This window comes from Anabrus simplex, chromosome 1 (assembly GCF_040414725.1).
Source record: "Anabrus simplex isolate iqAnaSimp1 chromosome 1, ASM4041472v1, whole genome shotgun sequence".
Classification (NCBI taxonomy): Eukaryota; Metazoa; Arthropoda; class Insecta; order Orthoptera; family Tettigoniidae; genus Anabrus; species Anabrus simplex.
Window position 1 is genome coordinate 715,581,904 of NC_090265.1, and position 144,179 is coordinate 715,726,082.

Consider the following 144,179-nt stretch of genomic DNA (forward strand, 5'->3'; position numbering starts at 1 on the left):
ATGTTCGATAATAACAGCAGTGGGAATCCCTTGCCAGCGCGGAGAGTGGTTCAGCAGCGCAGGACGAGATATAGTCAAACTGACGCCTACTATATTGTGAGAGAAATTATGAACAGTTCAATAATCACGATGCACCATGGTGGTAACATGCAATTATGGAAATTTTGTGTGCAAGACATTTCATTTTTTTGGTAAATTTATTTTGGAGCTACCCAGCAATATTTTAATTGGGATTTTAGGTGGCAAAAATTAGTGTTCTTACGCCGATAAGTGCGCCAAACATCCCCGAGCAGTAGCTTCCCACTGGCCAGTCATCACCCAGAGTCTTCTTGCGTTCAGACGTGTTTTAATTTCGCTCCGTTCTCAAGTACAATTGTATTGAGTTATGTGTTTTCACTATTATATTGGAGATGGAATCAAGTTTTATAAACATAAGCTGAGTTGGTAAAGTGCTTGAAACCACATTAGTGAGTGGATTAACAGATTAACAGATTTTATAAGTGTTCAATCTACGGAGGGTTGAAATGAAACTTTGAATTGTGCAGTAGTTGCGTCTTATATGACTCAGTTTGAATATGTAGCCCGCAGAAGAACTTATACATTTTAACATGTATTGTAAGCCGTAGTTGAGTGGAGAATATTTGCCTGCTACTCTGAGCTGTTAGTTGATGTTTGGAACGTTGAGCGGAGAAGGCACTTTCACTATCTACGGATATTTAGGTCGAGGGAGGCTAGACCCTTTCCCAGCTGCTTTGTGAATACAAAGGGGATTGCAGATACCACGAAAGACTTCGCTACATTAGAAGCAAATGTGAGCTAGAGCATAGTACGTTAAATTATGCTTAAGTTACAAGATATCTGAGTACTGCGTGTGTTGAATATATATTATAGTGTATAATGTTGAGTGTTATAACAAGTTGTAATATTTAATATTATGAGCAAGAAAAAAACGTGTGTATAAGTGTTAACACGGGTGAAAATTAGTGTATAAGCTAATGTCGGATACAGGAAGAATGATCAATGGTATTAATATGTTTGTCATGAGTCTGTAAAACAACATGGCTGCCTCAAGTCCTGGGTGATCCCGAAATGTCAGCAATGTGAGTACAAATCTCATATTTCTAATAGAATCTAAAGCTTTTCTTTGATAATGATATCTTGATGTAAATAGGTATGCGAGTGACGGTGGTATAGCTAGAAAACCCGAGTACACAGCCAGATAGTTAGGATAATTCAGTTCATGATCAGTGTAAATATAATAATAATAATAATAATAATAATAATTATTATTATTATTATTATTATTATTATTATTATTAATCGTGTGTGATATAGTTTGGAAGTATAATTTGATCTGTCAGTATCGACTAAATTATATTTTATTTTTGAGGCAATTATAATGAGCAGTTTGCGTATACTTGCGCTATTATTATTATTATTATTATTATTATTATTATTATTATTATTATTATTAGTATTGTCAGTACTTCATTTATGCAGATATTTTATTTGTTTGACGCAAACGTAGACACCGTGGTAGATGGGTGATGAAGTGAATTAACGATGTAACCACATATATATAATAGTTACTGTCGAAAATTATGGTTGGGCGACAGTAACACAGATACATCTATATATATATATATATATATATATTGTTGCTATGGCAAGTACCATAATTAAACAGTTGGGTGGACAGTGCTAATAAAAAAATTTTTGTTCAGGTAAATCGAAGTGCTGTTGAGCAATAAGAACGATATTGAGTGACGGTAATAATGTTTGAGATGTTTGAAGGTCCATAGTTATGAGCATATAGTAATACATGATGTTATTAGCTGAAGAAAAGTATATAGAACAAAGAGTATGGTGAACATATTCTCTAATATGACTGGAAATGAAGGTATCTAGCGTGATAGCTGAGATGTAATAGAATTTATGCAGAATGAAATGGAAATGACTCCGTAAATGAAAAATGTAGTGGGAAAATAAGCCAGTCAAAGATGATGTATGATTTAGAAGGACCAAATGATACTTATAATATTTCAACTGTGACACAATATCGCTTACTAAGAGAAAAGTTATCGTACGCATTTGAGTGCCATTTTAATATTATGTTGGCAACATTGAACACCCAACTAAGCTGTTATGAATGCTCGCTAGTAGGAAGTACTTTCGTTGGTTACAACAGATGATTATTATTATTATTATGTATATTTTTTTATTTGCCTCTTAGTAGCAATCTTTAGGTGCATTCTTTTATTGTCTTTACATTGTCAGTGTATTCTATTGTGTGGGGACCACATTAATATTTTGTACTGGGTTGTGGTCAGGTTTCAGCGAATTAAAATATACTTGGACGCTGAAATAAACCTAAAATTTGATATGAGCATATGTAAATGTACATTTATGTATATATTAGCGAAAATTTAGGCATTAGGTTATGGTTTCTGGCTGTGTTATCTCGCTTGGTATATAAAGTAGAATAATTTAGGGTATATTATATTCTAAGGGGGAGAATATGTTTTCTCCGGATGAATTTATAGTATCTAAGAAAGGGACACTGCTTATATGAAAAGCAAAGTTTTAGATTCTCATACAGCAACAACCAAGGTCCATTATGTGAGTTAAAGGTTACTGATTTCTCAGGTTAAAAATTATTGTTTAGTGTACCTGAAAAGAGGATATTTAAAATTATAAATTCCACATGGGAAGTCAGTAACAGTTTTATTCAGAGAAATGTTATTATTATTATTAATATTGTAAAACCTATTATGAAAAATTTATGTTTACGCCTTTACACTGTGAATCAGGTATTTCATTGAATTATAATCTATCCGGGCAAATATTATAGACGAAAAAAATTTTAATAAGCACTGTTAATAAAGTTTATATTCCAATGGTATTAATTATGGTAAATGAATGTTCTAAGGTAACAGACACAAACACGTTATGGTTTATCAGGATGGTGGATCAATAGTACCGTAATTCCAGGTCAGGTTAAAAATATTATTATTATTATTATTATTAGTGGTTCTTATTATTAAAATTTTACCAGTGCAATTCACAGGCTATTAGGGAGTCCTGATGAGTATAATATTAATCACTTGAGTCAGTCAATTGTGGATTTATTAACTAATTTAATATTAACATTTTATATTTTTTATCCAATTTATCTACGATTTGGTTATCAACAGTATTGGATTTTGGTATGCAAATATTAATTCTTAAGGATTTATTTAATAATATCCAATATAGAAATAATATTCATAAACTGATATTATTATTATTATTATTATTATTATTATTATTATTGCAATATTATTATTATTATTATTATTATTATTATTATTATTATTATTATTATTATTATTATTATGATTATTATTATTTCAATGCATTGCTAATTCATTTGATATCACTATATTGGAAGATTTCAGTCATAAGATAAATGGTTTACAGTGGTCAGCTAGGTAATTAATTAATTAATATATATTTGATTGCAATTTAATTTGTAAAAATTAATTAATATTTTTTTACAGTAACTTCTTGTATGTTTGTTTGTAAAATTATTTTACATATTTGAGGAGTTATTAATAATATTTCTGGACTACGATTTACGCAGAATCGTCGTATTATTTCAGTTATTATTATTATTATTATTATTATTATTATTATTATTATTATTATTATTATTATTACTATTGTATTACATTTTCATGCTGGTTTTCCAAACTTTATACACGCATTTATGATGCATTGTGGAGATATTTCTGAATTCTTTTAAATAGTTTACAATGCATTTCAGTGATACCAAAATAATTTTATTAATTAATTAGTATCAACATTTTATTTATTTTAATATCTTAGAAGTATCTATTATTATTATTTTGACTGATGGCAAATAGTATTTCGACGATGAACTTGGGTTAGCCACATTAAATTTTATTCACATCGATATTATTATTATTATTATTATTATTATTATTATTATTATTAAATATTATTATGATTATTATTACTGTTATTCATTGATCCACATGTTATATATAAACGTTACTATCCTAGTAAATGTGTACAGTTACACTGATATCAAGTAATTGGATGAACAAATATGGAAATTATTATTTGATATAAAAATTAATAATTAATTATAAATATTTTTATTGATAAACGAGGTGGTCATGTGTGTTATTATGAGAATTTTAGTTTGTACAGTCTCATAAGGTAATGATATAATATTAACAAAATTTTATTTCACATTTTTATAACAAATTATCTTCACTTTTTCTTTTTTTGATTTTTATCAATAAAATTTTTAAATTGAAATCAGTCTGTGTCATAAATTATTATAGTGAGTAGTTTTCCAAATGCACTATCCCTATGCATCCCGATTCGACGACGGGGACTGATCGCGCCTGAGAAGAGGATCTCACACACCTTCGGTAAGTATTTTTTTAGGGCAGCCGAGGCAATATTTTGACATCCAGTCAATACCGAAGGAGCTCTGCAAGGGTGCAATACATGATACATGATGTCAATATGTTTTGACCTTTCGCACACATTATCGTTTTTGCTTAATTTAATTGCTGCTGCATTGTCAGCAAAAACTTTACAAGGTGTACCGGTATACATAAACCTTTCCAGTCCTAGCTCTGATAGCAAACCTTTCATCCAAGTTTCTTCTCGAGATACCTCTGCCATTGTCATGTATTCAGCATCCATGGTAGATCTATCAATACAACCCTGTTTCTTACTATACCAAGATAATGCTCCTCCTGCCATTGTGGTTATATAACCAGTCAGTGATCTTCTTGACTCAGTATCTCCTCCTGAATCCGCATCACCGAATACTTGTATGGACTCTTCACAATTATTAAAAACTAACTTATATATAGTACCACAGAGATGTCTCATGATATGCTTCACTTCTTTCCAATCTCTAATATTAGGTTTCTGACAATTTCAGCTAACTTTACCCATCCAAATGCAATGTCAGGTCTAGTATTACTTGACAAATATAGCAAACTTCCTACTGCACTGGGATAGATGGTAAAATCAAATTCCTGCTCATCGTTTTCAGCTCCTGTATACCCGCTTGGTAAAAATATTCTTACTCGGCTTACAGTCACTCATGGAAAAATCAGTAATTTGTCTATGTACCGATTTTTGTCTCAACATAACCCCTTCTTTTGTCTATTATATTTTTATTGACAGGTAAGATTGTCGATTTCCCTAGATCTTTAATCTCTGACTCATCTGCAAACCTTATTTTTACCACCTTAACTGCCTCCTTGTTACCTATTACAATGATATCGTTAACATACAAACCAATGATACAACTCTCATTTATATACACACATGGTTCTTTGACATATCTCTTAAAATTTAGCCTTCTTATTATAGCAGCAACACAAGCATTCCAGTCTTCAATCGAATTCGGTAGTCCATAGTGTACCAGTAATGCACGGTACATGCCGTATTTTTTGTGATAAATAATATTGAATCATCACGCAAGACATTTACTGCGAGCTTGGTCGGTCTACGCTCGGCGGAGCGAGCCGGCTTGAGGCAGCTACAGCTGTACGAGTGACATGGACGCAGGAGCAAGACAGGCTACCCGCCTGTTACGCCACGTGCTGCCCGGCAAGAACTGGCGTGTTCTAGGAGAAACGTCACACCTTCCCGAATGTTCGACTAGGAAATTTTCAAAACTCCTGTAATAATGATCGTATCAACTCATGGGATACTTCATCTTGTAGAGAATCATTAAACGTCTCCAACAATAAGTTTCAAGTAAATCCATCGAGGGATTCTCGAGTTATTCTACTTCATAGAAATCATGATATCTGATGACGAAGACGCACAACTCGTATATAAGACGAGCTCAACCCAATGAAGTCAGTCAGTCACCACGCTCCACCTTTACTCTGTTCGTCGAGACAAAGTGCTGACCAAAATCTATCTTCGAATTTTACTAGTCTTCATTCTGTCAGTTGATTGAAACTTAGATTTCGTGCGCTTTGACACGTGACAAGACTTTGCATTGGACTTAGTTTCTGTCAGTTGACTGGATCTTAGATTTTGTGCGCATATAGAAACTTCGACATGTGACAGGTCTTACAGTGGGCGTAGATTCTGACAGTTGATTGGAACTTAGAAATTGTGCGCGTGTAGAAACATCGATATGTGACAAGTCTTTATTATTTATAATAATTTTTTACCACTTTACAATTGTGGAACATAACTTTTTACCAACAAGTGTTGTGAATTTCAAAGTGATACAATACTACATTACTGCATATTATTAACTGTGGAATTTCTTAAAAAACTCAGTCAGCTTATATTCTTTCATTTATTAAGTAGAAGTGATCATGAAAGTGTTTAAAAATTTTCACTACCATGAATGCAAGTGATTACCTATTACACTATTTATACTCGTGTGCTTCAACACACGTGATTAACTCTGGGTAGAAGTGAACAATACTCAATTCATAATCAATTGAATTTACAACTGTGTATTCAAATTCTGGGTTGAAGTGAACGATATTTAGTTTAAACTGAATTGAATTTTCAACTGTGCGTAATAATTGCCAACGTTATTATTTCCTCAACGTGTTTAATAATTTGTTAGTGCATTATTGACAGCAGTTTCCGTTGGACAAACTCTTGCACAGTCGTATATTTATTCCAGTGTCAAGTGCGACAATATTTCAGTGAAAAGCAACCACGAATTGTGCATAATGTGTGAACAGTCTTCAGTTTCGTTTTTTCTAAAGATTTTATTCACGGACTGTGATTTATTTATTTCTTAATTTGATGCTATCCGCATTTTCATCTCTAAATTCTATCTACAAGGGACTAGTGAAGATCGACGTCATATTACGTTAATGTTAAATCAAACGTTGGTGCCATTTAAGTGTCGGAGGACTGTGCAATTGTGGACACTCGTGTGAGTGATAAAACGGGTGATTACCCGCAAGATCGTCGGAGACTGCCTAGCACTTCAGAGGTACGAGTTCAATCCCATGTCGGACCGACCGGGGTGTTCCAGCTCCATTCCATGGTGACGAACGAGGCCTGCAGAACGAGTTTCAGTCCAGTTCAACATGGTTACCTAGGAGTACGGGTTACCTGATAGACGACTTTGAAGACGACGAAAATCTACACCAAGTTGATATGCAATTCAAAATGCATTTATTTGAATAAACTACATTCTTTAAAGAATTTTCAAGTTTTCTTGTAGATAGGACCCTTCCTCCTGTACCAAGCCCTAGCTGTAATTCACCTGAAACTGCCCTGAGACATACCTAACTTGTGCGATTATAAATTAAATAGTAAATCCGGGTTATATTTTACTGGTACAGAGAGGAAGGTAAAACGTGGCACCCTACACGTTGGGGCACGATAGCTAGGTAAATATTGCTATCAAAAATTAAAATAGACAATTACAACACCCTGGACACTGTGTTTTCAAATAAGTGTAATTTATGCCTTGGACGTGGCACATAATTTATGTTTAAGCAAATGTTTCAATATTTTATGTGTTCTTGTCATATGATTGAATTTTCCTCTTTATCAAAATGTGCTGAACTGAGTGTTTTTGAACTTTTAAAGCATCTTATATTTCAATCCAGGGTTGAAATTTTCTAAGTGTCATGTATTAATGTAGTAAGATTGCCATAAAATGGAAACATTCTTGCAGCAATTGAAGCCCTTAGGCTTAATGTAGGCGAGGCTAATGCTAATTTAGAGACTAGGCTTACTGAAACATGCGCTAACTTAGAGCGGCGGCTCTCAGAGATTAACAGCAATCTTTCTAGCCTAGCTGAATCTAATATCCAAACTAACGCTAACCTTGCTAATGTAGATCAACGTTTAAATAAGTTAGCTCAAGCAAATTCTGAAGCTAATGCTAATCTTGCTAAGGTAGAACAACGTTTAAATAACAGAATCAAATGCCAACCTAGATAGGCGTTTAGCTGAATCTAACACTAACCTAGAACAGCGTTTAAATAACTTAGCAGAATAAAACGCCAACCTAGATAGGCTTTTAGCTGAGTCTAATGCTCATTTAGAACAGCGCTTAAATTGCTTAGTTCAATGCCATTTTGAGACTAAATTTACTGAAATGAATGAGGAATTACGTTTCAGTCAAGCAAGTGTTAATATAGAAAGAAGTTTTGCAGAATCCAACCAAAAATGTAATGACCGATTTACTAAAATCACTTCTCAGATGACTAGTAATGTCGAAGAAATGAGAAATAGTATTAAGTATCAACTAATAGAAGTTGTTAAGGAAGATTTGAAGGATGTTCTCCCTTCATTCCAACAGCTTTCAAAGGACATTGAAGTTTTTAAAACGGAATTTCAAGAGTCACATGGTTAGCTTTCACAGATTCAGGCTAATTTTGTTTCTGTCCAAGATACTCTTAGGGAGACAGTTAAAATGCCATTTCCAGAGTAGCAAACGAAGTTGGCTTGTTAAGAGCTAAGCAGGGCGAGTTTGACAAACGGCTCACGCAACAAGCCGAAAATACGACCACAGAAAATTAGTCGTATTTTTAAAGATGTTGGTGAACTAAAAGCTGAACTTAAAAATGATGTAAAAAAGTAGAAGGGATCGTCCAACTCCAACTGGGAGATGTTAAGACTAACCTAGACCAACTAAAAAATAAAATTGTTAACTTTGAGTCTCGATATACGTCCAGACCCATTCATGCTTCATTAGAGGGAGTAAGAGAACCTCCATGACAGACGACAATAATTAAAGTCCAAGATGAAATACCTCCTAATTTCTCTGGCCAGGAAGACTACACGGCCAAGGAGTTTTTGCTTAATGCATAAGAATACTTTCAGGAACATAAAATTAGCGAAGATAGAAAATTAAGAACAGTCACCCGATTGTTAGAAGGCAAGGCTATTTCCTGGTACGCTGTCTTTAAGTTTAATCTCAAGACGTACTCAGATTTTAAGGATGCATTAATAAAGCGTTTTTGGAACGCAGAAACTCAGCATCTAATCAACTTCAACAGCACTCGAGAAGGTACAATACCTCTATTAATACCTCTCGATATTCCGAATGTTTATCATCTCATTTGAAGAAGATGCAGCATTTAGACCCTCCTTTACCTGAGAAGGAACTTATACAAGTCATTACATTGCAGTATCCTTCTCATGTTCAAGAGATCCCGGTAGCTGCGAATATCCAAACCTTAGACCAGTTAGATGGGGTACTAAGACGTCTTGATACTGCTCATGCGCCAGGTACTTTAAAACCTAGCAAGAGTAAAGACGTGGCTGCACATTCTGTTCGGGTTAAAACTTCTGAACAATCGAGACCAAGTCCTGAACGTATCGAAAAGATGGAAGAGAGAGATACTCAACCTACACCTACGCGGTATAGAGGGTATAGGAAACGCCCATACCGTAGTCAGGCGCCATACCAGACAAAACCTACTCGACAAAAGCAAGATACAAGACAAGGAGAGAGTAAAGACTCAAAGCATTTCAACGTAAATAAATGATGGAAAGAAACTCAGGACTACCTCCAACAAAATAATCAATAAAGGCATCAACCTGGAGCGACTTCTCTTGAATATCAGGAATGCAATCGAAGAAACAACACCTTTGGTCAAAACCCAGATTCCGCAGGTGCTGTCGCCAAACAAGCTTCGAATTTCCTAAAATAAGATTGCCTGGAATCGAGGAGGTTGGGTCGTTCTATGCTGACACCGTCAAGTACTGGCATATCGATGATGATAGTGTATTATATGAAGACGAGCTACCCATCCGTCATCATGTGCAACGTAGCCTACCAATAATTAACATTGCCATTGGGGAATTCCAAGTCTCATCATTAGTGGGTTCAGGAACGCAATTTTCTTTGATCTCTAACAAAGCAATAACAATAATCAAACACAAATATGATATCCTCATTTCACCGACAGCGCAAGTCAAGTTTAAGGGCATCATTCCTGATAAGACTATAAAATGCAAGCAACAAGTTTTCCTGGAATTTGCTATAAATGAAGAGTTGTTTTAATACATTTTTCTGATAGTATCACCAATGAAGTTCAACCTTATTTTAGGTTCAGCCTTTCTCCCAAAATACAAGGCAACCATAGACTACTCTTCCAACATTATCAATTTATGTAGGGTCGGATCCGTAGAATTACGGCTGGTCGACGGTGAAGATCACTCCGAGGGATTAATTTACCCGCTACTCAAGTCGATGGTGTGATTGGCAATGCTGCCCCAGTCAATCAGGTGCTAAATGAAGAGGGTGATCCCGAGGAAGAAGAGGGACCCATAGTTGAGATTTTGAGTGACAAAGGGCCTGATTTTCTCACCGACCACCCAGACATAACTGTGGCAGAAGAAGAGATCTATCGGTCATATCCAGATGTCTTCGATTAGAAGGCTGGAGAAATTAAAGGTTTCGAACACTACTTCAACGTCAAGCATACATCGCCCTATAAGCACAAACCGTACCCGGTGTCTGAGAAATAGAAGGATGAGACTAGGACACTTATTCGTCAGATGGAGGCTGACGGAATTATTTCCAAATGCGTTACACCGTACATTAATCCACTCACCATAGTCAGGAAATCCAATGTTAGTCTACGATTGTGCCTTGATGCTCGTGTCTTGAATGACCGACTAATATTAGAATATGTCCACCCTCCTCCGCATAAATGTGCCATTAAGCTATTTTACTGCAAGGAATTCTTTACAGGCATGGACATGCCCTCGTCCTAATATCATATTGTGTGGGAAGAGCACAGCAGACTCTTTACTGAATTTCTTTACTGGATAATATGCCTCTATTAAAATACTTTGAGAAATGTGTGTAAAAAGAAAATCCTCATAAGTATTTTCCTTTTCCCTGAGAGGGAGAGGTATGTATTAGTAATGCACGGTAAATGCCGTATTTTTTGAGATAAAAATATTTAATCATCACGCAAGACATTTACTGCGAGCTTGGTCGACCTACGCTTGGCGGAGCTAGCCGGATTGAGGCAGCTACAGCTGTACGAGTGGCGTGGACGCAGGAGCATGATAGGCTACCCGCCTGTTGTGCTACGTGCTACCCGGCAAGGACTGGCGTGTTCTAGGAGAAACGTCACACCTTCCCGAATGTTCGACTAGTAAATTTTCAAAACTCCTGTAATAATGATCGCATCAACTCATGGGATACGTTGTCTTGTAGAGAATCATATAAACATCCCTAACAATAAGTTTCAAGTAAATCCATCGAGGGATTCTCGAGTTATTCCACTTTATAGAAATCATGATATCTGATGACGTAGACGCACAACTCGTATATAAGACGAGCTCAACCCAACCAAGTCAGTCAGTCATAGCTGGGAGTCTAGTCTGACTCACCACGCTCCACCTTTACTCTGTTCGTCGAGACAAAGTGCTGACCAAAATCTATCTTCGAATTTTACTAGTCTTCATAGTGGACTTAGATTCTGTCAGTTGATTGAAACTTAGATTTCGTACTCTTCGATATGTGACAAGTCTTTGCATTGGACTTAGATTCTGTCAGTTGATAGGAACTTAGATTTTGTGTGCGTATAGAAACTTCGATATGTGAAAAGTCTTACGGTGGGCTTAGGTTCTGACTGTGATTGGAACTTAGAAATTGTGCACGTGTAGAAACATCGATATATGACAAGTCTTTATAATTCATAATAATTTTTTACCACTTTACAATTGTGGAACATAACTTTTTACCAACAAGTGTTGTGAATTTCAAAGTGATACAATACTACATTACTGCATATTATTAACTGTGGAATTTCTTAAAAAACTCAGTCAGCTTATATTCTTTCATTTATTAAGTAGAAGTGATCATGAAAGTGTTTAAAAATTTTCACTACCATGAATGCAAGTGATTACCTATTACACTATTTATACTCGTGTGCTTCTACACAAGTGATTAACTCTGGGTGGAAGTGAACGATACTCAATTCATAATCAATTGAATTTACAACTGTGTATAATAATTGCTAACTTTATTATTTCTTCAAATTCTGGGTTGAAGTGAACGATATTTAATTAAAACTGAATTGAATATTGAAGTGTGCGTAATAATTGCCAACGTTATTCCTCAAAGTGTTTAATAATTTATTAGTGCATTACTGACAGCAGTGTCCGTTGGATAAACTCTTGTGCAGTCGTATATTTATTCTAGTGTCAAATGCGACCACATTGCATTGGAAAGCAACCACGAACTGTGCATAATGTGTGGACAGTATTCAGTTTCGTTATTTCTAAAGCTTATGTTCACGGACTGTGATTTATTTCTTTCTTAATTTGATGCTAGCCGCATCTTCATATCTAAATTCTATCTACAAGGGACTAGTGAAGTTCGACGTCATATTACGTCAATGTTAAATCAAACGTTGGTGTCAAATAAGTGCCGGGGGACTGTGAAATTGTGGACACTCGTGTAGTAATAAAACGGGCGATTACGCGCAAGATCATCGGATGATGTCGGAGACAGTCTAGAACTTCAGAGGATCGAGTTCAGTCCCATGTCGGACCGATCTGGGTGTTCCTGCTCCATTCCATGGTGACGACCGAGGCTTGCAGTACGAGTTCCAGTCCAGTTCAACATGGTTACCTGGGAGTACGGGTTACCTGATAGACGAAGTTGAAGACGACGAAAATCTATACCAAGGTCATATGCAATTCAACATGCATTTATTTGAATAAACTTCATTCTTTAAATAATTTTCATGTTCTCTTGTAGACAGGACCCTTCCTCCTGTACCAAGCCCTAGCTATAATTTACCTAGAACTACCCTGAGACATAACTCGTGTGATCATAAATTAAATAGCAAATCCGGGCTATATTTTACTGATACACAGTTTTTACATCCTTTTCTACGTACAGTTCTGGTTGTTCCATGTATACAGTACAATTGATTTCATTATTTAAGTAAGCACTGGTTACATTTAGATGTTCTACAGTCCAATATTTACGTACTGCAGTGTCTATCAACAGTATCATTGTTTTCCTCTTTATAACAGGGCTAAATGTTTCATCATAACTAAGGTTCATCTGTCTCTTAAAACCTTGGCCAACCAATGTGGCCTCATATTTCTTAATGTTACCCACACTGTCATATTTAAATGAAAACACCCACATACAACTAATTAGCTTGATATTATCCGGTCTTTGTACAATATCCCAATCATCCTTCTTTCTCATCCCATTGATCTCCACTTTCATGGCTTCCATCCAGTTATCAAAAACTTGGCTTGACATAACCTCCTCAACTGTTCTAGATTCCACTATACATTCCCATGTCTATCTTCCATCACTGCCTTACAGTCTGCACAAGTCTTTCCTTCCCTCTGTCTTATTGACCTTCTCAGATTATTCCCTGGCTCTTGTATTGCTATAGACTCAAGTTGTTTCTTCCCGGTCGTTGACTCAACAGCCAATGTTTCCCCTCCGTCCTCCCCTTTGTCTAATTCAGTCCCTAATTTTATCTCTGGATCTTCAATGCACAATATGTCAAAGTATGTTTGGTACATTTATCTTTTCTATAATATCGATTCCAGGACCTTTCACCTTCAAGCGAAATATTTGCTCCTCAAACACCACTCTTCTCCTCACTATTACTTTTTACTTTCAAGACGCCATAATGTATATTCATCTTTAGTACCTGCCTTGTACCCTATCATAACGCATGACTCTGTTCTGGGATCTAACTTCCTGCTGTCTACTCTCACAACCCACGACTGACATCGAAATTCTTTCAATCTACCGAGTACCTATTTCTTCCTCATCCGACATCATATTGAACCACAGTTCATACGGTATCTGAAAATGTATTGCTGAGGACGGGCACCTATTTCTTAAATAGACTGCAGTCATTACCGCTTCTCCCCAAAATTCCTTTGGTAACCCAGACTAGATAAATAGACATTTAACAGTATCAGACCTCGTTCTACTCTGCCTCTCTGCTAATTCATTTTGTTGTGGAGTGTACGATTCAGACCTCCTATGAGTAATACCCCATTTTTGCAATTGTGCTTGAAACACGCTACATGTGTACTCTGTACCATTGTCAGATTGTTCTACATTAATTCCTACTCCATGTAAGTTTTGTACCTTAGCCTGATACCTGTGAAATACCTCCAAAACTTCATCCTTATTTTTCACACACACACACACACACACACACACACACACACACACACACACACACACACATTATATTTGGAGTATTAATCAATCATAGTTACAACATATTTAGCTTTCACAAGTGATGGTGGCCTAATTTTTCCAACTACATCGGTGTGCACAACATCAAGTGATTTTTATTCTTTACGCTCACAAGACTTAGGTACTCCCTAGTTACTTTGCTTCCCCTGAATGCATACAGAAAACGTACGAATATCATTACTTCTTTTCAATTCTAACATAGGCAATTTAAACAAAACTTCAGAATGTACATGTGCATATCTCTCATACCACACCTAACCTGCCCAACATATTTAAATGCTACATGATTGTTACATTCTTGATCTATCATTTGGTCACAATCACTCACAGCTACAATATAATTTCTTCCTTCTATCTGTACCACATATACATCATTCCTTCTGTTTGCAGTAAACAATGTTTCATCCCCATTCTTATCTACAACCGCTGCTTTCTCACCTGCAAATCCTACTTTGAAACCTTTGCTGGTTAACTTACCAACGGATATTAAATTCGCACCCAAGTTTGGCACATACAACACAACTGTAAATGCAATTGCCCATCCTGATGACATTTTTACTTTCACCTTCCATATACGTCTAATATCTGGCTTACTGTTATCTTCTACTGTATTTCTACATTCCAGTCACATTTGTTAACATGTCTATAAACATCTCCTCTGTCGGACACACATGATGGGACGCACATGAATCAAATAGCCAATCTCTAATTTTCTCAGTTCCTACAGAAACTTTCATGCTCATTGCTTAATCTACTACATGTATAATTTCTGTGATTTACTGTGGGTACTGCGACAACGTTTAGATACATGTCCCTGTTTACCACAATTGTAATAACTATAATGTTTTCCTCATCCCACGTCTTATTTCTTGATATATCGTTTATGTTGCACAGCCATGGCTTCAGCTTCATCCTCCTCATGTTTTCCAGTGTCATAAGCCTTTCCTACGTTTTATGAAGTTTCTTTCTGCTTTCCTCAGTGAGTAATCACGCCTTCACCTTCGAGATTGTCAGTTTCGCCAAATCAGCTTTCAAGGAACGTATACAACCTGCATATTGCTCTGTAAGATATGCGATGATCATTCCTGCAACTTGTTGATCTGTTAACTCGTGTCCTGCTTTACTCGTTCTCCTCCATAATTGATTTATTTTTTCGAAATATTCTTGTACATACATATCCTTGGGCTTAAAAACATGAGTTAACTGTTTCAAGGTCATAGCACCATTCACTAGCCCTCCGTCATTGCACAACTCGTCCAGTTTCTCCCATGCCTTTTTCACTTATTCAATATCGGCAATGTCACTTTCAAAACTTTCTCCCACATATTTGAAAATAACTGCCAACGCGATCACATTGTTTCGCACTCGTCGTCCCGTTTCTCTCTGAGGCAATTGACAACCTGGCGTATCCTCATACCCTATAACTGATTCCCACACATTTTTCAACAACAGTTCTTGTTTCACTTTCAATGCCCACGAAAAATAGTTCTCCACTGTAAGCTTTGCCACATTCCTATTCAGTGTTTATTCCCCGATCCACGAGGTCGCCATTTTTGTTAATAATGTCACAATTCGCTTCGTCCGTTAATTATCTTTACTCATTTCATCTTATATTGTCCGGTATGTACTGCGGCGCTCTGACGTTCTGGGTCCATAACCTGTTGATATCTCTTCATTTTTACCTCATAACACCAGTTCAGGCAAACAAATGTTACGACAAAAACACCAGCTTCATCACACACGTCTTTTATTGCGAACTGTGGCCCACCAGTACTAATCACACTCAGCTAGCAGTTGAAAGTATAAAGAAACAAGATAGACCAATCGACTCAATTCCTTAATTCACCTGAATTACCAACACATAACCTTAATGTAGATTTCTTGCAACTAACACAAGATATACACTGACTGACAGAGACAATGCAACACCAAGAAGGAGTGGTTCGAAAGGGATGAAAGTTGGGGAAAAAACAGAGACGGCACGGAAGAATAATTGATGTTTATTTCAAACCGATATGCAGGTTACACAATGCGCACGGCATCGACTCAGTAGGATGTAGGACCACCGCGAGCGGCGATGCACGCAGAAACACGTCGAGGTACAGAGTCAATAAGAGTGCGGATGGTGTCCTGAGGGATGGTTCTCCATTCTCTGTCAACCATTTGCCACAGTTGGTCGTCCGTACGAGGTTGGGGCAGAGTTTGCAAACGGCGTCCAATGAGATCCCACACGTGTTCGATTGGTGAGAGATCCGGACAGTACGCTGGCCACGGAAGCATCTGTACACCTCGTAGAGCCTGTTGGGAGATGCGAGCAGTGTGTGGGCGGGCATTATCCTGCTGAAACAGAGCATTGGGCAGCCCCTGAAGGTACGGGAGTGCCACCGGCCGCAGCACATGCTGCACGTAGCGGTGGGTATTTAACGTGCCTTGAATACGCACTAGAGGTGACGTGGAATCATACGCAATAGCGCCCCAAACCATGATGCCGCGTTGTCTAGCGGTAGGGCGCTCCACAGTTACTGCCGGATTTGACCTTTCTCCACGCCGACGCCACACTCGTCTGCGGTGACTATCACTGACAGAACAGAAGCGTGACTCATCGGAGAACACGACGTTCCGCCATATCCTCATCCAAGTCGCTCTAGCCCGGCACCATGCCAGGCGTGCACGTCTATGCTGTGGAGTCAATGGTAGTCTTCTGAGCGGACGCCGCGAGTGCAGGCCTCCTTCAACCAATCGACGGGAAATTGTTCTGGTCGATATTGGAACAGCCAGGGTGTCTTGCACATGCTGAAGAATGGCTGTTGACGTGGCGTGCGGGGCTGCCACCGCTTGGCGGCGGATGCGCCGATCCTCGCGTGCTGACGTCACTCGGGCTGCGCCTGGACCCCTCGCACGTGCCACATGTCCCTGCGCCAACCATCTTCGCCACAGGCGCTGCACCGTGGACACATCCCTATGGGTATCGGCTGCGATTTGACGAAGCGACCAACCTGCCCTTCTCAGCCCGATCACCATACCCCTCGTAAAGTCGTCTGTCTGCTGGAAATGCCTCCGTTGACGGCAGCCTGGCATTCTTAGCTATACACGTGTCCTGTGGCACACGACAACACGTTCTACAATGACTGTCGGCTGAGAAATCACGGTACGAAGTGGGCCATTCGCCAACGCCGTGTCCCATTTATCGTTCGCTACGTGCGCAGCACAGCGGCGCATTTCACATCATGAGCATACCTCAGTGACGTAAGTCTACCCTGCAATTGGCATAAAGTTCTGACCACTCCTTCTTGGTGTTGCATTTGCTCTGTCAGTCAGTGTATTTACACCTAGATACTTGCAATGATCCCCAAAAGGAACTTCCCTCCCATCAACACCGTTATTAAAAGTGAGAGGACTTTTCCTATTTGTGAAACTCACAACCTGACTTTTAACCCCGTTTATCAACATACCATTGCCTGCTGTCCATCTCACAACATTATCGAGGTCACGTTGCAGTTGCTCACACCAAGATTCCAGGAGATGGTGTTCCTGTTCAGTGTGTCAAATGCCTGTGTGAAGTCGATGAACACAGCACAGAACTTTCCATTTGGCAGCCTGAGGGAATTATCTATGTCGTCTATTAGATTAGTTATTTCCTATGTCACGCTCTTACCTCTTCTGAAGGCAAACTGCTCTGTCGGGATTTGTGTGTCTGTTTGTTTGCTTAGTCTATCCGTTAGGATTTTTGTAAGCAGCTTCAATAAGTTGTTCTCCAACGCGACTCCCCTATAGGAGTTGCGATCCTTTGGTCTCCTTTCCCTTTTCGAGCATCTTTATTATTGTATTTTTTCACGCCTTCGGAATGCCCCCTGTTTGTAAACATATATTTATAAGGTTTTTAATGGTCGGCAACAAAATGTCCTCTTCTGTCTTTAGATGCTCGCCACATATGCCGTCTGGCCCTGGTGCTTTCTTTTCTTTCAGACTGAGTATGGTTTTGTGCACTTCATCTTGTGGGAAAAAATATGTAGTCCTTGAACTCTTTTCCACAGGTTTTCAGCGAATGTGCTGATGAGGAGTTATGCTAATTCAGTGTTTCGTTGAAGTGAACGTTCCAGGTACTCATGTCTATTTTACCGGCTACCTATTTTTTCTAGGTTTTAACACTGAATAGGGATCCTGCCTTGCGTCCATCACCATTGCTTGCTTGCAGTTGATGTATTCCTCCTGCGCCTTCTGTAAAGTGTCTTTATATTTTCTTCTGAGTTGACCAGTTTTGAAATGGGGAAGCGTAGGGCTTGTAGACGCTACGGTACTTATTTTCTTTCGTGAACTGCGAGATTATACTTACTACCACTGCCGTGTTTTAAAAATACTACAGTTACATTTGCAAGAATAAGTAAAGCATGTGTTTTCTGTAGGATTGTACATCTATTTGGATAACACTATGTAAGTAGAATTTTGATATGTCCGAATAACACCTTTAATAAAGTAGATCAGTGGAAAATTGTCAATGAAACTGTATGCAGCCTATGGAATGTCTTGAAAGTAGTTGTTGAAAACTAATCTGATTTCACGCCATCTCTCCACTGACAGCTCCGGATATATCTGATGGTTGAGCACTTCGTCTCCGTACTCCAAAGACTTCCTAGTCCAAACTTTGCAACATTTTTGTAACAATAATCTTTTGTCGGATACCACCCGGAATAAATCGCGCCGCTTTCCTTTGGATTTTAGTATTAAATAATCTTGGTGGAGATCCCATGCTCTGGTACCATAAGCTACTCTAATTCAGGTTTTACCAGGTCCTATAGGCCTATGCCCGGTCCTTTACATTCTTACGTTCAGCCAATAAATACTCTCAAAACATATGGAGAGATCTGCAATTTTATTTACAACCGCGATAATGTGATTACTGTTTGATCCCACGAGCAAGCTTTGGACTACAACAGGCAATTAGCCCTTGTTTTTGATTTTGTATATTGGCGCAGACATTATTCGAAATACTTAAGCATCATTACGATCCCATAAACGGAGAAATACATCTAAAGTCATCTCTAATATCCATAATTAATATCTGTTCCATCTTTACCTATAGCTACATTCAGTTTAGAAAATTAGCCCTTGTTCCCACGCAAAACCATTTTGCAGGCCCATTTTTAACTTAGATTAAGAAATAGAAAAACAAGTAAAAGTCGTAGAGATGAGTGTCAATTATTTGAAGTGAAACTAACATATTTTATGTAAATTAATGGTGTGTGGCTTCCAGAGCGGCCTGGTGCAGGTCTTTGGAATTGACGCCGTTTGGGCGACCTGCGCATCTGGGCCCTTCCTAAAATGAATTTTCATGATGAAGGCAGAACAATCACTCACCCCCCGAGTTAGTGAATTATAAAATCACCGACCCGGCTGGTAATCCATCCCTGGACTTCTTGGACCATGGAGCCGAACAACATATTTCAGGCGATAAAATGACTCAAATAACACGACGTCCCGATTTCAATTTTTCCCTGTATTTTCCAGTCCCCGGTCCTTCCAGACCACCCTGAACTGCACTTTTCGCCACAGCCACTCCCACCCCCACCCCTCTTCTCGATTAATTCTTCTGGCGCCTAGGATATTGGTGCCACTTTAGAAGAAATCGCTTCCCAACTTTTTATCTGTGTGTAAATTACCCTTGATATTGCTAATATATGAGGTGCCTAGTATCAAACATGGACAAGAGCCATTTTGTTAATTTTTCAGTAGAGCGACATTTTTGTTTCTCTATGTTAAAACCCCGTTATATGTGTGAAAATTTGTGTGTGTCATATTTCATGCTATATGAACAAGAAAATCATGGTCGACACTTGGGAATTTCAGTCTAAGTCATTGTAAAACACGTTCATATATGACGATGTCCATTTCTGAAACCGAGATTGGCTTTTGTCCATTTTTGATACAAACATCCATGTAATTGTCCACTTTTGAAACGAACTATCCCAATATTTGGAAAAAAAAGTTGCAGGATGACACGGAAGTAAACTTACTTTTTAAAAGAAATGTAATTAAAATTCTTATACTTTGTTAACATTTTTAACATTCATTTCAGTTCTTGCTTCACTGTATTTCTGGGCAAATAACCTCTGGTTCATCACAAGGGTCTTCAAAACAATCACATTCATAAATAATCATTAACAGCTTGTTCATTTTCACTACAAATGTTCTTATTGATGACTTCGACATACCACTTAAGAGAGGCATTAATTTTCAATCTTTTCGGAAGTGCTTTCCTAGTAATTTGTCAATATATTTAAGTGTATGTGGGTTTACATTCATGCTAATTTCAGAAGTAAAGGATTCATTAACATTAGACTTACCTGTCATGCTTTCGTGATCTTACGCCCAATACCTGTTTCCAAATAGTAGCCTACCTCACCTTTAACTACAACATTGCCTCTTTTCGTGCTCCTGAGTACAATTCTTTTACACTGTGAAATCTTTAAATGAAGTTGACTAGAATTTTCAGATAAATCTGTGCTTGCTCTTTCCAATTCAGTGGTTCCAAGGTTTGTCCAATCACTTACACTGTGCCGTACATTTTGAACACTTCAAGATATTCATCAGAACTTATACTACGGTCGTCATCTTCTTTAGGTCTTTCTCATTGAGTCAAAAATCCTATCTGGAGGCAAATATGAGTGTCCAGTAACTGGAAATACCAGTTGTTCCATTCAAACCAGAAAACCTACCTGGCAGATTGGTTTGTCAAAAATGCAGGCACTTCTTATTTTCGGAAACAGTAACAACAAATTAATTTATTCAAGGTAAGACTGTATTTCCGACACATCTATATACACAACATAACCATAACTCTAAGACTGTAACAAGTGACTGTCTCGTGTCCGTGAACCAAAGCCCATCAAACGTAAAGTTATTTCACTCAGCTAGATCTCTACAAAGGGACAGAACGTGACACCAGTTTTAATTTTTTAACAGAGGATGGCGCATATGTTGTAAGCAACTTTGCACACATCGCCAATATATTAGTGTTATTATTTTGTCCGGCGCAGCCATCGGCAATCATCTCATTGACAACCGCCGATGTTATGTCGTTTGATGCTTTCTTTCCCTTATTCTCCAGCCACGTATAAACAGACACATTATCACGGGGCAGTTTGGTTTAAGATATGCCTATTACAACAGACAGATTATAACAGTAGAGTTGTTTGAACAATAAGCCGACTGATCGATCAATTTTGGCAATCATAGGACTTTAAAAAACAGTCCTCCTCTTTTCTCCTTAAGATGTCGATAAAAATTCTCTGGTCGCCATGACAGTTTGATGTCATTTGTAGCAATATGATTGGCTGAAACGTTCATGTCCGTTTTTGATATAAACTACGTTTGGAGGTGTCCGATAATGAAAGAAACTGCATATTTCTTTGTTAAAAATTACGTACAAATATTCGTTTGTGAAAGACACGGACCACTAATTCAGAAAGAGCATTAAAAATGCTATAAGGATCAATCCTTAACTCAATTTTGATATAGGTGCCGAATGTCCATGTTTGATATTAGGCACCTCATATAAATACTTGAAGTACCTATGGCAGTAAACTAAAGCTACCAGTGGCGTGGCGTTGGAGTTTCTTGGGTGTTGCCAGTTCGATACTGATACAGTCGAGGAGTGGATGAAGTTATTTCGACCATCGAACGTTCTCCTAATGTTTTAAAGAAAATACAAGACCGACTCCAATCCTCAGACCTTAATGCTACTCTCGATCGTTCAAAGATGGCGAATCGAGTAGTCGAAATTGTTGGAAATGTGGGTTTGTTTTGGTTTGTTGTTATCGTATGTAGTCGGTGTAATTTTATTAAATTTGACGATAAATGTTAGTTTCTTTGTAGAATATAAGTGTGCGAGTGTATTTATATGAGTCGGTGGGTACATAGGATCTGTAATTATACGCAGTAATGTGAGAATGTGCTTGTTTTGATCGTATTTTTACTCATTAAAAACATGAGTGCACTAGATGGACCAGTTTTTAGTCTAACTATGGCAATGCCTCTCATACAACAATTCTTAAGTTTCCTACGAAATAGAACATTAGAAGAGAAATCGATTAGGAATATACATCGTGATTATTTTAAAGTCCATGGCAAAACCGTAGCGTGCATACATGATTTTGAGAATAAGTCTGAGGTTAGGAAATCTAGTCCTCTACTTCCAAACTATTCGTGTTCCTCGAAAATATTAACTTAGATAGAATATACTTGATATTGTGTTATTCCGTCAGTGTCTATGTGCTTCAAAGTGTCTAGTGATTTAGATGCAAGTGTATTTTACAATAATCTGTGCTTTGCCTGCGGAAATGTTTGGCTGGTACTTGGAGTAGGCCTATAACAAAACTTATAAGTGTGACGGATGGAGCAATCTGCATACTGTTACACAAAAGAAATAGTGACTTAGAGGGATTAACTGGGTTTGTAACGTAGGGTTTTACACTACCAACACCTTCCGATTCATGCTGTGGCTATCAGTTATTAAGCTGACTGTGCCGAACTGAAGCTCGTGCATGTGGTTAAATATCAATGTTTAGTCAATAGAGTTTTTCCACTCATGTTATTTAATGGGTAAAAACCTATTAGGCTATATATTTAGTGTCTGAACGTTTCATTACTAAGGTTACTATCCTTGCGTGAAGTGCTGTTATGCCATATGTCAACATTATATTAACATCATGTTAACATAATCATTTCGAGTGTACTTGATCTGAGTGACACCGAGCTCGAAAGCTGCAGTCGCTTAAGTGCGCCAGTGTCCAGTATTCGGGAGATAGTAGGTTCGAACCCTACTGTCGGCAGCCCTTAACATGGCTTTCCTTGGTTTCCCATTTTCACACCAGGCAAATGCTGGGGCTGTACCTTAATTAAGGCCACGGCCGCTTCCTTCCCACTCCTAGACCTTTCCTGTCCCATCGTCGCCATAAGACCTATCTGTGTCGGTGCGACGTAAAGCAATTATCAAAAAACTAGCAATGATCTGAGTGACTCAGACGGTTAAGGCGCTGGCCTTCTGATCCCAAGTTGCTGGATTCGATCCTGACTCAGTCCGGTGGTATTTGATGGTGCTCAAATACGTCAGCCTCATGTCGGTAGATTTACTGGCACGTAAAGGAACTATTGCAGGACTAAATTTCGGCATTTCGACGTTTCCGAAACCCGTAAAAAATGTAGTTAGTAGGACGTAAAACGAATAACATTATGATTTCGGGTGTACTTCCCATTCATTGGGTGGTGAATTTAAGAAATTATCTACCACTTCAAAACTAAGGCAACAAGTAATGTTTGTGTTTCACAGTTCTCATGAGAGCGAATAAATTGAGGAATTTTGCACCTTAATTTATTTTGAAATATTCAAAATGATGCTAGAAATATCATTTTAACAGTTTTATCACATATTTTCATCTATCCAGCGAAGTGAAATCTAAGAGAAAACGTTATTTGACGAATTGAAATGTCTAAATAATCGGCTTGTTGGTCTCTTTTCTAGTAGAATATACGTGATTCTAGTTGATTATATGTGGTGCGTACTTGTTGGCGAAGCGATTTCATTCGTGTAAAAGTGATTTTCCTTACGATGTTACATTTATCATATTAAATTACGGCCGTTTATATAAAATGCAAGTGATATTTTCGTGTTAGCCAATACCAGCAATTCGGCTACTTCGGCCGCCATGTTTTTCTTATATTACGGTCTGAGGATTGGAGTCGGTCTTGAGAAAATACAGCGTTCTATACAACACCGCCTCGAGAGTCTATTTGAATTCGCCCGCGAAGCTTTCTGATTGGTTGAAACGACAACGGTGTGAGGTATCGGATCCTCCTTTTTTATTTTTTAGTTTGAAACTAATTATCAGTATGACCAATATTCTAATGCTCGTGTACCCGTTAACGTTGATTTTGACCATCTGTATATATTTATTGCACGAATGAAAAATTTACGGGTTGCTATAATTGACATCGTATAGCGTATCAGAATAAGATATTTAGTGGTTTTTAAATTATAGCGGCGCGAGCAAGTATGATCTTTACAGTATATTTACAGATCCTCGCATGGTGGTGGTTACCGCGTTTTTATTTCTGTTTATGTGGCTACACCGGCGTTTTAGTCACCACGCCCCTGGAAACTTCATATCATAATTTTGATCTCCTAAATTAAGTCTTTCCTTTTGGGATATGCGTTGCAAATTCTATGTTTCCATGTAAGGTTTTGTTGATACTGTCTTTCTTCTTATTTAAAAAAACGCTTTTTGTTTTAGTTTAAAAAATGGAGATAATCTATTGGGAAAGATATTCCTCTCCTCTAGTAGAATTGCGGTAAAGAGTAGGAAGCCCTGTGTGAGTTGTCACATCATAGGCCAAGTTTTCATCTTGTATCTTTGGACAATGTTACCGTAATTTCCGAGATTAGAACGAGAATTTGCAGGCCAAAATATCATAATGCCGCTGCCGATGCAGGCTGTGATATACCAGGTAATTGTTAGGATAATAATTTTAGAAACGATATTGAAGGATTATATTTGTTAATGGCTGATTTAGGTTTTTCGTGTGTTTTTGTTGGCTTTGTGGTTAGTATTGTGGAGCTCTTGTTATCCCACAAGGTGTAAAAATAATGAGCTACATGCCTGATGTACCACTACTGGTGAATATTAGTGATACTGTCAGTATTTTCTCATATTTTACTCCATAATTTGACACTTCCAGGTATCGTCAATGTAATCCCATGTAAGATTAGTGCAATATTCGGTGGAGCTGTTTGTAATGCATGAGATAGTGCAGAAAATAAGATTTTTTCTCATGAAGGTTGTAGGTGTCACTTTACTATAGTTGAATAAGTAGGCGTAGTTTAAGGAAACCTGCTTGACAGGTGAATCTAAGAGGGCTGTATGACATTTTTTAGAGTGCAGTGGAGCCTATGCAAGTGGATGCTCCACCAGAAGACAATGACAACAATGAAGAGGAACCATATACTGTTGAAAATCCTAGCTTGGTAAGTGAATTTAAGTATATGTTTGGGTTGGAATACGGAGTGTGTGATGTACAATTTGAATAATGACCACTTTTGCCGGTTTTATGTTATTTACAAAGATTGCTTTTGGTTGACTGAGTCTTCTAGGTTTACGCCCCCTAATTCTCACTTAGGAGTGTGACGAACATAATGTACCAGTTTCTTTATTATTTTGAAGTTGAGAAGACTAATGAATTTAGCATCATTCTCTGTTATTTTTTTCTCTACATAATGTACGTCAGTGTTATATATTTACCTGGTTCTGATTACATGAGCACTGAAGTACCAGTATGCTATTTCATTATTGTATATGTCTCAGAAACTATTTTAATGCTGATTAGTTATTTGTCTAGTTCAGGGAACATGTTTTCAACACAAGTGGTATATTGAGTTATTTGATGAAATTAAACTCAATAACTTACCCAATTGGTACACTAGGTGGATACCATGATTGAAGGCTATCTGCTGCTATAGGCCTATTACAAATTATTTTTGAAGTACAATGTGCAACTAGCAATAGTAATTTGGATCACAACTTAACTTTTAACTTCCATATTATATTTCACTTCCTGTATTGTATATGTTCTGATTAAAAGAGAAGTGCTATATTTGGTCATTGATCCATCTGTTGTCTCGTAGTGAAATGCTGTAGGTGTTCTTTAATCCAACAGTCTCGTTGGGAGTAGCTTTGGTGGAGTGGATCTTAGAAGGGCATGTAGGGAATTGCTGAACTGATATCTTTATTCTTGGTCCAACCTAATAATCTTTAAGGTAACCAATATGACTATACAAATGAGGAACAAAAGGAGCAAGTAAGAGGATGATCTGATGGCTATTCAGTGACTGGCAAATAGCTGTAACCTGTCCTGACATACATAGCCTGTCTTTGATGAAATTCGTTTTTGTGAATTTTATTTTTGAGAAATCTTTTTCTTCTTTTTAATTAATATTTGGATTTGTTGTTTATTTTTGAGAAAAAAGTGTGTTGTGTTGGGTTGTTCCCTATAAATAAACTTGATGAGTCAAGTTCATGTGGTGAAAGTAACTTATTTTCATAATTGATGAAAACATTGCTAAGGAAACAAATTATATCCATGCAGCAGAATCCTTGTCTTGGAGATTTAAAAAAAAAATTACTTTATTAATTAATTCCAACGAGCCAAAGGCTCATATACAGGAATTGTACAATACAATTTGTTTGATTGAAATTACAGTAATGTGTCTTATAACTGAGAACACAGCTTGGCATTTCGTTGTAATAAATTGTGAAATACCTCACATCCTGGACCAAAAATGTAACAAATCTTTGAGATTATGATAAACATGAAGGGATGCTAGTTGCTTTACGTCGCTCCGACACAGATAGGTCTTATGGCGACGATGGGACAGGGAAGGGTTAGGAGTGGGAAGGAAGCGGCCGTGGCCTTAATGGTCATCATGAAGGGATGACCATTCCAGGAGAATATCTGCAATATAATGAGCAGATGTTAAGTGAAAAGGCCGATTCATTTTGATTGAATAAATTGAATAGTAGTTTATAATAAATGGCTTTTAAGTGGGATTTGTCAGAAGCAGAATTTTTTTAATGCTTCCTTCAAGAAGGAAAACTCATTCAAATTTCAATCGCATCATCAGGAGCAAAATTATCAAGATTAGACTTGAACTTTATGGAGAGATGATATTTGAAAAAAAACCTGTGCAGATCTATTCAGCATTTGGTTTTATCAAGACTATAGGGCCAGGAAGAGAGATCGCCTGCAATGGATTCCATCCCAGTGCGTGTGTTTAATGGTTAATCATTCTGATAAATGGTTCAGCTGTTAGGTATCTAGGTGGAGTAGAGTAAATTCAGTGTGTTAGTGACTTTTCCAGTGCAAGTTCTAGAATGATGAGTTCGAGAGGCTACTGTGTAATTGTGTGGAAAGGAGAATGCTTTGCAATTTAGATGTGGCAGGAGAACTTGAAAATTTGTACCCTGGAACGTGTTCTTGAAAATTGTGGACTAGCTTTTGGCTTCCTCGAGAGTCTTAATTTACCAAGTTCGGGAAATTCCACAAAAATTTTATGTGTAGACCAATGTTAGGTCGGCAGGAAGTTGAAATTTGGCCGTCCTAAATACCTTTCCTGTTTCATGGCCATGCACTTCGTTGATCATTTGCTGGTGAAAAAGCATAGAAAAATGATGGGAAATGATACGTGAAGTAGCTTAGAGAAGACATCCTTCATATTTGCTTGTCAGGGACCCAGTCGCAAAAACATTTGTACGTATATAGGACGAGTTCAAATGAAGGCTGAAAAATTTTCTTTGTTGCTGTTGGCTGGGTTGGACCAGCTGTGATGAAGACAACTTGCCTGTTGTCTCTGATGGTGCTTGCATCATGTCTAATAATAATGTTATTGGCTTTACGTCTCTCTAACGACTTTTATGGTTTTTGGAGATGCCAAGTTGCCAGAATTTAGTCCCGCAAGAGTGCTTTTACGTGCCAGGAAATCTACCGACATGAGGCTGACTTATTTGAGCACCTTCAAGTACCACCAGACTGAGCCAGGATTGAACCTGCTAAGGTCGGGGTCAGTGCCTTAACTGTTTGAGCCACTCAGTCCGGCTGTATCATGTCTAATCTTAGGGCTACACATTTGGTAAAAATAAGAAAGCTGCACAATTTGAATTTTTCATGGTGTGCATCGGATAACCTTACATTTTGCCACTTGGTAATTTTCGTCACATTTTAGATGAACTCCAGGGGATGATAGAGGCCTATTGGGCACTAGTACTGCCCTAACATTGGGGCTCATGCCCCCAGACCCATGATTTTATCCAGATCTTATCCTAACCTATGGTCTTATTCACAAAATATTCTAACCTATCCAAGTCAGTGCGTAAATCTTTACTGACTAGTTTGCAAAAGAGAAGTAAAGAATGCAACATGGCGCAGCTCACACGACGTCACAGCACACTACACACGGATGGCAACTTACAAACTTAGGTCAGGCTAATGGCAAGACCATTGTTCTGGATGGATTAGATCTGGCTAGTGACAAGACCATTATTCTGGATTGGTTAGGTTGGGCTAATGACAAGACCATTATTCTGAATTGGTTAGGTCTAGCTAGTAACAAGACTATTGGGCTTGGGGGCAGGCAACGAGTGTCTGGGTGCTAGCCCCCTGGTTAGAGTTGTGAATTGGCCCACAAGCCTAATCCCTGTGACAGTATTGGTTATGCATAAGACGATTGGTTAGTGACAACACCATTGGCTAGTGGCAAGTACATGAGAGAATACAAGTGTAACTACAATCGTCATGCGCCATGACACGTCACTTTTGAACTCTGTGGTTTCACTGTATTCATGCAGTGTGGTAGCAGTGGGTGAAACGTGATGCAAGCTTTATCGGAGGCAGTAGCAACTGACCTGTTGCCAATAGCAACACAGGAAATGGCTACACATCACAAATTGTCGTAATGTCTGATTTAATTTTTGTATGTAAGAAAATATTCTTCTAAGGGCGGGTTGGTGAGTCTCTGGCAAGCACAGAGGAAGGATCTCTCCTCTCATATACTTTAGGCATCGTTTCACATTGTTTCTGCATGATTTTCACCTTTACAAAGGAAAAATTGAATGTATCGAATATCTTGTCATGATTTTCGCCTCCCTAAATATGCAAACTAGCTAGGAAAGTGTTCCCCAGAACAATGCTCTTCTCTCCTCTTAATTCTCAGACATTGGCAACCCTTGTTTATCTCTTGTGATGTCCGAACCATGCCATGTTAGATCTAAACCTTTTCAACTTCAATTTTGGAAAAAAGGAAACTAAATTTGAAAAAATGTTGTGTAAGTTTCAGAAAAAGTAATTTTATTTCGTAAAAGTTAGGTCAGTTTCAGAAAAAAATATCAGTTTTGGAAATTAGTACATGCTATATAAAACATATTTCAGTATCCAAGACCTTAATAATGCTTTCAGTTGCTAGATTGCGAGTGTAAAAAACAGTTTATTGTAGCCATCTTCTACAAAAGCTAATTGCATATTATATGTGCTTGTGGAAGTAGATGAAATAATTCTTCTGCTCAGAAGTAACTATGGAAAGCATGCCACAAATCAATCCCAAAAGAACATGCAGATGCAATAGTGTGACCAACAAATGCTGTAATCGTATCGTGAGAGAAGCAGAAAGTGGGAGAGAGTGGAAGTTGTTGGCTGCAGCTAATGAAATCAATTATAAAACTGCACGTGACTGGTTAAGGAGAGGCAATGTCCCAAGAAAGGAACGTGGAGGAAAACCGCGTTCTGTTTTGTCAGAAGATGATGTAAATTGTGTGACTGGGTGTATTAAAGAAAACTGTCAATTTTCATTAAAAAGCATCTGTTTGTCTTGGAAAGGAAAAGGCTATCATCGTTTCACGGCAGACCATGTCCAAAGCCTTTGACGGACGGTTAATAATTTACATGCAAGTCCGCAATTTATTTTTCCGATGGAGTAAACTCTGATGAGAATAAAATCCAAAGAAGAGCTTGTGTAAAAGTGCTCGGATTTGTTGGTGAACAGAAACACTTAATATCAATGAACTTCAGTCTCTATTGCAAGAGAGGCGTGGGACGTAGATGTGTGGGGAAAGAGCTGTTGTTAAGGGATCAAACTTCCATGTGGGCTGCAGCTCTTCGACAGCTCTGGAATTCTGGCAGAGAAAGTGTGGCGCATTCAAGAAGGATAATTTCCTGTGCTTAAAACGTTGTCTGCTAGTGGTAGCAAGCAACGGTCACAACATACAAGACATTGTTATATCTCCAGCCCGTTCCTGTTGTGAAGAGTTTTTGGGGATTCAGATTTGTTGTCGAGCTCCTTACAACTGCATATTCAATCCAGTGAAACATATTTGGAGTGCTGTGAAGACAGATATTAAGGGAGATCTTCATGAGAATTATAACATACTGACGAGGGTTGATCCAGAGGGTGTATTGATCCAAAAGGAATTCAGACTTCTCTTTTTGGAGAATACTGCCGACATTGCATTGCCGGTTGTCAGTGCTCAGATGTCTCCACTCAATCATGTGTAGAGGTATTTTCCTGGAGCTATGAGTGTAGGCGACATGGCTATGCGAAACGGAAAACCATGATCTTTGTTTGAATAAAAGAGCATATAGGCCCATTTTCTTAATTCTGTAAAAGACAGTAAATAAAATAGGCTACATAAATGAATAAAGCTACCAATTTTTCTGCAATTTTGCTGTAATTGTCTTTAGGTTTGCTCTATGGTGTTGTTGTTCACCAGCTGCTAGATGGGATTGTTGTCTACGTCTGTGATAGGTTTCAAAGTTATCAGATCAGTACAGCTTGCGCTGTTGTGACATAAAGATGGCCAAGCCACTCTCTGTTTGCACCAAGGAAGAACAGCGTTCCGTAATCTGTTTTTTGTGGTCTGAGAGTGTACCAGGAGCGGAATTTCATAGAAGACTTTCAGCACAATACGGGGACAATGTTTTGCTACAGTGAAGTGTTTACCAGTGGATTGAAGACTTCAAAAGGTGTCGCATGTGCGTGAAGGATGAGGAAAGATCCGGATGTCCATCTGCAGCCGTAACTGATGCCAATATTGAAGTGCGTGATATGATCCTGAATAACAGAGAAGTAACTGTTGATGACGTGGCAAACCATATGCACATTAGCCATGGTTCTGAATATGAAATCATGAATAACAGGCTTAACTTTCACAAAGTCTGTTCAAGATAGATTTCAAAAGAACTCAATGAAGAACAAAAGCACAGTCGTGTGAGAATCTGTTAGCACTTATTTGACCCGCATGCTAACGAAGGTGAAACGTTTCTGAAATGGATCATCACTAGAGATAATAATTTTGTGTTGTGTGTGAGTTGCAGGGATGTTGAGGACAGCACAAACACCTAGACCCCGAGCCATTGGAATTAACCAATGAAGGGTAAAATCCTCGACCCGGCCGGGAATCGAACCTGGGACACTCTGAACCGAAGACCAGTACGCTGACCATTCAGCCAATGAGTCGGACATCACTGGAGATGAAACATGGGTTCACCATTTCGAACCAGAGAGCAAACGTCAGAGCATGGAATGGAAGCATCCCAGATCACCAGTCAAAAAAAATTCAACAGTCAAACTTCTGCAGGAAAAGTGATGCTCAGTGTTTTGGGACTCTCAAGGGAGAATCCTGGAACATTACCAGGAAAAGGGGGAAACGGTGAATGTTACAGTGATACGCTGGTAATCAAGCTGAAACCTGCAATTTGCAACAAACGGAGAGATAGATTGTCGAAGGAGTTCTTTTGGTGCATGGCGATGCACGTCCACATACTGCCGCACACACCGCTCAGACTGTTCAGATGCTGCGTTTCAAGGTGTTGGAGCATCCTGCATACAGTCCCGGTTTCGCCGCGTCTGATTACAATCTGTTTGGTACCCTTAAAAATGCTCAGAGAGGCTGTTGATTCAGCTTCGATCAACAGGTGAAGGAAGTGGTGCATACATGGCTTGCTGCGTAACCCAAAACTTTTTTTTGCAGAGGGTATTAGGAAGCTCGTGAAACGGTGTACCAGGTGCATGGAAAAGCACTTTTTCAAGCACTTATGTTGAAAAATTATATCAACTAAAGTGTGCACTTTTTTGTGATATATTATAAAAATTGATTGCAGATACTTATTGACTTGTCCTCGTAAATATATTATTGTCTATACGTATTTTAAAAATAACTTCACTTTTCCAAATATGAAAAAACTTTTTCCATATTGGAGTTGAAAAGGTATATAACCTGTATGTATGTTGGGTATTCAGCCCAAAGGCTGGTGGGAGTGAGGTAGTTTCCTGTTGCTTTCCTCACTGAGCCAGAAGTTGCTATTGCATATCAGTCGTCCAAGCCCACTGAAATGCCTGCACCAGCTGACCCTATGAGTGACATTTTCACACCATTCATAGCAGGGGCTGGTTGCATAAGGAATGGCATTACTAGCATCATTGATTGAGTGAGTGGATTTCGGTTTGCGATGACATGAGGAAGGGGGATCTCGTGCATCTTGTGAAACAAAACAAGCCCTACCGAGCTCGATAGCTGCAGTCGCTTAAGTGCGGCGAGTATCCAGTATTCGGGAGATCGTGGGTTCGAACCCCACTGTCGGCAGCCCTGAAAATGGTTTTCCGTGGTTTCCCATTTTCACACCAGGCAAATGCTGGGGCTGTACCTTAACTAAGGCCACGGCTGCTTCCTTCCCACTCCTAGCCCTTCCCTGCCCCATCGTCGCCATAAGACCTATCTGTGTCGGTGTGACGTAAAGCAACTTGCAAAAAAAAATTAAAAAAAGCCCTAGTACCCAGTTTACGTGGTGGATGAAATAGTTAGGAGGTGTGGGCTTAAAGTTGTTTGCCACTCAGAAATGAGTGGTGTATTCCCTTTGTAGGATTTTTTCCTCCCTTAGGAGAAACTGAATCTATTAGCAACAAAAGTTTTCTAGATGGCGAGTAGAAGATGCACGAGATCCCCCCTTCCTCATGTCATAGCGAACCGAAATCCACTCAAGCAACTCATTATTTCTAGCCTCCATTGTTGGTGCTTTGTCAAGAATGACCAAGTGAATTGACAAAGACCGCGAAAAGAACTGAGCAGAATACAACACTCAGCTGGTAGCACGTGGTTATAGTAAACAACAGATTGACAATACTGGTAACCGGAACAAGAGTCTAATGTGCTCTGTTAGAGCGATCGGCAGCCTGTGATTGGCTGTTTATTAATTCACTTAGCCTTCGCCGAAAGGCAGCGCTTAATGTCAAGTCGAAACTCATACGAACTGAACGATAGGGCTTGATAGTATATCCTAATTTTCTCTCAGCAAGAAGGTATGTAGTGTATCAATTGTTACGTGTTGGTGGGATAAATAAATAAGACAGAACCTGGTAGCGTCCTATATCTAAAATTTATTAGCTACGTACTAAACCTACACATTTACACACACACACAGTTGCCGAGTTCACAACTTACGCAAGTACACAGGGCACACACTTACATAATTCGCACTCTATTAGTTTCTCATGTTTTATCTACAATGAGAGAGACACACACACACACACACACACACACACACAGAGTCTTGGATCACTTTACACTACACTCACTCAGCCGCTCAGTCACGCTCGTTAACGCTGTCACGGTCCGCAGTCCACACGTCAGTCTCGCAGCTGGTCCAAGACACACGCATGACAACAAGCACACAGAAACGAGTCCTCGGCTCCAACAGACTGACACTGACTGCACTCTTTGCTGACTCACACCAGCTGAACTACAGCAACTCACTCAACTCCGTAGGCCGCGCCTGACTTAAATACCTGGGCCCACGCAGTCTGGATGCTTCTAGAAGGGGCACGCCTCCACAATCTTCCCAAAGGCGAATACTCTCCGCGTGCCATCCAGATTCCTTCATAACGCCGGAGGCCTCCAATAAGCGAGCAGGACGAACCAGATAGCAGCGGTAGGGGCACTGACCAAACCGCAGGTGGCTGTCCTCGGCCTGGTGACGGGAGTAGGGAGAGGGTGGGCCTTCCTTGATGGTGAGGGTGCGGTTGGAGCTGGCTAGCTTGCGCTGCTTCTCGTGGTTATATATTGGCATGGCGGGCGCAGTGACCAAATATGCTACAATATTGTTCAACTATTATCTGACTCGTTGGCTGAATGGTCAGCGTATTGTCCTTCGGTTCAAAGGGTCCTGAGTTCGATTCCCGCCCGGGTCGGGAATTTTAATCGCTTCTGATTAATTCTTCTGGATTGGGGACTGGGTGTTTGTGTCTGTCCCAACACTCTCCTCTTCATATTCACACAACACACTACACTACCAACCACCACAGAAACAGAAACACGCAGTAGTGATTACATACCTCCATGTAGGGTTGGTATCAGGAAGCGCCATCAGAAGGGCACCCGGCCGTAAAACAGGGCCAAATCCACATGTGCGACGTCCTTCACGCCCATGACCCCACAGGTGTAGGAAAAGTGGTAGGTAAAGAAGTTTGTTTAACTTTTGTTTTCAAATTTGAGATAAACATTTCACAGGTAAAATCGCATTGAGCTATGAATATAGTATGTTTGAGAGTTGACTCATAATTCGTGGCATCTAACTTTTTCCTCACATTTACACTGTATGCATACACTGGCCCGACTGGGAATGGAACCTGGGGCTCTCTCGCCTGATGACCGATACAGTGAACTTTCAGCTGAGGAGCTGCAATACTGTTTCTGTGACACTTTTTATTCCTTGTTAAGGTCAGTGGCGTTTCATGATATTTAAATGCGACATCTCTATTTTAAGGTGGTTCTTCTTCTTCGTCTGCTCTCACCCTTGTCTAGGGAGCTCCTGAGTTGGGCAGTGGATCATTGACTTCCATTTCACCCTCTTCTGCGAGACAAATTTCTGACATTCTGGTGTCTCTACCAGGTGTATGCATAAGTTTTTGCTGGTTTTTATGGTAAAGAAAACATGTAATTTTCAAGAGAAGTTCGTTTTTTAAATTCAAAATATTGGCCATCGGCTTCTGTACACTTCGCCCATCTCCAGAGAAACTGCTTGTCTTTTGCAGCAAACCATTCGTTGAGCCATTTTCCAACTTCCTCGAAATTGCTGAATTGCTGCTCTGCGAGGACGTGCCCCATTGACGCGAGAGGTGATAGTCAGACGGCGCCAGCTCTAGGAAGTATGGCGGGTGCGGAAAGATGTCCCATCCAAGCGATTTTAATTTTGTTTTTTGTGTAACAACTATCAAGATCGGTAGAAATATTAAACTCAACTGCCTTGCTTTTGCGGACGATTTAGCATTACTTGCAAATACAATAGAAGAGGCTAAATTTCAAATTGAACAACTAGAAATTATAGCTAAAAAAATGGGATTACAAATTTCATTTGAAAAAACAGAAATGATGCCAACTTTTAAAGTTGATTTACCAGTTATTCAGCTGAACAGTAATAAAGAGATTAAAATTGTTCAGAAATTCAAATATCTTGGGGAAATAATAACATGGAACACAAATGAAAAAGAAGCAATAGAACACAGAACAACTAAATTTAAACAAGCACAAAGACTTACCTGGCCAACCTATAAAAAAAAATCTCTTTCGATAAACGCTAAGCTGAAACACTATAATTCCATAGTTAAACCAGAGGCAACCTATGCTAGTGAAACTTTATTCAAATTAAATGTAAAATCTACAACAGACAAATTACAGAAAACTGAGAGAAGAATTCTTAGAACAATTATTAATAAAAAACACCAAGTTGATGGACAGTGGAGATTGTTGCCTAACAACATTGTCTATCGTGAATGTGAATCAATAATATCTACAATGCGTAAAAGAAGAATTTCCTTTTTCTGTCACATATCAAGATTAGCAGACACCAGGATATTGAAACAACTATTCGATTACTTTTTGAAGAATAAAATCAATAATAATTGGTTCAAAGAAGTTCAGGACGATTTGGAAGAATTGGGTATAACTCGGCAACAAATCAAAGACAGAAAAGAGAAGAGGATTTTGAAGAACAAAAGCATAAGTCTCAAACTAAAAACAGTTGAACGGAAACAATATACTATATCGGACACACAAAGGGCTTCCAGGTCGGAGAGGATGAAAAAGTTCTGGGAGAAGAAGAAGAAGAAATTAACTCAAATGTATTGATTTCAGTGCTCCAATGTGGGCGTAAAATATGTAAATAAAAAATAAATAATAAAAAATCACTTTTCCATGTTTTCTGGCGCATTCTGGTCATCTTTTGATCAATGCGTGATTTAAATTAATCATTTGTTGGTGATAGCATTGTGCATTAACGGTTTTGCCGGGCTTCAAGAGTTTATAATACACAATACCGCTCTGGTCCCACCAGACAAAAGCGATTTGTCGAAGACATGTTTCACATTTTGTAATCGATGAGCGTGTTCACCATATGTTTCTACCAGCAAACAATGACTTTCCACAGCCTTTTTCTTTTATTTAAATAAGAAAAGCAATGCGTGCTGCAAATGTTCTTTTTCAGGCACAAACGTCGACATGATCACAGAATGACACAACACAGATGGTAGTGTTTAGCGGACTCAACTTATGTGTGTTGGTAGGTGAATGTCAGACGAACAAACTGACGTATGTGTCAAATTCATACACTGCGTACTGTTCACTGGTGCCATCTCTTAGTGTAACCGGAAAAGACTTATGCATACACCTGGTAGAATTTGCACTCATTTAGGAGACATTAAATAAGTATTGTTATTATTATTATTATTATTATTATTATTATTATTATTATTATTATTATTATTATTATTTCTTGCTTTTATACATTTGTCACGGTAGACAAGAGCCTAACCGGCTCTACCACAGAAATGAGATCACAGATTCACTAGTGAGTTGGATGAAATTTGAATAGAATAAGGGCATGTTTTAATAACTGTTAGAGAGAATTATTATACATACATACATATCCCACGTCGTTCCATCTTAAGTGATGGGTTGGTGAATGAGGCTTCTCCACCAGTTGCGGTCTCTGAACTTCTCTCCTGCTTCGATGCTTTCGAAAGTATGTCCTTGATGTCCTCGCTGTTCAGTGTCAATCTTCACCATGTCCTTGTACCCGAGTCTTGGTCGCCCTTTTGGTCTTTTGTCTTCAAGTTTTTTTTTTGCTAGGGGCTTTACGTCGCACCGACACAGATAGGTCTTATGGCGACGTGTCTTCAAGTTTTAGATCATACATTTGTTTCAGTAATCTGTTATCTCCCATGCGTCGCGTATGTCCATACCATCTGAGTCGCTGCACTGTTATTCTGTCCTGCAGTCTTACAACTTGAGCCTGCTTGTGGATTTCCTCATTACGGACTCTGTCCCTCCGTGTTTTACCAATCATGCTACGGACAAATCACATTTCTGCTGCCTAGATTCTGCTAACATCTTTATTTCTCATGGTCCATGTTTTGCAACCATAGGTCAAGATTGGTACGTAATAGGTTTCATATTCGATTCTCTTACATTTTGTTGGTATTTTCTTGTTCCATATTATGTCTTTAACTATTTTGTAAAAGTTGCTACCTGCCTGAATTCAGTGGGAAATTTCCTTGTCTATAGAACCAGTATTAGAGATAATACTTCCAAGATATTTGAATTGATGGTTCATCTGTAGCTGTTTCCCCTGCATTTTAGTGTGTCCCACTGGTTGTCCGTATCTTTTCATGACCATAACCTCACTTTTCTCTTGGCTGAAGATGAGTTCATATTCCTTAGCAGCTTCTGTCCAGGAGTTTGTTCTTGAAGGTCTTCTTTAGAGTCTCCCCACAAGCATATATCGTCAGCGAACAAGATAACTTTAATTTTCTTACCTCCAATGGTTTGGTGAACTTTTCTCTTAATCTCATTCGTCACAGTGATGAAAAGAAGAGGAGACAAAACACTACCCTGTCTTAACCCAGATTTTATACCAAAGGTTTCAGTCATTCCTACAGGTGTTTTGACTACTTTGGGTATCTTCATACAAATTCTTGATCCTGTGTATCATGCCATCCTGTATTCCAATTTTCTTCAGTGTTTCCCACACCTTCTCTCTGTTCACAGCATCAAATGCTTTCTTGATATCCAGAAAGGCTAACCACAAATCTCGGTTGTGTTCGTTGTATTTTTCCATTAATTGACAGACGGTAAAGATTAAATCAGTTATTGATCTCCCCTTCCTGAATTAATACTGTTGTTCGAAGAAGTTCTCTTCAATAAGTCACCGCCATGGTTTAATGAGATACATCTTGACTGATGAGACTGATGTCGTATTGTATTTCCACTGCATATACCTATACATTATATTTAGTTACAAAGCACCATACATTGGTTTCAAGCCTGGTGGTCATCAACATGACTGGCTGGATTTCATTTCTAACAAATGGGCAGTAGATTTGACCCCAGTATTGAAACAATGCACATCTCTGAGCTGTTCAGGTACGACCCTTATCAAGAAACAGGATAGACTAGTCTGAGCAGAGGGACTAATACCTACCACCTTTTTCTTTTCTCCTCATCTTACATTTCCCAGAGCAAGAAAGAAAAATTTAAACTGGCAGTCTGGGTGGATGTGGGGTGCCACCCTCCTGGTAAAGCTGGGAAGCTACAGCTCACCCATGAAGATGGCAGTGTGTGCTCCCGCTATGCACGCTAGCCTGTGTTCATATTCCCCCAGTGGGCAGGGTTAACAGATACCTGAAAACAAAATATGGAACAGATGTGGGGTCGAGGAAATCAGCAGGCTCGTATTCTCCATGTTATAAACTTTGTTTCAAAACTATATGCTTTTTGTTATGTTGACATCATAGTGCAGTTTAATAATGCATGCATTAACATTTATACACAGACTGAAACTTACAGTATGGAGTAGGTTGGCTGCGTGGTTTGGGTCATGTAGCTGGGAGCTTGTATTCAGGGGACGATGGGTTCGAACCCCATTGTCGGCAGCGCTGAAGATGGTTTTCCATGATTTCCTATTTTACACCAGGCAAATGCTGGGGCTGTAGCCTGTCTTAAGGCCACAGTCGATTCCAATCCTAGCCCTTTTCTCTCCCATCGTCATAAGACCTGCCTCTGTCAGTGCGACTTACAACAAATAGGAAAACACTTAGTTTATTTGGTTATTTATACCAGTTTTTTTTCAATTTCAATACATTTACATTTCTCTGAAGTGTTAAGTTTTTTATCCTTCTTAGCAATTTCATAAAAATCTCTGCATAACATTGAAGAAAAATTTACAGAAATGAACAGCTCAGACCTAATCAAGTCAACAGAACATAATATTTCCCACAGCTGACAATTTCACATGAACATGCGGTGGACTCAGACTACCTCAGGTAGCTATTCGTCAGGATGGACAACCCGAGAACTACAAATGATAAAATACAAAACAATTTTAAAAATCTACGAACTCACACCAGATAAAGAAACCAAGGAGTGAAGGAATCTATCCTCTTTGAGAGAAAGAAGAAAAGCTCTTGGTACTTACCAGAGGTGGAAACACTGGTGTATTTTTCTCGAGGTTCAGAATATGAACTGTCTGGGATGTGGGAAATTTAACATGAATACGGTACTGTCCCGTAAAATCTGGGACATCTTGCGACCGTGCTTCCCGTAGCTGAGCCTGGCATTGCTTCCATTCGTGTCTGGCTCCTCGCTTTCACCTATCCTATCCAACCTGCCTGGGTCATCTCTTGTTCTTTTACAACCCCAACGATTAAGGTTTATGAGGCCTGGGGTGACTCATTTTCATGCCTATCGTGGCCCTTTCCGTTCTTTTGCCGATACCTTTCACTTTTCAAAGTTTCGGTCCTCTTCTAATTTTCCCTCTGATTAGCATTAATAAAGGATGGCTGCCCAGTTGTACTTCCTCTTAAAACAATAAGCCACTGTACCTGTGTTTATATCCTCTTTCCTTAATTTATACTCATACTTTTGTTTTTGTTCCTTTAATTAAGTATAGCAATTATAAAGGCGCTTTCTATTTGGAGCAGTCGGATTGGAAGAATTCATACAGATTAATCCTAACTCTTCTGTATATTGACTGTAAGGTGAAGCCATTACTGTTCCTTTTATTGAACTACATTAATATCTCTTATAATTTGCAACTTAATACGAGTATTGAAGATAACTGTAGTTCTTATTTTTAAAGAAACAAAATGGTTTTGTGTACCCTCTTTATTTGTTATTCTCAAACTAATATTTATGATCCTAATCTTGAAAGGGAGAAACAAATAATTTGTGTGTGTTTGGTGGACAGGATTCTGTAGCCTTCCTTGTCTTTTAGAGTAGCAGGTCTGTGGAGCTTTTTGAACTCCTCTGAACTTGTTATTGTTTCCCTGAACTAGTGTATGTGTGTTATCAAAGACTGAAGAAACAAGTATTAGAAAATAGTTTATTATGCTTGTGACAGTCTTGGTTTATTTATAGAATATTTTTAATCCCAGTTATAAATTTGTGAATAGCTTTGTTGTGCCATTCAGCATGATACAACTGAAATGAAAGACAACATAAATTATTGCAAGGTGTGCTGGAGGTGACGCAAAGTTACTGGTAAGTGTAGATGAAAAGACTAATTCAGAATAAATTTGGAAGAAGAAAACGCATCAAACTAAGCAGTGCTTATCTGTGATTTTCATGGATTTTTATTTTGCATCTGATTTGTTCATCTTTGTGGACAGTGAAGTTGAAATGCCTTGTTGCTTTGCAGGACTTGGAGGCGTACGCCAACAGCTATTCAGGCCTGGCTCGGTTGTACCGGCTAATGTACATCGCAGACCACTGCCCAGCATTGCGGTTAGAAGCTTTAAAGATGGCCATCACTTACGTGATGTGCACTTACAATGTGGGCCTGTATCAGCAGCTGCACAAGAAGCTACAGGAGAGTTGTGGTGCTCCTAGTCTACCCGACATCGCTGGGGGAGGAGCGCAGTCCTCGTCGCAGGAGATGCCAGCTCTCGACCTCCTGTGGGTCGAATCTCGTTCCAAGAAGGCTGCGCTCAAGGTATCGTCCTACTATTTATAGTTTGACTGTTCCCGTCCAAAATACATTTCTTATGCTTGAAACTACGATTAGCTTTCAACTGCAGTAACTAGGTCTAGAAAGTATCTCCACCGCATATAGACACATAGTTACACCAGCTTTATTACATCATGGCCAGCCTAACTAACTTGTATGTTGTAAATCTGACAGTAGAGTGGAAGTAGGTTTGTGAAAGACGCATAACATGGCAACGCAAAAGAAATAAAATTTGATTGACCTATACGTGAATCAGAGAGAGGAAGTGGTAATCCAGTGTGAGAGTTTTGACATTGGAGACTGACAGATGATTTAGAGGGGAGGAATGGGTGGAATTAGCTCTGAATTTGAGAACATGCTAGTGTAGTATTTAGTTTGAGTTAGTGGGTGATGTTGACCTTCAAACTCTCGTGAGAGGATGAGGAAATAGTCGTGTTGTTAGCATGTGCTTCTGTCAGTTTTCATCCATATGGAATTGGCTCTTGTATTCAAGGCAGTTGATACATATTTTCAGGCTGTTCACCAAGGAAGTAAGCTGGTAGGGCTGTGTGGAAATGTCCTTGAGATTAAAGTGGGGTGTAGGTTACAGTTGAGCAACTTGCAGTAGGGGAAGAATAAAGAGTGTCTTTGAGACACAATTGATCTAATGCTGGATAGCAAAAGATGTCTTAAGAAAGGTGTATTTTGTAGTAGGGGAGTTTTGGAGTGTCCCTTGCAGTGAGTGGTTCTGCAGGTGCCTCTTCCATGAGGATCCCCTTATGGGCATAACCTTAGAGACTTGTAGAAGACATCTTCCTAAACTTGATTTTTCGCTTGATGTGCGGCTTGTGGTGGTATAATTAGCAGACGTAATTCAATACCTAACTGATGTAATTTTCTTGTCTCGAGTTTCCCAGCAGGTGTGATTAATGCACCTGTCTCATGAAGTTCATTTTCCTTGGAAAGGTTTTTCCTCTTTCTTCCTGTTTAGTCACATCTAGCCAAATTTATTGCATACATTCTGCCTTTGTTTATTAGTAGGGCATTATAATGTACAAGTTCGTGTGTGTTTTATGAATAAAGTGGAGGTTCATAATCGTGTAGCTGTTCAGTTTACTGTCATTATCATAATTGAGGGAGAAAATAGACAAATTTTTCAAATTTCAATTGCACCCAGCAAAAATACTTTATTGTGTTTTAGCTTGAGAAGTTGGACACAGATCTCAAGAACTACAAGTCCAATTCGATCAAGGAAAGCATTCGGCGTGGCCATGACGACCTTGGAGATCATTACCTGGACTGTGGAGACCTGTCGAACGCGCTCAAGTGCTACTCACGGGCGCGGGATTACTGTACCAGTGGCAAGCATGTGGTGAACATGTGCCTTAATGTCATCAAAGTAAGTACCACTTCTGTCCAGTAGTAAATGAACTGTCATTTCTTTGCTCAGTCCTCTTATCTTTTGTGTGTCTGTCTATAGGTGAGTGTTTACTTGCAAAACTGGTCTCACGTGTTAAGCTACGTCAGCAAAGCAGAGGCTACTCCCGACTTCATTGAGGTGAGAATATTGATTTTTATCCATTATTTTAGAGAGGAAGTTTTGCATCTGACCTGGTTCCATTTGGTCTGTTCCTTATGGAATTAATTCGAGAATATTGCAAAATCACCGTACACTAGTCCACTCTCCGTCTCGGAGAGCTTGAGACTCAATATACGCACAGCGCAAAAATTGCACTCACGACTGGCAAGTGGGTTTTTACAAAAAGAAACCAAAATGGGCTCGATATGCAATACTGTATTCAACACAAATTAGATTAAACATGAAGTACAGGAACAGGTAGGGTATGTTTTTTTACAGTAAGGGTGCAGGTTGATTAGTCACTCAATATTGCGTCTTAACCTACCAAGCGACCGCTGCTAAGCTTGAAGGTGTGCAGATTCTGAGTTGACGCATAGTCAGTATGACGAATCCTCTTGGCTATTATTCCTGGCTCTGTAGACCACAGTCGCTATCTCACCATCAGATAGCTTCTTAATTGTCGTAAACAGGTAGGCTGAGTGGACCTAGAACCAGCCCTTATATCCAGGTAAAAATGCTTGATGTGGCCTAGAATTGAACTTAGAGGGCCTCCAGGTGTGAGGCAGACAAGCTACTCTTAGCCTGCCGGGCTGAGTGGCTCAGACAGTTGAGGCGCTTGCCTCCTGACCCCAGCTTGGCAGGTTCGATCCTGGCTCAGCCGGTGGTATTTGAAGGTGCTCAGATGCATCAGCCTCATGTGGATAGATTTACTGGCATGCAAAAGAACTCTTGTGGGACTAAATACCGGCACCTCAGCGTCTTCGAAAACCGAAAACGTAGTTAGTGGGATGTAAAGCCAATAACATTATTATTACTCCTAGACCTTGGGGCCAGCTTCAAAACCTCCTACCTACTTTACTTAACTGGATACTTTAAATTCAGTTTTACTGGGGAAATTCTGTCAGTTTCCTGCTAAAACATCTTTCAGATCAGCAACTCTGATTGCTAAGCTCATTGAAAAATATGCTGCTAAATAATGCTGATCCAAACAATCTATCACAAGTAGTGATAAAAATAAAAATAATAATAAAATAAAGCACATCTGATACAAAAGCGCTCAACATGACAAAATCTCACAATTTTTCTAAAAATAACTGGAGCTGCACATTATGTTCCACAACGGAATTGCAAACTTGCTGATGCTGAACACAAGCCTCTGCAAAATGTTTCACTTGAATTTGAATTGTTTACCTACATTACCTGTTTCATAAACCAAACAGAACAATAATTTAACGTCCTCACTCAAATTGTTCGGTCCTTACTCATTATAGCGAGTGCGGCATATAATGAGAACTCCGTTAGAGCGACGATCTTTTTCTGTCCCTTCGAAATTCCTATATTAAACTGTGTATCGTCCTTCGGGTACAGTGAGAGCCCTATATTTTTAGTGTCTTACGATGTGGCCTATATATTTTAATGTGTTTATATACTCATGTCCATGCTCACTCAATAGGTTTTAGTTTATTATAACCATCACCACTTTTAATCAGAGATATTTTAACGCAACATATTGCAATATATTTTACTTCCATTTTTCATTAGACATCTATTACATTGATATTGCATGCGATCGATTACCTTCGGCATCGTTTCCTCGCTTTGACATTCGAAGGCGATGTCAGAGTCGATTAGTAATGCCCGTCAACTGCTGTTCCGTAAAGAAAATTCGAAATGAAAGAACATATTTTCGTAATAAATGCGTAAATAACACGTCCGGTAACAGTTGTTAACGCATTAAAAATTAAGGCTGACTAAACGACCACTTAATTTTGAGGCTAAATACTGCAATTAAGAAAGAATGGGATACACCTCTAGGTATGGCAGAGTGCTTAATTGATTTCAGAGATTAATTTATATTTTCTCGCGTCTGGTTAAATTACGGAAAGGCTATTATAAAAAATTATAGCTATAAGGTTATCATTTCTCTACTGGCGCTTGAAGTGTGTTTTCATCATACGTATAGTACGGTTAAGTTAGGATAGGTGACGCTGTTTGAATAAGAAAACTGAAATGTTTGCAACAAAATGCGATCGATCATCTTCTGTACGATATAGTTTTCTCACTTTGTGCATTTGCGAGCTCTCTCGTCGACATTCAAAGGCGATGTTGGAGTTGATTAGTAATACCCGTTGACTGCTGTTCTCTAAAGAAAATTTGAAATGAAAGAGGATAACACGTTTTCGTAATAAATGCGTAAATAACGTGCAAATAGCAGTTGTTAACTCGTTAAAAATAAAGACTGAAGTAAACGATATCTTAATTTGAATGTTGTGTACGAAAACTAAGTAAGAATGTGATACACCTCAAGATATGGCAGAGTACATCACTGATTTCAGAGGATATTTCATATCTTCTCGCGTCTAGTTAAATTTTGGAAAACCGGGCGAGTTGGCCGTGCGCGTAGAGGCGCGCGGCTGTGAGCTTGCATCCGGGAGATAGTAGGTTCGAATCCCACTATCGGCAGCCCTGAAGATGGTTTTCCGTGGTTTCCCATTTTCACACCAGGCAAATGCTGGGGCTGTACCTTAATTAAGGCCACGGCCGCTTCCTTCCAACTCCTAGGCCTTTCCTATCCCATCGTCGTCATAAGACCTATCTGTGTCGGAGCGACGTAAAGCCCCTAGCAAAAAAAAAAAAAAAAAAAAAAAAAATTGGAAAGGCTATTTACATGTACGTTTTTTGCGATGAGGTTGTCACTTCTCTACATGCGTTTAAAATATGGTTATACGGCTAGGTTAGGTGATTAGGCATAGATAACAAGGATAATTTAATAAAAAACCACTTATTCAATACTTACCACGTTTAATGTGTAATAGGTTAGGTGATGTCGTTTGAAGAAATCTGAAGTGTTTGCCGCAGAAACCTCTGGGGTGATACCGTATTTCAACGAATCCAAGACTCTTTTTTTCTTCAGTATCTCACGCGAAAACTTAAGGGTTGTCTTGCATTCGCGGCCTAACAGTAAGTTAATGGATACCCCTGCGAACTACCGTGGTAACCACACTGCCTCTTTTCACGTGCACGCACACACAAAACTCAATTAGAAATAGGAAAGGATTTCCACCTATCAATACTTATTTATTGCAATTATTATGCTACAGTACCGGTTTCAACCCGCTACATAGGGTTATCTTCAGCTGAACAATACATTCACACCTATATCATGAAGCTATGATTAAGATTACATTGTCTAGGGAATGCCATATGATAACAAACATTTGGTCACATCCAAATGGGGGATGTCAAAACGGAAACTGGCGTGTATGTCACTATGTGCGACAATGCAATTGTATGTCTATAATGATATGCTTTAGGTCATAAAATTAGTTTATAAAACCCTATCTCCTCTCAAAACTAACTGATAAGTATATAAGATAAATACAATATATGTAGGAACACCTCATGCACATGAACGTTCGTGTCTTGCGTGTTGTTCAGTTCATCAGTTGACTTCTGTGTTCAAGTCTTATTTACATAGTTGTACACTTGGTTGCTGTTTTTGGAGCTTGAATGATATGATTTGCTTGTAAAATTGTCACGTATGTATGAAAGATTTTGTCTTCATGTATATACGTAGAATAAAACACTTTCCAAGTTTAGAAAAGAATGCCAGGCGTCTGGATAAAATTAGGCTAAAATATGTATATTCAGCTCTGCTGTGTGTTGAATCTTATTGCTTTGTGTTAAAATTGAATCATATCCTGTGACGTCCGTAAAATTTGAGTGGCATTGGATTCAAAGTAGTGGCTCCTTTCCCATTTTTAGCTGTGCATTGATGTTATATTATCTGTGGAAGATAAGATTGAGCTGTGAGTGATATTTTATGTTGGAGGAACGTCTAAGGGTTATGTGTGCTAATTTGAATATGTACTTACTGTTATTGGTGTGGTTGAGTTGTGTTTGATATGCGAGCTTGTTGTGTACTGCTTCGTGTTCTTCTTGGGCTCATACTAGCTGCTGTGAGGGGAAGGGAAGGAGGGTTAGGGAGAGTTGCTGTTGTGGGGGTAGGGGTGGAGCTACGCGTGTTGTTTGATGTTTCTCTGTCGCATGTCGTGTTCTGTTAATTGATTATCTTAAGATAACAGTTTTTTAGCTACGCCTCTTCAGTGATGCCTAGGCCATCTATGACAGCTGATGGCAGAGCTGTTGAGGATCCAACCAGCCTTAGGGCTGAAGACTGAACATACATACAGGGTGGGGATGACTGTGTTGAAGATTTTATTTTTTCTGTAATTTCATTTATGTTGAAATTCGGATTGGTTTACTGATCTAGAGAGATGTAGAATTCTTCTATTTTGTTGAGCAGGGGGCCCTTGGGGTTTATGTTCAGGATTTGCATGTCATTCTCGATGTTTGTGAAACTGTGTTTATAGTCTTTGACATGTTGGCCTGTTGAGGACAAATGATTGTGTTTTGCCGCATTTGTGTGTTCATTATATCGGGTTAGAAAGTTTCTACCGGTGCGTCCGACGTAGCTTGTCTCACAGTTATTGCATTTGATACGGTATAACCCTGAGTGGTTGTATTTGTTGTTGCTGTTGATTATCTTGATGTTGTGTATAATGTTGGTACTGTTGTGTGTAGTTTTAAATGCTATTCTTAACCCTTTGGCTTTCAAGGTAACGATCTATCGGTACCCACGGGTCCTGCGAAAACTGTCAGGGTAACGATCCGTCGTTACCCGCCTTTATTGCAATTATTTCCTTATTTACGCGCCAAATAGCATTTTTTTTGCACGGAATAAGAAGAGTACAGTTTTACCTCACGTTATACTCCGCGGGAACTGCCGGCTAACCGTATTTATCATTATTCTTGAGGTCTGAAACGTGCTCACTGGAGTTCCGTGTCTTGTTTACATCGTAGTTGGTGGCAAACTTGTGTTCATTTCTCTCTGTTTTCATTCGTGCTTATATAGTGAAATTAGGCTGTATCGTAGGCAATATATTTAGTTTACTTGTTAGTTCATTATTGAAATAGTTTTCTTAGGTAAGTAGGTGCATAGTGATAGTGAAGTGTAAGATATAGTTCATTTAGGTTAGGCCTAGTTATTTATCGCACGCGACATGGCGAAGAGTGTTCATTTAGCTGACGATATCACTGAATATCTTGACAAAGAAATGTGTGTTTTATGCAAAAATGGCTGACATTTTTCAGTGTTACATCACTTTAAACATTTTAATCTATCCTTGGATGTAATGGACATAGAATCGTGATATTTACCATGATAGTAAACAATAATATAGCCTTCCTACTGATATGAATAACAAACTCAGATTGTGAATACTATTTCCTAGAATTACTTCCAAACTTTCAAAATCTGAAATTTATAACTTTGCTTCTATATTTATTACTTTTTAACATTAAACGCTTTTGGTTTAGGGAAATGACTTACATGCAGTGATACTAAGTGATGTATATTCTATAAGTTTGCCGACTTTCATGTTGATATCTTCATTGGTGTGCCTTCAATGCAATTTTAAAAGAAGTGTATGCATAATGTGCTAAATATGGCTGTCAGTTTTCACACATCCATCAGCTGAGAGGTTGAAAGCGAAAGGGTTAAATTATGTTTTTTTAAAAACGTTAATTATGGGGTATATGTGTACATTATTGAAGGTGAATAGTGCGTAATCTCCCTTGGATTTTAACGTCTGCGATTAGGCCTATACATTGCTAGCCGTTGAATTTGACCGAACCAGGTAAGCGAGACGTGTGTGTAGCGGTGGTAGCCAGTTATCTGTCGCTGTTAAAAGTAACAGTTTTATAGACAGCAAGAATAATTTCCTGATGGGTCGTCGTATTGTAGAGATGCATGGAATAGGTACTGCCGGCAAATTTTCAATGGGTTCTCTTCAGTATTCTGATGCCAATTTTAAGTTAATGGTCCTTAACCCCGCGGATATAAAGAATAATTGTGCAGTCGCAAGAAATACGGCATGACGAAAGTCAATGTTCGGCGTCTAAAAATAGTCTAAAAAAGCGTAGGCCTACTGTACAACAAAGGCATTCATATGATTTTACAAATTACGTTTTGAGCCTGATTAAAAATTTTTGAGGGAAAAAGTGGGGCTCATCTTGGATTCGGAGAAATACGGTACTATTTTTTTTAAGAATGAAATTAAATATACACTTTTATGTAGTATCATATTTCAAAAAATAACTAACAGGTAAGCCGTAATGTGAATATCATTGCGGAAACACAAGTTTTGAACAACCTGATTGGCGTTTCACGCCGATTTTAATGTTCATGGTTGGGTTTTCCGACTTATATACAAAAATCGGATATAACTACGATCCGTTATAGTGAGTAAATTTTTTGCTATTATGAATTCTCGTTATAACGGACTTCTACTGTATTTATATAACTGCTGATTAAGAGCAGTGTTCTCCATAGGACCTTTTTAATGGGCGCACCGCTCTGCCGTTTTTACAGACCACCTGGCTAACTTAACCTACAGATGTGCTAATTACATAATATTAATATGTATTTGAGTCATTGGGTGCTCCAAATTAACATGTTAATACTTTAAAACTGTATATTTAAATGATAAATCTTCACTGTTGTCAGCATAACTGCATTAATTACATCGGAATTTAAATGTTTAGCTTGACTATCACGTAGTGTCGTGCGTGAGCGGTGGCGGGATTAGCGTGGAATCTCATGGGAGCAGTCGATTCCTTATGTCACAAACTCGAGCAAACTGAGTGGTAAGCCCCGGTATCACAAGATTATGAAAGAGCAGTAGGAAGGACACTAGGGGTTCAGAATATTCGGTTATGCCATGTTTCTGATAATGACATGAAAACAATTGGATTTTGCAGTTAATGTGTACCTGTGTGATATTATTGTTAATGCCCTTAGGAGAATAAATTGAAATTTTTTCATATTCATTTTTTACATAGACTTCCCCACCTGGCTGACGAAAATTTCTGGGGAGAACACTGGAGAGGTTGCGAGTTTTGTTCCGTAACTTAACTACAGCACTGATCACAATCACCTTGTTAAAGTAATGTTTGATGCCTTACTAACACATGCAGGCTGCAGTAGGGTGACCTAACAGCTTACAGTTTAGAACTTGGGGATTCACCCAGCATGTGACAACATGTCATTACCTGACTGGACTGCTTAATCGCAGAAGAAACTTGGCACGGCGGGGAATCGCAAGCTGTTCTCCTAATTTTAACTACGCAGTAAAATTCCACAGTGTCCTGGGGCTTCCCCCTTTTACACTTGTATCAAACCTTTGCTTTTGTTTTTCGCACTCGACAAAACCAATAAATAGGGAATCATTGCTAATTGATAAATGAGGGCTAGGAGTGAAATACACACTTTCCAAATTACAGTTTTGGGTAAAATATGGCGTTTTAATTCAAAATCAAATAAGCAAGCAAAAACATTTTCCTGCAAAGTAAACATTTATGACTACTTAATAATGCTTATCAATGTGTGTTTTACGGATCATAACATTTCTACTTATGTTTCCAAGTGTGGGAAAGAATATGCATTTTGCATAGAAATCTGGGCACATCTAAAATCTGCGTAATTTTTATTTGTGATAATTTCTGCCATAAGAGTATCAGCCACATCACATAAACTATTATAACTTTCTGATAGTTTAGAACCACTATATTCCACTAGTCTGCAGAAGAAACTTGGCACGGCAGGGAATCGCAAGCTTCTGTCCTAATTTTAACTTTTTTCTCTTCTCCAACCATTCCCTTTTTCAGATTCTCTCTGGCTAGGGTAGTGTACCAAAGCCCTCCACCTTACTCGATCTTTCCACCATTCCTCTTCTAGTACTTCATTGCTATAGACTCCTCTGTTTGCAATACAATCCACAACAGAGCTCCTCCATCTCATTCTTGGCCGTCCCCTAGGCCTCTTTTCAGTCTCTGTATCCATGAATATTCTCTTTGGTATTCTCTCCTGGCATTTCCATCATGTGTCCAAACCATTTTGGCTTTGCTATATCAATCTCTTCTTGAAGTTTACACACTCCCACGCTTATTTCCTAATTTTGTATTCTATCTCACCTTGTCTATCCCTGTTTGCTCCTCAAAAACCTCATTTCAGCTGCTTGTATCATTCTTCGGTTCTGCTTAATCAATGTCCAGGCTGCTGAAGCATAGGTCAGTATCTATATATATAAAATAAGAGTTTTGTCTGTACATTGCTCAGAATTTGAAAAGCATGGTATTTCTGTATCGGTCATGTCCACAGTAACAAGAAAATGCGGTTTTTACTTTTCCGTAATTTCTGTCTGTATGTATGTACACGCATCATGAGAAAACGGCTGAAGAGAATTTAATGAAAATCGGAATGTAAAGTCGGGTGATGAACTGCTACAATCTAGGCTATAAATTATTTTAATCACGCTGAGTGAAATGGTAATTTAGAGGAAGGCCTGAAATTTAATTCTCAAATATTTATGTTATTAGTGGTCGTGTCTTAATGAAAATCGCTAGACAAAGATGGGAAATAATTCGCTACAATATAGGCTATACACGCTGAGAAAAATGGTAGTTTAGGGGAAGGCCTAAAATTTAATTGTCAAATATTTCTTTTATTAGTGGTCGTATCTTCACAAAAATTGGTATGCAAAGTCAGGGAATAGGTCCCTATAATCTAGGCTATCAATAATGTTATTCGCACTGAGTGAAATGGTAGTTTAGGGGAAGGACTGAAATGTAATCTATATATATATATATAAAATAAGAGTTTTGTCTGTACATTGCTCAGAATTTGAAAAGAATGGTATTTCTGTATCGGTCAGAAAATGCATTTTTTACTTTTCCGTAATTTCTGTCGGTCTGTCTGTCTGTCTGTCTGTCTGTCTGTCTGTCTGTCTGTCTGTCTGTCTGTATGTATGTACACGCATCAACAGAAAACGGCTGAAGAGAATTTAATGACAATCTGTATGTAATGTCGGGTGATGAACCACTGCAATCTAGGCTACAAATTATTTTATTCACGTTGAGTGAAATGGTAGTTTAGGGGATGGCCTGAAATGTAATTCTGTACTGTTTTGTACTGTTCGTTGAAAGTGAGAAAGTGTGCGGTTTTTCATTTGACTGAGTATTTTATATGATAACATTGCTTTCAATCGCTACATCCCTACTGACGTTTTTGTAATGACCTATGTTGAATTCAGTTAGGAAAACCACCAAGTCGGTCTTTCTGAGAATCCCGTAGCGAAGCACGGGTACATCAGCTAGTAGATTTATAATAGGACGAGTATAAAACCTTCTTGCACTTCATTGGCACATCTTTGTTCCATACAATGTCTCTCACACACTGGTAGAAACTCGCAGACTGCTGTATTAAATCAATTTCTCCATCCAAATTTCCATCTTGTGACATCATGCTGCCCAAATATTTAAAAATTTTCACTACTTCAAGAGGTTCATTTCTATTTTTATCACTCCCCTGGATTTTCTGTTACCTCTCGTCATGTTCAAAGTCTTGCTTTTCGCAGTACTAATCTTCATTTCAAAATTTCTTATCTCCTCATTCCATAAATCAACTTATGTCTGTACTTCCTCTTCATTATCTCTGCAAATGTCATCAGCAAAGAGCATAGACTTTAGTTGCTCGCCCATCATCTTCTAGATATGTAGAATTCTATCCATAATGATAATGAAGAGTAAGGGAGACTATACACTTCCCTGTCTTAAGCCTGTCTCAATTCTGAACCATTCAGTTTGATCCACTTTGGTTCTAACACAGCTTTTGCAATTTTGGTACAATGCTATTACCATCTGCATTGTTTCATTGCCAATCTGTGCCTCTGTCAATGTGCACTCCGTCTTGCAGTGCCTGTATTCTGTTGTTCTGTTTCTCAGCCATCTTTTCCCAGCTTGTTTCTTCCGTTTAACTATATCTTTTACCCTGTCATTCCACCAGAGCGTTTCTTGCTCTTTCTTCCTTCCTGATACTCTTCCACAGGTATTTTTTGCTGACTCCACCATGGCTGTTTTAAAGTACACCCATTCTTCTTCGACCCTTCTGATGTCTTCCTTAGGTATACTTGTAATGTGTGTCTGGAACTCATTTATTTTCTTCTCCTGCTGCAATTTCCAAACCCTTAGCTCTCTCTGCCTAATCTTGGTCATCTTCTGTATCTTTCCCATCTTTAACTTAGCTATCACAACTCTGTGATCTCCTTCAAAAGATTCACTTGGGAGTGCTGTTACATCTACCAACATTTTCCTGTTATCTTTCTCGATCAAAATGTAATCTTATCAGAGTTTTAATTTTGTTATCCCAATTATATCTTGTTATCTTCTGAATGTTTTTCTTTCAAAACCATGTGTTACCAATGATCAGCTCATTTCTTCTACAAGTCTACCAAAATATCTCCAGCCTTGTTTTTCTTCCCATATCCACATGGAACTATAATCTCTTCATTTCCTTTTCTTTCCTGAATTATGTGGGCATTCATGTTCCCTATGATCACAACTTGTTTGTCCTGTCTAAGGCTTTCCAGATATTCAAGGTATTCCTCTAGATCCGTATCTGTATTTCCTGTTTGTTGAGCATACAATGAAACCTCGATTCTCCATTTTCGGAGGGACCTGGGAATAAAAACGTACGATACGGGAAATCGGAAAATCTGGGAACGAATTAAAACCGTCAACAGTTTGACTGTACTTCACAGTAATGAAATATATATCATTTTATTTGTACAAAAACGCCTGCATTAAATACATTAGTTTAAAAACTTTATATTTTAAATTCAGTTTTACCGAGAAACTTCGTCACTTTCCTGTGAAAACGTCTTTCAGGCCAGCAACTTTCATCAGTCAAGCTCATCGAAAAATATTCTACTAAATAAGTTATCAGAATTATATTGATATCTAAGAAATTTAAAACCACATCTGAGACTCCAGTTTCACTATTGCTGCAAGGAGAGTGTATCGGAGTTATTATGCCTAGCGGGAAATCATTATAATCCAGTCACTTAAAACGTTTGCGGTAGCTACCTCTTTTTTTTACCTTGAATAAATCTAACTGGAACAGGTACAGTTATTTACAGTAATCGTTATCTGACGACAGTCTCATGTAAATTAGAAGACTTTGTTTTAATAACTTACAAAAGAACAATGTAACTTATTTATCAGTAAAGGTTTTCGTGCTGTATTACGAACTTACGGCGTGAAATTTAACTTCGAGTTCACCCATGTTTTAGGCCTCGGTACCTTCCATTAATGATTTTTTTTTTTACCGATAAACAGGCGAGAAATGTGGCTTGTATGATAGGCATAATTACTGGTGCAGTTCACATGAACCTACCTGTGGTATTACAGTTAGGAAAGATCGCTTAAAACACGTAAATAAGCATAGGTTGTAACAGGTCCAGTCACATAATCAAGTAAGCTAATCACAACACACAAAAACAAAAATGATACCAAAATACATTAAATCCCAGAAGATGTAATGAAACACTCTCGCACTCACAAAAATAAAGTGTCACATCGCACACATATAGGTTACGTACTGCACACACAACACACACACAAAACACTTAAATTGTCATTTCTTCAGTCACAGAATACAGTAGTCACTTTGTAGTGAAAAAGTCTTTAATCGTCAGTTGTTTTTTGTTTTGTCTTGCCTTAACACGGTACAATGCTCCCTCAATATTTAAAACGTTCTGTAGTTCGCTGCTGTCTGTGTCATAAGCAGTAATATAGTCGCGAATTTTGTCAAAGGCGGCTAATGCTTCTGCAAACGTTGGCAGGGGTTCAATTTCATCTTCGTCTTCCCCCTCGCTCGCGATCTCATGCACGGCGCTTGCACTGGCTGTGGCAGTAGCATCATCACACAGCTGTTCTATGCTCTTTACACCACAAGTGGCGAGCTCATCATCGACTGTAGCGTACATCTCGAAGTTAACATCTCTCGGCGCGAGCTTCTCTCGTCTTCACTGAAAAGTTGTTCTTCGCTGCCGGTGTTGGTGTCGTTCGTGTCTCTGCTTTCGCCAAAGCCACATTAATGAAAACAATCTTGAATGGTGGAGGGCGAAACGTGGAACCATGCTGACTCAACAAAGTGGATTGCCTGTAGAATACTGAACTTCGTCTTCACTTCTTTCCCGGCGTCCAACATACAGCTGCTTGCGGTAGTACCCTTTAAAGCACTTTATCACCCCCCCGCATCCAGAGGCTGAAGGACACTGGTACAGTTCGGGGGATAGAAAATAACTTTCACGTTTCGTAAGAAAGTTCCTGCGGGTGGGCGGCACAGTTATCTACAAACAAAACTATTTTTCTCGCTTGAGCACCCATAGAAGCATCCAGTCCTTGAAGAAAATCCAAAAATATGTCTGTGGTCATCCAAGCTTTACCGTTCGCGTAGTATCGCACTGGTAACTTCTTCACGTTCTTAAAGCATCTCGGTTTCGCTGCTTTGCCTATAACGATAGGGATACGTTTGTCTGACCCGTCACTGTTACAGCACAACAAACCAGTTATGCGGTCCTTCGCATTTTTGCCTCCATGACAAGATTCTCCTTTAAGAGCCAGCGTGCGATCTGGTAAACAGTTGAAAAATAGGCCGGTTTCATCCGCGTTATAGATGTTCTTCGGTTCGTATCCTTCAAGCAGCTCTGGGAGATTTTTCCCCCAATCTTCCACAGCCGAACCATCAACTGCAGCACTCTCGCCAGCAAGCTTTTTATACACCAGCCTGTGACGCTCCTTAAACTGGGAAATCCATCCATTCGAAGCGGAAAAATTTTTGATACCCATTCTTGCAGCGATGCTTCGAGCTTTTACGCACAAAATGTTACCATCCACAGGAATTCTCGACGCCCGAGCTTGCTGATGCCAAGAAAAGAGAGCTGCTTCCATTTTAGAATATCTCGATTCCTTTCCAGTTTTTCTATTCTTTGTGGAGGATCCACATTTTTTTTTACTTGTTCACGTATCTCTTGTTTTTTCCCTATTATTGTATTCAGTGTCGAAGCAGGTAAGCCTAAACGTTTCGCTATGTCAACTTTTTTTTCTGTTGGATTTCTTTCAACTTCCTCTATAATCTGAAGTTTTTCTTGCAGGGTTTTCACATGCTTTACAGGTCGTGCCATTTCAATACTGTACTGTATAAGCAAACCGAAACTCGACTGCGTAAATTGTTGGTTTTCACCAACTAGTAACACAGCCAACTGAACGAAACATTCAACAGAAAGCTCTTAACAAAGCGCAAGTTGGCGGAGGCCTTTATTGTTAGCCTGGTACAGAATGTTCCGTAAGTATGATCGCGCAAGATATCCGACGAAATTAAAATACGCTAGACTCGCAAATTCGATTCCTGCCGTCCATTCTCGAAATCTTGAAAAACGCTTGATCGAGGATTTAGCGTTGATGGGACTGAAATTTCTGGATGGTTGATGCGGGAAATCGTTTCTTCGAGGAACGGATAACGCGGGATTTTTAATACAGGTTTTAAATGGGATGCTCGCGGGACCACGTAATTTGAACGAATATTACGGGAAAACGTAGTTTCGGGGAACGGATAATCGAGGTTTCACTGTACCCTTGAATTATATCTGTAACACCAGTTTCAAGTCTCAATCTGACCTTAATCAACCTGTCATTTATGTTTTCCACTAATTCTAGGTATTCCTTTAGGTCTTTTCTAATTAGGAGACCTACACCATTTTTGGCTTCTCTTCCTCCACTATAGTATAAGGTGTATCCTTTCTTTAGTTTCCTCTCGCCTTTTCCTTTCCATTTGGTCTCACTGATTCCCAGCAATGCTATATCTTTGTCAACCATAAAATCTACAATTTCTTCCACTTTTTCTGATAGTGTTTTTTACATTGATGGTCGCTATCTTGATGTATTTGGTTGCTGGTCACCCATTTCTCACATTTCTCCCAGCATCACAAGAACTACATGTCGCTTGTGGGAGAACGCCGTAGCATTTTGCACGCCGCTTGAGGGGAACGCCCTAGCATTTTCCGAGGCTTCAGTACACTTGTCATCATATAGGCTTTTATTTATAGTTATGAATTTCATTGTGTTGTGTATTGGAGTGGGATTACAGTAAATTAAAATTCTCTCAAGGTCCACCTATTCAATACAATAACATTTTATTGTGATTCAATTGCATGTCAAATCGTACTAGTTTCAGCATCTATGTGCCATCATCAGCCTTAAGTGCAAATTAAACAAGTACAAATTAAACATGGCATATGTATATAATTATTTAATATGCCAAAACTAGTACTATTTGACATGTGATTGAATCACAATAAAATGTTATTTTATTGAATAGGTGGGCCTTGAAAGAATTTTAATTTACTGTATAGGCTTTCATTACGATGGGTTCGCCACTCCCAAAGGCATTTTAAAGCTACTGCCAGCCAAAACGTGTAAGCCGCTTTTATCATGGTGAACGGATGCCTTTTGTAGCCGCTCCTCTGGAGTACAGATGCTACAGTTGATATGGTGTTTCAGTGGCATTTCCTCCACTGAGGGCCCATTTCCCTTCTATAAGGACTCCTCCGCCCTTAGCCGTTGGTCCTTATAGTGGGTCAGGCTATTTACCGCCGCCCAACACTCGGCGTGGAGACACTGGCTGTATGGTTTACTTCATTACCATAGCAGAATTAACTGGCCAGACACTATGCTTTAAAATTCCACAATGTCCTGTCGGGCAGACCTCGGGGCATTCCAGCTGCATTCATGGTCTCAAGACTGATAGGGCTCCTCGCACTTGGCCTGTAGGGAGATGTAACCCGCAAATGATATTGAAGGGGTAAGCCCTTTACCGTTATAAGGCATAAGTGGAACCTGAGTTGTCTGGCTTCCTTAGCTCTACACTTCGCATTGTCTGGTGACTCTTGCTTTATTCTCCCTAGCTGTAGCATGGTTCTTTAATCTAGTTGCAGCCTCATGATACTACCTTGCAGTGTGCTGCACTCTAAAGGAAACTGCCTGAGTGTGTCCAACAGGGAGTACAGGTGTGAACTATGAACAGAAATATAGCGGGAATCCCCAGTGAAGTATCTTATATTGATCAGTAGCTCAAAATGTTTTCTTTCTGCGTAATAAGCTCTGAGGTGGAAAGACAGCCCCCAGAGACTAGCACAAATCAGGTAGTGTGCAGTGCTCCTTGAGAAAATACAAGCTCTGTTTCACAGCTCTTTCACTGCTTAGGTTCGCATTTGTTCATTCATTCATTTATTCTTTCATAACATTGTCAAACACCTCTGGAGAGAGAAAACAAATCCTCATACAGGCTTACCAAAATTTTACGGAAATAAATGAAGGAAATGCTAAGCAAAATTATTATCCCACAAATTGTGCTGGCAAAAAGATGCCTACATGTGGAGAAATCTAATTAGCATAATAATTGGCAGATGTAAATGTATATGTGCATATATACCTGTAGTACCTAAGGGAGTCTGTTAAGCACTAAAAAAATTAAAAAACTACAAAGCGCCAAGAGAAGATCAGACCTTTGTGGAAATCTGGAAATATGCAGGAAGACCAGCAAAAGTTGCCCTCCATCAACAACTTGCCTCTCTCTGGATTAAAGAGCTACTACCAGAACACTGGAAAACAGCCCTCATTCATCCACTGCACAAAAAAGGAGACAAAACCGACCCTAATAACTACAGGGAAATCTCGCTTCTAGACATTACATACAAAATCTTTTCAATAATCATTCTTAATAGGATAAGTTTACAACTTGAGAAAGAACTAGGAGAATATCAAGGAGGTTTCAGACCCTGGAGGAGCTGTCCTGATCAGATCATGAGTTTTAAGTTGATAATAGACTATAACAGGAGAAGAAACAGAGATATGGTGATAACATTTGTAGATTTCAAGAAAGCTTACGATTGCATCCATACAGAATCTCTGTTTAAAATTTTAAGACAGCTTGGACTACACCCCAAATTAATAAACATGATAAAATTGACTCTCACTAACACCAAATCAAAAGTGAAGTGAACATCAGTCATTTGGAATTAAAACTGGACTACGCCAAGGAGATGGGCTCTCACCACTATTATTTAATTGTGCTTGAGAAAGGGTAATGAGGGAATGGTTTAGGAAACATCTCCCAAAAATAAAGAATCAAAACAAATTGCTTAGAAGTAATAACACATAACCTAAATGAAAAAATCTCAATCCAAACAAGAACAAATAGATTAGCTAAAGCCCAAAATTAATGTGGGATATCTACAAAAAGAAATGTCTATCAATAAATGCAGAAATAAAACACTAGAACACAGTTATAAAACTGGAAGCTACATATGCAGCAGAAACACTTTTTCACCTGAATAAACAATCAAGGACTGACAGACTTCATAAAATTAAAAGGAGGATTGGAAGAACTTGCATCAAGAAAATATACCAGAAAGATGGACAGTGGCGGATAATACCTAACAAAGTCGTGTACAAAGAGCTAGAACCCATTACAGATACTATGCATAAGAGGAGACTGGGATTCTTTGAACATATAATGAGGATGCAGGATTCGAAACTTCTGATACTAGTACAACACAATCTCATCTCAAAAAATACCACAACAGGATGTAAATGGATCAGAGAAGTAAGACAGAATCTGAAGGAAATAGGCCTTACAACAGAAGACTCCACAAATATCAAATTGAATACAAAACTCAAGAATACAAACCTCTGCTTTACCCTTACACGAAACAAACCAACAACACGCATATTTTCAACCGGGGAAAGGGCAAGAAGAAGTAGTACATAAGACATATGCTATATATTTATGACTCTGAATGGTGCACCGCGTAAGTCCATACCCTGCGCTGAGGTCAACATTGAAGCATTAAGACTAGTTTTTATTAGTTTCATGAAGACTCCAGTAGTGTACATGCACACAAACAGATCAGTCACAACTGTGCAGCTCGTAAATTACAATAATTGGTCTTTTATCGGAAATAGAATAGAAAGAGAATAGAAGCTTTTGAAGTGTGGTGTTACAGAAGAATGCTGAAGGTGAGATGGGTAGATAGAATCACAAATGAAAAGATACTGAATTGAATTGGTGAGAGGAGATCAATTTGGTTAAATTTGACCTGACAAAGAGGTAGAATGATAGGTTTTTGAGGGAAGTGTAGGTGGTAAGAATGGTAGAGGTAGGCCAAGGTATGACACACAGATTAGAGCAGGTGTAGGATGTAGTAGTTATGTAGAAATGAAAATATTAGCACAGGATAGGGTGTTATGGAGCACTGTATCAAACCAGTCTGTGGACTGATGACTCGAACAACAACATTGGAAATTATAGATTTTCCAGCAAACTCATTTTTGGTTGCTGGTGTTTCGCCCCAGTGTGCCAATTAGGGCATGTCAGTTGGTAACTAGCCCACCAACCAAGACGCATGGCTATAGTGCACACAATGTTTTGTAGATATGCATTTGGATTTACTTACATTTATATTCAAACTTCTCTTCAAATCTGTGTATTGCAAGTTTAATGAGCTTCAAGCCTGTGTCCATATGCTTAACGATTATCACACTCTCATCAGTGAATCCCATTACAGTAACGTTTTCATGCCTAGGACAGAAAATTTCACCGAAGCACATGTTTTGCAAAACTTACAAGGGTGATTTTTCAGCTGAAACTGGAGGGCACGAACACTGATTTGAAATCCTGAAAACTTGAAGCATATGGATGCATCAAATGTCAATGCAAGATGCACTCGGTGTTTTTACTGCAAAAGGAGACTATAATAGTGTTATACAGGCTGAATGTTATTTCGCACATTTTCTCATTGAACATAAACCTCTTTTATCTGTTCCAAACCATTGCACTACAGATAAACAGTTGTGAAAGTTGGCTTCTCTGCTATCCTTCTCCACTCCTGCTCAAACACCTCATCTCTTAACCTCTTTCTTGCTACAGTGAGTTTCTCTCATCGGTTGGCCGGAAGGCACGCCCAGCTTATCTGCCTCCCGTTGACTTGTCGCTCCGCAGCATAGCAACGAGGACACCACTTTGCTCATTTTATCTTTACGTCATCTTCATTTCCCGTTTCCAGCTTCCTGGGTTGGGTTGTGAATCAAGGACCTTCATCGCTGCCTGTCTCTCCACCACTCTTCTCCTTTTTTAAGTACATCTTCTGGTTTTCCTCCCCTCTTCTCTGTGCACTCCCACACTGAATCTTTCCACATCTTTCGGGGTCTTCCTCATTGTCTCTTTCCTGTTAACTTCTCTGAAAAAGCTTTCTTTGGCACTCTCTCTTCTCCCATTCTCATTTTATGCCCATACCACTTTAGCTTTGTTCCTCCTATCCTGTGTTGAAGTTTCAAGATTCCTTTCCTTTTCCTTATCTCTTCATTTCTAATTCTATCCTTTCTGGTCTTGTCCTCGATACCTCTTAGGAATTTTATCTCCGCTGCCTGTATTCTACTCTCCTCTTGTTTTGTAGTAGTCCATGATCCAGCTGCATAGGTTAGTGTGGGTTCATAATAGGTTGAATATAATTCTTTCTAACATTTCTTAGGGACATCTTGGTTCCACATAATACCCCTTACACTCTGGTAGAAGCTGTTTGCTTGTTGTATTCTTTTCCCAATTTCCTTGGTTATCTTTCCATCTTCTGTGATCACACTTCCAAAGTACTGAAACTTTAAACCACTTCCAGAATTTTTCAGTCGTATCTTCCTCTTCCTTCCTTCCCCTTGTCATCACTATTGTTTTACTTTTCTCTGTGCTTACTTTCATCCCAAATTTTTCTATCTCTTGATTCCATACATCTACTTGTTTTTGCACTTCTGTTTCATCCTCACTCCATATCACTATATCATCTGCAAACAACATGGCTTTTGTTGCCTGTCTTCCCGATCTCTGTTTAATGTTCTTATGAATTTCATCCATGACTATGATGAATAGTATGGGGGATAGTACACTTCCCTTTTGGAGACCAGTTTCAACTTTAAACCATTTTGTTTTTCTTACTAGTCTTCACACTACTGACACAATTTTTGTACATAGCTTTTATCATTTACAATTCCACTCTGTTAACTTGTTTTTTCCTTAATGTGTCCCATACCAACTGTCTGGGCACACTGTCATAAGCTTTCTCAGTGTCAGTAAATGTCATCACTATGTCCTTTCCAAACTCCCATCTTTTCTCCATCATATGTCTTAATGTGAAGATCTGGTCAAACATTGATCTGTCTTTCCTAAAACGATACTGTTCTTCTTCCATTTCTCCTTCTAGCTTCCTCCTCAGTCTTCTTTTCAATACTCTCTCAAATATCTTAGCTACATGGGCAATAAGGGTGATCCCTCTGTAGTTATTTCATTCCTTTTTATCACCTTTTTTTAAAATATCGGGATAATTAAACCCTTTCCCCACTCTTCTAGGATCTCTCTCCTCCTCCAGATTATTCTAAATAATCTATACAGCCACTGTAGCCCTTTTCGTCCTGCTGCTTTTATTATTTCCGTAGTTACCTCATTCACTCCTGCTGCTTTACCGCTCTTCATCTTTTGTATGGCTTCCTCTATTTCTAACATCGATATCTCCTTTTCTTGTTCTTCTTTCCCCATTTTTATTCTTGCTCCTTCTCATCTACCAGTTCACTGTATTTAATATTTAGCAATTCTGAGAAGTATTCGTCCCATCTTTTTAATATGTCATCTCTTTGCGTCAATATCTGCCCTGTTTCAGTTTTTACAAATTTTGTATCTTCCCTATTTCGTAGACTATTTTTCACCAAACCATACAAAACCTTTTTACTTCCCTTTTATCCTCCTGTAAAGTTTATGTGTAACTTTCCTAGCTCTTTTGTTTCTCCTCTTGTACTATTTTCTTTCATACGGTACCTTTATTTCTTCTTTATATTTCTGTCAATTCTCTGTACTATTGCTGCCTATCCACTTCCTCCTAGCCATTTGTTTCTCTTTAACTGCTTCCTTTACCCTGCTGTTCCACCAACGAGTCTCCTTTTCCTTTTTCCTGTCTGATAGTCTACCCCAGGTGTTTACTGCACACTTTACAAAACCATTTCTGAAACCTGTCCATTCCTCTTCCACACAGTTCACGTCATCTTTGGGAATTTCTTTCTTCAGATCCTCTTGAAACTATTCCCTTGTTTCTTTCTCTTTTAACTTCATCCCTTTATTTTTTCCCCCCATTTTTTCTATTAACTTTGTTATTTTACCAAGTCTTAATTTAGCTACCACCACTTTATGGTCTCCTTCAAAATCTGCTCTTGGCATTGCTGTCACATCTTCCAGTTGTCTACGTTTCATCTTCTCCACCAGAATAAGATCAATCATTGTCTTGGTCTTTCTATCTCCCCAACCATATCTAGTTATTTTTTTGAGTTCTTTTTTCTAAACCACGTATTGCCAACAATTAATCCATTCCTTCTACAAAAATCTATTACCAAATCTCCTTCATCTTGGTTTCCATAACTATAAGGGCCAATTATCTTTTCCCTGTCTGTCTGTTCCAACATGTGCATTCATGTCTCCCATTATTATAACCTCTTTGTCTTCAATACAACTTTCCAGTTCTTCTAGAAACTCTTCCAAACATTCATCTGCATTCCCTGATTGGGGTGCATAAACCTGTACAACATCCTTGATTCCACTCTCAAGTCCAAGTCTAACTAATTTTGTCCACCTTTTTTTATCTTTACATGGCATGAGATAATTAAAATTAGTAATTAAGAAAATAAGCTCGAACCTTATGGCAGGAGGTGTTGGAAATGTTCTCCTCCTGCATACACACATTTTTGGTGTCGTCTTAGGAAACCGATTCACACGCAGAAGATCATCTTCCGTAATTGAGGCTGTTTCTCTCCAGATATGTTCTTTCAGTTCATCCAACATGTGAAGGTTTCTTGCATACACTTTCTTTTTTAAACTCTCCCATGCATGAAAGTCACAAATGGTAAATCTGATGACTGTGATGACCATAAGTCCACACTAATTTTAACATTTTCGTAGCCCGCCATGCTAAGCTCTTCAAAACTCTTGTCTTCTTGTCGAAGTCGTCTTAGGGATTTTGTAGGCATATGGTCTAAACTTTCTGCGATTTCATTTACTTTTTCCTCGTTAAGTACACATTTTTTTAATACTTCGCTTCTTATCGAGTAAAGAACCAGTTCCTCTCAATTTATTCAAGAGTTTCCCCACGGTCTCTATATGGACCTGGTAATTGTTGCAAATCGCGTATAACGACTTCCCTGAAGACTCTGTTTTCTCATAATTATCCTCTACCGTGTAGACATGTGGAGGCATTATGAGAATTATACCCTGAAGTAACACTTCACAACTCAAGAACAATTGGAGCGACAGTTCAACACTTAATACATGTTTTAAGCATGGACCTGAACTGCAAAGTGCTGTTGCTGCGCTGTGTAGCGGGAAGTGACGAGTCGACGGGAGGCAGATAAGCTGGGCGTGCCTGCCAGCGAACCGATGAAACTTACTGTAGATCTGCCTTAATCTGCTCCAACCGTCTGGTTCTGGGTGTCCCACTGGGTCTTATTCCTATTGCTTTCATTTCAGATACTTGGCCAAACCATCTCAAACGTGACTGTTCTTTGTACCCATTCACTTACCTAATTCAAAAACTTTACAGCTTATCCTTATACAGAAACTCGTACAACCATAGTGTATGCAGTTGTTTATACATCTTGAGAATCAGTTTGTGTTAGTTGTTGGGTTCAGTCATAGGCTACAGACATTTGTCTTAATTCTGAACATAATACAGATTTCAGATGTACAGTTGATGACCTTAAATGAAACATCATTTGATGAATTACCTAGCCGAATTCTGAATTGTTGTAAATGTTGTAGAGTTGACTAAGCTTTTAAAATAAATTGAATGTAACTAATTTGTTTCACCACATGAGTTTTGCAATTGTATTTGTTACAGGTCCACGGAAAGGACAATAACCAGACGATCTTGACCCGACTGAAATGCGCGGCTGGGCTGGCGGAGCTAGCGACCAAGAAGTATAAGTCTGCAGCGAAGCACTTTCTAGTCGCCAACTTCGATCACTGTGATTTCCCCGAACTGTTGTCTCCTAGCAATGTAGCCATGTACGGTGGGCTGTGTGCTCTTGCCACCTTCGACCGTCACGAGCTGCAGAAGAGTGTTATATTTAGTAGGTGGGTACAGCTTTGGTGCAATCATGTGACTGCACGATTTACTGGGTTGAACTGAAAGTACGCTATTATTGACAGTTTGAAAAAAATAATTGGACACTGAAATGAACTGATTTTGCATATTTTCCAAATTTTCAATTCATTGCTACTGATGAAACATACTTTGATAGGATGTAATTTAATTGCTGTACAGATTGTTTGGACCCGGGAACTTTACATATGTCGATAAAAGTTTCTAATAGTTTTTAAATCATTTGTAGATGATATCAGATGATTTACTCCATCATCGCCTTCATTTCCCGTTTCCAGCTTTCCTGGTTGGGTTGTGAATCAACGACCTCCATCGCTGCCTGTCTCTCCACCACTCTTCTCTATGCACTCCCACACTGAATCTGTCCACCTCTTTCGGGATCTTCCTCATGGTCTCTTTTCTGTTAACTTCTCTGAAAAAGCTTTTTTTTTTTCTTTCTTCACCCATTCTCATCATATGCCCATACCACTTTAACGTTGTTGTCTCTATCCTGTCTTGAAGTTTCAAGATTCCTGTCCTTTTCCTTATCTCTTCATTTCTAATTCTATCCTTTCTGGTCTTGCCCTCGATACCTCTTAGGAACTTCATCTCCGCTAGTTTTGTTGTCCACGATCCAGCTGCATAGGTTAGTATGGGTTCATAATAGGTTGAATATAATTCTTTCTAACATTTCTTCGGGACATTTTGGTTCCACAAAATACCCCTTACACTCTGGTAGAAGCTGTTTGCTTGTTGTAATCTTTTTTCCAATTACCTCGGTAATCTTTCCATCTTGTGTGATCACACTTCCCAAGTACTTGAAACTTTTAACCACTTCCAGAATTTTACCATTCAGTCTTATCTTCCTCTTCCTTCCTTCCTTCCTTCCTTCCTTCCTTCCTTCCTTCCTTCCTTCCCCTTGCCATCACTGTTGTTTTACTTTTCTCTGTGCTTACTTTCATCCCAAATTTTTCTATCTCTTGATTCCATACATCTACTTGTTTTTGCACTTCTTTCATCCTCACCCCATATAACTATATCATCTGCAAACAACATGGCTTTTGTTGCCTGTGTTCCCAATCTCTGTTTAATGTTCTTATGAATTTCATCCATGACTATGATGAATAGTATGGGGGATAGTACACTTCCCTGATGGATACCAGTTTCAACTTTAAACCATTTTGTTTTTCCTATACTAGTCACCGAGCTCGATAGCTGCAGTCTCTTATGTGCGGCCAGTATCCAGTAATTGGAAGATAGTGGGTTCGAGCCCCGCTGTCGGCAGCCCTGAAGATGGTTTTCCGTGGTTTCCCATTTTCACACCAGGCAAATGTCGGGGCTGTACTCTAACACATTGCTGACTGGATGCTTGAACTTGTCACATACCCTGTGGACCGGACATCTTTCTACTAAGCATACTAGTGTGCACTTGATTATAAAAATGAACATAAGTATTAAACCAGTCAAGATTTTATCTTTAAAGTTGGTATGAGTACTCAACCAATGCCCCTAGTAGTACTCCAACATATCTAAGATAAGCAAGCAATTCAACAACACATCATTAATGTATACATCGTTGTCATCAGAGTCACTTGAATAAATAAGCACACTAGGTAAATTACGGCGTGTAGAGGCTTGAATATCACTTCCACTATCACTCTCACATTCAGTTTCCACCAATTCATTATCACTATATCCATTTGAACGATCGGCATATAATTCTTATTGTCGTCAGCTAACACCGTATTCTGTGGGCACTCCATCTCGTCATTGACTGAACCGGCAGAAAGAAAGTAGACGTTTCGAAACTAAATCAAAGAATAAAAGGGGCCGTGAATAGAAGAAAAGTGGCAGTTATACATCTACGATTTATTCTACTCAATGTGCAAGTTCGAAATAGTTCAGTATATGGTCAAGAGATGTCACAGGAAGACCGAAAACGTCGTGAATAAAACCGAGATTTCTCGGGGCCCGTCACCTACCGCAGGCGAGCGTACTACGAGATTTCTCGGGGCCGGTCACCCATGTGTTAAGGCCACGGCTGCTTCCTTCCACTTCCTAGGCCTTTGCTATCCCATCGTCGCCATAAGACCTATCTGTGTCGGTGCGACGTAAAGCTAGTAGCCTATACTAGTCTTTACACTACTAACACAATTTTTGTACATAGCTTTTATCATTTGCACTCTCACTCCAAATACTTGTCCAAACCATCTCAAACGTGACTGTTCTTTGTACCCATTCACTTACCTAATGATTTACTGCCTGTGCACAGGAATTTGGTGATGCTGGTGATTGTTTTAAAGAGAAGTAAACTTCTGACCGAAGAAAATTAAAGAATTCCTAGCAGAAGGAGGGAAAGGGCCTTGTAAACCTACTATCGTGAGGTTCGGAAAGGAATTAAGAGTTGACCAGTGGAAGTCAAATGAGAGGAGCCTGGCACAAGTTAGTGGAAGCCATGTCAGACTCTCCACCAGTAGCCCCAATGGTTCCAACCCATGCCTCTTAAGATGAGTCCTGGGGGTTCCCCTTCCAGTCACCTCTTACAACAGGCTACGGATATCGAATATATACAGTGATAAACTTAACCATAATTAGTATTTTATTTGATCCTGTATTGACTTGTCTGAATCTATTAAAGAAACTATGATAGTTTTTTTGAGTCCGCCTTATCAATACACCTTATCTTGCACAAAAAATGACCTTGAATCAAGTTTAAATGAAAGAAGTATAAAAGAGAATCCATTGTACAAACTAGCATTTGATCATTTAAGGAAGAAAAAGAAAAAACGAAAATCTTATTTAGGTATTCTCATTCAATTCAACAAAATATTAAATTTGCTGTAATGATCATTTTCATATTATTTCATCAGTTTCTTTATTCATTGATTTGGTAAAATTAAGATGCAGTACTTCTTTAAATTTAAGAAAAAAACAGAAAGTAGTGTTATATGTTTTATTCTTTCAACTGACATCACTGATAAAGGGAATGGATGATTTTCCCGAAACATGGATGTTAAATTAATAATTTTCTACCATTATAAGGTGTATTTTCAAGGTGGACTCACTATAAAACTATAATACCGTATAATCCCCGAATACCACCCGCACCTTTCCCCCCAAAATATTGGTTCTAAATCTTGGGTGCGGGTCGTATTCAAGCCATTCATTCTTGTAAATATTTACTGCGTCTACATGGAGCATTGGAATAGATTTGAATACGGTTACCATACTCAATATACAACATGTAAACGGGTATTCAGGTCCTATTGTGCTTTAGTTGTGTTCTAGAAAACAAGATCGATTTTTCTCAATACAGTTACAGTGACATGTAAACGCGAAATGTAAGGTAATGAAATACGGTAAATCGAAGAATATGGGTAAATATGCGGTAAATACGCAAGTCGTTGCTGCGGATGCTCGATCGTCATTTGTTTCACAAGTGTTGCTGGCATGCTGGGTGCACAAATAGCTGATCTTGCAGGATATCGTACTTTGCGAGAGTCTAGACTGTTAGTCACGGAAGTCTACCTCGCTCACATTCGAGTTCCGTACTGTCCAGTGAAAGTGCTGTCTCGATAGTAAGCGATGGATTCCAAACTGCGTCTGCAGTCATTTACTGTGCGTGAGAAACTGAAAGTTGTAAGCGAAGCTGAAATATACGGAAATCGTGCCGTTGGCAGAAAGTACGATATTGATGAATCTTGTATTTGTGATTGGTGGAAGAAGAGGAATAGCTTCTAAAAAGTAACAGCGATCGCGGAGCGTTCTGCGGGCGGAGTGCAGTTTTTCCGGAAATTGAAGAACGACTCCACAAATTTGTGATAGAAATACAGGAGTTAGGATATGGTGTTTCTAGTGAAATGTGTCGATTGAAAGCACTAGAGATCTCAAAAGAACTCAAAACACAGGGTTTTACTGCACGCCGCAGATGGATCCAAAACCTTTATCGGGGAAAGGGATTGTGCATTCAGAGACGTAAGTCTATTTCACGTCTCCCTGGGGCATATGAAGAAAAATTAACGACCTTTCAGCGTCACATTATTTATTTGAAGAAGCAAAATTCTTATTTGCTGTCGCAAATTGGGAATGCTGACCAGACACCTGTCTATTTTGAAATGCCGTGGATACGAAGTGTTTTAAAAGTGTAACCATCAGAACAGGTGGTAACGAAAAGAAACGATACATGGTAATGTTGTGCGTATTAGCGGATGTAACTAAACTCCCTCCGTATGTGGTTCTGAAAAGGAAAACATTTCTGAAACGAAACTTGCCGTCTGGTGTTATTGTTAGAACACATGAGTCCGGCTGGATGGACAGTGCGTTAGTTGAGAACTGGGTGAAGTGCGTTTGGCAGCGTCGCCCGGGAGCTTTGTTACAAAAACAAAACATGCTTGTGTTGGACAGTTACCGAGGACATACAACTGACGCCATTAAAGATACAATGAGGAAAGGAAAAACCGATCTTGCGATAATTCCTGGAGGACTCGCTTCTATTCTACAGCCATTGGATGTGTGCATGAACCGCTCTTTCAAAACTGCAATGAAACAGTTGTACACCGAATAGATGTCTGATGGTGATCACACGTTAACACCAACTGGACGAGTGAAGAGGCCTGAAGTGGGACAAATATGCAGCTGGATCAAGACCACATGGGCGCGCATTCCGAACGATCTAGTGTCCAAAAGCTTTAAGAAATGTGGAATTTCAGATTCAGTGGACGGTAGTGAGGATGACTGTGGAAAGATGCCAGCGATGAAAGTTCCTATGGTGAAACTTCTGATGAGGACGGTGAATTGTGAATGATCAGAGTGTTATTTTATATAAGTTATTTGATGTTTCCCCCCCCCCCCCGTATTTTGCCATCTCAAATTTAGGTTGCGGGTCTTATTCGGTGGCAGGTGGTATTCGGGATTATACGGTAGTTTCTTTAATAGATACGTACAGTGAAACCTCATTAGTGCGTTCCTCAATAACACATTTTCCCACTTAGGATGTTGTACATTCGAAGTTCCAATTCTCATTGTCTTAAATCTATATTAAAATACCTCGCTTATTGCGTCATGAATTCTTGCTATTACTGCTTAGTACAATCACATTTTTCCTAGCACTGGAAATGGTAATTGTTATCCCTTATGAAAGGAATGTGATTTCCAGCTCGGGTGAGAAAGAGTCCTTGCTACAGTTGTGTGATAACGGGAAAAGACCTTGAATTCCTGAACTTCACAAGATAAGTTGCAGCTTTGGGGAGCAAGCTGTTAGCTTTAGGAATTTTCAGTTTTGCTTGCTGGTTAGTAGCGAGATTGCTGAATAACACAGTGAGCCTGATTGTGCTTGTATTTTGCATTCCATTCAGAAATTAGGAATTTATTTTTTGTTGAGTGGTACAGTGAAGGGTAGGAAATATTTGTCGCCTGATTGCCTACATCTGGATTAGGAACAAAATCGTGTGAAATTAACTAGTATGGTGCATATTTGTCTGACAACACCCTGGTTATGAATTCAGAAAAAAAGTCGTGAAATTCTTTACTAATGAAGACAAAATAAAAATCTATCAGAAAGTGGACTGGCACCCACATCTTTAAGTGCGTAGAGGTAGAGTGAATGTTGAAACTCGATCATTTGAGTTCGTCGAATCAAAGTTTTGTTGATTCAAAATGCCAGCCAAAGTCGCAGTCGCACATGGTCGAGGTTGAGTGTAACCTCCAATTCATTGTCTAAGAGTGTGACCAGAAAAAAATGTTTAATAACCCACTGGTCCGAAATAAAAGGCTTCTACTACCATTTGTTTTAGAAACAGTGTGATCTGCAATAAACTTTATATTTTCGTGGGCCCCCATGCGAATGTTTTCATATTTGTTGTCTGGTGCTTCTTAAACTTTACAATGCACCATTGTTTTTTCATAATCCCCAGTGGAAAAGGTTATAATATTTGTTTTCTCGTGTTTTGCACACGTTTTAATTTTCTCCTCTCGTCTTCAGAAATGGTGGATATAGTTTTCACTGTACCCGCGAATACACGACGTAAAATGCCATCATATCGAAAAAACAAAACGTATCTAGTGTTTCCATATCCCTGTTGGGTAGTTTTTATTCATGTATTCAGTAGTACCGTTTCTTGCTTAAGACGTTATTTTTCCTTGTCCCCTGCAGAAACGTCTTATTGAGGTTTTACTGTATTCTATTGGCCCCACCTCAGGGGGTCAGAAATTCAGTATAATTGTGTTTGGTCATAGCTTTATTGACAGGAGGGTTGATCTGTTTCTCTCCAATTACTGTTTTCCCAGTGTAGAAGAGAAATAGAGAAAACCCTGCCTTTCTACAGAAATGTTTGAAAAGAGATAATTTTTGCTTGTATTTTTAATAAAATTTCAAAACATAATCTAACAATACCTGTTCATTTACAGTTCAGGAGGAACTCTATCATGTGATATAGCTGTTCTGATGACCATGTCAAAATGAAAGTTTCTAAAAAAAGACCCTGTCAGAGAATGTAGATGCTCTTCTAGATTGACAAGAAATAAGATGCGGAAGATGACACTGTTTGTGAAGATAGGAAACTGTTCTAATTTCTGTTTCTCCCTCTCCTGCACAATAGCCTGGCTTTGTGTATATTCCTCTCTTAGTACACAGAACATGTGGATAATTGCACTTCCATTCTTCAGTTTCTCCTGTCTCCTTGTTTCATTTTAAATTACATGTTTTTCATTTGCTTGTGTTCATGTAGGCTTTTTTGCTTTTTTCCTATGACTAAATCTTGTTTCTTTTTCTGAAGAATACAGGTTTTGAAGAGGATATGTAATAGTAGTTTGGATTCAAGAATGTGCTGGATTTGTTTGGCAGGATCACATATTCCAGTGCTAATTTTGTATTGTCCATAAAGTTGCAAGAATTTTTTTGTTTTTGTGGGATAGCACTGTTTGGTTTTGTGTTCTTGTGGAGTGTGGTGTGAGAACAGTAGGTGAATTAACAGTTCAGAGGTTAGTGGATGCAGAGGACATAAGGGGAGGCCAACTCACTTGGATGTTACCAGGGAACATTTTGTGCCACTTCTCTCAGCCTATTAGAGGATTTGTATGGGCTAGTATTCTGTCTACAGTTTTGAAGCTAATGATGGCTGTAAATGATCATTCAACCTGACTACCAAGCCATCAAAATATACATACTCACAAAAAGTTTGTGCATGGTTCACTGCAAGCAGTCATTTCGGATATCTGCTACAACTGGTCAGGGATATTACAGCTAGAAAGTTGAACAGCAGAACGAGTATTGTGTTCCTACATGACAACAGGAGCCTTCATGTTTCTTTGAAAGATGGACTGTGATGTCTTGCCTCCCTCGTCATACAGACTAGACAGTGCACCACTAACTGTCTTCTTGTTTTAAATAATTTCTGGAAACTTGTGAAAGAAATGGATACTTTCATTACCATATTTAGCTGCATCATTTTCCTCCTTTTTTCAGAAAATGTAGGGGCCAAAAATCAAGAGGGGGAAAAATTATGCAATGACTACAAATAAATCAGAAAGAAACTTGTGATAAGTAGCTCCTAACACATCATTTATCTAATCAGTATTTTATATAAAATAACTAACATGTTATAAAATTGGACCAATTTTGAGACTTTTCTTCCAAATCCACAAAAGTAGCAGCAATACTGATAAACATTAACGTGACTTTGGAGTTGACCCTAGCAACACAAACATTGCAGAGTTAAGCATTGAATTTGCGTATCAAAATTAGCTTAGTAATTGCATAAATAAAAATCAGGGAACCTGTATTTCACTTTTCACGGTTTTCATTGGAAGGCATACCAGTGGTATCATTTGCATCCATTGCTTCATGCCACTTGATGTCATCCTCCAAGCTATCCATCGTTTTAGATATCCCAGTCTTCTTAAAATTCTTTGGGATAATTTTTTCTGTAATCATAGCTCATACTGAAGAATCCGAAAGCACAATTGACCAGTCTCTTAATGGTCTTTTTATCAAATTGGAAGCACTAGATGCCATTTCATTCAGCATAAAATTGCTAGAGATGTTCTTTTAACGGTTCATTAACTGGAATGTCTACTGGCTGCAAAACTGGTATTATGACTGAAACCGTATCAAGACTAGGCATTTTGCACCGGCTCCACCACATGACCACAGAAACTAATAGAGAACAAACATGGCCTGTTTACGAAGTAAAGCTCCAGGGTATCGACCCCATAAAACTTTCAGCCACTCTTTTATCAAATCAGGTGACATCTAGCCTTTTTCTTGCACTTGTACCACAGTGCGGGCTGGAAGATTATACTTTGGCAGTTTTCCTATTAAAAATGACAAAGCGTGGTTACTTTCTACCATATGTTTTAACTCCACGTCTACTGTTTCTATTGATACGCTAGGTGCACCTTCTGTATGCACCCTTCTTCTTCCCACCATATCAAAATTCTTTTACTTTATGCATGTAATCATGCGGTAGAAGTTGAGCCAGTAGGGTTCGCCTTTACAGACCACACTATAAATTGAGGATAATTATGTCCACCTTTTCAATACAAAAACAATGTGACGTCATTAACACATCACATATTTATTACCTTTCAAACATTGGGACCGGTTTCGGCATTATTTGTATGCCATCATCAGCCATAGGAAACTTTGTGACAAGGCCTAAGTACAATATTAACATAACTTACAACATGCATATATATAAAAATTGAACATATTCTTACATGACTATTAAAATTTTGTGTACACCATAAAACCTTAGATTAAAATTGGTAGCATATTTTATGCGACATATTATGACTTTATACAATAATTTGACTAAAGTTAAAGCTTCTTGTCAGTTTTTATAAATATTACAAAATGTTAATTGAGCATCCAGATAACAATTTTCAATCTTTAAAAACTTTTATAACTACTAGGCGTTAAAGATAATAGTGCATTTGTTTGGTCAATAATACTAAATTGACATGCATTAAAATGAAATCGTCTACTGTCAGATTGGAAAACAGTGACCTATTTGTACTAGGTATGGGGATAAGTTATAATGTAACTGAAATTTCTTGGACCATTACATTCGAGGTCTTTGAGGTTCTAGAAATATCCCAATCCAAGACGAACCTAGGAAGAGAGATGTATATACTATGTATTAGCGTAAGAATAACTAAGTTTAATAGGCATTATTTTCTGCCTTTCTGGTAGACAGTTCCTCACCAGCTTCATTCTCGACAACATAGTGCTTAAGGTGAGTTTCTACTTAAATGAAAATAATGCCTATTAAACTTAGTTATTCTTACGCTAATACATAGTATATACATCTCTGGTAGAAATTTCGGCTCACCAGTCCACTTCTATCAAGTCGATCTACATTTTAAGGACATTAGCATAAAAGACGGAATATTACATATACGAACATTGCTCAACGACATTATATTACGAAATAAGAAATTTATTCAATCCAAAATCCACCTAAAACAGAGTGAACCTGTAATCAATTCTAAGAGGAACTGTTTTGCTCACTATATATCTTCACTGAAAAAGGGACCTCTATAATGGACAATTAATGTTTTAAAGTTTAAAATATCAGCCGAATTTATAATTTTATTCGACTTGTTATTAAATAACCAAACTATATTAATGCAAGATATAGAATTACTAAAGACTTATAATGTAACTTATCCCCATACCTAGTACAAATAGGTCACTGTTTTCCAATCTGACAGTAGGTGATTTCATTTTAATGCATGTCAATTTAGTATTATTGACCAAACAAATGCACTATTATCTTTAACGCCTAGTAGTTATAAAAGTTTTTAAAGATTGAAAATTGTTATCTGGATGCTCAATTAACATTTTGTAATATTTATAAAAACTGACAAAAAGCTTTAACTTTAGTCAAATTATTGTATAAAGTCATAATATGTCGCATAAAATATGCTACCAATTTTAATCTAAGGTTTTATGGTGTACACCAAATTTTAATAGTCATGTAAGAATATGTTCAATTTTTATATATATATATGTATGTTGTAAGTTATGTTAATATTGTACTTAGGCCTTGTCACAAAGTTTCCTATGGCTGATGATGGCATACAAATAATCCCAAAACCGGTCCCAATGTTTGAAAGGTAATAAATATGTGATGTGTTAATGACGTCACATTGTTTTTGTATTGAAAAGGTGGACATAATTATCCTCAATTTATAGTGTAAATCTAGATTCAATAAGGACCAAAATGAAGTTCTTAACTTGAAATTCACAGACCAGGTCTGTATCTGCATAAAATGAACATGTTCATTTTAAATTGTGCACTTGTGATGCAATGTCTTTTTCTGCGTCCGCTTCAGTTTGCGACTTTTCATGCAAAACAACAGTGCCATTATTTCTCAGTTGAACTACGTCATCAACCACTTCTTTCTTGACTTTGAAATATTTTTTCACACTTTGGACTGCGAAATAATCAACACATGCACTTTGCTTTCCCTAATTCTTCTTTTTGAGCCTTTCAATAGCGAATTCATTTTGGTTCTACTCCAAATTCTCTTCCTGTGCAAATCTCCATTGTTTCCACTTTAAAAGGTGTGGTATCACAACTGCTGTTCTGGCATTCATTACATTCTTCACTTTGAACCGCGCTTGTTTTGATATTTATTTCTGATACCAATTCTTGGACTCCATGAAACATGCTCTTTGGGTGCAAGGGGTGTCCAATTTTGTAATTCAAGTTGCAAGAGAAATAAGATTCAGAAAATATATCTTATAGATCTTGGATGGAAAGGAGGATTACGTGAGTAGATAAGGTTTATCTTAAAAGTTTCATAGTTTCATTTCCATGGAGAAAAGTGCTCAGAACCCAGTAATGTAGCCATGTGGAGGTTGTAGGACTCAAAATATCTAAAAGAAATATTATTCTTTGAAGTAGAGCGTTGGCATACTAGTAATGTTCTTATGGACAAGACATTGTTGGTACCGGGTGAGTTGGCCGTGCGGTTGGGGGTGCGTATTTGTGAGCTTGCATCTGGGAGATAGTGGGTTCGAGCCCCTGTCGGTATCCCTGAAGATGGTTTCCCATTTTCACACCAGGCAAATACTGGGGCTTTATCTTAATTAAGGTCACGGCCGCTTGCTTCCCACTCCTAGCCCTTTCCTACCCCATTGTCGTCATAAGACTTAACTGCGTCCGTGCGTCGTAAAACAAATTGTAAAAAAGAAGAAAAAACATTGCTTGTACCAGTGTACATTTTCTGATTCCTGTTAACATAGTGTAGAAAATAACCTCTGCTGTGTCAGCTTATCAGTAGTTATTGGACCTAAAACACTGATTATTAATTTGAATATCTTGCTTGTTTCTTCTGTTGCAGTTCATTCAAATTGTTCCTGGAGTTAGAGCCTCAACTAAGAGATATTATTTTTAAATTCTATGAGTCAAAATATGCGTCTTGCCTCAAGCTCTTAGATGAAATTAAGGTGAGTGTAAAAAGTTCATTTGAAATTAAAAACGTACATCATGCTGGATAATTGTGTGTTAAGTGTTCTCTAACTGCCTCAAAGGACTGTAGTGTTCTGTGAATACAACAGTTTACATTTTCCTGTAGACATCAGCTTTATAAAGTCCTTGTGGTTGCCGAAAACCTTCATTATGTTAGTCCGACGTTAAACCTCTGGGTGTCATGTCTGTTTGGTCTGACACCATGGGTAGCTGGTTCAAATCCTGTTGGAGGAAGGAATTTCACCATCAGAATATTTGCAGGCAGGGTAGAAGAGCTTGTGCAATACCAATTTTAATCTCTAGATTGCATGCCAAAAGCCTAGATCAAATTCCAAACCCCTCCGCAGTGTTCATTTAGAGTGAGGGCATATGACTCTGTTGATGGTTATTCGTCCATTGGATGGGGACATTAAGCTTTGCACAGACTTCTTGGTGTTATTTGACAGGAGTAGGCTACGTGCCAACACCAGATGTTACTCGCCCTACCTCATCATCTTCTTATCCAGATGTGTCGGTCACACATGGGCTTTAGACACAAAGACCTACAGGAGGTGAGCTGAACATGTCTTCGGACACTTATGGCACTAAAAGCTGTGTTTTTGTTTGAGTCATCAGTCCATAGACTGATTTGATGCAGCTTTCCATGCCACCCTATGTTTGCTGTGCTAATCTTTTCATTTCTACATAACTGCTGCATTCTACGTCTACTCTAATCTGCTTGTCATATTCATACCTCGATATACCCCTATTATTCTTCTCTCAAAAACCAACTGAACAAATCCTGGGCATCTTGCAATGTGTCCTACCATTCTCTCGCTTCTTCTTGTCAAACTTAGCAAACTCGGTCTCCTCTCACACTAATTCGATTCAGTGTCTCCTTTAGTATCAGCCATACAAAAATAAATAATAATTGTCTAGAAGCTACATGCCATATAGAGACGGGAAAAGTAACACGATATATGATAAACACAATGTTTATCCGACTTTCTTCTCATCCTACGCTGGCCATATCAAGACTGAAGATCTATCAAGTTAGTTGAAGCCTGCTTTCCTTATGAAGCAGAAGGAAGTTTGTCAGGGACTGAGGAGATATGGTTGTTGGAGAACTGGGATTGTCTGAAGATGTGAGGATTGTTCTAATCCTTTTTATGTTTTTGAGTTTGTCTTTGTCGTATCTTTCTGTTGCTCCCTCCTCCTCATGCTGACTGTTTATGTTTATTCTGTTATGTGTTCCTTTTCATGTTCGTGTCTTTCTCTCCAAAGAAAAGAAAATATTGGGTTTCAGTTCTACTCGGCTGATGTTAATTTGTTAGTACTCTGCTTATTGTGCTTCAGTTTATATTTCTTATGTGAATTATGGTGTACATCTTTGCTGTTCACGTAGTGTTTCTGTAGAGAAATGACTAGTTCTGTTGTACTGTGCAGGATAACCTGTTACTGGATATGTACATTGCGCCGCACGTCAATGCCCTCTACACCATGATCCGTAACAGAGCGCTCATCCAGTACTTCAGTCCATACCTCTCGGCTGACATGCGTAAGATGGCTTCTGCATTCAACACGACAGTGCTGGCGCTGGAAGACGAGCTGATGCAGCTAATTCTGGACGGCCAGATCCAGGCCCGCATAGACTCGCATAATAAAGTGAGTAGAAACCAAGGTTTGCAGATTCTGTCACAGTAGGGCATGGAAGTGGGAATATCAATATAATTTACCATATTGTTGATCATGGCAGTTCAGTTAGAATATATATGTACAGTAAAACCTTGTTAAGACGTTTCTGCAGGGGACAAGGAGAAAGACCGTGTTAAGCAAGAAAACGTACGACTTAATACGTGAATAAAAACTATCCAACAGTGATATGGAAACACTAGGTACGATTTTTTTCCGACATAAGGGGATTTTAAGTCGTATGTCTGCGGGTGCAATGATAATTCTATGAGAAGAGAGTATTAAAAGATGTGAAAAACATGAGAAACCAAATATCAGAACTTCCTCTGGTGGGGCTTATAACAATAGTGCACTGAAAAGTGTTAGAAACACCAAACCAATATGAATACATTTGTACAGGGCCCATAAAAATATTGAAGTATTATTGTAGATCACACTCTTTCTAAAACAAATGTTAGTAGAAAGGAGGAAAGGGCACGAAGATCGGAGCGTCTGAAGAAGTACTGGGAGGACCGCAAAGCCCGAACAATCCCTTCAAAGAGACCTGAACGATGGATTGACTAAAGTGATCCTATGCGGTCATAAAACAAGAAGAAGCCTTTCATTTCGGACCAGTGGGTTATTACACATCTTTTTGGTCACACACTTAGACAATGAATTGGAGGTTATACATGGCCACATGCGACTGCAACATAATGACTTTGGCCACTATTTTGAATTGAACAAAACTTTGACCGACCAAGTCCGATTCGAGTGATCGAGTCCAAACTTGAAGGTGCGAGTTTCAGATTAACGCCACATCTGCTTGCTTAAAGATATAGATGTCAGTCGACTTGCCGACACTTTATTTTGCTTTAATTAGTAAGGAATTTCACAACTTTTTCCATATCCTTAGGCTGTAACAAGACAGATATGCACCACGCTGGTTAACTTCACACGATTATGTTCCACATGCAGGCTATTGCGCGAAATATTCACCATTCTAAAATACCACACATAAATTTATTAAAATCTACCTATTCAATACAATACAAAGTAGTTTCAATTAGAAATTATACCTTATTATAAATCATTATTGGGACATGTTTTGCTCACTAGCTGGGCATCATCAGCCATCAATTTATACCTTTTAATCAAAATCGGGATCCTGATTTTGTTCGTATTGTTACATAATTGTTACGTTATAGAAGTGTTAACAGGTCAATTTTCATTTAACAGCTTGGAAGTTAATGAATTATAAAACATTAAACACTGAGTGGTTGAAGTAAAAAATTACTAATGATGAGATCATATGAATTATAGTTTATTGATACATGACCCGTTCTTTAGCATGGTTGAATGTCTGTGAATAAAAAAAACTCATTCCATGCGTTAAAATTTTCTAAGATGCACTGGAAGGCAGTGGTCAAATCTTGAACGCAGAGTAGAAATTCTGGTTGTAATCTTTTATCGAAGCTATGGCCTTTACAATATTTATAACATTGATTATTTCCAAATTTTGGATGTTAAACTGTCTCTTATGATTGCCCTTTAATTAGGGTGTGCCGTTATTGATAGTTGCTTTGATGACTAAAAAACCGTATATTGAAGTTATTGTTATTATTACTACATATACATTTTAAATCTGGCGTCCTTAGTGAATTCCATGGTGAAGTAAACAACAGATTTTGTCAAGTGAAGTTAGTTGATTCCTTAAGTTCGATCAACCTTGACATTGATTACATGTAAATATTCGTTACCTGTCACTGTACAACTAAACACGAAATACATTTCTAACTTCTGAATAGAATGTAAAATACAAGCACAAACAGGCTCGTAGTGTTATTCTGCAGTTTCACTGCTAACCGACAAGCAAAACTGAGCATTTCTGAGGCTAATGGCTTGCTCCCTGAAGTTGCAATTTATCCTGTGAAGTTCAAGAATTCAAGGCCTTTTCCAGTTATCATGCAACTGCGGCGAGAGCTCCTACCTGAATTGGAAATCATGTTCCTTCCACAAGGGGTGACAAATAACAATTTCAGGGCTAGGAAAAAATGTGATCATACTAAGTGGTAACAGCGAAAATTCATGGTGAGATAACTGAGGTATTTTTATATAGATTTAATACGATGAGACTCGGACTTCGAATTTACAACATGCTAAGCGGGAAAACATGTTGATGAGGAACGCACTAACGAGGTTTTAGTGTATTTGCAGGATGGTTGGAAACAACCTGAAGTGGGTATACGAGCCTTAGAGGGTAGGTCATACTGACAGATAATTTGAAAAAAAAATTTGATATCTTGTGCCATTTTCATTTTTATTAGCTGCTGAACTTAGCCAATTAGATTGCTTCACTGGCAAATTCAAATTGGCTTTGTGAAGTGGCATGGCTGAATCTGCTGTTAAATGAAAATGGACTTGTTAGCACTTCTATAACATAACAGTTATGTAACAGTGTGAACAAAATCAGGATCCTGATTTAGATTAAGAGGTATAAATCGATGGCTGATGAAGAAAAAACTTTGCTAATTAAGGGAATTGAACATGGACTTCCAAGCTGACAGGATCGTGCCATAGCGAGTATTGTGTGGTGACACCAGCAGCAACCCACGATATGTTTGTGTTTGATTTTGACTTCTTGGAATCGGTAGCTGCTAAGCAGTTGGTCATTTGTTTGAGTATTGTAGTGTGCGTACACTGGACTTGGACTCCCATTGCAATGCGAGCCATCTTCAGTGAGTGCTTTGAAGCCAATCTTAGGCTACGTGGAAATTTAGCAACACTGCCTTGCAAAGCCCATTTTAATTTGCCTGCATAAGAATGTGATTGCCTAACTTCAGCAGCTGATAAAATGAAAATGGCACGGGATATCTAATTAGTTTTTCAAATTATTTATCAGTTTGACGAAACCTCCAACATTGTTTCCAACTACCCTGTATGTATATACAAAGTCGTTTTCTGCCTGTACTTTTTAACCCTACATCACTAACCATTCGTCTGTTGGATGACGCATAAGAGATGAATGAATGTTCTTTCCCTGCTCTTCCGGTAGCTTTTTTTTCTTTTCCTTCTCAGTACTTTTCCCAGTATGTGTCCTAACCTGAGAAAGCATGGACGTTCTTTTGTGCCTAATTTCATTTTAGTGTTATGGAGTTGCTGTCATCTGAGGAACAAATGGTTAGTAGAAATGTGACAATATGGACTGTGGAAGAAAAACCCAACACTGCCTTCTGTGTGTTCCTGTCTACGTAATCAACAAGTACTTTGTCAGTGGTTACATAATATACTGCCACAATATTCTGAGAAAAGGAGGTAAACCAGTCTTGCGAATGACCTATGCACAGCAGCTGAGTGGTGATCTGATTGCAACTCGCCTTCGGCTTTGTCTTACGCCGCCAGTTTTGTTGCTGCTGTTGAGAGCAATATTAGATGAAATACTCAAAGTAAATTCAGAAGTACACAAACCTCAACAAGAGGAACCCTATAAGAAGAAAACTCTGTCTTTTCTCCTTTGAAGTTGCAGGCTTGCTTCTTTTGCATTGCTTTCACTCGGGCAGTATGCGGTGACCATTGATCAAATACCTAAATAGTGTGTATAAGTTGACCTTAAAGTCAGTAGTCTTTTTCAAATATTAATAAGATATGCTTAAAGTAGGACTTAAATGCACTTGTCAACCAAGCTGCTGATAAGTGTGACTCTGATAGATGTTTTCAGAGATATTGATGGTTTCATTTGCATAGTCCTGCAGACAAATGATTAGCGATAACGTTGGTTGTTGGAGAGGTTAGTGATCAGGTGTTAATTATGAAACTGATACTTTGTTTTTGTTTGAACAGGATAAATAAAGCTCATGCTGGGTTCAGTTTAATTTTTATTTGTTACAGCATCACAGAAAAACAGGAGGATGGGGGTCAGATTTTCATAAAACTTGATATATAAGTTTAGATTAAGGGCAGTAGGATCCTAGCTATACTCTGTTCAAAATAATTCTGCAGGAAGGTGGCCTAAAACATAATCATTTTATCTCTCTTGTGGTTGGTTTTATAGGAAACTCATGACAACATTTACTTAGAATTGTATTTTACAAATTTCTCTGTTCCATACCATTTTGCAATATAGGGAAATAATGGTGGTGATTGTGTGAAAGTTTAAGACCAAGAACTGGTAACTTGCTGTTCAGAGAGTGCTATGAAGATCATCATAACATTTTAAAGATTTTGTACATCTGTCTGTACTTTCTTAATGCTATGTTTGCATTCCCAAATTTTGGGATTGGTGTGAAAAGGGGATGATGGCTTGAACACTAAGAGAACTTAAACACGCTGTTGTCTCTGTGTTTATAATATCAGTACATTATATTTTATGACGAATCTCCAAAAAGTTGAACAAATGTACATTTGTAAAAGTAAAACGCTTGGAGAGGATTTAATGTCTAGAAGCATTCTGTGATGATAGCATGGAGATATTTTGAAGCACTTGGAAGACATCGTGAACTAACTTCTGCAGTCATCATAAATACTAGAGAAGTACTGTAACATAACTAGATATGTTTGTTGTAATAATAATAATTGTATGGGCTCAGCTACTGTGTGCAGACATTTCAATTTGATGCCATCTGGCTGTCTGATCATCAGTTTCGACGTTCCGTTTTACTTAAGGCCCACTAGATGGCAGACCGAGTAAACCGAAACTCTCTTCGGCGTCTGTGGCTGAGATTTAATGAATTTTGTCGGGCAAACACCAAATGTGTCACCAGAGATCTTTTACTTGCCGTCATAGTACGACATGGAGTGTCTAATGGACGTTTTTCCGCCCTTCAAAAATCCGACTACCTCTGCCAGGTTTGAACCTGCTATCTTGGGATCCGGAGGCTGACACACTACCACTGATTCACAGAGGCAGCTATGTTTGTTGTAATGTGATTTAATTACATTCTGTATAGAATGCTCAGTGAATGGTTGGCAGTTGTCCCGTACATGACTATAGTACGGAGGTGGCCTAAACTGCAGTATTATTTGTCTGTCTTTGTGGTTTTTAAAGAAACAATGTTGTATTTCTTCAATTCATTTTTTTTTTTGGTCATGATCTTGCCTAAAAGTATCACATATGTCATTCCTTTAAAGTTTAAGGTTTTTAACAAGTATGTCATATTGAAAATGGTTTATTTTCTCAAAATGTTCCTCATTTGGTTTTCATGTTTAAAATAGAAAAGAACACATTAGTGTTTATGTACATTGACTGGACTTCTTCATGTACAAGAAAATGGGACTTAGAAGAAAAGCTGAAGATGGTCCAATCGACTGAAACATATCTCCTACTAAAAAAAAAATGAGTATTTAGTTTGCAATTTAAGTTGTAAAATATATTTGTATTGGCTAGGTGGATAAATAAATACTAAGTTTTATACGACTGTTCTACAATGAACTATAAGAATTTTTGTTACAGTTCAGTGTAGTGTTTTCCCTTACTTATGTTCAGTCTCTTGCTGTTATAGATCTTATACGCTAAGGAAGTAGACCAGAGAAGTACAACGTTCGAGAAATCTCTAGCGGTAGGCAAAGAGTATCAGCGGCGAACTCGGATGCTTATTCTTCGGGCAGCTATGCTTAAACACCAGATCCATGTCAAAGTAAGTGGCATACTACTCTATGTTTACTTGGTTGGGGACTAGAAATGGAAGTAAATTTTATGTGGTTGTGTTGGGAATAAAAGAGTGAAGAAAGGCTTACAGTGGCAGGTGAGTGTGGAGAGCTTTGTCCTCATCAGTCTTGGTTCCTCTTAAGAAAGCCACTCGGAGATGTCTTCTGTCTGAGACAGTTTAGTTTTGAGGGTACACTTGTATTGTAGATACTCTGGTTCTTCATGATTTTCCCTTATCCACCTCCATCCAGGTGGGGGTCTATGGTTCTTCTCCACCTTCTTCTCTCCTGTAATTTTGTTCCATTACAGGTTCCTTCGTCTTTACTGGTCTTGATCAAGTCAGTCTATCTTGCTCTTTCCCTCAAACTTAGACTCTATCGCCTGTTTTGGTGTCCATCCCACCTCCTTTTCTTTACATGTCCAGATCATCTTAGGCTATTCTTCTAAATTCTGCCATGTAACTTTTCTTTCCTGATGCCTTCATTTCTTGCTCTTGTCTTTCCTATCACAAATATTATGAATTTAATTTCAATGGCATGAATTTTACTCTTTTCTCTTTGTGTCACTGATAGTCTCCATGGCTCAGGCGGCAGCGGGACAGGTTTTTCTCCGGATACTCTGGTTTTCCCTGTCATCTTTCATTCCAACAATACTCTCCATTAACATTTCATCTGTCAGTCATTAATCATTGCCCCAGAGAAGTGCGACAGGCTTCAGCAGCCAGCACAATTCCTATCCTCGCCGTTAGATGGGGCTTCATTCATTCCATTCCTGACCCAGTCAAATGACTGGAAACAGGCTGTGGATTTTCATTTCCTTCGTGTAACTGCCCAGGTCTCCGCTGTGTATGTCAATGTGGGTGAATATTACATCTTGTCCATCACTTCCTCAGTATCTCCTTCGGAATGAGATTCCTTACTTTGTGGTAAAATGCATTCACTTGTTGCACCCTTTTGTTAAATCTCTACATCCAGCCTTGCATTTTCCATTAGTTTGCTTCCTAGGTCCTCAATTTCAAGATTCTGACCTCCAATATTTTATGATTCCTTATAAAATTATAAACAGGAGAGTTTTCCACTTATTCAATACTTTATTGTATTTACAATGTTATTTACATTACATGGGACTAGTTTCAACCCTACTCGGGGTCATCATCAGCCATATTAAACATACACAATATTTGACGAAATCCTAAAACGTGTTTCTAAGCTGTAAGAATCTTATGAATACATAATTTACAAGATGAAGTGTGGTTGAATTAGGCAAGGTACTATGGCGCTCAAAATGTTGCAAATGAAAGCGAAATGTTATGTGTGACATAGGTAAGCAATAAATAATACAAGTACACTAAACATGCTAAAACGTCTGGAATAAAAGTACAATGAGATGCTCTGTGTTGTAGGTCAAAAATTTCAATATGATTTTAGACTCATGGAATTCAGTAGGTTCTGGTAATACATAACGGTTGTGGACCGAGTGCTATGGTACTAAGAATGAACACAATATAAACTGACACATATATAAAACTATACAAGTATGTACAATGTCTGTGTAGTTGATACTCTCTAGAAGAATCTTGAGAGTTGACTATCCACTGTATCAGCTTAAGCAGAGAATTTGGTACTTGGTGTATAAAGTAACCAAGCTATGTTGATAGGGCTGCACGGTTGATTGTTCGAATTGTGCAGACTGAAATGAAGTTTTTGAATTCTTCTTGAGAGGAAAGTAGACACTGCGCGTGGTGATATTAATTGGTGGAACCTCCAGTTCATAGCGGAAAACAAATTGGTCCTCGCGCTGCGGTGTGTGCAGCTTAGCTGATAGGTCCCGATGTTCTTCATGTTTTCAATTACAATACCTCCGTTTTAAAGTCGCATCAACCATTGTCACGCTGGTATTTTTCACATAGCATTCAAAGTCATCAAGAAGTTAACAAAACTCAATAAGAGAGTGATTCTAACCCCGCAACATTTTCCCTGAAAATACCATTATCAACAAATAACGGCTGTCATTGTTGCCATTCACAATGCACCACGTACTTAACATTTCTTTTCAACTACACCAAAATTGTGCCTAAACATTACGACACCCAATCAAATTTTTTTCCACGCCAGCCAAATTCACCATTGCTTATGGAGCCATATTCACGAACCCGGGACTTACCAGACAGCTTTCAGTATGACTGCTAATGGAGCCTCATTTGGCAATCTCAAAAAATGTTGGAATATTTTTCCTAGCATTCCAAATAATTATGAACTGAGGTCAAACCACTGCTGCATAATACTGTGTAGTTGCCTTGTCAGTACTATGATCATCAACCAACGGCAGAAATTATAGTTATGCACATTGGTGCCAGACATTTTGTATCCTTTTCTCCCCAAACTGCTTCCATGTAAATATATATATATATAAGCCTTGTAATTTCCTAAATTTTCTAATAGAGTAGCGTCAATGATTCATGTCAGACCACCACTAATGGACACTGTTAAAATGCCCTGTGGTTTTACGCATTGGTGCTGACTACTGTATCTTTTACCATAAACTGCCCCCATGTAAATATGTTAATAATCCTTTTTAACTCCAATTATTAATGAACATTATTTTTATTGAAAGTTTAAGTAACATTTTCTTATCATTTCTGATAGTGTAATGTCAATATTTCGTACGGACCACTGCTGCTGAACACTGTTAAATACCCTTTGGTCTTATCTATCGGTGCCAGTCACTTATCTATCCCTTATCCTGCCCCCATGAAATATGTTTAAGTTAACCTTTGTAAAACATACCCTAATATTTTGACGCTGTTATCCTTCACAATTGGTAATTTACAGCCAACGGCTGATATGTTGGTATCCATATTCTCAGTGAACATTGTTATTCTCATTGACTATCCCTAATTGTTTAAAATTTTAATGTATTGAATAGGTGATATTATAAACTAATTAGCATCCTACACATTGTAAATCTCGCCGGATTTCCTTCACCTTGAAGAAAAATGAGCACTTCAGATAATGATAAACAGGTCTGGGATTATATCCATAACATTTTGAAGACAACAGCCAGCTCCTGAAGGACCAACTGAACTCGTTTCTATGGAATCGATACAATCAAAAAATATTTCACCCCACATCGATTTCGAGTTCATTTTTCTGTTAATTACCTTTTCGGCCTGGAAAAGAATGCCACATACACTTTTTGAAAGATGTGTTTGTAACACTTCATTGTTGCTTGAACCATAGTCTTTCAGTGAGAAATGAAAATTTACTTTGATTATTCTCATGTAGAGAACGGGCACAAGGCGAATCCTTAATACATTTAGAAGAGTGATTAACAACGTACCCAGCCAAATGGTACACTAAACAGTTCTCTATCGAATAGTTTTGAACTGCCCTATCCAATTCAGGTACAGAGCTTTCCCAGTCTTCGATATTTTACTATCAAATCATCAGAGAAATGAACATGACAAATTCTGCTGTTATGCGTTAACTCAGTATCCTTCCAAGGAATGGCTCTGGCCTATTTTTCAAAATGATTTCTATCCTTCGGTGGTGAAAAAATTCGCATACCATCAACAAAACTGACCTGACTTACAGCCAGGCACAAAACAGTACGGCATGCTGAACTATTAAATTAATCAAGCCACATAGGATACATGCTTGAAGTACACAACACAAAATGAACTGAGTTTTGGAACTGAAAGCAAAGTATTTAGTAAGCTTACTAAAAACTTACTTTCACTCAGCGTCAGATATAACTGGCTGGTGCTTCGTGCACGTCTCGCTTGCCGGATTCGGCCAACTTTAGCAGCTAGCGATGTATAGGCCTAATCGTGGACTTTGAAAGTCAACAAATGAGTTTATTGCGCCGCGGTATGGCGATTCCGCCCGTGCAATTTTGTGCACGTACCTCAAAAAGTTTCATCTTCGACTTCTTTAAAGCATCCTTGTTGCAGGCCACAGAGTGCAATTTTTGTATAGTGCGCAGAATCTTTGTCTTCACGATGACTCCGAATATTGGCTTTAGTTAGGCCTATGCCATATTTTCTTGCAGCTGCACAATTATGGGACCTACATTACATTTCCGAGTGTTTAATAGCCATTAATTTAAAATTGGCATCATAATATCGATGAGAACCCACTGAAAATTTTCCGGCAATATCTGTTCCACGTATCTTTACAATACGACGATCCATCACGAAAATATTCCTGCTGTCTATAAAACTTAATTTTACTAAGCGTCAGGTACAGCAGACGTGATATAACTCTGCTACTAAGTAGCCGGCCTGTCTAAGAATTCGAAGGCTCGCATGTTTTGATGCCATTCTGCAGATTTGAGAAACGTTTTTGTAGAGGATAGTAGAATGTCATTCGCTCTTCACTATTTCCTGAGATCCAGTGACGTTACACACAGGCACTGTACAACCAGTCGCCACGGCTAGCGATGTATGATAAAGAGGCGGTTGGTATTGTCCACGAGTTTTGTGTGTGCGCGCACGGGGGTGAAGAAAACAGTGTGGTTACTGTGGTAGTTGCCAGTGGTGTTCATTACTGTCAGGCCACGAGTGCAAAACAACTCTTGATTTTTCACATGAGATTCTGAAAAAAAAACAAAAAAAAAAAAAAAAATCTTGGATTCGGAGAAATACGGTATCACTCCAGAGGCTTCTGTGGCAAACATTTCAGTTTTCTTCTTCAAACGGCGCCTTCTAACCTAACCGTATATGTATCATGGAAACATATTTGAAATGGATGTTGACAAATGATAACCACCTCGCTAAAAATTCACACAGGAATAGCCTTTCCGAAATTTAACTAGACGCGAGAAAATATAAACTATCCTCTGAAACAGTGATACACCCTGCCATATTTTGAGGGATATCACATTCTTACTTAATTGCAATATGTGGTATAACATTAAAAGTATTATTTTATTTATTTTTTATTTATTTGTAACGAGTTAACAACTGCTATCGGCCATGTTATTTACACATGTATAACGAAAACATGTTATCTTCTTTCATATAAAATTTTCTTTAGAGAACAGCAGTTGACGTGTATTACTAATCGACTCCAACATCGCCTTCGAATGTTGACGAGAGAGCTCGCAAATGCACGTAGCACAAAAACTATACCGTACCGAAGATGATCGATTGCATTCTGTGGCAAACATTTCAGTTTTCTTATTCAAATAGCGTCACCTATCCTAACTTAACTGTGCTATACGTATGATGAAAACATACTTCAAGCGCCAGTATAACCTTCTCGCTATAAATTTACATGAAAATAGCCTTTCCATAATTTAACGGACGCGAGGAAATACAAACTAACCTCTGTCATCAATGACTCACTCTGCCATATCTTGAGGTGTATCCAATTCTCACTTAACCCATTCTCCTCACATTTAAATACCATTGGAGTTCACTTAGAAATCACATTTAAATACCGCTCTACGGCTGTCGTTATCACACTATTATTTAGAAAATCATACAAAACCAACCAGTAAATATTCCTTTCTGAAAATTTGCATGCATGATAACGAAGTAATAAACTTACCAATGTCGCTATTTTGGTACGTCTGCTGGGTGTGGTACACCTCAAAACATTCTTCAAGTGAAGAGCTACGCCACATTTTTGGCACTGCCAGCAACTTTCACTTCTTTTACCCCGGCTGTAACACACAACACACCTTCTTGTGACTTTTGATTTCTTCTCTATAGGGGGAATACGCATGGGAAAGTGGGGCCCATGATTTAGCTTGTAATCTGGTGGGGGTGGTGCTCGCTGAAGGTCGACCTCGAACTGAGTACTCCGGCAACTGAACAATCTCTAATAACTGCTGTGCAGTGCCAGTTCTGAAGTCTGTGTAGCTTGTCTTTCTGTAGCAGTGATCTTGTGATACACAGTGAAGGAATTGAAAATACACATATCTAGGAGGTAAAAGAATATTTTCATATACCCTTTCACTGTGCGTCGCATGACGGGTAACAGAGCTGTAACCTGATCCTGAAGGTCAACGCCACTCATCCCCTTCTGGTATTAAAGGCCACACTTGGGCTTTATCACTTCTTCCCTAGGGGTTTGTCATCTCTTTCGTCTGAGTTTGCCTGTCCCTGTCATGTCAGCTGATTTGTGTTTAGGGGTGAGAAAGTAAACATCCCTGTTATCTTTCCACTTCACACACAACATACTGTTGGCAGCCCACGTCTCATACTCTCCACGTTTTAGTTTCGTCTTACTGATATCGCGAGGCATGTCTTTTCGGTTCTGTCTAACAGTTCCAATTGCATTCATCTGCTTGTCATGTAGCCTTTTGAATAAATCTGGGGAAGAATACCAGTTATCTAAAAACAATGTATGCCCTCGGCCTAACAAGGGTTCACACATGTTGAACACAACGTTTGTACTTGGTGGCAGACTTGGATCCGTTACATCATCACCTACATAAATTTTGAAAGACAGACAGTAGCCAGAACTTGATTCACCAATTTTGTAAATTTTTATTCCAAACCTAGAACATTTGACCTATTACACTGGACATATGAAAGGTGGCCTCTGAATTTCATTAGACTTTCATCTAGAGCAATGTCTCGTGAAGATAAATATAATTCTGAAAATTTGGAGCAGAAATGTTGTATTATAGGCCTAATCTTAGGTTGTCACTACTATCAACTTGTTCATCGTCAACAAAATGTAAAAATCGTGAAAGTATAATAAATCTTCCCCTGCCTCATGGTTTCATGAAAAATAGGAGTGTTTATACACTTGTTTTTAGTCCAATATAACTGTATTCTTGACTTGCACTTGTGACATTAGTATAACTAACGCAAAATATGCCCTAATTTCGTTGGGTGTAGTCTCAAACCATTTGTCATCGTCTTTTAACTTTTTTCTGTCAGGATTGCTCAACTGATTTGCTGCATATGAATTTGTCTCCACAGATATTTTGTCAAAAATGGGTTCATATATTCACAAAAAACTGAGAGTTCAGATAGTGGCTGCGTGTCAAACTTTTTCAATAAGTTTTCACTAACCCCACTGTATTCACTAAACTTATGTACAACAGGCTTATTGTCACTTTTTGTCCAGTTCCAGTCAGTCAAGTTAGTCTGAGCCGAGGTACGGGCTCGTTTCGAAAGACTCGGCACACCGTCCTTATTTGCATCACTTTCCGTGTCATCAGAACTATTATATGCAGCGCTAGTACTTGAACTAAGGACTTCAGGGTCTATTTCGTCATCACAAACATCACTGCCTTCAATATCACTCTCTAAAACACTATCTATTAGTTTCCGTATTCCTTCTTCATCAACAGGAGCTCATCTGCTTGACGCTATGATGGCAGCTGACAAGAGTGAAATAATATGAAAAAAGATTCTCTTATCTCTTGTTGCGGAAGTGTGTGAGAACCTGGTGAAAGGGAACAAACCGAAGCCACATGTGTAAACGTGAGCTCAGAATGCATACAAGTGGCATGTGTGGGTTAGTGACTGAACTACATGGATTGATGTACAGCTGTGCATCGCCACGAGCAGAGCTCGTCATTTGATTCATATGCCTCGAATAACTATGACGAGTTAGGGTCGTCAGATGATGCGATTGAGTTAATTGCAGTATTTAGCATTAAAATTAAACGGTCGTTTATTCAGCCTTTATCCTTAACGCGTTAACAACTGGTATCAGACACATTATTCACACCATTTTTTATGAAAACATTTTCTCCTCTTTCATTTTCATTTTCTTTATGGAACAGCAATTGACAGATATTAGTAATCGACTCCGAAATAATATTGTAATAATACTTGAGACATAGCCTTCAAATGTCGAAGAGAGAGCTCGCTAGTGGGCATAGCAAGAAAATAATACCGAAAATGATCGATCGTATGCAGTATAATGACTGGGTGCATAAATATCGATAATGGAAAAAATCGTGCGCGCATAATCGCTCGTAATAACGGATGCGTCAGTGATAGGGCTCTCGCTGTAACAAAAGGATAATACACAGTTTAATATAGGAATTTTGAAGGGACGGACAACAATTGTCGCTATAACAGGGTTCTCGTTATATGCCGTACTCGCTATAGCAGATTTCTACTGTATATCCCATCCAGATATATCATCTCCACGATTCACATTTAGTATATGTTGCTATGGTAACCCATGCATGCTAAAAAGACCAGAAGCCACCAATCAAAATGAACCCCACAATAATAGTTCACACACAAGAACAAAAGAGAAATGAGAAGAATAAAAACCAAAAATGGAGAAATTAAGTAAGTAAAAGGAAACCAAAGATGAAATCAAATAAAGGGGTCAAACAAGAATTAGGGAATCCTTGTGGAAACTCATGCGGTCGTTAAACCACCTCAATCAACATAATTCCGTAGGTTAACCAAAGTACAATAGTGTTGCTCCCAAATAATATCAAGAGAGAATGACTATTTAGTAATATATAAGCAGAAACCCGATAGCCTAACAAATTGAAGAATAAATCCATCTTTCCGTGCTTTTAAGTGTTAAATATAATAGATGAATTTTCAAGTAGTCGCACCAAACACCAAGATTAGATAATAATTTGTAGCATAATTCTTAGAGCTCCAAAACACAGGCAATGGTAATTCCAGGACGATGAAAATAGAAGGTAGTTCACTTACAGTTCAGATGAGGCTTCCATGGTTTATAATGTGCAGTCACATACTCACAATAGGTGAACCTCGGATAAGTTACACTCATTCTACCGTAGGAAGTCCAGGATTGAACATAAGAAACTAAAATAAATAAAGGTTTAGGAGGATGAAAACATCCTCACATAATGGGAGACTACCACATATCTACCAACAGGCCCAAGACCAGAACGGGCCGTTGCCTAGGTACGCGTCTACATCACATTGTGGCAGAAGCGCTAATCATGGCTGCCGTATCCACGAATGGAGATGGAGGAGATGCAAGAAAGCAAGAAAGCTCTGATTGCCCAGAGAGAGACAGCACCCAGAAGTTCGCTTCGACCATAGTAGAGAGCAGCACAATACAGAGACAGGTCAGCACTGAATCGCAGAGCAGTCGAAACACAAGGGATCGCTTAAAAAATAAGAGCCAGCGTTCAGAGAGAAGATTATATCTTAAATTAGATATGTGGCATACAGTCACGTAGGAAAATAATCAAAAAAAGGAAGTCATTAATGAATATAAGAGTCACAGTTTTCAACAGCGCATAGCCAGATCAGAAATGTAAAGAGAGAGGGCTACTAGACGTTACTTCGATAACAGCCTCTTCCCCTTAAGTTTACCATATTTACAAACATCGTCTGTTTAAAAGTATTGTGGTCTTGAAACAAGCTAATTTTTTTTTTTTTTTTGAATAGTCCACATAATTAAATGACCACTAATACTAGATTTACCATCTAATACACACAGCATGCATGATATACAATCCTTTTAAGGGTAAAAGTCTATTACAACTCAAAAATCATGTCATCCTTGAAGTATTATCAATGAGGTTTACCCAAATACATATACATATCTTTGTTATTACTGCTTACTTTTTTAAGTTCTTCGCACTAAATCCATTCGAAATCCTACGTTCAACTAGGATAGATCCAATTAGTCTGTAATGCAAATTTTGGAAATGATAGCACACATCACTATGATCACATGTTAAGTATTTCCCAATTAAAAGTTTTTTGAGTCTTTGCGTAGTTCCAAAGCCAGGTTGAATATCTCTCCTTTTATACAGCACCCTCATACTAAAATCCATCCTAAATTACCAACAATATTTAGCACCAATTTCTTCTTTTCCGTATGAGTTCTTTGCCAAACATGTCCAGAGTTTAAAATTTTACCATTTCTAATCAAATACCTATCCTAACATTTGGGTTTCCATAACAAAGGAGTGCATTGTCTAGTTCCTTTTCGGTAGACAAACTAGCATAAACAGGATAACATGGACGCAAAGGCGCAATGGAGGACCCCGAGAAAAAAGTTTGGTGAATAAAAATCTACGGATAACCAAAATCCAAATATTAGTTTAAACATAAATTTTAAGTACTCAACTGAACCAGGGCCACAGCACACTGCCAACGAAAAGAATGATCAGTAAAAGGAACAGGGCACAGCCAGATCAATGCAAGCCACATAATTTTGCTTTAAAATTAGAAGAAATAAGATACCACGGAACATATACCTTCAGGTACAGTGCACAGAAGGAAAGTTAACAGAAGGGTTTACCCACAATACATGGGGGTTGACATTCAAGACGAAAACATAACTGATAACACCTAAAGGATATCATAATTCTAACACTCAACTAAATCATGAACACAATACTAATGTACACATTTACCTCCACCCAGTCATTCATCAATGAATGAGCAGCAAACACTACCCAAAGTACCATGAACACAATTAAAACACGGTAAAGAAGGGGCAAACAAATAGTCACAATACCAACCACCTTAGTTGAAAACATTCGGACCAGAAACACATTACACTAGTTGAAACCAAGGAACCAAAATTAAATTTTAAAAATGTGGGATATAACAGGTGCAGAACTGCAATACAGTAAGCTTATTAATTTTTAAAACTTCTCCAATGCACGAACAAAGTTATTTAGTAAATTTCCAACTTAATCTGGCCCAACATCTCATATACACACCATACATAACCTAATTGAACAAGAATGAAGATCAGAAATAGTTACACCAATTAATCAGTAACACCTCAAATAACAAGGTTTAAGAAAATGATAAAAATCCATGGGTTAATGATAATAGTTACTCCAGACAAGGGGTAACGTTGACAGCTACATTTGGAGACCTCTAGTTCTATTAGATGGTGGGTTTGTGATAAGTTTCTCATCAACAACACCAAGAAAGAATAATACAAAGATGGAAAACAATAAACTCATAACACTTCCATATAACCCCATAAGAATAACAGGACAGGAAATGGTTAAGAGGAAAGGATGGTAGACCAATCTGAAGTCACATAACCCACCAACTTCACAGAATTACCAAAAGTACACATTCCACAACGGCACAGCCAATTAAATGAAAAAGGCGATAGAATACACCTCAAACCAGATGAACAACAGGAAATTAGGAGCAATGACCCACACAACATAACCCACTAGTTGTCCAATTGGACCTCGGCGTAATCCGGTCTAGAAATAAGTGTTATTCCAGATCCACCCTGTTGCTTCACAGCTAAACAGGTACCTCCTCCTATTCCCCAGAAGAACAGGTAAATAAAATATAAGTGGTAGGTAATCAGCCAGGATGGTAGAAAGCGCTCAATAGTACAATGAAGAAGGTAGGAACACAACCAAAATACCCCATAATCAATTAGGAAGGTGACTTCAGTACCGCTTGGGAAATACTACATAATCCCATACTTATCTAGCAAACCACAGAACAGTAAGATGACAAATCAACAATAACAACAAACACTAAAGATTCCACTAAGGACAAAGGCCATAGACTGGTAGGTTATTCTACTTTACAGTACTACAGATTAAATGCATGATAACATTGACTAAACAGGTTATGCAGGAAAACAGATAATGAAGGAACTAAAACACTTGAGAACCGACAAGTTACCTTCAACAAGATAAGATTATACCACTGGAGTTGTAGACCCATGCAAACTAAATGGCCAAATTTACTGGGACACAGAGGTAAAATTAAGGTAATACACACCCCTACCAAAGTGCCATAACCACCCTATTACACAACACAACCACCACCATAATGACCACCAAGAGACGCGTGTCAGCCCATAAGGGATTAAAGGATCACACCATCCTCAACAGCATGCCAAGTAGCCATTATGCCATCCCAAAATAAACCCAAAATCAAACCCACAGTACCGTAACATCACCAAATACAGGACCAGAGCCATACTTTCACGTTGTAAAAGGAGATGCACTCCTCAGGTTAAGGACTCTTCTTGCACAACGCAACACCACAATAACAAGTAGATCAGGTAGGACTCTCTTCACACCACATGCAATCCACAACTCATATAGAACACCACCATACAAGAATAGGTTATCAATTTAGAAATGAGAAACCTGACAAAAATAATGCTTACAGCAGCGCTCACAACTAAATACAGTGGAACCTCGATTCTCAGTTTTTGGAGGGACCGCGGAAAAAAACGTGGTAAACGGGTAAACGGAAAATCCGGGAATGAATGAACCATCAACAATTTGGCTAAACATCACAACAAACACCCCTAAACCAAACCAAACTACAGCTCCAATGGACCTTCCGCCTGCCAAGCGACCGCCCTCGGTCCGAAGGCCTGCAGATTACGAGGTGACGCATGGTCAGTGCGACGAATCCTCTCGGTCGTTATTTCGGGCTCTCTAGACTGGGACCGCCATCTCACCATTCAATAGCTCCTCAATTAAAGGTAACCGTAGAATGAGTGAACCTGGAACCAGCCCTCATATTGAGGTAAAAATGCCTGACCTGGCCGGTAATCGAACCCGGGCCCTCCGGGTGAGAGGCATGCAAGTTAGACCGCGGGGCCGGCTTCAAACATTAATTACCGGTACGCGACTTAAAAATCTCGAAACTTTACATTCAGTTTTACTGGGGAAACTTCGTCAGTTTCCTCTGAAAACTTCTTTCAGTTCAGCAACTTTGATCATACAGAGCCAAACTCTTCGAAAACTCTAATACGGTACCCGTAACGGCTAGCCAAACAACAATCGACCACAAGTATTTTAATTCTCTATCACTGATCTAATAAAATAAAGCACATTAGATACAAAACCGCTCAACATGATGGCAAAATCCTCTTTTTTATCTTCCATTGTAATTTGGTCACCGGTATACTGTTCGTAGTCGGTTTATGGAAATCTTGTACCACGTAAATTAGACCTATATCGGCTTTTCAAGGTTATGTTGAACTCGAGAATATGGTTTCGAATGTAAGTATCGATCTTGAAGTTTTCAAATGCATTAAATTCAGTTCTGCCCGTCACTGATCATTATCAAATTGGAAAGAGAAAAAATATCATTAACACTTCCGAAATTATGATTATCGCGACCTTCAGCTCAGCTGGAAAGCGCGCTTGCTGTAAAAGTTGGTACGAATGCAAAATGATACAAAGCTTTAAATGTAACGTGCGCAAATAAAATGACTGCGATTTTCACAACATTTTAACACAAAAACGTGAAATTCCCAATCTTATATTAGGACGGAAACAGTTATAGGCAACCTTTAAACCTCCCATGGTTTTATGTATGTAAGGTGCAACATCTGTTTTGGTCTCGATAACATAATCGTGTACGGTAACATTAAAATACTACTGTAAATTTGTGTTACTTAAGAAGGAGCAGTTTCGATTCTCACAAAAGAAGGAGCAGTTTCGATTCTCACAAGGGAACATTGGCAATGGGTAAAAGTTGCCGATCGCGATGAAACTTGGAAAACACATTAAGGTACACGTAAAAATGATGTCGGCATCAATTTTGGGTGCCAACAGTCATTAGGGCGTTAACCACGGGGCCTAAAAGTTGCGACTTTTCAAATTCCGCGCGATCAGCGAAGAATACCTGCTGGCCAATGCTAAGCTGGCACACTGCGTATCTGGAGACACGCCTCTGCACCTCCTCCCCTCCCCGCTCCAATTGGTTCGCCGCCGCACGTTCCCCCTCTCCCCGCGCTTGCCGGCTGCTTAGCTATTCAACGGGACCGACTGCTTCTTTTCGTACCGTAATTATTGAAATCCTTTAAATTACGTTCCGTTTCACACATAATGATAATAAATAACCTACACTAATATACCCATATTTTATCCAAATGTTATATTTACATTCCTGCTAATTCCGGTGAGTTGTCACATTCGTGGGTACAACTCCGAGTTAAGTACCACGGAAACGTGGGATGGGGTACCACGTCCTACCTGCGCTTAAATTATTATTTACTTCTAAAACGCCTTAAAGCTGTCGATAGTGTCCTTTAGAGTGGACATACATGTGGAATTAATTAAATTAAATCACCCACCACTAAATAAATCTCCCACCTTTAAACAACGTTAAATACCTTTTCATGTAAAGAAATTACGTGCCCGGGTATAGGATCTCGATGAATGTAATAAGATTCGGTACCTCGGGATATCAAAACCTAGTTATAGGTCCCGATCTTCTTTTTATGACCCCTTCCCCCACCCATTTTGTGTATGCTACCAGTTGTGTCATAACGAAACGACATCGCGGACGACAACAACAACAATTATAAACTCCGAGTTTGAAACTACTGGTATTTTCCGTATTGCGTACTCTAGTATAAGGAATAGGCCTATAGTTAGAATGTTTTTATTTGTGCTTGTACTGAACGATTTATTTATGTTTTGCAGTGACAGGTACAACACATTTCAATTGCAGCAGTGGTTGTCGAATATAAATTAATTTAATGCATAGGCAACTTCGATATGAGTATGACATGGAATATAGTAAAGTTTGACGTAATAAGAAAAGCCTTGAAACATAAAAAAGATGTGCATTTATATATGCAATAGATATACAGTAATCACAGGCAGACCTGTAGTCTTACTGTACCGGTACTTTTGCGTTATAGCTGACGAAGGTCTATGTATTCAACAAGTACCGATATTAAAGTATCACACTACAATCTTCTGGGTATAATGGCAGTTACATACGCAAAAAGTTAAATGGGTATTGTACAAACTGGTACAACAAAAAGCAATTACAAGGCAACACAATAAATGACTCTGTAACAATTACATCGGGCAAACTCCCTGTCAATAACTGATAGTAAACAAAACCAATCTTTGGTCTATTTGAAACATTAAAAAATAGTGAAAAGAAAACCGAAAGAAATCACAATTAACAACAGGCACCATACTTTTTTTTTGCTAATTGCTTTACGTCGCATGGACACAGTTAGGTCTTAGGGCGACGATGGGATAGTAAAGGCCTAGGAGTTGGAAGGAAGCGGCCGTGGCCTTAATTAAAGTACAACCCCAGCATTTGCCTGGTGTGAAAATGGGAATCCACGGAAAACCATCTTCAGGGCTGCCGACAGTGGGATTCGAACCCACTATCCCCCGGATGCAAACTCACAGCCACGCGCCTCTAACCGCAAGGCCAACTCGCCCGGTGCAAACGTTTTCATAAACATTTCAGAAAACGTAAACTGACTAATACAACGTGGAAATTACAAAGGAGAGATATGAGGAAGGCTGATAGAGTATGCAAAGTGTAGCACCGGTTCTCTGCGACAGCTAAGCGGCCGGCAAGCGCGGGGAGAAGGGGAACGTGCGGTGCGAACCAATTGGAGCGGGGAGGGGAGGAGGTGCAGAGGCGTGTCTCCAGATACGCAGTGTGCCAGCTTAGCATTGGCCAGCAGGTATTCATCGCTGATCTCGCGGAATTTGAAATGTTGCAACTTTTAGGCCCCTTAGTTAACGCCCTAATGAATGTTGGCACTCAAAATTGATGCCGACATCATTTTTACGTGTACCTCAATGTGTTTTCCAAGTTTCATCGCGCTCGGCGATTTACCCATTGCCGATGTTTCCTTGTCAGTGCCCTGAGGGAAATGCCGAAAACCTGTTCGGCGATACACTCGAAAAAATTAGAAAAGTAAACATCTAACCCTGGACATAATTTAGATGTTTTGCAAGTACGAATATTTGACGGAATTCGTTTCGTGTTCAAGTAGAGCTGTCAAAGAAATGCGCTCTGTCTCCTTCCAGTTGTTGTGGGCATACTCTGCTTTATGATTTCTATGGATTCTCTAAACAATACCACCGGAATACGATGGTAAGATGGTCCGTTTTGCAAATTCGCCGCCGTTCGCTTTTCCAGTACAGTACTTCCTCAAATTACCAGCACCGCAGTGACGAGACGTTAACACCTAGATCTGTAAGTAGGCCTATGCCATAGCCGTCCTTTTGTGGTATACAGTTTCTTGTAAAACGCGTGATCGAAGATTTAGCGTTGATGGGGCTGAAATTTCTGGACGGTTGATCCAGGAAATCGTTTCTTCGAGGAACAGATAATACAGCATTTTTACAGCGTGATTTAATTAAGATGCCTGCAGGATCACGTAATTTCAACGAATAATACGGGAAGACGTAATTTCCTGGAACGTATAATCGAGGTTCTACTGTACTACATGAGACCAATGGATACAATAAGGGAAAACACCATTAACAACATTTACCCTAAATGGATAACAAGACTAAAATTTCAAGAAAAATAGGTTAGGTTAATTAATTCCACCTCAGAAAATCTACAAGGCAGGTAAGACTAGTGATAGATCACTCTCAAGATGGACATTCCACAACCAGGTGAAGGGGGCCCCAGAACCACCAAAGATAGAGAAGCACATGCAATCAGTGGTCAGAAAAGGAATCACAGTAAAGACACTAAATCCATGCACGAGGCAAACAGGCTACCATCTCCAACATCTATCTACAGTGCTCCACAATAACTAATAACCGCCCAATAAGTAGATGACATAGGTAATATGCTTCCAACCACCGCCTAGCAACACGCAAACCCACACCAACTATAAGGACAGGTTAATAATGGTGAACCATGAATGTAACATGCACACAACTGTCTCACAATTAGCATAAGCATTCAATTGTACAGCAGAAATAGTTATATCACCAGCAATAGATCATAGAACACCAGTAATGATCACTTAGAGGTTGATCTAAGGCACAAAACCTTAACCAAATTTCACTTCAATGAATAAATATTGCAACTGAGTTAGAAATTATTTTTATAGGGTTAACAGGCTTTAAATTTTTCAAAAATAACAGCTGACCAAAGGTTACTTAAACATCGCAGACTGCATTTAATTTAAGATTACCTTAAGTAACACACAAGTATCAAGTATTAATAGTTGGAAAGAAACAGTTACTGGCATGAAAACAATACGCATTAGGCCATAAGTTGGTAATAGCCAAAAGGAGACACTCTCAGCGCAGGTAAATCAAACACACCAAACATATAGAATCATCAAATCTTAAAAGACAATGGTCTCAGATATTAACAGTGGGAGGTAATAATGAATTCCCACATACTTCAGCCCTGAACTGCGTACGCACAGAAATAGACACAAGATGGGTATGCCTAAAGATTAGGTAGCCCTGAACCACATATGCACAGAAATAGACACAAAATGGGTATGCCTAAAGATTAGGTTAAGTATACATTACCCTGGTAGTAACGCAGTAGGAAATATTGAAGGTAGATGCTCATAATATACTGAAGAAAATGGAAATTGCAACACCCAGAAGGAGTGGTGTTACATTGCTGCAATTGAACATGCAGGACGAGTGTTCAGTTGTGCTTGATGATTACACTTTCAGGTTCCTCTGTCCGCAAGTTTGGACAACAATCGATACAGGATGTGCCCACCACGAGCTGCAATACATTGATGAATTCGTCGAGGCATGAAGTCAATAAGGCCCTGGATCACTTCCTGAGGAATTGTGGCCCATGATTGGTGCACGGCACGGGTCAGTTGTTCCAGAGTTGTGGGCGGCTGAGGACGGTTGTCCAGTTGTCGACCCATCATGTCCCACACATGCTCAATAGGACTGAGGTCCGGGGATCTGGCGGGCCATTCTAAGGTTGTGATGTCATGGAGAGCTTCTCTGGAGGTGCGTGCAGTGTGAACCCGGGCATTGTCCTGCTGAAACATCCCATTAGCAATGTTCGCCATCATAGGGACAACCACTGGATTGCGTACCCTATCAACGTACTGTTGAGCAGTCATAGTGCCCTCAACAAGCACTAATTGTGATTTCACATTAAAGCCAATAGCTCCTCAGACCATAATGCTTGGTGTAGCCCCTGTGTGCCCCTCGACAATAAGATCTGGGCGGCCCCTCTCCCCGGTACGTCGGCGCACACGATTCTGGCGATCACTGCGGGTAAGACGGAAGCGCGTTTCATCACTAAACACGACCCTACGCCATTCGTCGACCGACGCAATCTTTCTCAACACCAGGCCAGCCTTACACGTCGCTGTTGTGGGGTCAATGGAACACCTTCTGCAGGGACACGGGCTCGTAAGCCAGCTGCACGCAGGCGATTACCAACTGTTTGCTGTGTAACGTGGGGTACCACAGCTGCTCGAATTTGCGCTGCTGTTGCACGGGGTTCCATCCGGGCCATCCGAATGATGTGGCGATCCTCTCTCACAGTTGTCTGTCGCACTGGGCCTGTGCCAGATCTACGAGTGTGTTTACCTTCATTTGACCAGTGCTGCCATACACGTTGTACCGTAGATGCCTGTCGGCCAACACGTGCAGTGACAGTTCTTAGCGATAATCCAGCCTCACACAGCCCAATTATCCGAGCCCTCTCAAACAGCGACAGTTATTGATAGCGTGCTATTCTCTGTCGTCGAGGCATGTTTGACGGGGAACACTTCACTGCACAGACTGCAAGTCAGCTACGCTACACCAGAGTCCGTATACTGGAGTTGATTCCTCCGCGACCAATCATGCGGGGAGACCTGTAGGAACAATCTAATGGGTCTGAAACTTTGATCGTTTACGTACCTACATGTCATCGTTCCATATCTTGAAAAATCAACACAAACGACCAATGCCTTCATGGTGTTGCAATTTCCATTTTCTTAAGTGTATTTTAGTATGTATACCGCCCGAGCACAATGCCAGGAAATAATATAAAAACAACAGTCAATCTGAGAACCGATACATAATGCCAGGACAGATAATAAGATGTTTCCAGAGTACAGATCATCAATCATAAAACAATTAACCAAATAACTTCACACGCAACATAACTGATCAAATTAAATAACTCAATTAAAATGAAATTAATTTGGTTACCAAAATAGTAGATAGTTTTCACAGGTAGGCAGAAAAAATACAAGACAGATAACCAGCACAAAGGACACAGAGCCCGCCGCAAATGGTGGTATACTTATGGCCCAGAGCCAATCAGTCCGTGCACAACTATTAGTTGTTCAGTAATTTCAAACTCAACAACCATAATATCAAACCAAGAATAATTAATGACATGCAGGACTCACCAATTTAGGTTACAAAGGAGGATAAGTTACAGAGCACCTGAAAATAGCAAGGCTGGGAGTTAACGTACACAGCAGCATACCAGCAGGTTCGACACCCAAAACAGTCAATTCATAAGCCAACACTGCTTTGCGCAAGGACAAGGTGACATGAAACAGTAAATCAAAATGTTCAACAACCAGATTATGCACTTCTTTTTACAACATTATTTCACAGTATTTTAGTCTTGCCTCACCTTTAACTCACCACCAATTTAATACCGTACCATGAGCAATTGAACCAAGGAAGAATGCGAAAAACCTTCAGGTAGATACGAGCAAACGGTACCAACATAAAACCGAGCTCTAGCTACCACTAACTGTATCGGCCGGTACCGTACTTTGAGCCGGTACAAGCAAAAGCATAGTTAAATATGACATGAAAAGACAACACAGGAAGAGTACCGTAGATAACCCAGGTAAATTAGAGATCAACAAGACACTTACCTGAAGAAAACAGAGGTCCATGAAATAAGAAAACTGGTACTATATGAAACTAGCTAAACTAGTTAAAGAAATAAACAAGCAATAAATTCCTTAGAAGAAAAAGAAATAATACATTTAATTCAATAAGGTTTCATAGTTAGGTTTAGAACACAAATTAACCTTCTCTAAGAAGGATAGGTAAAATAAGTTTAATCATTAGTGTGAATTAGGATCGGCCGATCTATTTAAAATGAGAAAAGAAATCATTTGAAGTACAATAATGGTAGCAGATTAAGTATACTACCATTACTGACTCCCATTTTCATTCCACTTTTCTCATATAACCTTAAAAGATTACCTTTCGCATTTAGGTATTTTTCTTAAAGGTGACATTTAGTGCTATAAAGTCACAAAATTAATTCAGTTCCAAAGTTCATAAAGAATAGAATAAAAACTTCCATCTCCCAAAGGAAGGGAATGATAAATACAGAAGGTGAGGTAAAATATGCAAAATTCCCAAGGAGGGCAATGCACAAGTAATCGTTACCCAAAATCCAAACACGATTCAGTGAAATCAATTATATCCCATCTGGATATATCATCTCCACGATTCACATTTAGTATATGTTGCTATAGTAACCCAGGCACACTAAAAAGACCATAAGCCACCAATCAAAATGAACCCCACAATAATAGTGCACACACGAGAACAAAAGAGAAATGAGAAGAATAAAAACCAAAAATGGAAAAATTAAATAAGTAAAAGGAAACCAAAGATGAAATCAGATAAAGGGGTCAAACAAGAATTAGGGAATCCTTGTGGAAACTCATGCGGTCATTAAACCACCTCAATTAACATAATTCCGTAGGTTTACCAAAGTACAATAGTGTTGCTCCCAAATAATATCAAGAGAGAATGACTATTTAGTAATATACAAGCAGAAACCCGATAGCCTAACAAATTGAAGAATAAATCCATCTTTCCGTGCTTTTAAGTTTAAATGTAACAGATGAATTTTCAAGTAGTCGCACCAAACACCAAGATTAGATAATAATTTGTAGCATAATTCTTAGAGCTCCAAAACACAGGCAATGGTAATTCCAGGACGATGAAAATAGAAGGTAGTTCACTTACAGTTCAGATGAGGCTTCCATGGTTTATAATGTGCAGTCACATACTCACAATAGGTGAACCTCGGATAAGTTATACTCAATCTACCGTAGCAAGTCCAGGATTGATCATAAGAAACTAAAATAAATACAGGTTTAGGAGGATGAAACCATCCTCACATAATGGGAGACTACCACATATCTACCAACAGGCCCAAGACCAGAACGGGCCGTTGCCTAGGTACGCGTCTACATCACATTGTGGCAGAAGCGCTAATCATGGCTGCCGTATCCACGAATGGAGATGGAGGAGATGCAAGAAAGCAAATTAGCTTTGATTGGCCAGAGAGACAGTGCCCAAAAGTTCGCTTCGACCCTAGTAGAGAGCAGTACAAGACAGAGACAGGTCAGCGCTGAATCGCAGAGCAGTTGAAACACGACAAGAGATCGTTTAAAAAATGAGAGCCAGCGTTCAGAGAGAAGACAATATCTTAAATTAGATATGTCATACAGTCACGTAGAAAAATATTCCAAAAAAGGAAGTCATAAATGAATATAAGAGTCACAGTTTTCAATGGCGCATAGCCAGATCAAAAATGTAAATAGAGAGGGCTACTAGACATTATTTCGGTAACACTGATATATATCCATGTTGTGGATACATCGGTGTTTCAGAAATACGAAATTGCTATGTTTATAATAGTACATAGATCTGCTCTTTTTTAAATGATTTCTAGTGAAACATTTGTACCACAGCCAACAGACACTCAAGGAATGAAGAATGGGTAAGTCATCAGTGGCATGAATGCAAAATTTGAGTGTATTATCTGCATTAGTTTCCATTTTATGCATGTTTTTGTGTGACAAGTATGCTCAAACTATGGGCCAGCAAATTAAATCTCATTCACAGTCAACAGTGTGGCCATTTATTGTGACTTGAATGGGTTCAACACTGGTAATACAGTATCACTTCCTTTCCCTCTTCATCTGTCACACATTTCTGTATCTACATACATTTTACCAATCTGTACAATCATTACAGACCAACAGGTCCAATTCTCTTTACCATCTCCACGCTTATTTCCTCTATCCCAGCCGCTTTTCCCATTTTTATTCTTCTGACTGCTAGTTCCATTTCTAACATTGTAATGTCCCTCTCTTCTTCCAAGTCCACACACCCTGTACTTCCAGCATCTTTTCTGCACCATTTTCCACACTTAATAGTTCATCCAAATACCCTTTCCATCGTTTCCATATCTCTTCAGGTTGTGTTAATAACTCTCCACCTTCCTCTTTCACTAGCTTGGTGTATACTTCTTTCCTCGTACTTCTGGTAAGTCCATACAGCTACCTTTTTACCCCCATTAACATTCTCTTCCATCTCTTTTGTGAGTTGCTTTCAATGCTTTTCAGCTGTGTCTTTTTAAAAGCTCCTTTGACTTTCCTGGTATTTCCCTTCGTCTTGTTATTGTTCATCTCTGTTCCATTCTTGCAATGCAGAATCTTGTGAAAATGTTCATGTAATTTTTTCTATTTAATTTCCATACTTTTTATTTCCTTCTCACTTGTCTCCTATATTCTGTTTTTCCCACTTTAATCCTTGGTACCAGTACTCAATATTCTCCATCAAAAAAGCTTCCCGTGGAGGAGCTGTTCTGTCCAACAACTAGATTGAAATTTTTCATTGAGTTGGAAGTGCAGAAAGCAGTATTTTAAAATGGGAAAATTGATAAAGGTCAAGAAAGGCATGTCTGCAGTCGTCCCACTTTTGTAGCCCTGATCTCGCTGTGTGTGACCTATTTTTGATTCCAACTGCCTGAAATGACGATTGGACTCTGAAAATGGCGCATTGAAGGTTGAAGGGGATTTTGAAGCACTTTCAAAAAATGTATTTAAGGAAGTCTTCTGAAAGTGGATGAGAAGATGGGACTATCTGAAGGGAAAAGCATTTGATTTATGGTTTAGTAATAAAGTTTTCACAGCATTAGTCTGTCTTAACTGAACACGCCGTATTGGTGGTTTGTATTACGCATGTATTTTGCCATAGTTGATGTTAAGAGATAAGCAGAGATTGGCAGTTTATTTGAAGTGATTCTACTAAGTGAACATTAAAACATGCAGGTGCCCTTAATGGAAGAACACAAAGTCAGAAGTAGGAGAAATAATTGCCCGAGTCCTTGTCCTTCTGTTTTTATGACGTGAACTCATTGTAGCTACGGTTTGCAGACATTGTAGTGGTTGTCAGAAAGTGGGTTGTCTGGTGAAGTAAATTTTATTAGCTTTCAAGTGTAGAATTTATCTGGCAATGCAGATGTGTTCTTTCATAGAAATGATTTCCCTGGCTCTACTGACCATAAGGAAGGCAATTGGTCACAAGTACGAGGTTGTGTTTTTTAATACAAAGCTCTTTTCTTTCCAAAGTACTGTCTAGAGATAGTCCTTCTGAAAGTATTGCTGAAAGTTTAACACGGTTTTCTTAGTGATAATAATTGAGAACTGCTGTTAGAGTGAAAAGACTACATTCTTGGCAGTTGTCTGCAAATTAGTACCTCACTTTTCTTTGGCAGGTGTCAGTCATTTAATTAAACTTTGTCTTACAAGGAGAGGCCGGACCCTGCGTCCAACCAATTTCAATGAGCTTCCCTGTACCTGTTGGGCGACATTGAACGGTAACTCATGTAGAAGGGTGTAGGTCAATACGCTTTCGGTTTCGAAACATTGAGCTCAGATGGCATGACACAGAATCCGCTTTGGACCAAGTGGAGGTGATAGAACACTAAAATATAAGAAATAAATTGACAATTTCAATACAGTATATCAAGTAAGTGATATTACATCAGTCTTAGGACTAGTTTTGGCCACTTAGTGGACATCTTCAGCCAAATAAAAATTAAACAGATTATGTGATAACTAAAACATATGTATAACAAAAACAATGTTGCAGGAATAATTATAACATAGAATTATATATAACAACAAAATTTATGGTTAAGGTGATCTTCTTGTCATATGATGTCTTTAAGTTCACTTAAGACTTCAAGCAAAGAAATAAATCTGGAAATGATAGCCAGAATTAGGAATGAATAAATATACAGAGAAGAAATTAAAAAGGAGAAAAATGATTTTGAGACTCGCCTCTAATGTCTGATGTAGAACAAGCACCAACTTGCTGGAGGAAGCAGGCGGGCCCTGTAACAAAGGAGTGGGTAGGGAACAAGCACTGACTTGTTGTTGGAAGCAGGCAATGTAAACAAATGAGTAGATAGGGAGGGGAGAAGGAGAGAAGGGGTGTCTAAGGTGGGGCTGAAGGATGTAGAAAGAAAGACTGATGCTGAAAGGGGAATTTAAAGAGATTATAAAAGATAGAATTCCTTTTATCTGAGACATTATTGCTAAAGATAGAAATTAAAAGGTCAAATAAAATGTTTGATTTCTCTGAAATTTAATTTAGATTGAAGTTAGGATTGAAAAGCTGTTCCAGATTGATAAAACAATTTTCTGTAATATTGAGCAGGGGGCCTTTTTGTATAACTTTGAGAATTTTCATGTCTTGCTTGATATTAGTTATGCTGTCCCATGGCCAAAAATCTGTTCTATTTCAGGGCGTTAACATTCTCTAAGTATCTTATATGGAAGCTCCTACTTGTTTGACTGACATAAGATGCGTTACAATTATTACAATTGAGTCTACAAATACCTATGTGAACTTATTTCTATGATTGGTATTGTGTAAAATATCTGTGTTTCTGTTACAAGTTTTGAGGCTATTTGACATGATGCTTTTTGGTAGACTTATTTATTATTAAACGTAAAGGTAGATAAAAAATTGATGTTTTCTTTTGTTAAGGTGGATTAGGGCTGGTGTTCATGTTTATTGATGATTCTGTCTATAAAGGAGCTGTTGTAGCCATTAAATGTAGCTATATTACGAATGGTGTTTAATTTGTTTTTAAGTTGTTTTTTAGACAGCGGGATGCTAAAAGCGCGGTGCACATTTATGGGCATGTGGTTGTATGGAATCTTGATGTATTGTGTTAGCAGTTTGTGTTGATTTTCTAAAAATTTTGTAGCTCAACGAACTAGGTTGTCGGATGATCGTTAGATCTAAATGAGTTTTTTATCGTTCTCTGATTCTAGTGTAAACTTGATATTTAGGTCAATGTGATAAAGGTTGGATTAGAGTGGTGATGGCGTCAGTTGTACTTTCCTTCATGATCACAAAAGTGTCTTCCACATCTCTTCCAAAAAAAAAAAAAAATATTATTAAAGATATTATTAATAGTGTGTTCTAAATGAGATAGATTTCAGCTAGGATGTCTGATGTCGGCGATCCCATAGCTAACCCATTTTGCTGATAAATGGTATTGTCAAATGTAAAATAATTGTTATTCAAAACCATTTTTAGTATAGAAATGAAATCTTGAAATTCTAGTGGGTTCGGGCTACTGTGTTTATTTAAATTGTTGTGAATAATGGGACAAATTTTTGAAATCGTGATGCTTGGGTACGTGTTAACAATATTGAAGGAATGGAGTGAATAGTTGGGTTGAATAGTAACATGATCTTAGTTTTTCGACCAATTCATTAGTGTTCTTAATGGAATTCCCAGATAAAAAGGAACATAAAAACAAATTAAACACCATTTGCAGCATAGTTAAATTTAATGGCTACAACAGCTCCTTTATAGAGAAAATCTTCAATAAACATTAGCTTTCAACCAGCTTCACGAAAGAAAAAACTCGCAACAATTTTTTACCTACTTTTACGTTTAATAATAAACAAGTCTACCAAATCACTAACATATTTAAAAGGCATGATGTCAAAATAGCCTTCAGAATTGTAACAAAGAGAGATATTTTACACAATACAAATTCTATTAATTGTAGCAATAAGTTCACCAAATCAGTTGTTTATAGACTCAATTGTAATAATTGTAACGCATCTTATGTTGGTCAAACAGGTAGGAGCTTCTGTACAAGATATTTAGAGCATGGTAACGCCCTGAATAGAACAGATTTTCGGCCATGGAACAGCACACAGTTCACTAATATCAACCAAGACATGAAAATTCTCAGTTATACAAAAAGGCCCCCTGCTCAATATCACGGAAAATTGTTTTATGCATCTGGAACAGTTTTTCAATCCTAAATTCAGAGAAATCAAACATTTTATTTGACCTTTTAATTTCTATCTTTAGTAATAATGTGAAAATGAAAATAATTCTTTCTTTTATAATCTCTTTAAATTTCCCTCTCAGCAGCAATCTTTCTTTCCACATCCTTCAGCCCCATCTTAAGACTCTCCTTCTCTCCTCCTCTCCTCCTCTCCCCCACCCCTCCCCATCTACTCCTTTGTTTACATTGCCTGCCTGCTTCCTAGAACAAGTCAGTGCTTGTCCTACATCAGACATTAGAGGTGAGTCTCATAAATCATTTTCTCCTTTTAAATTTATTTTCTGTATGTTCATTCATTTCTAATTCTGGCTATCATTTCCAGATTTACTCCTTTGCCTGAGGTCCTAAGTGAACTTAGGCATCATATCATGACAAGAAGATCATAACCATAAATTTTGTTATACATATGTTTTAGTTATCACATAATCTGTTTAATTTTTATTTGGCTGAAGATGGCCACTAAGTGGCTGAAACTAGTCCCAAGACTGATGTAATATCACTTACTTGATAAATTGTATGGAAAAGGTTTTCTTATAATTGCTCTTCCATACAGAAGTGAAGTTGATATTGATATTTTAAAAGAACACTAAAAGATGAACAAATTTTACTTAAACGTGTCAGGTCTGCAACCTAACAATTTCCAAAAAATTGATCAATCCCAGATTCCAATGCAATGCATATAAACTTGTAGAGTTTCACCACAGTCAGCCGGAGCAATGGGCGAGTGCTCATCATACTTGTGTGTGAACGTCGACGGTGTGAGTTCAACTCTCGTCATCGTCTTTTTTTTTTTTTTTTTTGTACAATATGTATTTTGTACAAGTCGCTTGAAGTTGCACCGATACAGATAGGCCTTGTGAGAACGTTTAGGCCTATATTAATTTCAGGCAAAAAATAATGTGCATTGAAAGTTGCATAATATTTTTGTTCCCTTTTAATCTTCACGTTCCCTCAAATAATAAGTTATTTTACTGAGCGAGTTGATTGTGCGATTAGGGCCGTGCAGCTGTGAGCTTGCATTTGGGAGATAGTGGGCTCGATCCCCACTGTCAGCGGCCCTGAAGTTAAAAATGATGTTATTGGCTTTACGTCCCACTAACTACTTTTACGTTTTTTTTGAGACCCCGAGGTGCTGGAATTTAGTCCTGCAGGAGTTCTTTAATGTGCCAGTAAATCTGACATGAGGCTGACGTATTTGAGCGCCTTTAGATACCACCGAAGTGAGCCAGGATGAACCTGCCAAGTTGGGGTCAGAAGGCTAGGACCTCAACAGTCTGAGCTACTCAGCCCTGAAGATGTTTTTCCGTGGTTTCCCATTTTCACACCAGGCTAATGCTGGGGCCACACACATTTCCTTCCCACTCCTAGTGGGCTTTCCTATTCCACTGTTGCCATAAGACCCATCTGTGTTGGTGCGACATGAAGCCAATTACTAGAAAAATATTTTGTACAAAAGATTTTGCTGCGACACAATATTCAAACTCACGTCGTCAAGCTTCACAGACAGATACGTTGACAACTCGGCCACTGCCCCGGTTGACTGCAGTGTAACTCACCAAGTATATAATTATGCGTTGTATTGGAATTGGGGATTCATAAATTTTTAATAAATTATTAGGTTGCGGACCTGACATGTTTAAGTAAAATTTGTTTGCCTTTTAGTTGTCTATTGCCTCCACTTTGTCCACAGTGGATTCTGCGTCGTGACATTTGACCTGAATTTTTTCGAAACCAAAAGTGTATTGACCTGAACCCTTCTACACGAGTTACTGTTGAGTGTCCCCCAACAGGTACATAGAAGCTTGTTGAAATCTGTTGGATACAGGGTCTGGCCTCTCCTTGTTAGGTGGAAGTTTGCTGGACTCAAGTTCTCTGCAGGCGGCTGGTTATAATAATACTGATGCCGGGCTGAGTGGCTCAGATGGTTAAGGCGCTGGCCTTCTAACCCCAACTTGGCAGGTTCGATCCTGGCTCAGTCCGGTGGTATTTGAAGGTGCTCAAATACGACAGCCCCGTGTCAGTAGATTTACTGGCACGTAAAAGAACTCCTGCGGGACTAAATTCTGGCACCTCGGCGTCCCCGAAGACCGTAAAAGTAGTTAGTGGGACGTAAAACAAATAACATTATTATTATTAATAATACTGATGAAGTGAAGAGTGGTATTGCTTGTGTGTTCCAGAGCCCTCAGCGAGACAGCGGTCAAGGTGGCGAAATGTCGGTGGCTCCTGGGAACAGCTCCCTGACGCCGAGGAACTGAACTCTAGTGAACTTTGACTGATGGACACAAGCGAGTTGTGTGCCCCCGATGTTGTCAAGTGGCGACAGTGATGTGATATGTAGTGTATGGACCAAGTATCTGCACGCTGTCTGCTTTTTGTAAAACATTTTTTCCCTTTTGTCTGGCTACAAGTTGAAACATCACCACCGTTAATGCTGGAGGACAGAGACAATTCATGTCAGTTTATTCCTTAAGTGGGGGGGTTATTACTTTGTGACAGCTGATGATGTATTGTGTTGACGACACCATAAAGTTAATAAGACCTACGAGTTGTTTCTTTACGTCCACAAAAGTCTGTTTACTATGGGAGAGTGATGAAATATACAGTATCTAGAAACTACTCTACTACAGCATTATGTAATGTAAGCTTTTACTGTTATAGTTTATTTTCAATAATTTCCTATTTAAATTAAATTTTGCCCTAAATTTTTCTGAAGATTAACATTCTATAGAGTAATCAGCTGTGTTTATATAAAGCTTCAAGAGATGGCCACTAATTCTTTCAGATTACCAACATTGCTCTGAAATTATAATTTGCCATGCCGTCTCCTTGCTCTTGCAATTAAGTGAAACAAGGAAGGTTTGAATTTGTAGAAAAGAACAGCATAAAACTGCGGAAATAGAATTGTGTACCATGTTTTAGACAACAGGAAGCGGAAAAATACAAAAGGATTTTATCAGCCAAAATTGTGACTACATCCTAAAACATATTTTGAAGCTTTTCTTGTGATTGAGAAATTAACGTATTTTCTCGTATAATTAAATGCCCTTGCATAATTTACGCATCCCAGTATTTTTGGGTCCAAAGTGGAGAAAAAGAAATGTTCACTTCTTTGAACACCCAGCACGCAGGTCCGGATGTGTTTCGAAATAAAGATGTCTATTACTCGGGTAGCAGCCTACCTATTGCGAAACTGGGCATTCTAAATACTGGGCAACGTGCTGTTATCAGCCGGTAGGAAATACCACTGCACTAGTTCAGTGAGAGAATCAGCGCAGAAGTGACTAGCGACGCTCTATTCCAGTCTGGTACAAACGTATTTTACGAGTGTTTTGGGTATGGGACATGCGTTTTCTGTGATCTCAAAATTGTTTGTTAGTCCACAGTGAGCAAGTATTTGAGTAACAGTGCATCATATAAACTCGCCGTGTTCATTTACGCCGAAACATATGGAAATAGGAAAGTGGGCCGCAAGTATTCAGTGTCCGAATGCAACGTACGCTACCGCGGTTACCATGGTAACAGCGAATTGCACTTCAAGCGACCAACAAGTCTCGCAGAGCATTTTGCGGACCAAAAAGTGGCAAGTTTCCGAAAGTAGGGGAGGATCTGCTTAAATGTACTATTTCGTTAGCAACATTGGATATGCCGTTTCTCACGAAATGCTGTATTTTAAAGAACAAGAAATAGCTGCTGTACATGGAATCAGTCTCGGATTTGAAGGTTAACCGAGGCTTCATTAATTTTATGAAGAGAAATGGACTTTCTCTTCGACGAAGAACAACATTATGCCACAAAATGCCGAATGATTTCAACCAAGTAATTTATTTTCATCTATGTGGTTGAGAAGCGTGAGGTGAAAGATTATTTGTTGTCCCAAACAGGAACCACAGGTCAGATGCCAATCAGTTTCCGTAAGCCTCAAAGTCGAACAATCGATAAGAAAGGGATATTGTTATCGTTTGTGCTATGGGAAGCAAAAAAGAATGATGTACTGCAATGTTTGCTGTAACATTTGATGACAGAAAGCTTGCACTTTGTTGTTCTAAAATAAAAAACAATGCCTAAAGTAAAATTTCCGCAAGGGATCCACGTTCGTATCCAAGAAAAAGGGTGGAAGGACACGTCACTTGTACAAGAATGGATATGGACAGTTTGGGGAAATATAGCAGGGGTCCATCCTTCGATGCCCATCCCTTCTCATATTGGACAGTTTTCTTTTTTTGCCGGTATGTCATTATTATGTTTCTTACATGAATTGTACTTTTATTATTACATGTTTATTTTACTTCAGTCTGTATTGTCAGCTTGTAACAGAAAGAATATTTTCCAGTGTCGGTACTTCAAACCCACGTATCCAGCTTACCCGATGTACCCTATTTGACTTTTCAGAAAGAATCTCATGCCGGAATTTTTTGCCAAATGACGGTTAACCGCAAAATGACGATTAACCGCAAATGAGTTTAACCAATTGTGTGTATGTTAAATTTGATATATCTTTTAAATGTAAATAAGTGTAAATATTTTTTTAAATATCTGAATTTCTCGAATAATTTACGCATCCAAAGTTTTCGCCTTTTTTTTTTTTTTCCCGTCAAAAGGTGCGTTATTATGCAAGAAAATACATTACTTGCAATAAGTTTCTCTAGAAATTAAATAAGATTTTGGTATGGATTGGGGGTTAGGAGGTATGAAATCATTGAGACTGAGGGTGAATTGCTGGCTATGAAGAGAGAGCTCAGTGTCGGTGAAAACCAAGAATCCACTGCAGAGTTTGTGAAATTCCATCTGTGTGTCAAGACAGCACAGATTGCTGACAAACTGCTAATATTATTTGGTATCCTGTGGAACGCTTAATGAGATGAAAATTATGAATCAAGTTTAGCAATGAAAAGTACAATGTTCCACAAAGAAAGTATTCTCTGTATGTCATATTCAAGTATGAAAGGGAACTTTTCCTCTTGTAATTTTGCCTGTGTTCGATTAATGTGATGAAAGTGTCAACAAGATGTATGTGCCACATTTTACAACATGGATGACCATTGCTGCCCTGTCATTGACATCCATGTAAATAAACCATTTAAGGGTAATGTGTGGCATTCCACTACACACTGATGGTAACAAGTACAATTGCCTAAAGTTGTATGTGAAAGAATTGGGGACCTTGTTGCACAGTTTCAAGAAAAGGAATACTGCATTTGGAGGGCCGAGGTGGTAGTGGTAAGTCCTCACAGGTGAGTTTCACCTAAATTGAATACTAATTTAATGAATGTGAGCCATCAGCTTAATGTTAAACTTTTATTTTTCTTTGTTAAGGTATCGTCCTGTGTGATTCACATCTGCCGCAGTGGTGCTTTGTGTGGATGACTTCAACTGTACTATGTAAAGAAATAGAAAGACTGCAGTATGTTTCATCCTGGAAGGTTTATTTTTGATTTACAATAAAATTTGCATATATGATTTCCTTGTCACTTCCACTAGTCCCACCTCTCCTCCGTCATTAAAAGTGAAGAGTGGAGGGGAAAAAATGACTGATTTGATTTGTAATGTTGTGTTGCTGACTGCTGTCAACGTGATGCCTGTAAGTTCCTCAAAACATTGTCTTCACACGATTTTTTCTAATTTAACAAATCATTCAGGGGATTGAAGAACGTTTTTGTTTGGAAATGCATCACCGGATAGTTGCAGGACATCACACAACGTTGTGCATTATTACTGTCTTGGACACAGTTGTTATTCATGACTTTCTGCCAGTATTACTTCACTTAATGCATTTTTGCAAGTTCTTTTTCTATTGCCAACATTATGGCAGAGCTTGTACTTCTGTAAATGGTTTCTTTTGGTATTTAAGAACCATAAAATTGGTGACCTTGATGCTTTTGGAAGATATAATAGCAAGGGAATGCATATGATGATTAATTTACTGGCACAGTGAGTATTCCTCTTAATCATATTTAAGTCACTAAAATAATGCCGAATGACTTCACTGCACAGTTAGGGTCGTGTAACTGTGAACTTGCATTCATGAAATGGTAGGTTTGAATCCCACCGTCCACAGACCTGAAGATTGATTTCCCACTTTCATACCAGGCAAATGCAGTGGCTGTACCTTAATTAAGAACTCGGTCGCTTCCTTCACAATTCTAGCTCTCTGCCATCCTTGCGTCGTTAAAGACCTTTGATGTGTTAGTGCAACGTTAAACCAGTAGCAAAAAAATTAAAATTAAAATAACTTTCTAGTTTTTCTCAAAGCTGTGAAAGAACGAAATGATCAGATTACATGTGCTAGGATGTCAGTCTTCATATTGTCATGAAGTATTTGTCTTTGATTATTATCGACACAGCCTGATCCTAACAAAAGGTTGGTTTGCAAACTGGATGTGGCACTTTGATGGATGAACAAAAATACAGAAAGAAAGAGTAACTGTCTTCTCACTTGCTCATTGGAGCGTAAGGCTGTATTGAAGTTCCTCCAGCTTGTTCTATTCCCTACCAGTTCCTTCACTTCTCTCAATGTCGCTCCCTGCTCTGCAACTTCCTCGTCCAATACTTTCTTGGTCTCCAACATCTGTGCACTGCTTGCGGGTTCAAGTTCACTTCTGTTTTCTCTGTAGTCCCTTCTAGTTTTCCAATTCAGCCCCATTTCGTTTTGCTTATTTTAATTACGAATGGTTCATTTCTCCCCATTTGGTAAGATATCTGGCCATCATATGTTCCAAATGTGATGTAGACAATGGTTCACAAAGACTTTCATTCTTGTGCAGAGTAGAATGGTAACTTGTCATGTTTCACTTGCATATACAAGAAATGACTTGACATTGGTATTAGAAGTTACTTTGCTTTTCCAAATGGGATAGAATTGTCTTCTAAACCACAATCTCTGTCACACTTCTAAGTAAGTAAAGAAGTCACAACAAACGTGCAATACATCCCCCCTTTCTTGTTGCTACAATGTTTGTCACAGACCTTAGGTTCTGCCATTTTTCTTATACTTGAAACATTTTATTTACCTGTTGTTTATATTGTTAAATTGATAACTCTTATTGTATTTTTTGTTATTTCAAACTGGAACGCACTTAATGAATAGACCTAACTGCCTATCGTTCTAACACAGAAGTGTTACAAGGCGGTGTGTGATAACATATGATGCGGCAGATATAACTCCTGAATGTTTGTCTAACCCCTTGTCCCATTGCTGTACGGGGCTGGGTATGAAGTAAGATGAACTTTCGTTGCAAGTTTTTATGACTGGATACCCTTTTTTGACATCAACCTCATCAGAGGAGTCAATGAACGACGTGATATATGATAGTAGGAAGGGAGAGAATGAAACCCAGTGTCGGTACATAGCCTACTCCTGTCGAATAGCACCAAGGCTAAAATCCCACATCCAAAGGACGAATCACCTTCGCTCCATTTGAGCATTGTGGAGAGATTTGGAATTTAATCCAGAATTTTTGCATGCAATCTGGTGATAGAAATTGTATACTACCACTTCTCCTACCCTGCTGGCCAACATTCTGGTTCAAACTGGCTAACGAGAGTCAGACCATATAGACTTCATGCCTTAACGATCATGGCCACAAGGCGAGCAGAAATAACTCCCGAATGTTACAACATAAATAACACAGCAACAGTAGAAGCTATTCAAAAATGTATTTTACAATTTGAAAGAGCAGTGTTTGGCATTTATAATACTTCATATACTTTGCAGCTGATGCTGGTAGACTTGAGCACCAGAAATAACTCCCTCATTTGCTTCCACTGTTTCTCAGATGTTAATTGCAATGCTTGCGGCGTAGCATGTGCTGTACCATGTTAGTCCCATCCTGTGGAGAGCATTGTGGGTTTACGATTAGTACTTACTTCAAAAATACAGACTGTTACCACACAACATAGTGCTTATTTCATAGATATTTCAGACTAGGTTGACATGCTAAAGTTTCTGACAGGTAAATTTTGTTATGGGTTACAAATTTGAGAAGAACAGGTTCAGCTTCATAAATTAAAACAGAACTGCGACAGTAACATCTGATCATTACAAATAGATATTACACAACTTCCTGCAGCCAAAACTCAATGAAGTAGGGAATCCCTTTGTGTGGTTCCAGCAGGATGGTGCCACTGCACGTACAGCAAGGGCACCGATGAACCTCCTAAGAGAAATGTTTTCATGCTAGTTTCTCCTTATGCAGTCAGTAATTCTGAGGGTATGTCATCAAATCCTGGTATCTTGGTCCTTTTTACAACTCTTAAAGCTCTGTCAAAATCTGACCTCAAAATTGAGTCTGCTATTTCATCAGCATCAACAGAACCTTATCATATATGTACTTCTTTCCCTTAATACAATTGTTTAATTTGTTCCTGCCATCTTTCCCTGGAAGTGGTTTTCCATCTGAAATCTTCATATTCATACACCTTGTTTTCATGTATGAAGCATCTACCTCTCCTACACCCTTCCAACATCCTTGCACTTCTCTTGTGGCCATTCCTCCTTAGTTGACCTGCACTTTCTATCCACTTCATTCTTTTATTGCCTGTATTCTTTTCTGCCCCCACTCATTTTTTGCGTTCTTGTATTTTTGCCATTCGTCAATCAGGTCTCATATGTCCTACTAATTCTTACCTCATCTTGCCTTTCTTCAGCAGCCCTACGATCTCATTCTTCCCGACTATGCACTCTTTACCTATTGCGTTTCCTTCAGCTTTTTCCTTTTGTCCTCGTGCAGCACATTCCCTCACTCTCTTTTCTTTCTACTTCTCTAGATCCCATCCTCTTGCATTCCTTCCTTTCTTCAATTTCTTCAAGTTGAGATGGCATTTCATGACCGACAAGTTGTGGTCAGAGTCTGCGTCTGCTCCTGGGAACGTCTTGCAATCCAACATCTGGTTTCTGAATCTCTGCCTAATCGTAATGAAGTCTGTTTGATACCTTTCATTGTCTCGAGGTCTTGTCCACATGTACAGCCAATGTTTGTGGTATTTGAACCAAGTATTAGCAAGGACTAAATTATGATCAGTGTAGAATTCCTCTTTCATTCCTTCGTCCCAGTCGGAATTCTTCTATGGCATTACCTTCTGTTGCTTGGCCTACCACTGCATTCCAGTCTCCCATCACAATTACATGTTGTATTAAATATTCTCTCTCTTCATATATTCTTTCTATTTCTTCATCTGCTGAATGAGTAGGCGTATAGACCTGCACTATTGTGGTGGGCATTGGCTTGGTGTCTGTCTTGACACAAATAATTCTTTCACTATTCTGAGTGTAGTATCTTACCCGTTGCCCTATTTTATTATTAAACCAGTTTCTCCATTTCCCCTGTTTGATTTTATGTTTTGATTATTCTGTAGTTCCCTGACTGGAAACCCTGGTCTTAGTGCCAATGTACTTTACTTATACTAACTTTAGTCCATCCATTTCCCTTTCCAGATTCTCTAACCTACCACGATGATACAAACTTCTAACATTCCATGCTCCAACTCACCGAATGTCAGTATTCATCTTCCTGATGATTGCCCTCTCTCCTGTAGTCCCCACCGGGAGATCCAAATAGAGGACTATTTTACCCGGAAGGAAGCAATCATCACTACATCGTTCATACAGAGAGAGCTGCATGGCCTCGTCTGGAGTTTCCTGTTTCTTTCAGCCATGTCAATATCAGTACAGCTAAGCCATGTTAAATATTATTACAAGGCCATCAGTTAATCATCCAGACTGCCGCCCTTGCAACTTCTGAAAGGCTGCTAACCCCTTTTTTGACGAACCATTCGTTAGTCTGGTCTTTCGGCAGATGGTTGCACCTATAGCTCAGCTATCTGCTTCACTGGGATGCGCAAGCCTCTCTACTGTGGTTAAGTCACATGGTTCACAGGTTTACATAAATATGGTTTATCAAATTTGTGAGTTTACTGAGCCTGTAAGGCCTACCCTCAATGGAGGGCCATTGTTAAATAATTACTTGTTAATATCTTATAGTTAGGTTACAATAAAACTATGCAGTTGAAGTGACCTGAAATAAAGTATTTTAAAACATGCATATTTCATTCCCATCCATCAATATTCTTTGGAAAGATGCACACCAACATCAAAGGATTGTAGTAGGGTGACATTTCTTAGAACTGCCCTCCAAAAGACCCGACTTGATCATGTGAAAAATGATGAGATCCGATCTAACCTAGGTCTAAATGAATCGATGGAGGAAAGACAGGTCATCTACAGTAGACTTAAATGGTTTGGGCATGTTAAACGAATGAATAGCACAAGGTTACTATGTGCGTATTTGGAAAAGAGAATAACAGGTAGAAGACCAGCTGGAAGACCAAGAAGATGGATGGACCAACTGAGGGAAGACATGAAGAGAAGAGGATAGAATTGGAAATCTGTCATGGACAACAAAATCTTTTCGAATAGGCAACTTGGGAAGAAGCTAATTTTCAAACACCCTACCCGGCTCACTGGAAGGGCAAACTGATGATGATGACAGGCGTGTCAACTCTCCCGATTTAAGCGGGAGACTCCCGATTTTTCATCGTTCTTCCCGATTGCCGGGACCGTTCTCCCGATTTTGAGCAGTTTCAGTAATTTTTGTATGATTTTAAACTCCTACGTGTTTCCTCGTTCTCTCGATTCATGGCTGAGTGTGGCTGATCGATAGTATTTCTAATAATCACAACCGGATGGCAGTACGGGGCATGGTGATCAGCCATGTGCTCCTCTTTGGTCTATAATACAATCGTTGCCATAAGACCTATCTCTGTCAGTGCGACGTAAAGCAAAAAAAAAAAGAAAAAGAAAAAAACCTAACCTCAGAAGTAGCATGCCATAGATGTCTACCCGGGGCAGGACCTGCATAAGTGCTCATGTTACGTCACATAGTAGTGCTTCTTGGTTGTATGCCTTCATATTTGTTTTGGTCAAAGTGTCAAAAAAGAAATATGATATAGTGTTTAAAAGCGCTAATAGGGAAGAGTTTCCATGTTTCAGTGAATCCAGGAAGGGAGCAACGTTCACATTCTGTACTATATGTAGGTGTGGTTTTTCAGTTGCGTATGGCGAGAAGTGCAACATACTCAAACATGTGCAAACGTGAAAACATAAGGCGAGTATCCAGTGTGTAGAAAGAAACCAGAAACTGAACTTTCCTTGTAAAAAAAAACAAGATTTAAATCCTGTGGTGAATGCCGAGGCTTTATTTAAGTCATTTATCGTAGAACATAACCTGCCTGTAAATTGTGCCGATCACGCTGGACCTTTGTTTTGCAAAATGTTTCCTGATTCGGAAATAGCTAAACGATATGGGTGTGCCAGAACGAAAACAGCGGCTATTGTTACAGAAATGTGCATGGGAGAAGGGGCGAAAATTGTATCTCATTTGTAGCGATGGGCAATCTGAGACAAGGTCTCGAGATTTCTCGAGACTAGCGCAGGCACTATTTCTCGCTAGAAATTTCGAGAGCGTTGTCCCCGCATTGTGCAGCGAGCAGCGTGTCTTAGGCCTGCAGGTAGTCGGAGCTGAATGTTGTTTGTGCCGAGTATGCGAATAGCCAACCACGGGCCTTCTCAATTTCGTACATACGTGTCGACAAGCGATTAGGGCGTTCAATGCTACCCAGGTCTATTTTGACGCAGTATAACATAATTATAAAGGATACGAATTCTGGCTTTGTATGCAGTTATAAGTACGGTACACGAATGAATAGGGTAAGCAAATACAGTATTGGGGTAAGTACAGAAACTGACGGCTACAGTAGGTACACCTACCTGGATACTAGAGGCGTGCATTATTCGAACTCGAGACGCGGCAAGATGCAACCACCATTACGCATGAATGGAATGTGTTTTTAAAAAAATCTAAAATGCTTCAGTTTGCTCCATTTCTTTCGACAGGTAGCATCGTTATCAGAACCCACATTCAATAACATATGACCACTGCTTGTGTTTACCGATATTTTGGTGACGAAATAATTCCTTACAATGTTAGAGTATTTTTTTTTGTTTTTGTTTTTTTGCTTTACGTCGCACCGACAGATAGGTCTTATGGCGACTATGGGACAGGAAAGGCCTAGGAATGGGAAAGAAATGGCTGTGGCCTTAATTAAGGTACAGCCCCAGCATTTGCCTGGTGTGAAAATGGGAAACCACGGAAAACCATCTTTAGGGCAGCCAACAGTGGGGTTCGAAGTCACTATCTCCCGGATGCGCGCTTCTAACTGCACGGCCAACTCGCCCGGTGTTATAGAGTATTCGCGTCATAATTAGGTACTTCGATATATGACGGTGCAGTGTGAAATTGTCTAGTTATACGTGACAACTTGAAGACTATGTCCGAAACGCAACGTACGTTGTGGATGTCGGTTATTTTGAAGAGATGTCACATAGTACTGCCCGCTGTGTTGCTTATTCCAAAGAAGTAAAATACGTCGGCAGAAATACTTCTGGGATGATCAGACTCTTAAAAAAACACATAATATAAATGAAGAGGAATAGTCGCAGAACACCTCCGGCCCGGTCTGAATCACAAGAAGCTACCATGTCGACAACGATTGTGAGGCATCGAGGTAGGTTTACATCCTAATAACAGTTAACAAATTATACGGGTTATTCAGCTAAGAAGTCCACCTGACATAACTCGTGAACAGTTTAAGATACTGGCATTCTGTCTTCACTTTCGTTAATGGTATCAAGGAGCTCATAGTTCAACATGCAGTGCTTTCCCAGGCTTTTGACAAAATTTATCGTCACACAGTTTCCATATGAGAACTGATGATAACTATCAAGGTTACACTCGAAGTTACTGGGACGTCGCACAGCTCGCAGCATACGAGAATCGGTCTTGAGAGCGTTGCCCATCAGCCCTGCTGACAGAATTGGAGCAAAGTTGGGTATTTTAGATTACACGTTCCACTCATATGTCATGGGGGTTGCATACGTAGCAAGCACATCTTCCCCGTCTCAGGTATCCAAGTAGGTGTACATCCTGTCTACAGTTATTCACAAATTATGCAAGGTTATTCAGCTATGATGTCCACCACAAATAAGTCGTGAACAGTTTAGGATACTGACACTCTGTTTTCACTTTCGTTAATGTATTAAGGGGCTCATAGTTGAACATGCAGTACTTTTCCAGGCTTTTGACAAAATGTATTGTCTCACACGTTTTCATTTGAGAACGTTATTTAACGCAATAACTGCCAATAATATACTATCAAGTTTACAGTCGTAGTTACCGTACTGGTACGTCGCACAGCTTGCACTACGGAGGATTGGTCTCGAGATTCTCGTGAGAGTCTCGAGATCTGTGACGTCAGTCTCGAGCGAGAGCGTTGCCCATTACTACTCATTTGCAGGTGAATGCATTTTCTGTTGCTACTGATGGTAGCAATAAAAGCGACTTGAAAATATATCCTATTGTTGTAACATTTTTTACGCCTTAACTCAATGAAATTCAAAGTTGTCTACTCTCTGTGTCTAATTTAGGAGGGGATGCTACTGGAGCTAACATTGCCAATCTTTCGCTCTCAACGTTTTGGGAATTCTGCATTCCATTAAAAAAAACTGCCTAGTTCTGGGTGCTGATAATGCTCCAGTAATGGTAGGATTAAAGAATGGTGTGGCAGGATGTTTGAAGCAGGAAAATAGTAACATAATCATCGTAGGCTGCTCTTGTCACCTAATTAATCTTGCCGAAAATGTAGATGAAAGTATAATTGATATATTTTATTATCTGGAAAGGTGTGCAAAGAGGAAGGAAAAGTTCAGAGAATTTCAAACTTTACGCAACACAGAGATCAGAAAAATTCTGAAGCATGTGCCTACTTGATGGTTATCACTAAGGTGGTGTTTAGATGGGATTTTGCTGCAGTGGGACCCTTTGATTACTTTATTCAGGAGCAAAATTGTGAATAAGGGTTCTCAGATGGGAACTTTTAAGATTCACAAAATTCCTAAGCACAGTCTAAGTGCAGATGTGTCTTGTTTGTTTGAAAAGATTGTCATAACATTTCACCACAACCTCAGTTAAAAGGAAAACCCAGTCATCAGTGGCACCTCCCAAAAATTAAACTGCTGACACGAAGAGCCATGCTTTGTTACGTGAAGAACGACTGTTCATGTTCGTTTCATCAAATTTACATGAATCATCTTGCCTTTTTCTCTCAAGTTTTATGGTTATCTTTGAGAATCCAAACGTAGCTCTTCGTTCAAGTATGCCGCACATCCACTTATTGAAGAATGTGAGACAAGTTTTGTGAAACTACATGTTATTAAAAGCTCCTCTTCTCTCCTTGATGTAGATTATCATACTCCAGCAAATCAAAAGGATGATTGTAATCTGATGATAGGGAACTCTGCGTTTGTTTTAACAGCTTGACGTCTGAGGAAAAGTGCATATTCTTTAATTCTGTTAGAGTGTTTCTCTTCATCGTGTGACTGCATGGTTCACAAATTTCCATTCAAAGATGTTTTAATGAATGTAGAAGTTGCAAATATTTCTACTATAGGTAAGGCAACATTTTAGCCTTAGATTCTTCATTTAAAAGTTTCCGAACATTATGACTAGTGAAACGGAACATTTAGATAAAGAAACTGATATTCTGCATTCCCAGTTCTGTAACTTTCAGCTCGAAGAAACAGACCTGGCAAAAGGAAGAATTGATATTCAGTGGGCATTGGTAGGTCAGATGAAATCAGCTGATGGTGTACTTAAATATGACAGACTCTCTAAGGTGATGCTTGCTATTTTATCAATTCTACATAGCAATGCAGAATGTGAAAGTATTTTTAATAAAGTCACAAGGACAAAAACACAGTTCAGATCCTTGTTGTCCGAATAAACTTTGGAGAAACTTTTAATCATAAAATCAGTTCAGCAAGGCAAGTGCTTTGAGCAAAAATTTAGTTCCAAGTTTCTAAAGACAATTAAGTCAGCTATGGGTGTGTTGAACAACTGTTAAGTGTAATGTGTTCAGCATGTTGAAGGATGAGAAATCACATGTTCCTAAAGTTCAGGCATGTCCAGTATTTAGTATTTACATATAAATGATGATATATATAGGCCAAATAGATTTGTTAATGTATTGAATTATAATGAATTAGTAAATGTTCTGCCATCAGTGATGTGCCGTAATACATCGCAATTCGCTGCCAAATTTCTCCCAACTTTTTACTTTCGAAAGTTGGCATGTCTGTAATGATGACGAAAAGAAATGAAGCATTATCACTGGGATTTAACATGTAGAATGATAATCCACTGCCTGTTTCCAGTCATTCGACTGGGTCAGGAATGGAATGAATGAAGCCCCTATCTAGTGGCGATGATAGGTATCATGCCGGCTGCCGAAGCCTGTCTCGCTCCTCTGGAGCAATGGGTAATGAATGACAGATGAAATGGAGTGATATTGGAGAGTGTTGCTGGAATAAAATATGACAGGAAAAACCGGAGTACCCAGACAAAAACCTGCCCTGCTTCTGCTTTGTCCAGCACAAATCTCGCATGGAGTGACCGGGATTTCAACCACGGAACCCAGTGGTGAGAGCTGCCGCCTGAGCCATGGAGGCACCTAACACGTAGAATAAAAACACTATTTTAGAGGCCTTTCCTGTCTGTTTTAAAGCTTTAATGAATTAAACTCTATCCTCCACCACAACACGCAGTTACCTACACATGGCAGATGCCGCCCACCCTCATCGGAGGGTCTGCCTCTAGAAATAGCCACACGAAATTATTATAATGAACTAAACTGAAAATTCTTTCTACTCTAGCCAAGGATGCTTGAGCAGTCAAATGGGGAATACATTTAAAAACATTTTCAATTGCACTTTTTTCGGCAGGAATATTTGTAGGTGTTGTCATCTGTCCTGAAAACAGATTTTTTTTTCAACTTGTAGGTGTCTGGGGCCTTGAGATCCAGGGTATGTGAAGGGAGTTCCATGAGAAATTATGTGATCCTCGTTTGTATGTTGTTCAACTCGTCCCTCTCAACAACAACGCTGTGCGACCTGTCACCGAGGCTAAAAAGAGACACATGATGACCCTTCTCCCATACATCCCTCCGGTGAATTCGGCTGTGGAGTATTTGGATAGAGATTGTAAAGAACTTGAGAAATGAAATTTAAGTGGTTGACCGTAAGTTCATGCTATTAGGACACCGGGATAGTAGCAAGTAGAGTAGAGTAGTTAGTAGGCAGTAGAGTAGAGTGGGTTTCCACTGCGGTAAAGTAACTCTACCACTATCCTTCCCCCTCCACCGGAACCAAGCTCCGAGAGCTGGCGGAGAAGTCCGAGGACGCTCGATTTTTCAGCTGGCGCGTCATTCGACTGCTGTATTTGCATGTGTGTACAGACGGTGGTATTACGTTGAGCGTTTATTTGGCGGCAAAATGAAGTGGACGGAAGAAGAAACTTGCAAATTTGTGGAGCTCTACAGCGAAAAAGAATGTTTATGGTGCCGCAGACATCTACACTCGAAGATGCAACATAAAATATAAACAAGTGTCAGCTGGATTTTCACTTAATATGAAGATTTTTCAAGTTTCAATGTTACACAGCGTGTTCATCATGTGTCTCGACATGTTTAAGTTAGGCAATACAATGGTGCAGAACTGTGAACATTAATCATATTAATAACATACATAGGGATCTTCTACATATCACTTGCCACTTCCGTTAATTTTCAGCAATAACTGTAATTTCCCCAATGAATTGAATAGTTTCCATATGTTGTTTGGAATATCCAAAATAATTATTGTTTACAGTACAGTGTCAGATCTAGAAGCTTACGCTCTACACCTGGGCCGTACAAGCAACGAACAAAAAAAATTAAATAGATCAATAATTGGGATATTTATGGCGAAGAAGCTACTGCAAATTAGGCCTATGCCAGCATAATTTACAGTGTACTTATGGCCGGTTACGTCCCAAAACTCACGTGCGAAAATTAGTAGCAAATGGTATCAAAACTCTAATAGCTAAATTAATATTCCAATGAGTCTCAAAATTCACGACTCCGGATAGCAGGTGCCTGCGATGACGGCAGGAGGGGTGAGGTGCGCGGTGACTCACTCACCAGGCCTCTCCTGAGGCCACAATACCATTAACATTAAATTTATATCAAAAGGAAAAATGTTTTGATGATAATAATAGTACTACTACTACTACTACTACTACTAATAATAATAATAATAATAATGTTGCATCCGGGAGATAGCAGGTTCAAATCCCACTATCGGCAGCCCTGAAGATGGTTTTACGTGGTTTCCCATTTTCACACCAGGCAAATGCTGGGGCTGTACCTTAATTAAGGCCACGGTCGCTTCCAACTCCTAGGCCTTTCCTATTCCATCGTCGCCATAAGACCTATCTGTGTCGGTGCGACGTAAAGTCCCTAGCGAATAATAATAATACACCTCTGTGTCATTGACCGACCATTATTTTCCCCTGTGTGTTGGGGTGGCAGAGTAACATCCACAGTATCCTCTGCCTATCGTAAGAGGTGACTAAAAGGGGCCCCAGGGGTACTTACATTTTTTAGAAAAGGCCCTTGTCTTTCTTTGCCCGAAACCTTCATTTTCTCAAAGTATGGACCACCTTCCATTTTTTCCCTCTGATTAGTATTAATAGAGGATGGCTGCCCAGTTGCACTCCCTCTTAAAACAGTAATCACCACCACCACCACCTTTTCCTTTTCCTTCATTGTTTTCAACACTTATTGATTTTTAATGAACCTTTCCACATTTTCTTGGCTGGGGAAAGAACCACCATCATAAAATATCATCAATATCAGCGCTGTGGAGTCTTTTTTTAAGTCATATAGCAACAGAACGTCAAAGCGATTGGCTACTTCGCTATATTTTAGATAAAATTCTGACACATTTTAATTTATGATTTTATAAATTTGGTGACCCAAGTAGTCAATACTACGAGTATATAACATTGCGTTTTGTGTAATCGCGTGGGGGCGTGATGTAATATATTAATCTATGCTAAGTAAGGCATCTGGGAGTACATGACTCAGTCATACGTGTGGAGCATGAGTTCATATTATTTTCGGAAAGCGTATCAGAGACCGTTCATCATACTCGCCCACTTTCTGAAGGGAATGGAGGTAAGTAATTTAATTTCCCTGCGATGAGATTCATGACCAAATTAATCTCTAATGAAACTAAATGAGTGAATTAACAGTCGTAATATATAATATGGGTAAAATAAAGTTTCTTATATAAGTAAATGCCGTCTTCTGGCCTCATAATAGAACTAAGCCCCGGTAATTACTACCAACTGAAAATTTATTTTAACTAGCAGCAGGCAATATACCTACTTTAATTTTATGTCGTCCGGCTGCATGGATACATGGTTAGCATGCTGGCCTGTGGTCCAATGGGTCCAGGGAGTCCCAGGTTCGACTCCTGGCCGGGATTTTCACTTTCATTTGTTAATTCCTATGGCTCGGGAACCGAGTGTTTGTGCCGTCTTCAGCATTGGACCTCATGGATTGCAAAAAAAGAGGCGTATTTCTGTTTTTCATCTATTCACATAATTCAATCGATTATCCATCCGACACACTTACACCGAAAAATTTATTCATGACGCAACCGATTATTCTACGCGATATAACTGAATGATATTTGAAATTCATTTGATTATTTATTCCATTATTTAAATAACCGGATGGAAGCTATTTGATTTTTAAAAAAATATCCGATTATATCATCACTAGTAGGGTGGGCATATATCCATTCAAAGAAGAACTGGTCCTGCTCGTGAGGTTTGAGACTGGCCCAGATAGAGGAACCTATTATTGCTAATCCTCTTCTTAGAATTCGTGAATTTTGATACTCGTGAGTTTTGAGACTCGTGGGTTCTGAGACGACACACTGATGGCCAATGGGTATTCTTTCTATGACTTTTGAAATGAATTCTGTAAAATTTCATTCGGATAAGATTTAGGTTGGCTGAAATACAAAAAAATGGAAATAGAAACATCACTACAGTCTAACTGGGGAAAGGAGTACCTCACCCCTTCACCGTGGAACAAAAACCTTCGCCAGAATTATGATCTATAATTAGACTGGAGCTCGTTCACATAGTTTTATCTTAGAAATCACCACTACCGTATTCACAGACGAAGACTAGTAAAATCCTGAGGGGATGATTACACTGTCGTTACTTTCTGTACAATAATGAATAAAGTCATAAAAATTCAATCGTTTGTGTTCCTGGGTTAAAATACATGCTTGTACTGCCAGGAAACTGCTCCTTCATTAACAAAATGATTCCTGAGACGATCCCTCATGTTCTTGGCCAACTGTGTCGAGTTTGTCCCCCCATACTTCTCCAAATTGCCAAGTTCTCTCAGAATTAATGCCGATGCCCCGAGTGTATCTCTCCCGCTAAGCCAGCCTCTTACCCATTCCCTTTTTTCCTCATTTACTTCTTCTTCTAACGCTTCACTAACCTCTTGCAGTAATATGTTTGTAAATGTCTTTAAACACTTCCTTACGATGTGCTTACGTCTTGACATGGTGCTACTACTGTACTCTACTCTACTGTATGACTCTACTCCCGTATGAACGATACGAGTGTCAACTCTACCAGACAGCGGTAGAGTAGAGTAACGTGGTTACTCTACTAACTACTCTACTCGCCTCGCTACTCTACCCGTGTAAACCAGCCCTTATAAAGTCTGTTTAAATTTCAGCATGATAATTTCATTTTCAGAAATTTTGACATTTGGGCAAAACAATTTATTTATAATTCATGAGTGTCCATACTGCTGAACTATTAGACCAGATTGCATAGCTTCCATTTAACAACAGAGCAATTATTTTAATTCAATCTGTGAGAGAAAAAGTTTTAATGGAAGCCGTACGTGCACTTTCACATCTACTGTACAACATTATGTTTCGTTAACAATTATTTTATAAATACATTGCCATATTAGAGGTTAAAACACAACCTATTTTCCTTTAACTCGCCTTCGCCAAAACATTTGTCGGAAGAGTGGTACAACTCTTGATTTGTACCACTTTTACCTTTCGCTGTGAGTAAACTGCTGACAGGAAAAGTGGTACTCGCAAGTTTTAGGAACAATAAAAAGCAATTTAAGGACCAAATAACTAAAATGTCTTTATTTAATATAATTTTAATATATCGTCTGCATATTTCATCAAATGAATCATGAATTCTTGTAAAGCCGGAATTTACATGAAACGAAATGCAAAACTTTTAATTTCTCAGAATGGGAAAAAATTTTCTTAGACCACTTTGGCTCTCAGTGGCTCATGTAATACTGTAATTGGGTTCGTTTATCTTTTTCTGTTAGACACTGAGCAACTTGAAAACTTTTAACATATGATAAAACACAGGTATCCAGCCACGAACACGGCCATCATTAGAACATAAAGAGACGTGGTTCCTGTCTGTAGCAGTCCAGGTTTCTCGTTCCCAACACCACTGCAAACAGAGGCAATGGTGACTGGCTGTCAATGGCAGGACATGTAATGGCTAAGAGCAAATTTCGTTCAATGAGGCACCTGAAAATGTTTCAGATCAACACGAACCTACAATGACCGTGCTACCTGTCTTTCATCAGAGCGTATTCTCTATTCCTTGACCTGCTTGAGCTGGAGTGCCTGCCATTGATACCAATGCTGTGTCAACAAATCATAGCTACGTATGAGATGTGGATAGAACTCTCGAGACCTTTTCTTAGAAACTTCCTAGTGCACGTTCTTGGATGATCCTCAGATATCTGAAGACTGTCAGATTTGATTTCCCATCCTTGCCTAAAATATTAGATATTTTCTTTAGAGTTTATGCCTTATAAAACTGGAGGAAAACTTTACTTTTGCAAAATACTGAGTTTTCTTGCTGTTTCACAAGGCATAAACTCAAAAGAAAATCATGTACAACAAAGAAAGCTCTAAAATAACTCTTCGTTTCCCTAAAGATGACTGCTTGACAATTGAAATGTTCATAAAGAAGTGTCTCTCATGCTGTCTCTGATACTCTCATTTTATTTCATGCCATAGGACTGTGTCTTCTGGTATAGGCTAGAGCAATTTTGTTACTTTCATTGACCTGTCTCAGTCTTATCCTTGGCTTTGACAATGTGAAAGTGACTGAGGTATGAGCGATGCTAATATTGCCATTCCTTATGCAGCCAGTCCCTGCTATGAATGGTGTGAAAATGTTGCTCATAAGGTCAGCTGATGCATGCATTTCAGTGTGCTTGACAGACTGATACGTAATAGCAACGTCTGGCTTGGTGAAGAAAGCAATGGGAAACTACCTCACTCCTCATTTCCCTAGTACACCTCTTCAGTGATACCTAGGTCATCTATGAGAGCTGTTGAGGATCCAACGAGCCTGAGGACTGAACATACATACAGCTTTTTATATTCTGACAAATATCTGACTACATATTGACAGAGAGAGAGATTTATTAAAGAAATAAATCATCCGTCCTCCAATGAGGGTGACCATTTGGATCCGGAATACAGTTTCAATTTCAATGGTTTAAAAATATCAAAAGATGAACATTTAATCGTTAATGCTGTTATCTTCTTTTTTTCCAGGGTTAGTGGGGGAGGAATGTAACTCACGTTCTCAGGTATAGGTGGAAATGAATGATTTGCAGCGAGTCCCTCAGTATCTGTATTACTATTTTTTCTAACTCGCAGAATGGAACTTTCAAATTTTGTAGGAAGTTCGATGTCTGACTAGGGAGGGTGCCTCTTGCTCTGAAAAGCAGGCCTGTGACAATCCACCGATCAATAGGTATTTTATACTTAGATGAAAGGTAAGGCAAGCACGGAACATAAATAGCTTGCTTTTCTAGGTCCACATCCCGAGCCTGATTAAGGTCTCTTTCAAAGCGAATGGTGGGATCTAAGACCATTGCTTTCATGTCCTCTCTGTTGATGGCTACAATGTCCGCCCTCCGATTAGAGTCATCAGTAGAGATGCAGTGAACCTCCTCGTGCACCTCCCATCCACGCTGTCTCAAGCCTCGAGCAATCGACGTTCTTACACGATGGTGGCGATGGTTGCGCATTAGCTCAGTACTCCGGCAGAATCCCAACACATGTCCAAGGGTTTCTGTCTCGTTGCAGCCATTTTGGCGGCAACGGGTTGTGTTGAATAACCTACCGGGAACCGACCTGACTGCGGTGAGGTTGCATGTCATCTTCACTGCGTTTATGTGTTCAGAAGAGGACAGAGGTGATTTACGAGTCATCCAGGAGTTTGCTTTCGGGCAGTCTGAATATAACACTACTCCTTTTCCTTTATGTGGTAGCTGGCACCATGACTGAAAGGATCGATTTCTCATAATTTCACGTAGTTTTCTTCCGTCAGTCTGGATTTTGATGACATGTCATCTTTTAACTGGTGGGTCATACATATTGCTAACTTAAATCCTGATTGTAGCCCTGTGATTACAGAATGCATATTTATTAAGACATTGTTTAGTCATTTTTTATGTACTTTAAAAAAAAATGTTGCCTCAATTTGTCATTTGCAGCAATTCATTACCTTAAATTCTTGTTTTTAAATCAGTTTTCTTAGTTCTGCATTATTAATTTGGTCATTCTTACGCATTTACATTGGGTAATCAACGTATTTGAGAGTCTCCGTCAGGTGGCAATGCGCTGGCCTTCCACCACTGGGTTGCATGCTTCATATCCTGGCCACTCCATGTAAGCTTTATGCTGGACAAAGCAGAGGCAGGACAGGTTTCTCTCTGGGTACTCTGGTTTTTCCTGTCATCTTCAATTCCATCAACACTCTCCAATATCATTTCATTTCATCTGTCCATCATTAATCATTGCTCCAGAGGAGCGCAATAGGCTTCGGCAGCTGACACAATTCGTATCTTCGCTGCTAGATGGGGGTTTTGATTCACTATTCCTGACCTTGTCGAATGACTGGAAACATGCTGTGGATTTTCAATCAACATATCTAAATATTATCAGCTTTCAATAAACAAGAGTATTCAAACACCAAAAGGTTCAGTACTCGGTTTGAAAAGTGTGAAATAAAGTAACCTTATACAACTTTTATCCAAATTCCTTGGAAATCCACATCCCTAGCAAGCAACGAGACTTCTTCTTCTCCTGCATCTTGAACCAGCTCCAGCTTCCTGGGCATGACAAATGAGCGCTCTCCATTTACTTCTGTCCATGTAGGTTTCTTTTATCATAACCTGCCGAAAATTCGGACCTCATCCAGCTAGATCATTTCTAATTTGATCAATCCATCTCTTCCTTGGGCAACCTCTTTATCTTTTGCCTTCAATTTCCTTCTCAAACCATACTCTAACTGTTCTTTTGAGATGACCAAACTATTTCAGCCTGGTTTTGATACTGATCTCGCTAAGGGATTTTTTTTTTTACTTGGATAAGATGGCATGTCTCATCGTTTCTTATTTTGTCCCTCCTCGTTTTCTGAATCATAGTTCTTAAGATCTTCATTTCCACTGCTTGTAGTTTGCTAATATTTCTGTTAGTTTGGATTCAGGTTTCTAGAATGTATGTGGTAACTGGCACAAAAAAGCTCCTGTAGGGTACTAATTTTGATCTTAGTGGAACTTGCTAATCCCAACAAAGTTTTCTCACAAGATGATAAAACTGTGCTTCATTCTGTACTCTACTAGTGATTTCTGCTGATGGTTAGCTATCCGTTGTTACTATCAGCATCATTCTGCTACCGTGTGTGATAGTAGACGGTACTACCTGCTACTGTCTGACCGAAGGTCTGGTGGCCAGTACCAAACGAGGCAGACTAAGGGAGAATCAACAGCTGTGGGCGGAGGAGTTCTCCCTTACAAGGTTTGATGAAACCTGTGTGTAGGAAATGACACGCAAATTTACCACAATGCTGCTGCCTTGCAGACTGGATAGAGGACTGTCAAAGGCTAAGGGAGTTTACCCTGACAGAAAAAGCTCACCTTGTGTTAGGCTCAGCAAGCCAGCAAGGGGAGAAAAACTGGCAAATTGCTTTCAATAGAGCGACGAGAGATTGCTTCTAATCTGGATGGGCTTGCGATGAGAGGGGGAGGTATTATCACTTTCGTAGGTACAAATTCACATTTAAGTCAGGTTGTTGATGTGTCCAAGTACTAGCATACAAATACGTGCTTTTTAGTTTTGTTTTACACAGTGAGAGTTTTATTTATTCATGTGTGAATCACTTTGTGTGTTTAAAAATGCCAAATATGGATAATGCACATATTTACTATTGGACAATGAAATGAAATGTCGTATGGCTTTTAGTGCCGGGATATCCCAGGACGGGTTCAGCTCGCCAGATGCAGGTCTTTCTATTTGACTCCCGTAGGCGACCTGCGCGTCGTGATGATGACAACACACACACACCCAGCCCCCGTGCCATAGAAATTAACCAATTAAGGTTAAAATCCCCGACCCGGCCAGGAATCGAACCCGGGACCCTCTGAACCGAAGGCCAGTACGCTGACTGTTCAGCCAACGAGTCGGACATTTTGGACAATGACAGTTAGGGAGGAGATTAGAATTCAAGACAGCTAAATGAAATTAGAGTACCTAAGAAGTGTTCATGACAGAAAAGACAGAGTGAGAAAAGATGTGAGAAAGGAAGTCGGAATGGAAAAACCTAAATGAGAGAATTGATAGGAGTAATTAAGACGGTTTTGACGTGTAAAGAGGATGGAGGAGGTAAAATACCAAAACAGATGATGAAGTTCGAGGGGAAAAGAGCGAGAGGGAGACCTAGAACAAGATGGATCGATTCAATAAAGGGGAGTGCGAGAAGAAGAAACCTGGACTGGTACAAAATGGTGGAAAAAGAGAGGAAAGTGGAAAAGTGCCATAAATGTAGCGATGGTTCAAAACAGTTTATTCATATGAACTACTTCGTTCAAATTGAAAGAGTTGGCTCATGAAGTAATGAAACCTGACGAAGCTGCTTACTGTGCCATTCAGCAGCGACTTCATTCACAGTGTCTCACTCATAAAGCTTAATAATAATAATATTACCAAAAGATGGCAGAGCTATGTAATTATGGACACTGTATGGCTTACCTGCTTACAGCATCTAGATGATGGTTGACAGGGACAAGGGAAAGATAAGCCCATCTCATATAAGGAAGGAAATACGTGTCAGAACACTGTTGACAGGTAGAATGGGCCTGGGAGGGAAGGAGTAATGAGTGACGCTGATAGGGGGAGGAAAACGAGTGAGCGAGGCGACAGACGAATCAAGTGAGTTGTGAAGTGTTTGAAATACCGGTTCATTGATATTGAGGCGTTAGTTCACACTTCTTAGGAGTGATGCGTTCATTTTGAATGACTCCTTCAGAAGCTACCCATCACTACACAAATGCCCCAGCCCTACAGGAGCTGAATAAGGGGAAAGAAGGAGGTTTCCTTCAAATTTTTTGGGTCATTTTTTGAGAATGTTTAGGTTATTATTTTGGCATTTATAAGGTCATCAGAATCGGGGCTTATTCATTACACTTTATTGAGTAGGAACTGTACAAATTCTAATTCAGTCAAGAGACAGTTTGTAAAGGCTGATAATCTCTTTCTGTCTCATTTCCACATTCACTTGAACAAACAGATTGCCAACTGGCACAAATAGTACTTTTAAGTTCAGTTGGTAAGGATTGACATTTAACAAAATACGCAAACTAGTAGATCATTCAAGTTTAATGTTACAACATATAAAGAAAACGACAGAATGAACAACCAACAAGCATAACAGTCTGTCTTGTGCTTCCTCAATGGCCGTTATTGCCAAGCGAGAGAAGTGGCAGTTGGTTTATTGGAAGTCCTCAAACAAAGAAGTGTGTATTCATCATCTGTTGTCAACAGTCGGAACTTCCGCATTCTGGTGTAGTATGGTGTGGCCGAACAGCTTCACTTAGACTTTCTTTCCATGTTTGAAATGTCTTCAACTGTAAATTTCCTGATAGCTATATTCACACACATCACCTTGAACGTCAAACCGGTTTTAAAGATTAACAACCCAGCATGTAGTTCCTGATCCTGGGTTGAAACCATCGCATGGACACAAACGAGTACAAAATGGACAGTTGTCATGACACTACTCATTGTAAAACTTTAACAATCTCAAACTATTCTCACCAGTATTGAGCTTTCTGACTTGCAGTTAAGCCTCTTAAGGGAAAAAATTCAGTTCATTGTTGATTGGATTGCAGCGTTCAGTGACAAAAACTGAATGCTGATCACTCTCTGCCTACACCGCTGTAAGAGGTCTCTACATTCTGCTGTGCAGCTAGTAACGTGTATCGTCACGCAGTTTTTCATGAGTTTACACCATAGCATCTTCCATCACGTTTTGTTTATTCAGTGAAGATTATGTTTCATTTGAAACTGTTTGCTCAAAAATCTCCTTCTAATTACTACTTTTGTAATCACTGTTTTCACTCGTTAACTTGTGCGATACTACTTCGGGCACGAGGTGCGGAGGAGGCAGGACGTACTCCGATGGCAGCGATCGGAAGTCGACGTAGGCCCGATTACGGCTGACAAGGGAATGGAGTCCAGTGACGAGTTCGGCAAACGTGGGTCGTTCGTCGGGGCAGTGAGACCAACACATGAGCATCACTCTATACCTGGAAAGAGTGGAAACGTTAAGCACAAGCAGACCAATGATGATACGCTCCACTAGAACATGAGCAGTACTCACAGTTCATCAGAGCAGTTGTCTGGCTTGTCGAGACGTCTTCCATCCAGCAGGAACCTCAGTAAGTTTGTGTCCTCTACCGTAGGGTACGGGAAGCCTCCTGGAAACAGATCAAGTGCCATTAGCAAAGACATAGAGAATGAGCATAAATTCTGGAAGTATGGGGAAGGGACCCTGATCATTGGCTGCTCACCAAGACAGTCAAAACCATGGCCAATGCATGTGGGATTTTTGATGTTGATTTAAAGAATCATGCTGAGGAAGCCCTTAAAAAAGAGTGAAATATTTATGTGAAGTACTGAAATTAAATTACTGATAGATAGATTAACTGTATTGAGGAGTTCTCTTGTAAGTTAATTGTTTATTACTAGTATCTTCCGGTTGTGAGTCTTGTTTTAGTGAGAGAGCAACAGTATGTTCACAGCTGTATATGTGGTAACTCTGTCTTTAGATGTTGGCATGGAGAAAGATGCATTTTTAAGTCTCGTTGTAGATGTTTTCTTTTACTATGAAGGTATCAATTATGAGCTCTGAGAAAGATGGTTGCACAGATGATGGTGATGTGTGTTGTTCCTCACAACCTGAAGCATCCCACACTGCAGATAATATTTTGGAAGAGTAAGTACACATATTACTAAAGCATATCCAGATGTGCATAGAAATGGATTGGTTTGAAAATAGAAGTATATAAACTCAAATAATACGACAGATGAAATTATGGAAGATGAAGTTATAACTACAAATAACACTGATGAGATACACAGAATACATGATGAAGTGCGTTCCTTCTGATCTAAGTTTCCTGCTATGCTGGAAGGAGAGCATGACATAAGGAGTTTGTCTGTGTTCTCTGTGAATTGGCTAATTCATTACCAGGGCCTAAACATCCGGCTGTAAATTATGTATTAATGCGGTAAACAGGAAGATTCATGTGGCTAATGATATGAGGTTTGGTGAAAGTAGTGACCCAGAAAGACATTGAAAGAGAGGCAGGGAAAAACATAAAGAAAGGTTTAATTACAAGTATGATCTCATTCAATATCAGTATTACAATCGGTGAAAAAGGTGAATAACATTTTGCAGAGTGATAGTTGCCAGGTTATATGCCAGATACCCATGGAAATTCTTGAAGAAGCATTTAAACAGAGATGGAATAGTGAAAACAGTTCAGTGCTAAAATATTATGATTATTCTCAGCCTATTTTTCAACAAGCAAATATTGATCAGGTGTTCAGCCTTCGAGCGGGGGGGCTAAAATCCCCACCCCCCTCGGAATTTTTACACACAGAAACTGACAATAAACTAAATAAATATTCAGTTACACAACTGTAAAACCAACAGATCTGTAATTCACTTATATCAGTGCCCTTGTAATGTCAAGTCATGGAAATTCCTCTTCCCCCCCCCAGGCTAATCTACTGGTGAGGGATATTGAATGATTGTTATGAAACATATAATAATCTTGAAGGAAATAATTCTGGTTTCACTTTATTCAGTACTAGTCAGATTCTTGAAATCCTTAACTTATTATTATTACTACTAACGGTAATGAAACTATCACCAGCGACGAAACATCGGTGGCTTATGTTGTGCCAGAATCAAAACAGCAATTCATGGAATGGAGACACTCAATATCACCCAAGAAAGTGAAGTACAAGCAAAGAATTTCAGTGTGCACTATGTTTTGGGATAGGCAGCGTGTGGATTTTTTGCAGCAGGGTGACACAAATTACAAGTAACAAGTAACTAATCTCATTTTGTTCCGTACTGAAGATACAACAAGTAAAATTCATTCAAGAATAAAATTACTTTATTATAATTGTATTGAATAGGTGGACAATTATAATAATTGTATTGAATAGGTGGACACAGTAATTGTTTCTTGAAAAAATTTTACTTGGATGACACAAATGCCGAAACTTATTGCGAGACCTTATGCAAACTCTGTCGTGCAATCCAAAACAAACGGTGTGGCACACTCACAAGGAGGGGATTCTTTTGCTTCATGACAATGCGCAACCTCACACGGCTAAATCTATTAATTACTATTTAAAAGAGTTTTTACTTGAGTCCGCCTTGTCAATACACCTTATAATGATAGAAAACTATTTATTTTACCATACATGTTTTGGGAAAATCATCCATTCCCTTCATCAGTGATGTCAGTTCAAGGAATAAAACAATATAACACTATCTTTTGTTTTTTTATTACAATTTAAAGAAGTATTGTGTCCTAATTTCACCATATCAATGAATAAAAAACTAATGAAATATTATGAAAATGATCATTACATAAAATTTTGTTGAACTGAATAAGAATACGTAAATAAATTCAACATCTCCAATTTTTCTTCTATTCTTCTTTTCTTTCTTAAATGATCAAATGCTAGTTTATACAATGGGTTATCTTCTGTACTTCTCTCATTTAAACTTGATTCAAAATAATTTTTTTGTGCAAGATACACTGACTGACAGAGCAAATGCAACACCAAGAAGGAGTGGTTCGAAAGGGATGAAAGTTGGGGAAAAAACAGAGACGGCACGGACGAATAATTGATGTTTATTTCAAACCGATATGCAGGTTACACAATGCGCACGGCATCGACTCAGTAGGATGTAGGACCACCGCGAGCGGCGATGCACGCAGAAACACGTCGAGGTACAGAGTCAATAAGAGTGCGGATGGTGTCCTGAGGGATGGTTCTCCATTCTCTGTCAACCATTTGCCACAGTTGGTCGTCCGTACGAGGCTGGGGCAGAGTTTGCAAACGGCGTCCAATGAGATCCCACACGTGTTCGATTGGTGAGAGATCCGGAGAGTACGCTGGCCACGGAAGCATCTGTGCACCTCGTAGAGCCTGTTGGGAGATGCGAGCAGTGTGTGGGCGGGCATTATCCTGCTGAAACAGAGCACTGGGCAGCCCCTGAAGGTACGGGAGTGCCACCGGCCGCAGCACATGCTGCACGTAGCGGTGGGCATTTAACGTGCCTTGAATACGCACTAGAAGTGACGTGGAATCATACGCAATAGCGCCCCAAACCATGATGCCGCGTTGTCTAGCGTTAGGGCGCTCCACAGTTACTGCCGGATTTGACCTTTCTCCACGCCGACTCCACACTCGTCTGCGGTGACTATCACTGACAGAACAGAAGCGTGACTCATCGGAGAACACGACGTTCCGCCATTCCCTCATCCAAGTCGCTCTAGCCCGGCACCATGCCAGGCGTGCACGTCTATGCTGTGGAGTCAATGGTAGTCTTCTGAGCGGACGCCGGGAGTGCAGGCCTCCTTCAACCAATCGACGGGAAATTGTTCTGGTCGATATTGGAACAGCCAGGGTGTCTTGCACATGCTGAAGAATGGCGGTTGACGTGGCGTGCGGGGCTGCCACCGCTTGGCGGCGGATGCGCCGATCCTCGCGTGCTGATGTCACTCGGGCTGCGCCTGGACCCCTCGCACGTGCCACATGTCCTGCGCCAACCATCTTCGCCACAGGCGCTGCACCGTGGACACATCCCTATGGGTATCGGCTGCGATTTGACGAAGCGACCAACCTGCCCTTCTCAGCCCGATCACCATACCCCTCGTAAAGTCGTCTGTCTGCTGGAAATGCCTCCGTTGATGGCGGCCTGGCATTCTTAGCTATACACGTGTCCTGTGGCACACGACAACACGTTCTACAATGACTGTCGGCTGAGAAATCACGGTACGAAGTGGGCCATTCGCCAACGCCGTGTCCCATTTATCGTTCGCTACGTGCGCAGCACAGCGGCGCATTTCACATCATGAGCATACCTCAGTGACGTCAGTCTACCCTGCAATTGGCATAAAGTTCTGACCACTCCTTCTTGGTGTTGCATTTGCTCTGTCAGTCAGTGTAAATTTCTAAACTTTCCAAAACATTAATGAATTTTTCCTTTTTCGCCGAATGTATTAATTCCATGTCATTAGAAATGTCTGTAAATTTATGATTCTTTTCAACCATATGTTCTCCCATTGCCGAATATCTTTTATGTTTGAGTGCATTAACATGTTCTTTGTACCTTATAGCCAAACTTCTTCCAGACTGTCCTATGTATCGTTGTTTACATGTTTGGCATGTCAATTTGTAAATTCCTGATTTATTAAATATACATTATTCTCTATTTTATCTGAACTGAAAATTATCTTATTAGTATTATTATCAGTTTCGTATGCGACATTGATTTTCCTTTTGCTGAAAATTTTAGCCAGTTGATAAGAGTGCTTATTTTGAAAAGTTACAACTGCAGATTTCTTTTTCTCCTGTCGCTCTTTAATTAAAGTTGTTTTTGGTTCCTTTTTAAATTTTATTTATCATTCTGTTAATCAATTTTGTATCCATTGCTACGAGCAATTTGGTGGATTATATTTATCTCTCTATTATAATTCTTCCTAGACATAGGTATGTTCATAGCTCTATTAATTAAACTGTAAAATGTTGCCTTTCCATGTTGACCTGGATGATTGGAGTTGTTTCTGATAATAGTATCTGTTTGAGTAGCTTTTCTGAAAATTTGAAAATCGAAATGATCAGAATTTCTTGTCATTGTTAAATCTAAATAATTTAAAGTTCTATCGTTTTCAGATTCCGTTGAATATTATACAATACTTCATCATAGCAGAATGCTATCTGAGTTGGCTAAGTTATAAGGAAGGAGAGATCTAATGAGGGTGTAGTGAGTCCTGAAGTGATCCCTCCCGATCAGCGTTCGGTCCGCCTATTTAGTCCACAATTTCAAGAGGGTACCTCCATGGCTGACCTACGGCATAGAGCTGATTGGTGGACAACAGCTGACTGCCCCCTGTCTGTCATATACAGCCCTGTTATATATACTAGGTGGCTGACATCACACACACTGCGTCAGCGTGCCGGCTGGAAATACTATGTACATTCCCGCAGACATGATGAGCGAGCGGATTGCATGCTTCCAGGCGAAGGACACTACAACAGACAGCCTGCATGATCCTCTGTCCTGAGCATCTTGCTTCATTTGTTCATAGCTTCTCCCTTGTTTGATGTCTGTTAACATTCCAAACTTTCTTCTTCCTTTTCCTTTTCTTCCATCTGTTTTTCCCTCCATCACCCTCTGTTGAAGATAATTTCTACATAGTATGTGACCCAACCAGGATATTTTCCTCTTCCTAATTGTTTTCATCAGGTGTCTCTTCTCTCCTACTTTTCTTAGCACTTCATCATTTCTCACTTTATCTGTCCACTTCACTTTTTCCATTCTTCTCCACAACCATATTTCAAAACTTTCCAAATACTTTGTTTCTTTCTTTCTTAATGTCCATGTTTCAGCTCCATACGACACCACACTCCATACAAAACACTTTGCAAACCTCTTTCTTAAATCAATAGGGATTGCCTTAGATGTCAAAAGTCCTCTCACCTTTCCGAAAGCTTCTTTTCCCATAGATATTCCGCTTCTTATTTCTTCTGTCAGCAAACTTCCCAAATATCTGAATGACTTTACTTGTTCCAATTTCTTTCCCTCTAGTCTTATATTAACAGCAATCTCCTCCTTTCCTATTCTCATCACCTTAGTCTTCCCAATGTTTATCTTCATTCCAAACTCTTTGCCCACTCTCTCAGTATTTTCCAACATGACTTGCAGATCTTTATCTCATACCGATAATACTGCCACATCATCTGCGTATTTTATGGTCTTTATTGTCCGGCTCCATGGCTGAATGGTTAGCATGCTGGCCTTTGCCCACAGGGGTCCCAGGTTTGATTCCCAGCAGGGTTGGGAATTTTAACCATCATTGGTTAATTTCGCTGGCACAAGGGCTGGGTGAATGTGCCGTCTTCATCATCATTTCATTTTCATCACGACGCGCAGGTCGCCTATGGGAGTTAATTCAAAAGACCTGCACCTGGCGAGCCGAACATGTCCTCGGACACTCCCGGCACTGAAAGCCATACACCATTTCATTTTTTTTTTCTAGTTGCTTTATGACGCACCGACACAGATAGGTCTTATGGCGACGATGGGACAGGAAATGGCTAGGAGTGGGAAGGAAGCGGCCGTGGCCTTAATTAAGGTACAGCCCCAGCATTTTGCCTGGTGTGAAAATGGGAAACCACGGAAAACCATTTTCAGGGCCGCCGATAGTGGGGTTCGAACCTACTATCTCCCAAATACTGGATACTGGCCGCAATTAAGCGACTGCATCTATCGAGCTCGGTGCATTTCATTTCATGGTCTTTATTGGTTGTCCTCCCACTACAACGCCTCTTGCTTTTTCCAGGGCCTTCTGTAACAGTTTTTCGGCATATATATTGAACAGAGCCGGTGACATGCAACATCCCTCCCTCACTCCTCTTTCAATACGCACTTCTTCTGTTCTATATTCATTTACTCTGACCATCACCTTCTGATTCTTATACAACTCTTTTATCAGTCTTTTGTCTTTCCAGTCTACACCAATATATTTCAGAATCCTCATCAGAATGCACCAGTTCACTCTGTCAAATGCTTTTTCCCAAGCAGTGAAACATATATACATTTCTCTATTCACTTCTAACATCCTTTCTGCAATCATCCTTAGGCAAAATATCATCTCTGCTTTCTCTTCCCTTTCTGAAACCAAACTGTAGAACACTAGACATTCAAAATACTCCATTATGTCTCGTTTGTGACAACACTAAAATAGTTCAATTTTGGCATTAATATTATTAATGCCCTGAGGGGACTAAATTGAAGTTTTATCATATTCACTTTTTATGTGGGCGGCTACTCATTCCTGCCACCCAGCTGATGAATTTCTGGGGAGAACACTGCCTTTCCTTTTACTTCCCCTTTCCTATACTTATCCGGCTTTCTTCTTATCCTACATGAAGACCTGTCAAGATGGCCCCTCAATGAGTGTTGATGGCCGCCTTCCTCATGGAGCTGGGAAGAAGAAACAAGCTCATCAGGGTCTGAGGAGAGATGGATGTAGAAGAGAGATGAGAAGAGAGGTTGTCTATTTGAAGATGTGGAGATTGTCCTTATCCTTTTGTGTTTTCATGTTTGTCCTTGTCTCCTCCCATGTCGCACACTGACTTGCCTTTGTGTTCTTCCTATTTTATGTTCCTTTTATTGTTCCTCCCATTGTCAAATATCAGATTTTCCATGGACAACAATCTATGTACCATTGCCAATGGCCTGGGAAGAGATGGATGTGCCATTTATCTGCTTATAGTTCGTACTGATGCTGTAATTGGATGGAACTCTGTTGTAAGTACAAAGACACACACATTAAATGCTGTCAATTGTGTACACTGTTTTATTTACAAATTATATACACACATTAATGAATTGCCATTTTAAACAAAACACTTCTATGAAGAAGAAGAAGAAGAAGACTGCTACATTAGCATGTCAACCAGTTACCAACACAACAAAATCACAACGAGTTCATACACCCGACTAACTGCTTTCACTAACAAGTCTCGCTAACAACTGAACTCCAACTCGCAAGACTGCCTCTTTATATACATTGCCTGGCCAAGCTTCTAGAAAAGTATGGCACAACATGTTTTCTCGTAATTTCTAATCTCCAATAACCTATTTACAATGAATGAAATGTTCTCTACAACTCTAGTGACAAGATGCGTTGTTCTGGACTATTACCCTGTGTTGCACAACATTACATTGGATTTATACATCATATTTACAGGTAATAATGAATTATATACTATTAATTATGTGTTCTTACACTACAGACGTGTTCAAATTATTAGACTAAAGACATTTTTGGTTAAATGTGTACATTTATTACAATATTACATCCACATACATGTTACATTTGTACATTTAATACTTGGTGTGCATGCCCTTGTTCTTAATTAACAACTTTATCCTGTTTGGCATCGTAATTATTAACTTTTCACATGAGTTTTTAATTTCTTCGTCGTGGTACCAAACTTTCTGTCGTTTGTTCATCAGATCTTGTTTGGTGGTTATTGTGAATTTTTGTATCCTTTGCTTGACATTAGCCCACAAGTTTTCAATAGGATTCATGTCAGGGCTATTCCCTGGCCAGGGTAACACTTTCAGCTGCTTTTCTTCCAAAAACTTGGAGACATTTTTGGCTTTGTGGCAAGGTGCCCCATCATGCATAAAAATGCTATCTTCATTTGGGAACCACTCACTTATTTGGGGAAAGAGTTCCTTTTCAAGGATTTCTTTATATTGATCTAGCCTCATTGTCCCTTCTACAATATGCAATCTGCCAGGCCCTTTCACAGACATCACACTCCATACCATAATTGATGTGGGATGATTCACAAATTGTTGCACGCATTCGGACTTGAAGGCTTCCCCTCGCCTCCTACGAACATACTGGCTGCCTTCTTCCATGACAGAGAACACAGATTCGTCGCTGAAGCATACCAGAAGG

At 39.0% G+C, this 144,179-nt stretch overlaps 2 protein-coding genes across 3 annotated transcripts in view; one reads left to right on the forward strand and one right to left on the reverse strand.

Moving 5' to 3' along the window:
* Nucleotides 1–24,630: 24,630 nt before the first annotated feature.
* Nucleotides 24,631–114,493, forward strand: CSN1b (COP9 signalosome subunit 1b). The gene is made up of 10 exons (XM_067136035.2): nt 24,631–24,745; nt 25,173–25,262; nt 40,523–40,816; nt 42,012–42,209; nt 42,291–42,368; nt 64,271–64,506; nt 75,863–75,968; nt 77,416–77,634; nt 83,139–83,273; nt 111,260–114,493. The coding sequence occupies exons 1-10, from the start codon at nt 24,713–24,715 to the stop codon at nt 111,335–111,337; spliced, it is 1,467 nt and encodes a 488-aa protein (XP_066992136.1). The 5' UTR covers nt 24,631–24,712; the 3' UTR covers nt 111,338–114,493.
* A 20,071-nt stretch (nt 114,494–134,564) lies between these two features.
* The window catches only part of LOC136872397 (vascular endothelial growth factor receptor 1), a 467,496-nt gene continuing 457,881 nt past the window's right edge, over nt 134,565–144,179 (reverse strand). For both annotated transcript variants that reach the window (XM_067146225.2, XM_067146215.2), the window contains exons 16-17: nt 135,770–135,866; nt 134,565–135,695 (exon numbers count right to left, since the gene is read on the reverse strand). In XM_067146225.2, the coding sequence (XP_067002326.2) occupies nt 135,476–135,695; nt 135,770–135,866 (317 nt within the window). In that variant the 3' untranslated portion in view covers nt 134,565–135,475. The remainder of the gene's footprint in view (nt 135,696–135,769; nt 135,867–144,179) is intronic.

Coding starts and splice junctions, on each gene's coding strand:
- CSN1b (XM_067136035.2), top strand. CDS start 24,713: ATGCCGCTGCCGATGCAGGCTGTGATATACCAG. Junction 42,210..42,290: donor TGTGCCTTAATGTCATCAAA/GTAAGTACCACT, acceptor GTCTGTCTATAG/GTGAGTGTTTACTTGCAAAA. Junction 77,635..83,138: donor GCATAGACTCGCATAATAAA/GTGAGTAGAAAC, acceptor TTGCTGTTATAG/ATCTTATACGCTAAGGAAGT.